General features: G+C 45.1%; 1 protein-coding gene across 1 annotated transcript; it reads right to left on the reverse strand.

Moving 5' to 3' along the window:
- Positions 1-839: 839 nt before the first annotated feature.
- On the reverse strand, positions 840-100,624 carry LOC147665157 (butyrophilin subfamily 1 member A1-like). Its single transcript, XM_086949727.1, has 7 exons — positions 100,549-100,624; positions 82,076-82,423; positions 37,776-38,057; positions 29,188-29,304; positions 20,757-20,777; positions 9,187-9,213; positions 840-2,323 (listed from the first exon to the last, which is right to left on the reverse strand). Exons 1-7 carry the CDS (start codon positions 100,622-100,624, stop codon positions 1,809-1,811), a joined length of 1,386 nt encoding a protein of 461 aa, XP_086805853.1. The 3' UTR covers positions 840-1,808.
- Between the last annotated feature and the right edge of the window lie 43,555 nt (positions 100,625-144,179).

The raw sequence follows: 144,179 nt of genomic DNA on the forward strand, positions 1-144,179 counted from the left end.
AGTGAGATGAGGAGGTGGTTTTGAGAACGTCAGAGATGGGCGTCAGCTGGATTGCTCTGAGAGGTGCATGACTGCAAGCTCTGTCATGTTGTAATTGCAGCTACAGCGAGGGAATCTAGGGCCCCAAGGGGGCCTTTAGGGGACAGAAAGCTTTAGGAATCATGTTTGTCCCAGAGGCTGGACAGTAGTGGCTATTGAGTCATCTGGCCCTCTGCAAGTCCTGTAAGCGAATGATCAGGGATCTCCATCTTGATTGCAGGTCTTGGGGGAGGAGGGGGCTTGCTGTCAGGGCCTCCCGCTAACCATGCTACAATCAGCCCAGCCAGCGACAGGATATCCGTTATGAACTGAGCATAACAAGATGCCATTTTTCACCTGATATTCCTTATTCTAGGAATAGTAGAAAGAGCAGAAAGCAATATTATGCGCAGCGTAACGTCTAAAGGTGAATCGACTAAAACACAGGGCAAAAAAGCCCAGCTATTAACCAAATAACCATGAATTTGAATGAAGAAACAAGCACTGTTAAGACTGTGGTTAAGGAAATGGAGAGAAAGCCTGAGGCTTTGTCCAACAGAGTATTGACGGTGGAGCAGAAGACTGAGGCTCCAATGGGACAGAATGGTTAAAGGAGTTTGAGAGGTGAAAAAAGGACGTTTGTGGGAGTTTAAGGAGGCAACAACTTGAGACCAAAGAGTTGGAGGCCACAGTGCAGCTTGCAGAGACAATTATTATGTTGGACAATGAAAGAGGAGGTGCACAAATTTAACTACTGGGAGTACCTTCTCAGATTTTGACAAGACTATCCTAGTGAACTTTATAATGTAAGGGCCGAGTTAGGTAGTTTGGGCTGAGATGTTCTGATTAAAGCTGTACCAAGGCTGGTTTGCATATGGCTGGTCTCTGGCAAGAGTAGCATAGTGGGCAACAAAACAATGGACTGGAATGTTGAGATTAAATTATTCATTCCAGCCTTCACCTGTTTTTCCCCCCTCAGTTTGACACCCTAATGCAAAGAATGCCCAGAACTGATTCGCCAGACAGGAGTCATTTGCGCATTGTGCTACAGAAATCAATCTATATCTCACTTATGAGGTCTCAATAGGCTGAAACAAGCTTGGGGCTTCTTGCGTTCCCATTTGGAGAATATCTGGACTGGCAGTGTGTGCTGGACTGTACAAAATGGAGCTAGAGCAACAGTGATTTGTATACGACCACATTGTGTCTAGAGTGGCATAGCGGGCAAAAGGGAATAAACTAGAATTTGACCCCGAGTAACACCAGTGATCTATTGGCAGCATCTCTGTAAACATGTACAGTTTAGGTAACCAAGCTGCACTAACTGAAGACCCCTATCTAGGTTGAAATCGAACTCAGACAGTTTTCTGGGATTGGCAACCCTATTTCTCAGCCCAGTAGCTTTTCTATGGCATTTGAGTAATGGCTATTTTGTCCACTGATGGTAGGACCTTGTAAATCTTAGAAGGAAAGGGGCAAGAGTGATGAGGATTCATGAAAGGTTTAGGAGGCCTTTGGGGCTACTCTTATTTTATAAATAATCTCGCAATCCGCATACTGCATGGGGTTCTTTGCAGCGAACTTCACGGGAAGACCACGTTACTCTTTAAAAAGGAGTTCAGTACGCTAGGCCAATGTATAAGAAGCAGGAAGAATCACCCTGCTACCGCATGCACTCTGCACAGTGTTTAGAGCGTACATGTTAAGCCACATCTGGCTCAACGAGTGCCTGTATCAATGGTTGAAAGTGCCAGTCTGGGAATATTCTGGATTTGTATTGTATTTACTATTCAAAAGCAGAGTTGAATCTGAGCTCCATTGCCCCAGAGACAGAAAAATGGTCGGATGTCCTGAGTACATGAGTCTGTGAAGGTGTAGAGGAGCATCATAGTATCAGCATTGTAAAAGGTAAGTTGTCCCTTTTCAAAGTCCAGGTACACCCCCACCTTCTGTATTCTCTCCTGAACAGGAAGGGGAGTTTTCTCTGGGGATGTGAGAGCACTGTACTCCCCACTAATCAGCTGTAGCACCCAGAAGCCCTCGTTGGGGTTAAACTTGATCCCTCCCTTCCGCTTAACTGATTCACAGGCCGCCCCCAAGACCCACCAGGTCCATTTACCCACATCTGCCTCCCAGTAATGCCTGCCCGAGGAAAACACTTCGGTGCCGAGGACTGCGGGCATGAGTGAAAACCTCTGGTCAGTGTCCTCCACATCTTGAATAGTATTTCCACGAGTCACAACCTTGAGGTCAGCAGACAGGATGAGTTCATGGTGGGCTGTTTCTGGATCAAATGTCACTCTCACTAGAAGGGGGAAGAGAGATAAGGCAACGTTAGTGCCAACAGTACTTACTGGCAGTGTCAGATTCCAGATCTGGCACACATTCTTAATCCTGGTCCAACAAATTGCTGCATTTGTGTACCAGCAAAGTGTGCTAACACCAGGACTCTCAGCGGTGCCAGCACATATTAACTATGCATCTGACTGTGGCTTGCAGGTAGTGTTGCCACAGGCCAAATGTTTACTGGCCTAGCCTGTATTTTTAAGGCCAGGCCAGTAAAGATTTTTGTAAAAGCAGTCAAAGCAGATATTTTTTCCATTTTGAAACCTAAAGAACATGTTACTTACCTTTGGTAATGGTCTTTTTTGTTGGATACTCTGTCTAACCGTACATTTCTCTCCTTGTGAATATGCCCATGCGACAGACTGGATCCTGAAAGTTTAAAGCAGTACTCCTGCACGGATGTCGTTCCACTCCGGAAGTCACTAGAGGAGCTGAATGTAAGCGCCACCCATGCGAGCTGATGTCAGTTGCTTTCTAGGCTCTCCGCGCCCTCAGACCCACAACCCGCAGGCAGATGACCAGGACAGTGTGCAGATCTCTAAAATGGGACCTGTTCACAGTACAGGGAGGTGGGAAGGTCAAGGCGGAATCCGCGGTTAGTAAAGTTCAGCCCTGGAAATAATGTCTTCATCTCATGTTGACTACGTGTCCTTTGATGTATATTTTCCTGTACAAATTTCACATTTTTACAGATGATGCTGGAGCTCTCTGGTTTACCCCAACTCTTGATAACAGAGCCTGGTCAGTCTGTCTCTTGCTTGGAATCTAGAATTTTTATCTTCTGAGGTTTGACTTAATGTCAGACCATCCGCTGCATTTTACTGAACCGTATTGCTAAATCCCTATATAAGATTTGTTATACATTTTCATTGAAATTAACCATATTTTGCCCTCTGTAATGTCTTTAATTATTTAATAAACCTTTGCGGTTTGTAACTGTAACTTGTCTCAAGAAGGCTTATTTAATTGTCTTTGCCATGTGATTTTGCTGTCTATCTAATCTCCTTGTGGGCAGATTGCCTCCTATGTTCTTGAGGACAACACTGACCCTAATCTTGCGTAGGCCTTTTTTGATACTTTATAATGCAGTACTTTGCCACACAGATAATTATTTTTAATTTGTTATTGCCATTCAAAAAAGGGAGATTTAAGGGTTATGGGATGGGTAAGGGTTCAGGGTGGTAAGAGTTTTAAAGTGTGTTTTAGGTTTCAGGTGCGAGTATAGATTCAGGGTAGTAAGGGGTTTTAAAGGGGTATTAGAATCCAGTGGTGGGTAGTGGTAAGGGGTTTTTCGGGTTCAGGAGTAGATGGAGGTAAAGGGTTTTATAAAACAAGGGGATTTAGGGAAGCTACCACCCCAACAGAAAATGGAGGTAGTTATAGTTAGGACCAGAATTCAAATGGAAGTTGATTTTTTGGTCTGGTAATATCTTTGGTGCCGTATATCAAATCTTTAAGAAGCATTCCACAAAAAAGGTTTATCCACCTCTGCTCCTTCCTGGGAGGTTTCAGGAGGATCCATCAAGCGGAGGCTGAGAAAAAGGGGGAGGGGCCCAAAACGCACTTTACCCCTGCAATTTCCCATTAGAAAAGCTGAACAGAGCTACAGCCAAAACGACCAAATAGAATTACACCAAAGTTGACAGACAAAATAGATCTTTACCCAGAAAGAGTGCTTTATGTGATTTGGTGTAAATCAGTTTGGTAGTTTTTTGAGAAAGTAAGGTGTAAAGAACATGAAAAGAAATGCTGTAGCCTCTATTTTAGGAATTGGTCCTCGAGTCCTGGAAATTAAAAGGAAACAACATACAAGGGGTCTGGATAGCGGTGCCCTGAACTCCTAGCACTTGTGGGGTGGGATCCTAGGGAAATCCCCATAGGTTCAAAGTGCAAAAATAAAACAAATTTGTTGTTGCGCCTACTCGCGGTACTCTCACAGTACTCAGTGCGCCTCTACTGTGAAAATTAACAGGGAATACTGCAAAATTACTGCAAGATTACTGTAGGACCCCCATAAAATTTGAGTGGGAGGGTGTCTATGTTGTGCGACCATAGGGGGTTGGCCAGCAAGAGGGAGTTTGGCTGCCTACGAAGGAATTGGGGGCAGGGCCTCGCCACAGGCCAGACCAATCACCTAACCCCACGGGGTGGGGGGTCCTGTGTGGCTGGTATTGGTCACCTGCGGAGTTGGGCGTTCACGGGGGTGGGCACAGGGCATGGTCAAAGGATGTGTGCTGAGGGGGATTGGGATAGTTAGGTATGGTAATAAAATCTTCATTAAAAAAAAATATTCACTAAAAAAACAAAGGTGAAAGTGACGAAATAGTTAAGCATGGCAACTACTTTACAATAAAAAAAATGTAGAAATTAACTGAAAAAACACAAAGGTTAAAGTGACGATATAGTTAGGTGAAAATACAATTGGAAACAAAAAAAATGAAATTCACCAATGGTATTTAATAGAAGTAACTATAACTCACGCCCTCGCCATGCACTGCTCAGGACCTCACATAGGACATCACTTATGACATCATTGATAACATCGCTGATGACACTGGACACCTGAGATGTTTACTCCCAGTCTATCAATGGGAAACTTCAAAGTTGTAGCTGGTCCCAATGTCCTTGTTACACATGAGCCTGATGACTGAATCACTCAACAGAGTTGACAGTTACATTATAAGAATGCATTACTGGGATGCTACTTGAGAAGCACCTCCATGTTGCCTTGTGGACATTGTATACTATTTACTTTGTGGGAATATTTTACCAAAACCTGTGTCATCATCACATTAAATGTGTTTTGGCCTTTGAAGCACAAGTGAAGGAATGTGACTTGCTGAGACACATGTTTAAAGAAATAAGTCCCTTCTAAGAATTATGGGTCAAGAAATAGAAGCCTACTGATAATTTTGGCAAAGACAGAGATACATGGTGCCCTTCTGGGTAGTATGGATCACGAAGTGGAGGCACTGGGAGTAGTGCGGTTCAATAAATGCTGCCACTGTGAGTAGTGTGAAACATGGAATAGATCCCTGCTGAGATGCATAGTTCAAAACACTGAGCACTGCTGCATTGTGGAGTAGTGCAAGTCAATAAATTGTTTTCTAGTGACATATGTAGGTTAGTAAATGGAGCCCTAGTGAGTAGGAGGCAAATAAATGCAACTCTTGCGTCGTATGATGGTTAGTCCTTGTGAATAGTGTACATCAAAGAATGGAGTTCTTGTGAGTAGTTTGGAACAAGGAATGGATCTCCTGTGAGTAGTGTGGGTCAAGGAATCGACCTCTGAGTAGCATGAGTCAAGGACTGAAGGTGTTGGGAGTTGTGTGGCAAAGGGTCTGGGGCTTTTGTGAGTAGTGTGGGTCAAGGACTGAAGCTCTTGAAAGAAGTGGGAGTCCAGGAATAGAGCTCTTATGTAAGTGTGGAAAGGAATAGAGCTCTTGTGAGTAGAATGGTACAAGAAGTGATGCTATGGCAAGTACAGTGGATCATTGAATTCAGTGAGTAGTGTGGAACAACAAATGTAACTCTTGTGAGTAGTGTGGGACAGGGAATGAGGTGTGAGTTAAGAAATGTGACACTTTTCAAGAAATAAGGTTTCGTTGAGGAACTGTGGTTTAAGAAATTAAAGTCTACTGAGTGCTCTTGTGAGTAGCTTGGGGCAGTGATTGGGGCAGTGATTGGAGCTTTCAGGAAATGGAGCTCTCGTTCACAGTGTGGGATAAGAATAGACCTCTTACAAGTAGTGTGGGACAGAAAATGAAGTGTGAGTGTGACTTCCTGAGGCACTTGTGAAGACAAGGCCTGCTGAGAAGAGTGGGTCAAGAAATGAAAGTCTACAGAGAGATTTTGTGACTAATATGGGTCAAGGAATAGAGCCCTTGTGAGTAGTGTGGGAGAGGGACTAGAGCTCTTGTTGGTTGAGTAGGACAAGGAATAGTGCTGTGAGGAGACATCCTACTCAGAAACTGAAATGTAGTACTGCAGGTCAATAAATGGACTCCTGCTGATAAGTGAGTGGCAAGAAATTGAGGCCTGCAGAGAACTGTTGGAAAAATAGCAGTGCCCTGCAAGATGCATGCAAATGTATTTATTTATTTTGATTTATTCAGTGTTTTATATGGCGTGGACACAACCCAATTAGGGTATCAGAGCGACAATTCCATACCCTAGAACATTTGAGAGCAGGTTTGCCACAACTTTTAAGCAACAGTAACAATCGTAAATAATCAATTTTAGACATTTGTGCTTACAGCATACATTTCCCAACGATTACTAGAGATTGATTTGTGTTAACATAGTACGTGATCTAGAACGTATCCTAACAGTGCCTGGTATTCTGTTATTATGGGAGGAATTTCCTCATAAGGAAAGTCTTAGCTTCTTTTTTTAAAACTGGGGGGGGGGGGGGGGAGGGGGGTAATCAGAAGGAATTTATGCGGGTTCAGCTTGAGGGGATAATTAGTAAGCCAATGAGCGGTCCTCTTTAATGCCAGGTTCATGGTTTTGATCTCTTCCAGCGATGTAAACTTGATATATAGCTGTGCGTCATCTGCGTTCATGAGAAAGGAGATATTTGCCTGCCGTAACATTTCTGTTAGTGGTTCTACCTATAGATTGAGTAGAGATGGGAATAGTGTTGATCCCTGTGGTACTCCAAAAAGGTTAGGTGGTGATGCTGATAGTATTTGGCTCACCATGAATTTTTGCGTTCTGTTCTCAAAGAAGGATCTAAACCAATTTAGGGCTCTGCCCGATAATCCCTTACTTTCCTCAAGCTGGTCTAGTATTTTGACATGATTTACTGTGTTAAATGCGGACAAAAGATCGAGCAGTACTAGGAGACAAGTTTCATTGCGGTCTAGGGCAAGTAGAGCATCATCCACTATGTGAAGAATTGCTGCTTCTGTACTGTGATTTGGTCTGAACCCTGATTGGCAGTCGTTCAGAAGTTTGAATTCAGAAATGTGTTGGCTCAGTTGTTGAACACATTTTTCCAGAACTTTGGCTATCATGGGAAAGTTTGTTACTGGTCAAAAGTTATTAGGGTCTGAGGGGTTCTCTTGTTTTTTTTTTAACATTGGAATGACTTGCCCTGTTTTTGGGCAAACTGGTACTGAGCCTTGCGATAGCGAAGCAATAATAATCTTGGTCCATGAGGGGATGAGCAAGTGGCTGATTGTAGACCAGCATTTTGAGGGTGGAGGATCATTGAAATGGCTGTCCGGTTTTATGGTCAATAGGGTCTTGGCAATATCTTTGTGGTCATATAACTTGATATTTGACCATAGAGCATTATTTGTGGGCATTGACGAGTTGAGACTGAAGCTTAGCTGGAGTGCTCTTTTGGATCAAAGGGTTCTCCCCAGCTTTCTTGAGCCCAATCTCCAAGGAGTTGGCTTTGGCTGTAAAGAAGGAAGAGCATTTTTTACAGATGATTTTCGATTTTAGAGCTATTAGAGAGGATTTGGCCGTTTTGTTAGATTGATCTTTTATTAGATCAAAAAGTTTCCTCTGATAGATTTTTTGCATTATCCAGTTCTCTATTAAAGAAGTCTTTTTTGATTTTAATATACTTTTATTGTAGGTATTTCTGGCCTGTTTAAGTAGTTTTAGATAGGTGGAGGATGGGTGTTTTCTCCATTTCTGTTCTGATAGTCTGAATATCCGTCTTTCTTCATTGAGAGATCCATTAAACCAAGGGTTTTTACCTTTGTCCTGTATTCTTTTGAGTTTTAAAGAGGCTATGTCATCAATTATTTTTGTCTTCATGGTGTTGTAGTGTTCTGTGAGTTCGCGGACGTCTGCCATGTTATCAGGAGTTTGCAGTTCTTTCTCATATTGTGCCACAAAATTCTTACTTTTGAGATCTTTGGTGTCACAGACTCATTGTCTGGCTTTGAGTGATTTTGAGGTTGTTTTCCTCTTTATGTAAGTACTTGGAAGGTAATAATGTGATGATCGGACCAGTCACAAGGGATGATCGCAATTGATTCAACAGCTTGGAGATGATCCAGTCAAGTGTAGAGTCTTTCGTGTGGGTTGGTAGATTGCATGCTTGAACCAAGAATTAATCTTCGAGGAAGACTCTGAACAAATTGACCTGAATATCATTGCAGTCTTCCCAGTGAACAATGAAGTCCCCTAAGAAAATGTTATCTTTGGAGTGAGGAGTAGAGTTTGCTCTGATGATTTCTATCAGCTGGTTTATGAACATGGTGTTTTTGCCTGGGTGATGGTAAAACGTGTAGTTTGAAAAGTTGGTTCTCTGTGGATCCTAAGGGCAGACCGAGGTATTCATATGATTCAAGGGGGTCAGAATGTAGCAATGTCAGATCTATGTATACAGGCGATGCCTTCACCCGTTTTGTTTATCCTGTCAAGTCTCACAATGTTGTATTTCAGTGGGACCAATAGATCAAGGCAAGGGAAAGATAATTCCGACAGCCATGATTCAATACTAAATTTCTATAGTGTTTGGCACGGCTCGGCACCAGCACTTATTTCTCTATGCCTATACATATTAATTGCAATACACCAGAAGGAGGAGGTCTGTCTATTTTTTGTGCAATGAAGGTCATTAGCGTGGTGAACAATTCAACATGCTAAAAACATGTATAGAAGTAGCTTTTCTAGGTCTTCTCTAAAACCTTGGGTGACCTAAACCTGTCCAATATTTCACCATTGTTTAATTGTGATGATTAGTAAGTAATACTAGCACTTGCATTTGGCAGTAGTAGCAGGAGCTGTGGGTGGTGCGCGCTGCAGTGATAGTCTTTGGAATATAGTATAGGGTGCAAAAGAGTAGCGTCCTCTCACCTGCATGGCCTCGAGCTCTTCTCCAACCTGCAACAAGAGTTAAAACAGTTTGTTTTTTGTGTTTCATATTTATAGTAATCAGTAATTATTGTTTAAGGAACAGCTAGACAAGTGGGTGTGTGACAAGTATGTGTGTGCATGTGTATTGCTCTTCGCTCTCTTCTGCCCATGCACAGATCATGAATACATCTCACAAGAGGCTCCAAACTAACAACAAGTCAGTGGAATCAACCAACCCTCGCTCTGGCCTTGTTAAGAACAAGCTGTTATTAAGCATGTAAGCTGGGTTATTTTTGTAATTGTAAATAGTATTTATATAGTGCTTACTACCTGGATGAGGCGTCGAAGCACTTTGAGGCGAGTAGCACACTGCTCTGGAACTACCATCTAAAGGGACCCCCTGTCTGAAGGTATTGCAGGACAGGAGGATTTGTAACAGTCTGTGTCAACTATGAGGGCGATTGAGGCAATGGGACAGCTTCTAGTGCTCCCACAAGGGTGCACTCTCCAGGGCATAATCCGATATTAACTCTTTGTTAAGGAGGCTATCCGTTAGATGGTCATGGTTCAAGAGCTTCCTAACCATCCATACTGCCCATCTCACTGGCTATTCCATATGGAGGCCAACTGGAGCATGAATGGGTCAATTTAAAGCCATTGGAGTGCTGCTATCCAGTCAATGAGAAAAAAGCCTTTACCACAGAATTATCGAAGATAGGCGGAATGGTCTTGGAAGAATGTCCTGGTACGGGGAGCTTAGGGCATCACAGCTGCACCTGCTCTATGTCTGCCCAAGTATGTGGATTTTGACAACATCGCATTAAACATACCATCTCCAAGTTCTGGCACGCAGCAACACAGCACTTGAAATAAGATTGTACAGCCACTCAACCAGAGACAATATGTACAAGCTGGTCAAGCTGCTAACTTGGAATGTCAATGAGGTACTGAGATACGTCAATCATCTCACCCCCGAGATCCTTTTCACAGAAGAAATCCACCTACAGGGCATTAAGGGTGCCTTACTGGGGAGGTACGGATATACCAGAGTTTACCACTCAGGCAGAGGATTGCGATGAACAAGTTACTTACCTTCGATAACGCCTTATCTGGAAGAGACTATCTAGACGATGACCTTAACTAGACGATGACCTTAAGAAATCCAAGAAACTCTGTCGCTCCCTCGAGAAGGCCTGGAAAAAAGACCCAACCACCAGCACCAAAGACGCCTTCAAAAACGCCACCCGCATACACCACCAACTAATCCGAAACGCCAAGAAAACAGCCTTCAAGGACCGTCTAGATAACAACGCTCACAACAGCAAGGAATTATTCAACATCGTCAAGGAATTTACCAACCCCTCAGCCAACTCCAACGACATCACCCCCTCTCAAGCCCTCTGCGACTCCCTAGCCTCATTCTTCCACAACAAAATTGCAGACATCCACAACAGCTTCGACAACCAACCCGGAGACCAACCCACCGAATCCACTGCAGGACCCCCACCCCCCCTGAACATCCTCAATGACTGGAAGCCAATCTCCACTGAGGACACCATCCGTCTGATGAACTCTATCCATTCAGGATCCCCCACAGACCCTTGCCCTCACCACATCTTTAACAAAGCAGACTCCATTATTGCACCGCACCTCCGAGATGTCATCAACTGCTCCCTCAACTCCGCAACCTTCCCGGAAAGCTGAAAACATGCCAAACTCAGCGCCCTCCTGAAGAAACCCACAGCTGACCCCACCGAACTCAAAAACTATCGCCCTATCTCACTCCTTCCTTTCCCGGCCAAAGTCATCGAGAAAGCTATCAACAACCAGCTCGCCGCATTCCTCGAAACCAACAAATCCCTCGACTCTTCACAATCCGGCTTCCGAGCCAAGCACAGCACCGAAACCGCCCTCATCGCAGCAACAGACGACATTCGAACTTTACTGGACAATGGAGACACAGTCGCCCTCATCCTCCTCGACCTCTCCGCAGCCTTCGACACGGTCTGCCATAGCACCCTTCTACAGCGCCTCAAAAACATCGGAATCCAAGGAAAAGCACTGGAATGGATCACCTCGTTCCTCTCCGGAAGAACGCAGAGAGTCCGCCTTCCACCATTCAAATCAGAGGCCACTGAAGTCATCTGCGGCGTACCCCAAGGTTCCTCACTCAGTCCCACCCTCTTCAACGTTTACATGAGCCCCCTCGCGGCCATCGCACACCAACATAACCTCAACATCATCTCCTACGCCGACGACACTCAACTGATCCTATCACTCACCAGAGACCCTAACACGGCCAAAACCAACCTACACGAAGGAATGAAAGAAGTAGCCGAATGGATGAAGCACAGCCGTCTGAAACTGAACTCAGACAAAACAGAAGTCCTCATCTTAGGTACCTCCCCCTCCGCCTGGGACGACTCTTGGTGGCCAGAGGCCCTTGGAAAAGCACCCATCCCGACGGACCACGCACGGAACCTGGGCGTCATCCTGGATGCCTCACTCTCGATGAACAGACAAGTCAACGCCGTTTCTTCATCTTGCTTCAACATTCTTCGCATGCTCAAAAAAACATTTCGCTGGATCCCTACCGAAACTAGAAAAACAGTCACCCACGCTCTGGTCACAAGCCGACTGGACTACGGAAACACCCTCTACGCCGGCATCACCGCAAAACTCCAGAAAAAACTACAACGCATCCAGAACGCCTCAGCCAGGCTCATATTAGACATCCTGCGTAAAGAACACATCTCTGATCACCTGAAAAACCTCCACTGGCTCCCCGTCAATAAGAGGATTACTTTCCGGCTCCTAACCCACGCACACAAAGCACTCTACGAAATAGGACCCGAATGCCTCAACACACGACTATCCTTCTACACCCCCTCCCGCCAGCTACGATCCTCCAACCAAGCCCTTGCCACTGTACCTCGCATCAACAAAACCACCATGGGAGGTAGATCCTTCTCCTATCTAGCAGCTAAAACTTGGAACTCACTTCCCACGCACCTTCGCCTTACTCAGAACCACCTAGCATTCAGAAAGCAACTCAAAACATGGATATTTGACAAGTAACTCCCCACCCTTCTTCAAGCGCCTTGAGACCCTCTGGGTATGTAGCGCGCTATATAAATCTATTGACTTGACTTGACTTGACTAGCCGCAGATTCCTTACCAACCCACTCACCCATCTACCTGGCTCTGCAAACGGATTAAGGGTGAATGGTTGTTTCTTTTAGAAGGGGCCTAGTTTGATGCACAAGTAGTCAGTGTTCTTTGTGGATCCACACTTCTGGTGGGGAAAGTTGCAAAAGAAAACGTCAGTGCGCTGGGTGGGCACGTATGTAGGCACAGTGCACGTCAGTCACTTCTGGTACGGACGGCATCACTTGGAGGCGAACGATGCCACCTACTGGCGTACAGGGTTACTGCTTGTTTCCGGTCCACGGAAGGCATGGCTTGGCAGTTTGGGCTGGACTGTTCCCATGAGGCACAGGGTCAGACTGATTTGCATATGGCCATGTCTGAACTGGGGTGGTGTGGAGTGCAAAAAAAACGATGGATTTAGGCCCAGATCTCTGTACTGGGGTGAATGTATGACATTGTTCTACATTCTGTCCATCACCTGTGGTTTTTGCATTTGTCACCCCGAGTGGGATGGGTATGCTCAGACGTGAGTCCCATGCACTCCACACCACTGGATTCAAGCTATCCTGGCTGAAGACGGCTGGAATGCCAGAAACCGGTCCTCAGAAGCTTGTTTCCGGTCCAGGGAAGGCATGGCTTGGCAGTTCGGGCTGGACTGTTCCCATGAGGCACAGAGTCAGACTGATTTGCATATGGCCATGTCTGAACTGGGGTGGTGTGGAGTGCAAAAAAACTATGGATTCAGGCCCAGATCTCTGTACTGGGGTGAATGTATGACATTGTTCTGCATTCTGTCCATCACATGTGGTTTTTGCATTACATTTTTTAAACAACTCTCATCCCTTCTGCACCTCTGCTGTTAATGCTGTTTGGGGTAACTGAGCAATCAGGTTCACTGTCGGAAGACCTTCACTGTGCTTCTATAACTACTATCCTTAAACTGTGTAATTCCCCAGAGCTTTGCTCTGTTACAGGACCATCTCCCTCTTGAACATGGAGCCTAAGCTCCTGGCCACCAGACTATCCAAGGTTATATGCTTGGAGGGGGTACATGGCACTGCCTACGCCAATTAAAGGCTGCACTTCTCAGGATTGATGACCTGGGGAACCCAGCGATACTGATGCTCATCTATTTACAAAGAAGCCTTTGATACAGTACATTGGCATTTTGTCCCTGGTTTGATATCTTGGGAAAGGCTTAGTATGATGCCCCCTGGGCGAGAGTAAGAGTTAATGGCATACTCACCCCAGTCTTTCCTATTGAGCGAGGTACCTAACATTGCTGGCCCATATCGCCTATCCTTTTTGCCCTAGTTATGGAACCCTGTCGGAGTGGATTACAAGTGACACCCAGAAACAAGGGTGGTGGACCGAGGGTTGTGAAGACTGTGTTTTCTTATATACCAATGATATGCTTTTATCAACATCCGCAGGCCTCTCAGCCATTGACTGATATAGATGATGATAATATACAATGAGTACAGTGTCCAGACTAGCAGTCAAATGGGGGGAAACAGTTTACATACCCATGAAAGGCCCACCGCCCCCCATCTCAATGGCCTCCCAGTTTCAAATAGTGGATGGTCCCTTCCTGTACCTGGGTGTACACATCAGTCAGGATCACCAGGTACCCTGGGACACTGCACTGCCAACATTGGAAGCATGGTCCTCGTTGTAGCTCAATCTGATGGGGTGGGTAGCTCTTTATAAGATATTGGGCCTTCCTCTTTTTCTCTACATCTTGCAAATGTACCCCTATATTTTGTCGCCCAATTGTTTCTAAGATGTCCAATAATTACTTTGGGAGTTCCTTTACGCGGGCAAGCTTCAGAGGGTTTAATTTGCTTTGTGCCCTTTTCAGTTGCTCGAGGACGGGCTGGGGGCCCCAAAACTTTGACTCTATTATTGGGCATGTCACATTGTGCCAATAGATAACTGGCTCGATTCCTCCTGTAGGCTAGAATTGACCATTCTCCAGAAACCAGGCTCCCTTAACTCACTATATTGAGGCGCCGCAAGGCCTCACTTCCAGAGCTGACAAGGCTGCCATTGCTGTGTTGGTGAGCCGCCCGGTTTCATGTAAAATGGCTCCACAAGCTCACAGTGCAAACTCCGCTCTGGGCTGGCACTAGACTGTTGCAGGTGGCCGACTGCTGGGATTTGGACATGGGACTTGTTTCGTTTCTCTACATTGGGCGATACATGGGACCACAATCATCTTGTATCATTTGAGCATCTGTCGGAGTTGTTCAGACCTCACAAATCACAATTATTTCAATTGCTTCAGATTCTCCACACATATTGGCCGCATACAGGGATCATCTAGGGGAAGTACTAGATTGTAATTCACTGTTAGCCACACTGATTCTGGTCCCACTGAGCAGCAAGGACATTTCTAAGCTCTAATTTCTAAGCCTCATTCTCAACTTCCCAGACCTGCTTCAAAGAGTCAGGCAGACGTGGGAGAGCGATGTGGTTGAGCTGGACGAAGACAACTGGTCAGATGCCAAAATGTCAGCCAGGATGCTATCAGACACACTACAGCCCTGGATGGCTGTGGAAAATGGGGGGGCCCAACTTCCAACTGCACACAATGCTGATCCCCTGAAGGTTCCTTCATGTAGTCTCATCGGATCTGCTTTGTGCTCAGTACTGGCAGAGCATACACAACATACACAACATCTTGGCGCGTATGTTACATACACCCAATAAATTGTAGCCCAAGGGCTACTAGGGTTGACAGAAGGAACTCACTAACACATAGGTGAGTGGCAGGGATTGGATTCATTTTTGACAAGTCTGACCTGTCTGCCTCGGAGCACACATTTACTGGGAGAGGAAGCATACAAGGGAGTGGAGTACTAGGATGATGGACTGCTGGTACTGGATGAGTGTTTGATAAGCTCTTTGTTTGTGCCAGTAACTCAGCACCGGTTGCTACTCCTCCAAGATCTGATTCAGCAGGAAGGTTGGTGAGGGCCTTGTCCTAATGGGTGATGTAGACCTCCTTAAAAAGTACCCCAGGGTGAGAGGTCAGTTGGACATGGGCCAAAGCCTCTTGTTGCCTTCCTCTTCCGTTTGCCTCTTGTGGTTTTGAGTGACTGAAGGTATGCTGGCCAGTTCTGTCCTGGAACTAGCACTTATTCTTGTGGAAAGTTTCTCCACTCGCTGAGTGTATGGTGCTCCCCCTCTCAACAGCAACCTGCACAGTACCAGAGCTGGGTGTAGAAAAGGTGACCTCTGCACAACCACAAAGATCATGCATTCCCTGCTCGGTCGGGTAGATCCTCTTTAATACAGCGCACCATCCACCAGCTCCTCAGCAACTGGTGCTGATGGAATCTTCAAGCACTCCAAGTACAGACATTGGATCAAGGTTCATTGAGTTCAGAACAGGTAACAATTCTCTTTACAGAGATCAGCGAATCGGGAGATGGTCCTGACTCTCTAGATACACCGGAGTGAACTGAACCTTGCTCCCCTGACCCACACCTATTGATGGTGATGTTTTCGACCCTTGAGTACCGAAGGCCTGCAGCACCACTCGAAAAAGTAAAGATTAGTTTGATCCTATAGTACAACTGAGTTTTCAGAGACAAACAGGATTTAGTCCCTGAAGGGGCTTCAGCTTCTGACTGCATGACACCCTTTCAATGGACCATAAAAATTGGTTCTAGCTGCAATAAGTACTGGTGGAAAAACTACCTTGCAGCTAGGTATTTTAACCTTCTGCAAGGATATTCACCCTACTTAATATAGTGCCAGTGAAGGGGACCTTCATACATAATGAAGAAGGTCTGCAGGAGGAGGCTCTCTACCAGTAAGGGAAACATGTCCAGTGCCCAAAACCCTACACTCATTGCCTGAATCTTGTTCCTAGTGATGATATCCAGTGCCTAGAGTGTGATCGCAGCACCCCTTATACTGCATGCAGGCCACACAGAGGACTGGCACGAGCTGGATAGCTCTTCCAAAAACAAGAGACACAGTTGTTACAGATCAGCGACACACGAGGCTCAGGGTTTAAACCTGGAGGACAGAGGCATAGGATGCCCAAGCCGAAAGAATGAGGAGGATAAAGGAGAAAATACAGAACAAAATGGTAAAAAAAATTCCAAAGAGCCAACTTTTTCACTATTATGACCTCTTGTTAGGAAAACTGTCTGTGTGAGAGAAGGCGGCTTTGTTCCAAACAGTTTGGCAGACAAAAGCCACTAACGAGCTATGTATGACATGCATGTGTGCAACATACCAGCAACCACATTAGTATATTACCAGCAGCTTCCAGTTCCTTTACTAGGTGGCATGCAACCACAGATGAGGAAAAAAACAGGACACGATTCAGCAGCCATTCATTATTCATATGAGCTGCACGTGGACAAACATAGTTTCCAGAACACATATCTTCACAAGATGTTGTGTGTTTTGTTTTTTTGTAGTAAATTCTTCTGACTCCAGACACCTTGTTGTTATCTCACTCTAAGACCTGAAGAAAGCAGAAACGCAACCAAAGGACATCGACAGGGAAGCTTCACATTCATCTCTTACCTGCAATGGCCCCAACAAAAATCCTATATCGGTGTGCTTGTAAACTAATCAGGGTGAGCCTATGGAGCCAGATGTATCACATGGACAGGTTGCAATACCTGTCTTAATCTCTTGTAAGAATCCAGCACAGAGGCTGGTTCCAAGGAGTCAGTGATTACACCTTACTACCATAAGCAGACAACATCAGTCCTTTTGGATAGGTTAGCCTTTGTGAATGTTGTCTCCAGCTCGACCACCGTCTCCCACCCCGCCCCCCCACCGCTCTCTTCCCGGCCTTCCTGCGGCCCCGCCCCCCAGCACTCCCATTGGCCTCCCCGCTCCCGCCTCCCAGCCGCTCCTCCCTCCCAAGCCTCCTCAAATGCAGGCCGAAAAGCGGCCGCGCAGTGGGTGTGCCGCTGGCACGCCAAAGGCGCGCCTAAGGCAAGCCTGTCTGCGCCCGTCCACCCTGGACCGCGCCCAGCGCCAGAGCCCCTGGACCCTACGAACGCCAAGCCACCACACTCCACTACGATGCCAGCAACCTCCACGCACTCAACGCCGGTCGAAACCACACCTGCTTCCAGGCCGCCCCGAAACAGACCCACAGACCTTTCTCCTGCCACAACTGCAGCTTCACCTGCGACAGAAACACCAAACCTCCAAGGACTGGACCCAACCACCTCCGCTGCATACTCCTCATGACCCGCTCCGCACGCAAACACGCCGTCGAGCTCTGGTATCTGCTCAACATCTACGCCCCAGACGTGGTTTTCCTGACCAAGACCTGGTGGAACAACTCCTCTGCGCCCAATATCGCCATTGCCATCCCGGAAGGCTACAAGATCACCCGCAGGGATCGCGCCAACGGAATCGGAGGAGGAATAGCCATCATCCACAAGTCAACCCTCAAAGTACCACTCACGCAGACGACACCCTCAACACCGCTGAACACCTGCACTTCCAAATACACACCGACCCCAACACCACCCTCAGAGGAACACTCATCTACAGACCACCCGGACCCCGGGCTCATTTCAGCAACTCCGTCGCCGACCTCGCCAGCACCCACGCACTCGCCGCTACGGACTACATCCTCCTCGGGGACCTGAACTTCCACCTCGAGAACAACAACGACGGCAACTCCGCAACCCTGATCACCAACCTCGCCAACCACGGCCTCAGATAACTCGTCACCACACCCTCCCACGCCGCCGGCCACACGCTTGATCCCATCTTCTCCACAGGCTCCCACGTCGCCTTTAATCACACCACCGAACTCCACTGGACCGACCACCACTGCATTCACTTCACATTCAAGAAACCAACCACGCACCATCGCACCCAACAGCTGCCTCGCCGCTGCTGGAACAAAGTCACCGATGACCAGCTACTCCCCTCCCTCGCCAAGAACCCACCCACCGACCCCACCAACTCTGACGCCGCAGCCCTCAACCTCAGACAGTGGATCGAAAACTGCGCCAACACCCTCGCCCCGCTCAAGAAACCCTCCCACAGCCACACCAGCAAGAGAGCCACATGGTTCACCAACGAGCTCCAGGCCTCCAAACCTGCATGCCGAAAACTGGAAAAGACATGGCTCCACGAACGCAAACCAGACAACCACGCAGCCCACAAGGACACCACCCGCAGACATCACCCCCTCATCATATTAGCCAAGAGATACTCCTTCAAAGACCTCTTGGATAACAATGCACACAACAGCAAAGAGCTCTTCAGCATCGTAAAGGAACTCTCCGACCCCAGCGCCAACGACATCCCGCCCTCACAAGAACTGTGCGACTCACTGGCCATCTTCTTCCACGGCAAGATCGCTGACATCCACGACAGCTTCAACACCATGACCGCCCCAACTACGCCAGACTCCACCTCCCCTGTGAGCAAAACCAGCGCCAACCGCCTGACCTCCTGGTCCAACGCCAACAACGAAGAGACACGCAAGGTCATGAACTCCATCCACTCAGGATCTCCGTGTGACCCGTGCCCACACCACGTATTCAACAAAGCAGACGCAGCCATCGCACCCCAACTACGGAAGGTGATCAACATCTCCTTCAAAACAGCGACATTCCCAGAAAGCTGGAAACACGCCGAAATCAACGCCTTCCTCAAGAAGCCCAAAGCAGACCCCAAGCAACTCAAGAACTTCCGGCCCATCTCCCTGCTCCCATCCCCAGCCAAAGTAATCAACAAAATCGTCAACATGCAACTGACCCGCCACTTGGAAGACAACAACATCCTGGACCCGTCCCAGTCCGGATTCAGACGAAACCACAGCACCGAGACTGCCCTCCTCGCCACCACAGACGACATCAGGCGCCAACTAGACAATGGCGAAACATCAGCCCTCATCCTTCTGGACCTGTCAGCCGCCTTCGACTCGGTCTGCCATCGCACTCTAAAGACACACCTCCTAGAAGCCGAAATCCAAGAGAAGCCCCTTGACTGGACCTAGTCCTTCCGAACCCAGAGCGTCCACCTCCCACCCTTCCGATCCGAAGCCACCCACATCATCTGCGGCGTCCCCCAGGGCACATCCTTCAGCCCGACGCTGTTCAACGTCTACATGTCCCCCCTCGCACTAGTGGCCCGCCACCACGACCTCAACATCATCTCCTATGCCGATGACACCCAGCTCATCCTCTCCCTCACCAAGAACCCACACACTGCCAAAACCAACCTCCACGAAGGAATGAAGGCCATCACCGTCTGGATGAGGAGCAGCTGTCTGAAACTGAACTCGGACAAGACCGAGGTCCTCATCCTCGGATCCACCCCCTCAGCCTGGGACGACTCCTGGTGGCCGACCACACTGGGAACTGCACCAACACCCACCGACCACGCACGCAATCTAGGATTCATCCTCGACTCCTCCCTCTCCATGTCCAAGCAGGTCAACGCCGTCACCTCCTTCTGCTACAACACCCTCCACAAGCTCCTCAGAATCTACAAGTGGATCCCGACCGAAACAAGAAGAACGGTGACACAGGCCCTCGTCAGCAGCAGACTGGACTACGGAAACGCACTCTAGGCAGGAATCCCATCCACCTAAGACGACTACAACGCATCCAAAACGCCTCCGCCCGACTGATTGTCAACATCCCCCACCGCAGCCACATCACCCCCACCTGAGAAACCTACACTGGCTCCCAGTCGACAAGAGGATCACCTTCAAGCTCCTCATCCACGCACACAAAGCACTTCACAACACCGGACCAGCCTACCTGAACAGCAGACTCAGCTTCCACACACCCATCCGCCAGCTCCGCTCCACCAGCCTCGTCCTCGCCGCTGTCCCCCACATCCAACGAACAAACTCCGGCGGCAGATCCTTCTCCTACCTCGCCGCCAAAACCTGGAACACCCTCCCCACCCACATACGGCAGACCCAAGACCTACTCACCTTCAGTAGACTCGTCAAAACCTGGCTCTTCGAGCTGTAGCAGAACACTCCACCCAAGGCCCCCCCCTCCCGCCCCAGCGCCTTGGGACACTTACGGGTAAGTAGCACGCTATACAAGTACATTGATTGATGACAGTCGGTAAACAATCAATCCTTACTAACTCGAAAAGTGATCACAAAGTTTTGATACACTGCCTAGCGAATTACCAGAAACGGAGGAATAGCAATTTACAGCCTCATCAATCTGCAGACTCTCAAGGAGCTGTAATGTTGACATTGCATCTAACAAAGGCATCTGTTTATTTCAATGCCATTTCTGAACATTACAATTTCGCCTTCAGCATGTCCAAAGCCTGCCACTTTGTGCAGCAAAGACTTTTGCTCACAAAACAACCCCAACAAACATCTGTCTATGGTCTTGACAGAAGGCAAACAAGACAATTTAGCAATAACAAAAAAAGTAACAACTCACCCAGTTCTGCAAGGATGATCCCTGGGAAATAAACAGAGGAACAACACTTAAAAAATGTTTTCGGTTCTTTATGGCTTTCCAAATGAGCATTATTTTACAATGTTAAACCCTAAGGGCCTGATTTGGAATTTGGTGGTTATGTGATATCTTCCACTTTCCAAAATGCTAAATGCTGCATCTTGGGGAGAATCAACCAGTGGAATTACTTAGCATATTTCTCCAGAAACTGGATAACTTTCCATTGCCACCCCCTCTAAAACAGGCATTATGCCATTACAACCGTTTAACTGTTTAATTTACATTTAGGAATAAAGATTTCACAAAAATGTACAAAGATTCATAAACTGAAATATGTTTTAAGATACAATTAAAGAAAGCAAATTGACACCCTGGGAATGACAACATGAGTAGCTTCAGTTCAGAAATGTCATTTTGAGGTAAAAAAAGCTATAACTGAGAACAATGAGTTGGAAAGGGGAATGGGAGAAGGTTTAAGGGAAGCAAGAGTAGGAGGAGGGTAGACAGTACCTTTTAATTAAATTATGCATAGATCTTTTAAAGATATATGACTGCTGGAGAACAAGGCAAATCTATGTCTGACATCCATGTTTTGCTGAGGTAGCTCTTGGGTGTAGTGGCAGTTGTTGGAGCATGCTCAAACCTGATTTAGTCTTTGGTGTCGATTACACAAAACGTATGATAAATTTATAAGGGTCTTTACCTGGGACGTTTGACTGTATTCCAATAAAAAATGTGTGTGATACAGTTAAAAGAGCTGGGGTAATATTCTTTTTTTAAGTGTTTACTTATGTTCCTTAAGCGTTAATGTCCTCGTCCAATACAAGGTAGAAAGAAAAACCCACCTACCTTCCCGCTCCTTCTTAATCCTTTGATGGGTGGGTGCAGAAGATTATATTTGAACTTACTTGAGAAAGCACTTTTAGCTTGTGCTTACATCAGATAGAAAATGACTGAAACATGACATGACATTAGGCGACCTACACAGCAACTAGATCATCTCAGTGATCTAGGACAAGCAAAAGACTGAACTCCCCCTGACAAGTACTTTGCCAAAGGAGGCCACGTATGATCATACGTGCTCCCTTTATCGGACACTTCCCATATTAGCTTCTCCATCGCTGGTAGCGACCAATGCATACTCACCCATTCCTTCACAGTTGGTATCACAGATTATTTCCAGTTCCAGGCTAATAGTTGTTTCTCTGCCAGGAATATATTGGTAGCTACTCTCCAGCTTCCTAATAATAGGGCGATTCACATAACTAATCTACTTTTGTTATTCACAGAAGGCATTTAGTAGTAGTAAAGTTAGGACTCCTAACTTTACTACTACTAATCGGAGACAAAATCCTAACTTTATGACTTTCGGTATTCACAAAAGACATTTAGTAGTAGTAAAGTTAGGAGTCCTAACTTTACTACTACTAAATGCCTTCTGTGAATACCAAAAGTAGTAAGATAAGGATTTGATCTCAGATTAGTTCTGTGAATCGGTCCCACTATGTTTCAAGCCTTCAGTTCTCAGGTTCAGTAAGACTGTAGCGAGATCAGGACTAATAGGATTCCTCAAAACCCCTTCGCACATGGCATAGAATCTCATCACAAAATATTTCCAAGTTGGTGTCAGGAGCACCATATAGGCAGGTCATCATCCTCTAGTTCCCATCCCCTCCTGCATAGCACAGTCTCACAAGTAAAGCTTTGATTGTGGTGACATTTTACACATAAATTATTATTTTCAATGTTGAGTCGGGTCCTTCTAAGCACTTATGTCGGTGTGCACTCTCATCTTTCTTCCTATGCATTGTTTTACCAATTTTTCCACCCATATCAAAAGGAACATCTTCTATGGTGCTTTCCAGCAACCTCTGAAGGCACTGATTTAAATTCATTCGAAATCGTCCGAATGGAGCTTCCTTCATTCGATGATAATGCATACTATCAGTCACAGACATTCTTCCAATGACAGGTATCACTTACAGTGTCAAGTGACTCATTAGAGCAAGCACTTTAGAAAAATCAGTCAGTATTAACTTTAGTCAATACTTTTCAGTACAAAACGACTCTTCATATATACAATTCAATTGTAAACGGACGAGGGACTAGCCAATTAAAAAAAACTATTTAATCCACTCCAATGACTCATTATAAAAAAAATATTCAGAATAAAGAAACATTATAAAATTTCTTTACGCATTAGTATCATACATCAGACATCCCGTAAGGTGCTTTAGTTATAGGGATACCTCCCACAGGAAATCCGGATTTTCAGTACCTGCCATAAAAAAGAAGACCTTACACAACACACATATGGTGTATGTAATTGTTTTAAAAATAAAAGAGCTGGTCTGCACGGTCTAAAATTTAATGTTTTAAATACAGGTAAAATGCATTTCATCCTAGGGATTTCATAAAATTTACAAAATAATACAATGTGCAAATTGGGTATAGGTGACATCTGTCACACGGGCACAATGCTAACTCTGACAAGGAGTGACAGTTCTTTGGAAACCCTACCATCAGCGGCAGCATTTCTGCCCTAAAACAGGTCAAAATAGACATTTGCTTCTCATTGCGTACCAGAATCAAATATGGTTTAAAACCCTCCTGGGGAGGGGGGGCATTCTATTATAAGTGAGTACAGATGTTTTTACTCTGTCACCCTCCCATCTCTCTCCCATGTCCTTATTCCGGGCACAATATTGACATTTTTCTTTGTTTAATGATTTACACGAATCTGGATTAATACAAAGATTTGCTAGGCCAATCTCCTCTTATGCGGATTTGACATATCTCAGCCACAGGATTCTCATCGCATAATCTAAATTCATTACATCCCTAAGGATTAATTTATTCAATCCCATTTCTTCGCGCAACCAAAGTGTGTGCCAAAGCAATATCAGAAACAGCTTTAACCTATCAGACATGGAAAGGGTTCCCAGTTCAGCATGGGCAACATAGTTCAAGCAAATTGAGGGGAGAGATAGTATACGTTTAAGGAATGAATCCTCGACCCTTTGGATGTACTGTGTAATGACCGTTCCCCATACCCCCGTGCCATACGATGCCATTGTTTTACGTGCGTATATGGTAAGGCGTTCCCACATTGCCTTAAAACCCAGCTTCTTTGTAAACGTGAATATCCCATTGATGGATTTTTCCATTGCGCACACCTGTTAGTTATCAAAGGGGACCATGAGTTCTTGTTATCAAAAAGTATCCCTAAATAACATAAGGTGGGTGATTCACTCAGTTTATGCCCTTCCACATAAAAAAAACAGGGTTTACCCTAGGTTTGATCCCATAGGTCATGGTATAGGTTTTAGAGTCATTTACTTTCAAATCCAGGACAGCCATAAAGGCAATATAGTGATCTATTAGACGCTGTAACTCCCTCCCAGTTCTAGCAATTAGTACAGCATCATTTGCGTAAATTCGAATTGGGAGGGGGCGCAAGCCCATCATTGCTCTGTGCCTGGTGGACACACCCCTGCCTGACCCCTCTTTTATACAGTTGCCTCATATAGTTCCTGCCTTGATCCCAGATCCTCCATGATTTTTCACAGCTTTGAGTTCGAAACGCAGTCAAAGCTGCAGACAAATCCATGAAGGATAGATATAATAATCCCTTTTTGCCTCCGTGTATTTTCCAATGATGGTACTTAGATTCAAGCATTGATGGGCTGTACTCAGCCCCTTTTTAAAACTGAATTAGATGTCCACCAGTATATTATTTCCTGCTGCCCAGTCTTTCAGTCTGTTGAGCAAAATACGCCCCATAACCTTCATGGTGGCATCCAACAATGATATTGGCCGAAAGTTTTGAGGTAAGGATTTATCACCTTTTGTATAGATCGGGATGATGATCGAGGTTTTCTATGAAAGGAGGGGTGGGGGGGGGGGGCTCCCACTGCGGTAGTATTGTAAACATTTGTAAGCAGCGGAGGGGTCCTGTCTGGGCCTGGAGCCTTCCTTTTACTACTTTCATCTAAGGCCTTACGACCTCAGCCGGACACGCGGTCTGGAGAAGATACTGTAGAGTGTCTATATTGAGGGTCTCTGGGTTCCTAGGGCTGTTATGTGCCCCTAGCTCTACTATCGTGGGGACATGGTCTTCGTATATAGCTGAGACATGATTGACCCAGGCCTCTTCTGCAATATGCACCTCGGTTGACGGCTCATGAGGCCCCTTCAAATAATTGGTATTTAATACCTTCCAAACGGATCTACTATCCTTTTGTATGCTCGCCCGTACCGATTCCTCCCATGCCGCTTCTATAATACGTTTCTTCCTATGGGTGATGGCCTGCTTACAGACAAAACATGCAGAGGAGATCAATTTAATTCTTGACACCAGGGTATTTTAATTCTTGACACCAGGGGGTTTGATGTCTTATTTATTACGCAGACATGGATCACAATCTGCCTTTGACCTCAATAGAGCTTGCCCAGATGGGTTTAAAGGCTTCCATAAACCCCAAGCTATTAGGAAAGGCTGTAGAATAGGCATTTTTGACAGGGATAAACGGAACATTTCTGCATTCCCCCTAGAAGAAGTAGACACAATTGAATTGCTGGGCTTCCATTTGAAGGGGCACAAGGGAACATGGCTGCAGGGATTTTATCTTGTAGGACACATAATAATTCAAGCTCCTCCCTCTTTCCCACTTGTTAGATACCATTATTATTATGATGCTTATGCATACCAACCTTTTTCTGTAAGGGGACTTTAACCTGGGCAGAAGGGGACTAATCCCCGGCATATAAGGAATTGATTAATTCCTGTAAATCCATCGGTCTCTAGCAGCAGGTACAAGGCCCTACACACATAGGGGGACACACCCTTGACCTTATCTTCTCCCCACAAGGCTTGATATCAGTCAGGGAAGTTGCTCCTTTGTGTCACTCACTGATTACTTTTCATTTATATGTGGGCAAGGAGGGGTTCTTTAAAAAATGAACTAAGTATTCGATCATGGACAAACTTTCTACAATTGAGTCAAAACCTGTTTTTAACTCCTCAAACTTTTTTAATTCTCTGGACTCTATAGAAGAAAATTGTCATGGGTTTTGAAAGCGAGATCTTAAAAACACTAGATAAACTGATACCTCTGACAACTCAAATTCTGCCCCTTGGTACAATACAACTCTGAAAGAGCTAAAAATAATTTGCAGTCAACTGGAAAGAAAATGGCAGCACTATTACCTCAGTGAATACAAGATCCACCTAAAAACAGCATTAAATGATTACAAAAATAAAGTCAGAAAAGTAAAAGCTGATTATTATTGTGAGTTAATTGCTAGCCGCTGATTTTAGAAATACTCCATGATCTTACAAACACTCCTTGTCTTAGAAAAGGGAATACAAATTTACAGCAATTATTTGATGGTTTATCAGAGTTCTTTGAAAATAAAATCAAGATGATTTTTGAAGATACTGAAAATTCTAATGAATCTGAAATCTCATTTCCCAACACAAATAGCCCACCTTGGTATGCCACCCCATACCTATCTGACCCTCCCGCAGCTAATTTAACCAGTTTTGATCCCATCTCTACAGAAGCATTCCAGTTATTGTTTAGATATAAATCACCATTTGTCCTCTTCTCCAAAACAATGGATGAGATGGGAAGATGAACTGTCAATACCCCTCTTATAACTTTGTAACCAATCCCTTGCAACTGAGATGGTGCCCAAATGTTGGAAAAGGGCTTTAGTTAAGCCACTATTGAATAAATCCTTGGATGAACCTACAGTTCTGGCCAACTGCAGACCAATCTCCCTTCTTCATTTTCCAATAAAAATACTAGAACATCAGGGTAGTAAAATTCTGCCCTAATATCTGGAGGACCATTCATGGCTAGAGGAAGAGCAATTTGGCTTCCGACCCAGCCATGGAACGGAGACTGCATTGCTCCCTGTCACTGATGAAATACGTATGAAGACAGACAGCGGACAACCAGTAGTATTGGTTCTCCCATCGGCCGCGTTTGACACGGTGAACCACCGCACTCTACTGACTAGACTATTGTCAGTGGTTGTCGGGGGCCCGGTGTTAAACTGGCTAAAGTCTTACCTTGATGATTGCTGCCAGGCGGTGTCCTTGCCCCCGTTTCGCTCTAAATTCAGAACAATTCAAATTGGTGTTCCCCAGGGATCCTCCCGTAGCCCAATTTTGATTAATGTCTACATCAAACCACTAATCTCACTTATCAAGTCCTACACGATTAAGGTTATTTATTATGCTGACAACACCCAATTGATTCTATCACTAAATAAAAATCAGGCTGACTCAATCAGCAACTTTCAGGCCAGCATATTAGACATATTTAGTTGGATGAATCCAAACTCCCTTATGCTGAATGGAAGTAAAACAGAGCTGCTCTGCTGCCCCTCTAGTAAAATCCTGATTTCCATACCCTCCATTCTTTGGCCTCTACCCACAGAGACCCTGCTTAGCAACTCAAGTGTGGTCTGAAACCTGGGAGTAGTGCCAGATTAGGACCTTTCTATGGAAAAGTATGTGGATGGAGTTGCTGGGAGCTGCTTCCCCTTGATTCGGGGCCTAAGAAAACTGTACCCAATATTAACTGCCTAAGCAAGATCCTTGATTTCCAGAGCCTTTATATTAAGCAGATTGGACTACTGCAATGCCCTCCTTTACGGAGCCCCTAGCTATTTACTAAAGAAATTCGAACATGTTCGGATAGTCACAGCTAAATTAACGCTAAATAGATCTCGGAATGCTTCTACCTCTGGTGCTCTTAAAGATCTCCATTGGCTGCCCATTAAACAGAGGACTACTTTTAAATCACTCTGCCTTGTCGTCAAGGCATTGCACAACAAAGGAACAAAGCCATCGGAGGCCAGAATGACAAAATACACTCCTGGTAAGTCCCGTCAATCGGTTAAGCTTAATTATGTTCAAGAACAGAGATTCAATAAAGTCCGACAGGGAGGATGCACCTTCACGGTGAAAACGGCACAGCTATGGAACATGCGACTAGATCTCAACCCGACCGGTTTAAGTTCAGGGAGTCCCTCAAAACGTTGCTCTTTCTCCATTAACTACTGGGTTAAATCTCGGGTCTCTATGATTACAACATTTTTCTGTCATTTCGTATGTCTCGACTGATGAGTCTTTTGGCTATCTAGCACCATGATACTATCTGGTCACAGTGCGCTCTATAAATAATCAAATACAAATACAAAGTGCACACACGCCAGCCTAAGTGAAGATAGGTCCTCTCTTTGGTTGCTGCTGCAGCGCTACATAAAGCTGCATTCTTGCTAGTGTGCACTCGGAATCAAACCAACCTCTCTCTGGGGCTTGCAATGACCGTGTCCTACGACTCAGTGCTTGTTTGTACCTGGTCAGCCTTGGGGTCTAAACATCGATTGATTTCTGGCATAGTATGCTGTATAATAGATGGGAGAAAAGCTGAGTGGTCTACTTTCTCCCATTTAATAGAAAACCCATTTGCCGATACCAGGACTGGGTCAAATCCCAACATGGGTAAAGTCATCATAATTTTAGGCATTGCAAGGCCGCTATAACCTATAAAAGTGGTTTCGATATCCTTAATATCTGAGTCCAGAGCTTCGGAAGTCATATTAACGTCAATAGTAGACGCATAATCATTTCTAAAGAAAGTAGTCGCTAGGGTATCACTCTCATTCAACACGGTTTTTGATCCAGAGGCTTAACTTCACCAGAAGATGTTCAGGGTTGATCCATAGGTATCATGTTTAAAATGAGTGAGGGTCACACCTTATCCAGTCTCTCTCTGGATAGCGAGGGGATACTATTTTGTTGTGCTCTTAACTTTAATTCTGTGGGATACTGCTTGAAGGCGGTGCATATTTCTAGGGGGAACTGCTTGATGCTTGCCCTACAGCTAGCCGGGATAAGTAGATGCTCTCACAAAACAGATAGGGACCTGGCTAGATTGGGTTTATTAAGTTGATAAGGGTACCCTCTCCCAAATTAATAACTCAAATTCGGAAAGGCATTATTTCTGTTCGCAGTGTTTAAAATGGGGGAAGACAGAGTGAATTAGTACTTTTCATTTATAATGTTGCATGAAGATTTGCCTTCTGTATGCCCACTGTTCTAAATCAGGTGTTCATTTTTAGGCATGTTTATTTTAATTTGCACCAACAAAGAAATATTGTTCAAGGGTATTAAGTCAGGCAATGAGGTTTTGATATAATTCATTAGATGATTTTCAGAACTGCCGGCAAACCCATTACTTTGGAGTCAAACGATCAGGAAAGTTCTGTAGAAAACATAATTCTCGAGAGAGGAAGAGGGTAAGCAATCCATCACCAAAATCAAATGGAGCAGACATGTCCAGTGACGAGTATGGGCCGAGTCCAGTCAACTAACAGAAAGAGAAGGATTTCTTACTTTTTGCTTGATTCTGTTTCCAGAAGGTACCGAGGAACAGGAGGCACAGGAGAATCCAAACAAACAGTAGCACAGAGAGCACCACCTCCCAGGACGAGAAGGTTGAGAAGAAAGACTCTGCAAAGAGAAGAACATTGGTTTGAAGAGTCATTTAAAAATAAACCAGCACTGATATAGTTTGCAGGTGATGGGAGCACTGGGAAAGTGAGAAAAGAGAAGAGTATATTAATTTTTATTTCACTTGAAATATCTGTACAGTTTATTATTGCCTTACAGGACAGTGCTTTATTAAGATATATGTTTAAAATGCACTATGTTAGACAAAGCAAAGAAAGACGTTCAGATGGCTCATGAGGGTACATATCTTCAAAGTTGATTTTAATAGTATGACAGTGCCTACAGAGATATAGCCAGTTTTAGAGCAGGAACATAGAAAAATATAGCTTCCTCCTCAAATGAATAGAGACAGCAAATAGGATAAAGAAGAGAAAAATGAGGCAGGACAAATGGTGGGAAAACCAGACTATGGATTCTATGTGCACTCTCATTTCATGTACTTTTCTGCCTAAAGTGTGTTTGTCGAATGACCCCCATGTTGCATTCCCATTGTTGTTGTGTACTCAGACCAAAGCTTTCAAGGGATCACTGAGCTGTCCTTTACCTATTTACAAATAAGGATTCAGCAGTTTGCACTCTGTAGAAATACAGAAACTTCCCTCTGCCTCATGTCCAACTTCATCATCTCTGAGCACCATACTCACCTCTTGCCTAGTCTCCTACTTCTCGATCCTTAAGCGGCCACTGACTCTTTTGATCACCCTACCTTTCTGGCCTCCCCAACCAATCTCGGTATCACAGACACATCAATCAATTGTGTTTAATATCAGATCCCCGACAGGTTTTCCTTTCAGCCTCTCTACCACCAGGCCTCAGTCGCAAGGCAATTCGCATGTCTTAGCCGCAGCGCGGTCACTGCTACGTATCCTGAAACTCAAATCTGCATCTCAAGCTCTAGTCCAACTGCACATGCTTCCTATAGGAAAACGCATCCAATTTAAAGCACTCTGTATAACCTTCAAAGCGCCTCAAGGCCTTGGCCCAGAATATTTTAGACAACGTTTCCAATGTTACATTCCAGCACGTAACTGCGCTCATCCCCAAGCGGAAATCTTGTAATATCCAGATTCAAACCAGTTAACTGGGGAGGGAAGAGGCTCGTAACATGTACGACGAGGCTGTGGAACTTGCTCCCCACAGAAATTCCCAAAAAAAGCAAATCTACTAGCATTCAGGAAGGATTTAAAAACCTGGCTTTTCACTAAATAGCCTCTCATCCCTTTCCATAAACATTCGGTTTCTCAGCTTGGCTCAGCGCATAGATACCTCCAGGTAATTGTTGCACTTTAGGAATTGTATTTTATTTTAATTCCTGGGGCGTCATCTCTCTTTACACCTCACCCCTTTGTGATATCCTTCATATTTCCCAAGCCTCTCTGTAAACACATTACCTATTGTTTTCTCACTTCCTTCCTCCACTCCTCTCCTCAAGACACAGGTTTCTTTTTTTGATTTCAATAACTTTGTTGATTTTTTTCAGACACAAAATAAATAAAAGACTCAGAACAAAGTAATAGAAGTACAGCAATCCATCAAATGCCATCTTTGATTAAGGTAGATGAAATAGTTTTACAAGTATTAGTGCCGTCGGGTGAATGAATTGGCTAACTGACCTGGCGAAGGTACAAATGTTGATTGTTAAGCTACCCATAAAAGCAATGGCTTCTAAGTGGCTCACAGCCATCTGCCACAGGGGAGCTGCCCACTCACTTATGATTAATTCACACAAAACTGAAATAGACGATTTTCCATATGCATGTGCACCTACCTCGCTCTCCAAACCCACCATTTCCCCCAGACCTTTTGATCATAACAACCCCAGCCAGGAACCTTGGGGAATAGCCCAGCTCATTAATAAACATGGAAGCTGTTATGACTGACACAGCCACACAACTAGATTACAATCGCTGAACATACAAAAATTCCCAGTTTTACACTTCCTTCCATACAGCCAAGAATGTCTCATCACCAGCGCTTAGCACACTAGACTGCTGTAACTACCTTCTACTAGGTCTCCCCCTATTTTATGTTACTGCACTTGACAAGGATCTTAGATTTGAGACAAGGGCTCTTTATAAACTTTCTCGACACAGTCCTATAGCTCAGTACCACGACTAATCCGACTAGCTGGCAGCTAAAAATAAAAACTCTTTCCAAGCTACTGCAACTTCTGTTCAAAGCAAAGACCTCACTGAAATCCTGAGTGGCTCAGCTCAGAACCACATCCAGTAGTACGAGAAGCAGTTTGATTATTGATTACTGTGACACTCAAACAAGACCTCTCTTCCTGCTTATAGGCATTTGAACATTTAGCTCACATCCTTCGAAACTGGCCCTAAGAGGCACCCTGTGGCACAATTATTTACTAAATTAACAACATATTGCAATTATCTATAACTAAATATTTCACAATACACAGCTATATTATACATGTATGATTTGTCCAGTTATTGTTCACCACCCATCATCCTTCTAATCGATCACCCTCTCTATAAGCCTTGAACAAAAATGTATATTAATTGTTTAACTGTTATTATGTGCAGTATATCTTGTCAACAGTATATTGCTTACAAAATCAATAAATAACAATGAGAGGAAACTGAAAGGGAGGGTAGAGTAAATGCAAGAAACAGAGAGAAGCTTAGAGTGGGAGAGCCAGCATGAAAAAGTTACTTCCCTTCGGTAATGCTCTTCCTGGTAGAGAGCAACTTTTGAATATCCCACAGGCGTCAGACTGGATCTGGAAACTTTACAGTAGTACTTTGGGTCGCCAGTAAGTCATGCTGATAGCTAAGCACTAATGCTGTTCTGCTCCGGAAATGATGTGCAGGGCCTATATAGGCACTACTCTCAAGCACAAACATCAGATGTTTTTAAGACTCCCTGTGCATCCAGACACCGAGCTCCAAAAGCAACCCAGTGTTCAGATTGCTAGACCGGGGATCTTATTAAAGCATGGCGTCTACTCAAAGAACAGGGAGGACAGGAGAGTCACTGCGGAATCTGCAGGTAGGCATTCCTGAAGGTAAGTAACTTGCTCGTCTGATAGAGACCTGTTCCTTACCTTCTGAATAGATACCAAAGCAGCACCTATCACAAGGTGAGTCTGTGAATGGACTCAAAACACAAAGTGACACAGAACCTCGATGGCAAAATGCCCCTTTGAGCGAACCTGATCATCCATACAATAGTCCTTTGTGAATGTATGGACACTCATGTAGCCGCCTGGCAGATATCTAGTACTGGGACTCAGTAGGCGAATGCATAATGGGCACACAGGTCTACTCGAGACTACTTCTTCACCAGTGCATAACAGATCTTAATGCAGAGCACGAGCCAGCATGAGATAGTATGCTTCTGCACAGCCTTGCATTTCTTCGCTCTCGCGAACCCTATAAAAGAGCGGAGCGTCCGCCTGGTGGTCTTTGGTTCAATCAATGTAGAAGCTGAGCACTCTCTTAGGGTCCAACCAATGGAGATTCTTCCTGTCGTTAGAGGGGTGATGTGGAACACACAAAGCCAGCAGGAAGCTGAATTGGCTCTCGTGGAACAGCACCACAACTTTCGGGAGAAAGGATGCCCTAGTACACAGAACCAGCTTGCCAGGAAAGAAGGTGGAGTATTGTGGATGAGCACACACGATACACTGAGGTGATGGCAATGAGGAACACTGTTTTGATGGTGAGGTGCGGGCGTAAGGATTCTTCGTACCACTCACACAGAGCTAAGTAACCTATGCTTGTACTACCATTTTGGCGCGTAAATTTAACCTGGCTTTCCTTTATTTAACTGTTCCCCTACAGGGTGTGCCATTGTCGCCTCCACCCCCTCCCGAGACCTATGGGGTGTGGATCTTTTAAAGTACAAGTGAGATTACCATGCCTTATTTATATGTTCAACATATCACTTTAGAGGCTAGCACTTTTGGCCATACATTCATGGCCCATTGATCGCTATTCACGAGTGTTGGATTACTAGCCACTCTGTCGTGTGGCCCCACACTATTTTGCCATAGTGCATGCTCACACGCCTGTAATGCCCCCCTGGGCAACCATACAGCGTTTCTTGCACTAACATATAACTAATGGCACATGGGCCATTTCCAGACCAGTATACAGCACTTTGAAGCAGAGACCAACCTAGCAGGAAACATTCTTTTACAAAGAGCATAACGTTTATGTTTGTCTTACGTGTTTGTATGTTCTTTTGTCTTTTCAGACTACACAGGTTCCTCACAACTGAGGTAATTCCCACAACTTGTGGTTTGTTCTCTTGCACCTATTTTTACACCACAACCTTGATTTTAACTTTCACGTCCTCAGGTTAGGGTGGGCCTTAGCGCGCCCATATGGCCGAGGTACACGCAACACGGTCCTGAAGAATGCCCAGTAAATCATACACCTAACAAAGGGCAGAAACATGTCGACCCCACTATAAGTGGAAACTTCCATCATAATTTATGGTAGTTCTCCCACACATATCTTTTAACCATGTCTAACTGACCAGTGAATACATTTTTTGTTTGGTACAGTTTCAGACATTTTTAAATCACATTTACTTTTTCACATCACTGTCACAAAAACCAGCTCCGCAGTAATCTGGCGTTGTAGCACACCAGGGAGGCATTCGGCTTCTCCTGGTGGGCCCGATGATGAAGCATGTCACCAACCAGGTTGGTGAGTGAGGGCTTCCCAAAAAATCCCTAAAAGATTTCCAGTGTGTTGTTAGCAGGGAATTTTTCACAGTCTTTGCCTCGGTATTCATACACAGATCCTCCTGCGCATGACACTCTCTTTTTGTTTGATACACGAGGTGCCATAAAAGACAAGTGTGAAGTGGCTCGAAGGAAATACACATGAGGTAAGTATGGACAATGATCAGGTCTCATTGGGCCATCACAAAAGGAGAAGGAGTAAACATATGTCCTGTCAAAAAACGCATCACTACAGGTGACTTAAATAAGGATGGCTGATCAGGCAACCGTAAGAAAGCTGAGAGGGCCGAAAGATGACCTTTAACTGTGCCCAAAGCAAGGCCTTGCCACACCAAACCACAATTTTGTCCTAACAACAGGCATATATAGTTTTTTGGCAAGAGACGCCAGGTTGCCATGACAACATCAATCACCTTCGGAGGAAGGTCAAAAGTGTTCAGCTGTCGCCACCTAATCTCTAGAAGGAAGATGGAGGCTGCAAAGGCCAGAGAGGAGAACCTGACTGTTCTGCTGGAAGCCTGACCAGAGGTCAGATGCTCAAGCCCAGGACTTGGGTCCAGTCCGTCCTTATCTTTTTGAGAACTCAGGGAAGAATTGGTATCGGCGAAAGGCAGAAAGGAGTCCTGAATTCCTCTTGAGGTAAAACGAGTTTCTAAATGAGAAGGGTCTTGGAAACTCAAAAGTGCTGACATTGCGTGTTTTTGGCAGTGGTGATCAGACTGAGCCAAGGTTCTCTCCATTCACAGAAGAGACCTAGTGCCAAGAGTATAACTGCCACTCGTAGTCCACTAGGTGCCGACGGCTGGGCTAATCTACCTTGGCATTCGCTGATCCTGTTAGGTGGTTCACCACCAGGAATCTTCCTTGGTGGTCCAGCCACTTCCGGAGGCGCAAGACCTCCCGGTACAGGGTCCATGATCACACCCTGTCCTTATTGTTACAGTACCACATGACGGTGGTGTTGACCTGGAGCACTTGTACCACCCACCATTTGATGGATGGGAGTAAGGCTTTCGGTGACAAGCGAATTAAACTTATCTCCAAAAGGCTGATGTGAAGCCAAGACTGCGCTGGAGACTAGAGGCCTCTGATCTCCACCTCTTCCAGAAGGAAGGAGCTGCTGTGATGAAAGGAAGATGAGGGCATAGCCCTTGGAAACAGTTTGCAGGATCCATCTGTCTGATGTTATGGCATGCCAACCATGCAAGAATCATTGGGTTGTGCCTCGCATCAGGTGGCTGTACTCCATGCAGGGCACGCTAAAGGCGTTTGACAGGTGGGGCTGCAGGGAGGGCTGGGGGCTGGTTGACCTTGGCACCAGTGGACACCATCACCATGACCGGGAAACTGCTGGGATTCATGCTGTGGTTGGAGTGTGACCCCTGCTGAAGCCGTGAAAGGAGCTGTAGGTCTGGTGCGAGGTGGTGAGGTGAGGCAGAGAGGCTTTGCCCTGTTTTCCTTGAACTGCTCGAGAGCACATTCTGCCTTATCGCCAAACAGACGCGTCCCATGGTGAGTCCCAGGCAAGGCATTTCAATGAGGGGTGATTGGATGCCAACTGAAAAACCAGTTCACTGCAGACAACAGTGATGGCAAATGTCAGTACTGGGTCAATGGCCCGCTCGATGAAATCTGTGGTGTTCAAGTCACAACAAATTGTGAATTTGGGCAAGTCCTGACCATCCGTGATGGGCAAAGACCGGTCTGAGATCTTAAGGGGACACCCAGGAGGACTGTAGCCTTTAAGTCAAAAAGCATGGGAGTACCATCTCGGAAGATAGCTGACTTTTACTGAATGGACAGCCAGGCTGGTGAAAGAAAAACCAAATGTCTCCACTCACTTTGATTCCTTATAGGGGGGAATAGTCAGAAACATTTTGCAGGTTAGCCCTGCTTATGGACCCTTGCACCATTAAACTTTAGGTGGAAGGGTGTTGAAACAGGCATGCAGGGTTGCACGGGGAAGGGGGATGTGGTCTTGCTATTTGCTAGTTGACTGGGGGACCAGAGCAAGGTTGATCCAAGCGCCCAACAACTTATCTGTTACCGCCTCATTAAGTGGCAGAAAGGCCTCTGAAGAGGTCTGTCCCAGCTGGAGGACTTCCATCAGCAATTTAGGTTGAATCGCCAAGGTGGGGGAGCTGGAGGTCAAGGACTTCAGCTGACCTATGCATCACCATGGAATAGGAGGCTGTTTCTTCGGTAGCTGGTCCAGAGGGTGAGAGAAGGCCTGATTCCGGGGAGGCATTGAGACTGGTGGCCTCCTGCAAGTTGTTGTATTAATGGTCTTCAATAGTACTGAGAAAACTCATCACCCACTTCATAATCAGTGTCCGAGTTCATGCTGAAAAGGTAGTGTGATCTACCATGTGGAGATGGCAAGCAGCGCATTGACAGCAGGTGCAGCTTAACCGAGCTCGGATCGGCACTGACTAGGGAGTCGGAGAGTACTATAGGTAGCTCCATATCCAGCATTGATGGATTCAGCACCAGTGTAGAAGTTCCAGGTACCGGTGTGGACCATAGGGGCGGTGAAGGGACCACAGCCAGCGACATCATGATCGGCACAGAGGGTTCCACTAGCACTGAGGACGCACCTACCAGTGGTACTCCATAAGGAGGGCCTCTTGGCTCCCTGGGCCACGAACAAGCAACAAAGAGTTAGACTTTGACCTCGAAGAACTTTTCAATCTCTTTAAGAGTGCCGGACGGCCCTGGAAACTCAGCGTGTGCTGCCAATAGTTGTGGGATTGGCTCCACAGTCAACAATCTCTGGGAAGAGGAGATCGAGACCCCCCCGCTCCTTCTCAGGTGAATGTGAGTTGGGGCAGAGTCCCTCTTTGATTTCTGGTGCTTTGTGGACTCCGTGCATGATTTAGATCTCGATGAAGACCAGCTTCTGGAACGGCTTACTCAATTTCTGGAGCAAGAATGGGACCAAAACTTTGGTTTTGACCACACCTGTGACTAGACTTGTCATGGGGTCTTCTTATGTTTGATGATGTAAAGTTTCGCCTCATGGTCTTCAATGTTATTCACATTCATCAACGCACAGTTGCTTTAGAGTTGTTACTCGACCCCAGGCACCACAGGCAGGGTGACAGGGTGCTGTCACTGACATTTGTTTTCAACAGTCCCTAAAGTGCTTGATGCCATTTTCCCTGGTGACATTCCCTTGCACACTGTACATTTTTGACCGAATAGCTGATGTAAATGTCTCTGAGCAACAAGAGAGAGCTTTGGATACACATTTGGTGGCGTGGAACGAAAGGAACTGACATAAGCACTGACGAGTTGCGCCTATAGGCCTTTCACGTCATTCCCAGAGAGGAACGAGGTCAATGCTGAGCCACGTGGTGCAAACTACCTGTGCGCAAAGGTACCGCAGAGTAGTATCTAGATACAGATGCTGGGGAATATTCTAAAGATGTGGAATCTACAGCTAGAAGTCTCTATCAGAAAAAGGAGAATGAGAAACATTCAACCTACACTATTAACCACCTCTCCATCCATAGTCTTCCCTCCTCTCAACAGATAGCTATTAGGATATTTGTACTGTTTACTACTGTCAATGTTTACCTTACTAGCATATGAAACAGTTTTTTGTCAAATATATGTTCTGCACCTAGAAGCTGGACCCCAGCTTTCACTGCATATGAAAATGAATACATATTTAAATAAAGGCAGAGATCTGTGGCAAACACAGTTATTGTCCGCATACTGACATGAGTTCTAAGATGGCAGCTCAGGACCTTACCTGATAAATAGATAGTAGAGACCTCGTCCAGCTGAGTCAGGGGATTCCGCAGATGGCATGCCAGAGTGCGCCTTGATTCTTTTGTCATCACGACCACACTCTCGACTTTGAACAGACCATCTTTGTCTCGGGTTTTCACTTCAGAATCTCTCGGAAGGCTCTTGCCACCATCCTCCCTCCACAGCACCTCTGGTGCTGGATACCATCCAGAGGATTCACAAACAACGCGGATCCCACCATCATGGTAACCTTCCAAGCGGATGCCTGGATCAGAGTTGAACCCTACAAAAATAGAAGCCTTAATCAGGTCTGCTTTGGGGACATCAAAATCCTTTGCACCAAATGCCAAAAACATCTTCTAGCATATAACTGATGTCTATGCACATTCAAGTTTCTACATACACATATGCAGAAGCACACAAAATTAGTCCATCTTGTATCATAGGCAGTGACCAAAGTAGTAATCAAAGGGAGTCCGATAAAAGTATGCCTTTCTTTATTTTCTTCTCAAAATTCATACACAAACCACTGGCAGCCGATACGTGTTTCGTCCAACTGACTTTTTCAGGGCTGTAAACAATTTGATTACAATTAAAACCATACATATACAATTTTTATATACAGTTAAAAAACCAAAGAGAACGTCCACAGACTGGACAATCTATAATAAAAACAACACCACACACAAGTGCCATTAGGAAAAGTGTAAACAGAGGGAAAAGTGGAGGTATTTGTGAATAGCGTCACCTTACAGAAACCAGATGAATACTATTGTAGAAGAAGCAATAGGAGGAAATAATTCCGCTATAAATGCAGATAGAAAGTGTTAGGGAGCAACTTGTCACCAAAGCACATGACTTATGTCTCACTTTAGTGTTTGTACCCATGAGCATGCCGAATAGAAAAACTGCATTTGTGCTGTTTCTTATCCAAAAGGTATAAGCAAAGCAACCAGCACCTCAAAGGACAACGCACTGGTAAGTAATGCGCGAAAGAAGATTTTGTATGGAAATAAACCTAACAATGAAACTGTTCAACATACAAAATACTACAGAACAACAGTACACACAAAACCAGTCTATATGTCAAAAGGGGTCTGCCTTACCCAGGACTATGGTAACATGCAATAAACAACATGGACAAAGAGTGTCTCATGGACAGCAAATAGTCTCCAGGTACCTCAATGAACTAATTTAATAACATAATTAATGCTGAATAATATAGTGGCTAGTGTGGTAAAGCTCCCACAGGCTTAGCATGACAACTACCTGCAGGTTACTGCCTATGATACAAGATGGACTAATTGTGGGTGCCTAGGCATATGTGTATGTATTTGTAACTCTACGGAGAGGTTTCTCTCTAGAGTGTGTCCCTGAGGGTGGAAGGAGACTTATTGCATGGAGAGCACACATTGTACTGTACAGACGTCTATATGACTTTCCGGCTTATTTATTGGATAGATGTGCATTTGCCAATAGGCATTAACACTTCTGTGCGTGTGTGTGAATCACTTCGTACATTCAAGCATATATGGCCATAATTGCACTATGTATCGAGCACCAGGATGGTGTTGAAGCGGTTGCATAGTGGACATCCCACCTCCCACACGCCCCTCTCGGTTACTGAATGCTAAACTCATTTTTCCACTGAATTACAGGTAAGAGTTAAGGACAAGTGTTTGTTACTAAAATGGAATTTACCTGTAACTACCGGAGTTCAGAGTACTCTACAATACCACTTAAATTGTTTGATAATTTGCTAGCAGTAATTTTCTAGTAAATGCAGTGAATTCTGTGCAAGCTAGATATGTTCGTTCAAGAACAGTGAGCGATTGAGAACGTTCATGTTGAACCGCCAACACCATTACTCTCTCAGGGACAGTGAACCTACCCACAATGGTCTGAGAGTCCTATTTATTCTGTTGTCCTGAACAATCTGCACAAAACTTTGTATTGCAGGGAGACATGCGGATCCTCAGTAAAGAATTTGTATAGTTATTGATTTTAACTGTGATACAGACACATACACAATAAAGAAATGTATGTGTGGCCTTATAATCCTTTAACAATTTTTAAACTATTCTCTCCGACTGTTTATCTGGTCGGGTCCCTTTTGTTAATTATGTTAGGATACGTGGTTTTAGCAGCACACCAGCACTCTTATGATGGATAGGGTCAGTAGTAGAGCGTAAATGTTGAGGATTAGTAAACTTACTCCTTCGCCACTGGAGAAAGTTTCTTCCATCTACCAATGAACAGAAGCCCCAGGAAGTTGCAAAGTTACAATGCAACCCCTCCAAACGGTTGTTGCACACTATTTTGGCCACACAGTTCAGTGGATGATTTGAGCATTACAGATCGCATATATATATTTCTAGAAAAGACACTTAGAAAGTTGTAGATATTTATCTACTTTAGGTTTAAACATTTTTGTCTGCAGCCATAAGTCAGATCTTTTATCATGTTGCATGGAGGGTGGACCAGATCTCTTTTTCCCTGTGTTCCTCTTTTTAAAGGTCAACATTCCAGAAAAATCCAAGATCTTTAGGTCGAGCCTGAGTCAGCGTGCATGTGCTACTCTCCGAGAACTTGTTGTAGTGGAGTATGGAAACGCTGGCTTGCGAGTCGTTATTAGGGTTGTTAGTCCCACCTTGATACCACCGTATCCTCATTTGTAACCTCCCATGGCGACTTGAACTCTTACTTCGGATGCGACGCGGTATGTCTAACTTAGTCTGTAAGCACCTCTTCTTTAATGGGTTTCTCCCATGACGTGCTTTCCTCGCCATGTCCGCTTTCACTTTCAAGCAGCCCCGGACAATGGAGGCGGATTCTTTAAAGTCAAATAGGTCTCGCATTTACAAGAGTTTGAGATATTGCCAATGTAAATGACAATAGCTTAAACTCTCGTAAATGTGAGATCAATTGCATTGCAAATGCTTGTTGATGTTTGCGTTTACTTGTATGGGGGACATGTACACACTTAACTGGGTAAGTAAGGTATTTCATCCCAAAACAATTGAGATTGGAAAAGCATACAACAGTAAAAACCTCTATTCTGAAATGTAACGAAGAGAACACCTCACTATCAAATTTGGAAAAAAAGCTCCATTCTGAGGAGCATGATTCAGAGGTAAATGCGGTTGCAGTTTCTCTATACTGGTCTAATGATCTTTGGCAAATTTTACTTTTTTAGGTCCTTGTTTTATGTATGACAGTAAAATATTTCAATCACCGATTTTTAAAAGTGAACAAAAGCAATTTTGTGAGTATGCAACAATTTTTGTATTATGGGCAAAAACAATGCTGATTGCTCAAACTGCGGAATTTACGGATATAATGAAAAAGTGCTTCCAGAAGGTACCACTGTCAACTTAAAATAGTGAATTTTAAGTTGAAGAAAAGATCTAGCATTGAATCATTCTGTCGAAAATTGTAACATTTTTTTACTTACTGTGTATGGCTGGTTACTCTACAACAGGAATAAATCTATGTAAAATGTTCTCATCATGCCACGACTTGCATCCCCGCTTATCTCACAGACAAGTTCACCATCTTTTAGTACATTAGTATGTCGACGCGTTTTAGTTTATCTTTTATTTTCTTAACACCTTCTTCAGGACTCGTATAACATTCATGACTCATAATTTCCATAAAAACAGACCATGCGTCTAAAAGTAAAAATGTAACTACAATTAGATTCAAATCTTATCTTATGTGAACATAGACTATTATTTTGGTGCAGTACCAGTAATGTTTACTTTTAGATGCATGATTTAATACATTTGTCACCTCTAGGGTGGCCCTAAACTGCCCACATGGCAGAAGGCAATGTAGTTAACAAGTAGGTTAAGTAATGTTACGATTTTAGATGTCCTGGTAGTGAAAAACTCCTGAATTTATTTTTCACTACTGTAGGGCCTGCTTCTACCATAATATAACGTTGGAGTTATCTTATTACATTTAATAAGCTGTAACTTTCAAAATGAGAACAGGTAGAGTTCATGTTTGCTGTCTTTAGAAGTGTAATGGAAAATCTTTTATGGTGAAGTAGGATGTTTGGTTACAAGTTTGAAAATTACACTTTTAGAAAGTAGGCATTTTCCTGCCTTAACCATTTAGTGCCTGCAGTCTGTCTCGAGGTCATATGACTGGATACAGTTGGCAGTTAGACTTAGCGTATTCCCCCTAGACAGCCGCACACAATAGAGAGCTTCAATAGAGAACTTAGGTGTGGCTACATGGGCCATCACTGGCAGGATGGGAGAGTGGAGCTAGGCACAGCTCCTCCTACACCTGATTAGGCTGCGTCCTGCCTCCACACAAAGGATTGCATACCTCCTGTAGTTAGTCTGGAGCCAGGAGAGGAGAGGCATAAAACATGTGCACTTCAAAGAGAAACCCCTAGAAGCTTTCCCAACTTCAAAGGAGGCACCAGCTATAAATACTGGACCTCAGATAACAAACTCTTCAGTACTCTCCTTAACTATGTAGACTCTGACAGGAAAAAGGAATGCTGTGCTGCTGATAGGATAGCCACTCTGCTGGACTGCTGCCTTAACAGATTGCTTCCCTGCTTCTCTTCTGCCTGAGTCAGAGGGATTGGACCTGCACCTGAACCAAGGACTCCCAGAGTGACTCCAAGGGCTAGTCTGATGGCCTCCTGTTCAGAACTAGAGGAACATAAGAGGTTTCCAACCACCTGAACAAGCACCCAGATCCAGCTGGATCATGCCCTTCACGTCCTGGACACTTGGTCCGTCAGCTGAACCCTTTGCGCTATTGCATCGACCGCTCACTGGGAACAGCACCATGAAGCTCCGACTCAACCTTTCATGATGACAACAGGATCTTTGCGCTACAACGACAACCATCCGCGATGCCAGGTCTGCTCTTAGAGCTACATCAACAACTGTCTCTGACGCTTCCTTTCTCCTTGTGGTCCCCTCCAGTGCCAACAGGAGTCTTTACGCTGGACTGAGAAGGTAACTTTTTCGCAAGACTAACCTGGCCCCTCTATCTGACCCAAGCTCTATCGCGATCGGCCTGAACTTGTGACTCTCAGAGTCTCGCATGACCAGATAACCACGAGTGGCACTTTGGACGTTTCTGTGCTATTTTCACTTAAATCTTGAAAAGTACATATCTCCGACTCTACTAATTGTTTTTTGTTGTTTTGGTCTTCATATATTTATTACATCCTACTCTTTTTTTTTTAATTGATGTAGGATTTTTATTTTGTTGTGTTGTCACTGTATTCATGTTTGAGGTGCTACACACATTCTATACACATTGCCTCCGAGTTAAGCCTGACTGCTCTGTGCCAAGGTACCCGAGGGTTGAGAACAGGTTAATTTAGTGTTTGCTTGTGGCTTCACCTTGACAAGGATTGTGTTTCTTACTTGAGTGGAGTTTCACCCCTCCCCCCACACATAACCAGTAACCAGGTTTCCTACAGATTGGAAGAGGCAGAGCAAAGAAACCGCTAGTTGTGTTTGCTCTGGAGGCTGTGCCTAGGAACATAGCAGGTGAGTTGTTTAAAAGTGCTATAGCCATAAACAGGAAGCTTTACATATCCTGCCTCTGCAGGCAGAATCTTAGGAGTTCCAGAAGGGTGGAGTTGGGTGACCTACGCAGGGCAGGCGGTGTGTGAAAGGTGATCCTGAACTTGAAGTCTGAAGGGCCATTATTATGCTGTGCAATTTTAATTGAGTATAAGCACTGTAGCATTGATATGGGTTGGAGATTGCTGGATACAACCCTCACCAAAGAGGATTTCAGAAGAAAAAGGCATGCGTATTGTGATATTTCTCAATACGCATATTTCTCAAGCTGGGTAGGTGGTATTTGTATGACCTGACTACCTACTTTCCATTAATTTTCAACGGCTGGTTGTCTTCAAACCATGCTCCTCAATTTTCAGTGGCCAAACCTGGCTGGAGCTAAAGGTCAGAAGAGCCAGGCAGAGGCAATGGCAAGTCAGCTGGTTGGTGGCTAAAGGAAAAAAAATTCAGCTTTGGGCACTAAGGGCAGGTTTTTTTGTTCTAGCAAGCCTTGAAGTGCTTTGAGACAACAATTGACGGATGAGGTCAGGGTGCGTCATCTGACATATATATATTTTGGCTCTTTATCCATATTTTGAGCTGGGTGCCATCTGCACATATTTTGTGCTTCAGTTGGAAGTTACTGATTTGAGCTTACATCCTTAACTATACTTTTAAGAGGAGGGGTTGATAGAAGGGGGGTCATGGGAAACCTTTCAGTCGAGTAGCTGGTTTTTAGGTCTCGCCTACGCAACGCGCATGCGTTGCATAGCAGGGGACCTCATGTAATCAACTTGCTTTTTGGGCAAAAAACGTGCACGCATTGCATTGCCATCAATGGCAACGCGTGCACGTGAGGCGATCTATTTGCGAGAGCGCGCGCGCCATATGTTGGCAATTATTGCGCACGCTCCCGCAAGGGAAACGCTGCTTGCTCTCTGCCGCACTCCACCCCTCTCCCTCTTCCGAGAGGCGCTTGCTTGTTGCCTTGTTCTTCTGGTTGCAAGTCTGTTGGCTGAGGCTTGTGTTACTATAACAACATGACACTAGCTCTCTATTGTTCTCTTCAAAAGCTTTCCGATGGGGATGCAACCCCTACAACTTTGAGAGTCGTTTAACAACGGAGCTCCCCAATGCACACCCCCACAATCTCTAATAGTCGATTACAGTCCCCAAAACTGAAATACAATCACTGGCTGATCAAGTTTAGAGGATACCATGAATGGCAACGCTTAGTTGAAACTAAAATGCAGTAACTTAAGGCTCAGCCAAGAGACTTGCACTTACAGCGGTGTATATGTGTAGACTCCATAATTCTGAAAGTGCTCTGCGTGCTGCATCTGTTTCCTCCAAGGCATTACTTTTGCAATCTGTTTATGTGTTTTATCTTGTTTGTGCCCCTGTGCATTATAATAACAAAGTACTCTTTTGTGCATGTTGGTTTCCGGTCTGGTTTGTTTAGCTGTATTCTCCCATTCTATGCAAGCTTTGCTTTTACTTTGCTTCCATGACTGCTATGCTTTCCCACTGCATTTTCACTTGTATGTTCAGGGTTAAGAATGTGTTTGTGCTCTACAGCTTCCAAATCCCTTTGATAAACCGGTTCCGATAGTTCTTTGCCGTACGTCTGTCTGATCTCTGCTTGAGGCAGTCGGACACTCTAGCCCTTAAGATTTAGAGCACTGCGACCTGAATTGTTCCAACAAATTCAAGGTAATAGTCTGGGGCACTTTGGTTTCACTAGCCTGATGGATGTCTCATGACCAGATTAACCAACATGAGCAACTGTGGGAAAAGTAATCCATATCGATGGGTATGCTGACACTCACGTGGGCTTTGTCTTCAGTTTGAAATGACGATTCAAGTTTTGAGGTTTTAATAAAAAAATTGTTTTTCATAAACGTCAAAAAAGTCTGACACCCGATACAGTCCTGGTTATTCATGTCTGGTTTTGTCTAGCGCACTGTAAACAAATAAGCCTCCAAGATATTTTTTAACCTTGCTCCAAACAGTTACATTAGGCGCTTGACAGCGTGAGCAAAGAAACAGCTACCTGTACACGTGCTTGCCATGAACATTCAACTTGAACCAAATTAAATTCCTAATAGTTAGGGTTTTTTTATCCGTTTCAAGAAATGTGGATATTACAGGGCAAGGTTAGTCAAGATTGGAGAATCTAAAGGATTGGGCCCTGATTTGAGAACCATTAACTGTCCCTCACGTGCAGGTGAACTTGCAAGGCTATTTGAACTTTTTTTCCATTAAGAAGAGTTAGTTAAGCACTAATCCGTGAACGTATTTGTAAAACATGTGACTTTTTTTAATTCCCCCTCGAGTTGCAAATTAGTTTTTCAGTTTCAAATTGTTGTGATGTTATGACATGGGCTTTTATATCTTGTACAATGTGGTTGTTGTAAGCTGGGATAATGAGAATTGCACGAATGCAGGTTTAAAAGAAGAAGTTTGTTGCATTTTAACGACTGAATTGATCTGACTGCCCATACAGAGTGGGTAATTGAGATGAGCCACAGGCTTTAGCAGAGGAGTGTTAATTTTGAATATGATTGGAATGATAATGGTGCTGATAGGTCTTAGCCAGGTATGCTTCAGGTTGAGTAGCATTTGTTCAGACTTTCAGCCATTTAACTTTAGGAAAGTCAACTTTATCATTGTTTTAACTTGTAAGCAGTTGTTTATTACTTTAAATGTGGAACCACATGAGTGTAGCATAGTTTTGTAGCGCTCTGTATGCAGCTCCAACTTCTCCCTGGTGTACAGGGTTAACACAACTCAGATATGTAAATCCCTCACCATTAAGGCAATCATCAGCTGCTTTGCATAGCTATAGTTTGCCGGGCAATGGAGGCCTTTTCCTTTAGAGGAAACTTGTTAAAAGCTTTTTAGGTTTTGCCACCAAAGAAACCTCACAACTCAATAAAAAACAGATGCTCCTACTGACCACACCATTACCAAACCACGTTTCCCTCTTCAAGTGAAATGAGTGCAATTCGTTCCTAAGCTTACTGAAAGGTGCTTCAGTGACATATTAATGGTGCGACACAAGTGAGAATTAACAAAACCATAGAAAAAAGTAGTGCCAATGATTTGTTTTTTCTCTTTTCTCTCCAGCCCCTGAATACTTACTGGTACCCTTCATTACACAAAGTAGAGGTCTTCTTCATAATGGTCCTGTTTTCTCTCGGAACTAACTTAGTGTTTAGGCGTGTGACATTGCAGGCTGGCGAGTAGATAGTTCATTCTGAGGGTCCAGAGCAGGCCAACATTTTAGGACCCCCACCCCAACTCCTGCGTCCAAAAGTGGCTTTTGAATTCTTCCTCAACACACAAATGTTTTCTTCCAAATTGGGTTAAGGAGTGCAGGATATTTGAATATTTAAAAAGAAACTTTTTTATCCTCATTTATGTCGCTGGTATAGCTCTACCTGCTCTCCCCATAACCTGCTTAAATAACATCCTTTAACATTGCTAACAAACACAAGTGTGGGATCACTGCTATCTAAAGACTTATAACGCTATGCCAATAGGTTTCGCCTTTGGGACCTTATAAGTGTTTAGTTATCCAGCACAATATCCTTGTTTTATTTTATGTTAGATGTCAACCGCTGGCTGACGGGGACCATAATCCTTGCAGATAAGGGTGCCTGGAGGCTACCACCTCCTCCCCCTCATGCCAGTGCGCCCCCCCCCCCCCCCCAAAAAAAAAACAATCCTCTGTTTAGGTACTGTGTTTTTGGCCATCATCTTTTTAGAATGTACACATCAAATCAAACCAAACTAGGAGTCTAACTTCAGAGTGATCCGCAGTATCTGGAGAGCTGCTTAATATTGTGAATGGAAATGGGGATAAAAACCTGTTCCAAAAAGCCTCTGTTTCGTTCGTATATTCTATTTCCCTTTTCTTGTTTATTGGCCCCTCTTTCACTTTTTTTTCTTCCTCATTTGTGCTTTTTCCCTTCCTAGCCACCATTTTCTGTTCTGAGCACGGGTTCGAACACTTTTTTGGGGTCAGCTCCTGATTTCCTGAGCTGTAATGTCTATGAGAGCTCTGGTAACAGCCCATAAACAACCTGTGTTGTTGCTGGGGCCTCATTCCTACGTTTCTGCCAGTCATCAGAGAGCCTTCGAGGAACGCACTTCCTCGAGATAAGCACAAGTTTTATAGGGTCCTTTTGTTCCACCCAAAGAATTCCTTGTGTCCCCTTTAGAAGTGAAGTGGGGGGTCGGTGGTTTTATGACCCTTCCATCCGTTTGCCTGGAAGCCCTTTGCAGATGTGAGCTGCATCTGGTGCTATGTTAGTTTTGTAGCTCGTGCCTACAATTCTGGAGCAGTTTTGTTCCGATTAGTATTCCTCTAAGTACAGCATCCGCTATTTTGAACTCTGGCCGATTGGACAGTTTGGACACCATACCCCCCTCCTTCTGCCCCCCCCCCCCCCCCAAATCCATTTCTGAGTGTTATATCAGCCCGGTCTCCCAACATCAGTAGCACTCTCAGCTGACCATAATAAATGCACCTTCCTTTGATCTTCACCATTACTCCAAATATCCTGTTTATAGGCTGCACACCGGCTCCATCGCTCTGTAAACTCTGCGGCAAGGCCAGGGAGTCGACTAACCCCTTTACAACCCCCCATCGCTCAGCAAGGAGGCAAAAGACTTGATGGGCAAATAGTCTGAACACCGTTATAGTCCGCATCACTTGGAACGCACAGTACAGAGGCCAAGGAGTGAGTGAGCAGGTATTGTTCACACTGATATGGACACTCACCAGGCACTGCCTCACCTATCCAGCACAGCAGCCCACACACCTGATGCTGCTCGGTTCTTAATGGGGAGACATAATATTGGAAACTAATCAGGGACCCCGGACGATAAATTTGGAGGCAAAAAAGGGGCCGGAGGCATGTGGGGTGAGGCACACCACCCAGCAGTGTCACTATGCACAAGCATATCCACGTGTGCTCTCTTTGTGAGCTGTGGTGCTTTGGGCCAAGTATAAACTTTCCCCCAGCAAGAGCTGTAGTGTTGTCTTTGGAGCGCCTAAGTAAAGAGGGAAGACAGAGGAAGTGCAATAATGTGCTGCATACATGTATGGACTCAGCTGAAAACCCGCTAGGGCTTAGAATGCTACCTTCTGTAGGGATATGACAGCCTGAATTAGCCTGAGAACTTTTCTCTACTGACACTACAATTGCTATTTAACCACCCTTCGAGCATTTTTGCCCCTTACTGCACCATACTAGCATCAACAAGGCAATTTGCGTCTGTGGGACAAACACACCACCAGCCGTCAGTGCACGCTTTCAACAGGCACACAAACACCCCACCGGCAGTCAGTGCACACTTTCACCAGGCACAGACACCACCAGCCTTCCGTGCACGCTTTCAACAGGCACACACACACACACACACCACCAGCCGTCAGTGCACAGTTTCAACAGGCACACACACACCACCAGCCATCAGTGCACGCTTCCACTAGGCACACACCACCTGCCGTCAGTGCAAACTTTAACCAGGCGCAGAAACCATCAGTCGTCAGTGCATACTTTCACCGGGCACAATCACAAGCTGTCAGTGCACGCTTTCACCAGGCACACACACACCACCAGTCGTCAGTGAACGTTTCACCAGGCACACATCACCAGCCATCAGTGCATGCTTTCACCAGGCACACACACACCACCAGCCGTCAGTGCACGTTTCTCCAGGCACACACCACCAGCCATCAGTGCACGCTTTCACCAGGCATACACACCACCAGCCGTCAATGCACGCTTTCACCAAGCACACACACCACCAGCCGTCAGTGCACACTTCCACCAGGCACACACACCACCAGCCGGTAGTGCACACTTCCACCAGGCACACACACCACCGGCCATCAGTGCACACATCATTTGTTAACACATCCACAATTAACTATTGTAGCAATCGCAGTATGGCGCACTTTACTTTTAAACATGACAGTGCACGCTTTTCCACCAGGCACACACACCACCAGCCTTCAGTGCACGCTTCCACCAGGCACACACCCCCAGACATCAGTGCACGCTTCCACAAGGCACGCACGCACACACACACACACACCACCAGCCGTCAGTGGACGCTTTCACCAGGCACACACCACCAGCCGGCAGTGCACAATTTCTACAGGCACACACACTACCAGCCATTAGTGCACAATTTCTACAGGCACACACACCACCAGCCATCAGTGCACGCATCAATTGTTAACACATCCACAATTAACTATTGTAGCAATCTCAGTATGGCGCACTTTACTTTTAAACATGTCATTGCATGCTTTTCCACCAGGCACACACACCAACAGCCTTCAGTGCACGCTTCCAGACCCACACACCACCAGCCGTTAGTGCACGCTTTGCCACCAGGCACACACACCACCATCTGTCAGTGCACGCTTTCAACAGGCAAACACACACCACCAGCCGTCAGTGGACGCTTTCACCAGGCACACACCACCAGCCGGCAGTGCACACTTTCACCAGGCACAGACACCATTAATCATCAGTGCATGCTTTCACCGGGCACAAACACCACCAGCCGTCAGTGCACGCTTTCACCAGGCGCAAACACCACCGGCCGTCAGTGCATGCTTCCACCAGGCACTCACCACCAGACGTCAGTGCACGCTTTCACCAGGCACACACCACCAGCCGTCAGTGCATGCTTTCACCAGGCACACACACCACCAGTCGTCAGTGCACCTTTTCACTAGGCACACACACCACCAGCCGTCAGTGCACGCTTCCAAAAGGCACACACACCAACAGCCGGCAGTGCACACTTCCGCCAGGCACACACACCACCAGCCATCAGTGCACAATTTCTACAGGCACACACACCACCAGCCATCAGTGCACGCATCAATTGTTAACACATCCACAATTAACTATTGTAGCAATCGCAGTATGGTGCACTTTACTTTTAAACATGTCAGTGCACGCTTTGCCACCAGGCACACACACAACCAGCCGTCCGTGCACGCTTTCAACAGGCAAGCACACACCACCAGCCGTCAGTGCACGCTTTCAACAGGCATACACAGACCACCAGCCGTCAGTGCACGCTTTCAGCAGGCATACACACCACCGGCTGTCAGTGCACACTTTCACCAGGCACAGACACCATCAGTCGTCAGTGCAGCTTACACCGGGCACAAACACCACTAGCCGTCAGTGCACACTTTCACCAGGCACACACCACCAGACGTCAGTGCACGCTTTCACCAGGCACACACACACACACCACCAGCCGTCAGTGCACGCTTTCACTAGGCACACACCACCAGCCGTCAGTGCACGCTTTCACCAGGCACACACACCACCAGCCGCCAGTGAACGCTTCCAACAGGCACACACACCACCAGCCGACAGTGCACACTTCCACCAGGCTCACACACCACCAGCCATCATGGCACAATTTCTACAGGCACACACACCACCAGCCATCAGTGCACAATTTCTACAGGCACACACACCACCAGACATCAGTGCACACATCAATCGCAGTATGGCGCACTTTACTTTTAAACATATTCATCTCAAGCGCAGCATGCCACCATTGCTACAAAAATAAATACACATTTTTTTGGCCTACAATTTATAGACTTTTGTTGCAATTCGTGTTGCAATATTTAGCAATGCCAATAGCTCAAACTTAATTAATGCGAGACCTTTTGCATTGCAAATGCTTGTTGGAATAGAATGGGCTCAAATTTGCACACTAGTTGATTGCTGTATATGTACCTATAGAAGAGAGGAGGGGGCAGTGGTGAAAACCCTTGTGTGACCCTGAAGAATGAGGGACATTGAAGTGGATAGGAAAGAGGCCAGCTTTACCTGATGGGACTTATCAGACTGAATAAAGCTGAATGATTTGAGGGGAGGGGGGGGGGGGGGGTAACTCCTATCACGCAATGCGTCAATAGGCCCTGTTAGAGTATTTTGTGATCAATAATGACCACTGCTTCGGAGAGGTTGTGGATATGCTAACAAGATACTCTGATCCAATGTGGGAAGTAAATCTCCTTAGATATTCCGAAGTGAGGTAGTCATACATTGTGACTTTTTTCATGCTTTTTGGCCCCCCTCATTACATTCAATTAAACATGTTTAAACTCATTGTTATTATTAGTAGATTTGCATGATTTTGTTTGCTGTTTATTTACATGGATTCATATTATAAAGATGCTTTGATATAAGTTGATAGATCGTCAACAGCTCATATGATATATATTCCAGCAATAGGATTTATATATAAAAAGAAATGCAATAAGTGTAGGCAAGGGTGCAGGGGAATTCACATGTTTCTTGCATCACCAGTCACAATGCCCATGTTTCTCAATGTTGGGAATCACAGTATAATATCAGTGCATGGGCATTTTAGTAGAGAGCAAAGCTTCCGCATTTCAAGAAAGGATTGCGCAAGTTACAAAGTTCGCTTGACGTTCATGCTGTCATGCACTGGCGCAGGCTGGTGCCATCTGCCTCCTTCTCAAGAAAAGTACAGCATAACCACGACAAAAGGATGCTTTTGCTTCTCTAAGCAAGGCTGCAGCTAGAAAACTCCATTCACAAAAGGTATGCATGCTAGAGCCCATCTGGGATCCTCATTATAATGGCATTTGGTACTAATCAAGACACTAGCTGTGGGCTAAAAGGGGAGGGATTTCCATCAGAGGTTTTGATTTTTTTCATGTAATGTTGCCAGTTGTTATTGTTTTGTCATGATCATATTTATTTTTTTCACTATTTTTACAACTGCAATAACGCTTATCATATAATCTGACTCAGGCTTTGATTTTTAATAAAGCCTTTAAGAATGTATAGTGTGGATTTCTTGCATGTGCTCAACCTTCAGAGAAAGGTGATCCAGAACCCACTAATATAGAAGTGTGTATCTGGAAGTATCTGGCAGGGTTGATTGTTGCCCAATATGCATTATCTCTAGATAGGTTGAGGGAGATTGGTGCATCGCAGCCTCTCTATCTTCCCAGCTGAAGTTGACAAGTTGTTTCAAACTTGCGCTTGCCAGAGGAAACGGGGCGCTTGGAATTTATCTGACAATATTTACACTGAACCAGTAAAAACATATCAAGGTTTCTGTGGCTGTTTGTCAGAATAGAAGCAGTAAAGTATTGAGCTGTAAAAATATGTCAGCTAGCATATCAGCTACCAAAATATTGTGAAGTATACATAGGTACGCACCTTGAAGAGGTATATCATTAGGGTATATACAGATGGAGTTGCCCAACGTGATATTCAGACTCAATATTCTGCTGGGGGTATGCCACTTTCAGACTAGAAGATGCTGCTGAGGCGGTCCTGTTCCAGGTATACAGAGAGTTAGGTGTTCTCTACAAGCTAGTGGACATTGACCAGGCAGGACAGGTTGGAGATTCGCCTCTATTTCATCAGTGACTTGGGATCCCCATTGGGTTCCTTCATTCTTGAAGTTATCTTGGCATGTTTGAGTAGCGCTTGCATGACACCGTCTTTTGTGGGCGGTTGGCAAAACCAGGCAACCTTGGCGTAGCAGGGCCCAGGTGGGACTCATTTAAGCTTCATTTAGTTATTTATTCATTTATAGCAACATAACATTTCAATCAGAAACATTATATATAGCATCTTTCAGAGTACATACTTCGAGGAAGATCAGATTATTTACCTACATAGTGGGCGTGAGCGATCAGTCAGGGTAAAATATACTAATGTCAGGATATAACTGGTAAGGACAATACAAAATAAGGGCCAGATTACGGGGCCTATTATGATTGCGGTTTTCCCGCATCCTCCGGGCCGGCGGAAGCCACCGCCGGCCCGGTGGATGCGGGGAAACCGCCGCGGAGCCTCGAAAGACCCACCGCCATATTAGGATGGCTGGTGGGTCTTGCATTCCGTCCGCAGCTTTTCCGCCGCGGTCGCCTTCCGACCGCGGCAGAAAAGCACTAACATGGCTGGCGGTGTCCATCAGACACCGCCAGCCATATTAGGATGTCTGGAGTACTATGCCTTTTCACGGCGGCATTTCCTCCGTGCAAAGGCATTTTGTTGCGGGCCCCCAGGGGTGAAGGGGGGTGCACATGGGGGGTACCTATGGTACCCCCCAGCATTTGCGTGCACAAAGCGGTAGGCACCGCACTGTGCCTGCCGCTTTGTGCATGCAAATGCACAGCTTACATTTTTAACATTGCGGCGGGTGCTGCTTCAAGCAGCACCCGCCGCAATGTTAAAAATACAGGATGTGACCACCAGGGTTGCGGTCACATCCTAATTTGCACGGAGGGACCGCCGCTGCCCCTGCGGACGGTCCCTCCTACTCCGGGGTGGCGGACAGACTCTGGTCCGTCCGCCATCATAATCGGCCCCTAAATAAGGGAAGCCACCACTGCTTCAATATTAAAACAGAAGCAAAAAAGCTGACATTTTGAAAAACCATCAGTCTAGCCAATGAGGATTTAGTTATGGAAATAACAGTGGCTGCTCATTAGGAGGAAGCAGCGAAATTACAAAATCATAAAAATATGTTTAAATAATAAGTTTATGGTAAAGTAGCCCAAAGGTTATCAAGTCACACATAAGAACTCCATGAAGTTCATGAAGTTTTAAAAGAAGTGGGCTAAATTTTAACCTGGCAAACAGTATCAAAAGATGATCATAATCAGGAGTTAAAAAAAAAAAAACATTCGAACAGTGCAGCTATTAAAGATGAAGATCATATGCTCAAGGAATCTGTGAATTATTTCATTGCAATTTACTCTGAACCACAAGTCCTTACTCCTTACACCAAGTATACAGGATGACTAACTGTAAAGTAAAACTGCCATTGTTACATTGAACAGGGATTTCTCGAGGTTTATATTTCCATTATGGAAATACAAGACGTTTCAGATAATTCCAGAATGGAAAGGCATAAGGGGGGAGGGGGCAATCTTAACGACGACTCTGAAACAACAAGTTCCGAAGTCACGCAAGCCGAACAGCGACTTGCATGAACAACGATTTAGCCTGAACCACGCAAGTGCGTGGTTCAGGTTAAGACGGTCGAGTGTTCCGGATGGGCAGTCCCGAGGAGCATCGGAGGAACAGGAGAGGGAAGAGGGGTTCGGGGGTGGGTAGGGAGGATTGGTTGTTAGTTTTTAGGGGGTGATAGGGGTTCGGGGTAGATTTTAAGGGTTGGGGGATTCATGTTAGGCTTTAGAAGGTGGGGGGTTTGCATTAGTTTTTAGGGGTTGGGGAGGTCGTGATCATTTTTAGGGGGTGAGAGGGGTTCCACTTAGTTTTAAAGGGGCGTCGGGATCGTATTTGTTTTTAGGGGATTGGGGGGGGGGGTTCATGATGGTTTTTAGGGGGTGGGAGGGGTTTGTGTAAGTTTTTAGGGGTGCGGTTGGAGTTAGTTTTAAGGGAGTGCAGGGGGCTCGTATTCATTTTTAGGGGGTGGGCGGTTCGTATTAGTTTTTAGCGATTGGGGAGGTCGTGATCATTTTTAGGGGAAGGGGTTCAAGTTTATTTTAAGGGGGTGGGGAGGTCGTATTAGTTTTTAGGGGTTGGGGGTTTGTGATGGTTTTTAGGGGTGGGCAGGGGTTTGTGTAAGTTTTTAGGGATGGGAGGGGTTGGAGTTAGTTTTAAGGGAGTGGGGGTTCGTATGAGTTTTTAGGGGGTGGAGGGTTTGAGTAAGATTTTTAGGGCATGGGAGAGGTTACAGTTAGTTTTTAGGGGGTGGGAACGGATAATTTTAGTTATTAGGAGGTTGGGGGGTTCATGTGAGTTTGTGGGAGGTGGGAGGGTACGTGGTAGATTTTAAGGAGTGGGAGGTGTTCGGAATAGATTTTAGGGCGTGGTTTATCATGCATTCTTTTATTACAAAAATTTGTGAAAAAAATCATTGATGAGACGTGGTCGTAGTCAGACCACGTGGTTTAGGGAGTTGTCGTTGAGGAACTCATTGTTCCAACATGCAACTGGCATAAGGGGATGATGGTCTACCTGTGAAAATTTAGACAAGATTTGATTCTAAAGTACAGGCATTGGTCAAAGTTCTACAATCTCGTAAAGAGTCCAATATAGCAATGATCTGCAAGTTCGGTTGAGACAGAATGTTGCAAAGTCATCCTGGGTGCCCTGTGCACCCCCATTTGTTGCTGACTGGTACTGGTGGTAACTGACTCTCACTGTATCCTGGGCTCTGCTAGCCAGGTACAAGACCAGTGCTACAGTGAAAACACAGAGAATACAGTAAAAACACTAGATACATGAGGATGCACTATATATTAGACTTTACTTATAATTGGCATGCCCTACCCTATAGCTCTCTTGTACATAATGGGGCGGAGGTATTGAAACCACTTTCAAGCCCATAGTATATAATATGGCATGGCAGTTTAGAGCCCAGCAGCCCTTTCTGCACTTGCATGTGCGCACCGCTGAGAGCCTGAGGTCATTTTAAAAACAGCCCTGTGTTGCAGCACTGCTTTTAAATGTAAATTGTGCTCAAACTTGACTTTGGTGGTAGGGGCACTTCAAAACTGATATTCTACAATATTTTGGCATACTAGGTGCCCCCAGGGTCTCTCCTAGGTGTGCCAGGGGTGGGGGGTTGGGTCACTATAAGGAGGGTCCTTATAAATGTTTTATATGCCCTAGGCATATAACAATTGCACATCTCACTTGCCCATTGTAGAAAAGTGCTTCCCAAAATCGACTTTTGTACTAGAAGCACTGTGGAGTGAGGATCTACACTATTTTTCCTATTTTTCCAGATTTAGGACACTTAAAAGTCTCCCCTACGTGACCCCGGTGGTGGGGGGGAGGGGCTGTAGCTATATGCAGGGTCCTTATAGAAGTTGTTTTAAAGAAGCCCTGGTGTTGGAGAAAATGCACATTTAATTTTCCCCATTGTCGATCCCCAGCCTCATTGATTAACATGGCAATAGTTTATTAATGTATACAGAAAATAAGTTATAAGACTTTCTTGTTTGCATGCCAATATTCTGTCTTCCAGTGGTCTGCCCTGATTGGTCAAGAGTTAACAGGATTAGCCTGGCTGCTTTGATGAAGTGGTAAGTGGCACTCCCCAGAGAGGCTAATATGTTGGAAAGAGCTCTGCTATAGAGGACTGCCAGAGCAGGGGTTAGGGGTCGTAAACCATGGGGCTTCAAGGAAAAAAATAGGACAGGAAAAACAGTCAGGGCCATCTATCCCCACCCCCTATGACCCAGCCAAATGGCAGACTTAAGGAAGGAATTTGCAGATGTCGGGGGGAGGAGGGCTATGGAAATGAGCTATACTGGTGTTTGGTTTTTCTAGCTCTAGCTCCCCTGCTGAGACTTCAGCCATATTGAAGTTTGGAGAAAAAGTGCTTTCTTGGAGACCATTAACCCACACTTTGGAGGAAGTGGTCATGTTCAGGGGTGTTGCCCTGCACCTCATTGAGTAGGGGTGACCTCCTGCTTGACCTCAGAGAACACTGAATAAGTATCTGAGCGGGGCAGAGCCTCTCAAAACTGTTGCCTGAAATTAAGAGGAAGAAGGGTCCATGCTGGAAGTTTGATTTGCACCAACCAGGCCCTGAACTCTGACAGACTAAACCTGCTGCACAATCTGGAACTACAGCCCTGTGGACTTAACTTGCTTCAAGAACAATAAAGAGTGGACTTCCTGCAAACTACAATTTAACATAGCTCATCTGCATCATCACCACCAAGAATCCACAGCCTGGAGTGCGTCCAGTGGATTTGTAATGGTTTTGTCCAAATGGATTGTGGGAACTGAAGTCCCAAACTTTCAAGGATGATTGTGGAGATTTCAGACCCTTGGATTGAGTTTTGGCACTTTGGGGCCGCCAGGGGAACTTCAGAAAGAGTTTTCGGATGTTTGGATAACTTTGGGACAACTTTGGAAAAAAGCTCCATAAGTAGACTGATTCATACTGGTGAGTCAAGCTGCCTACCTTCAACCGCGAGCCGGCCTTGATTCCTAGTGCATTCTGCTGAAAAGCTCCAGAGGTCCGACTTCCAGATTTTGACCACTAGCTCTCTGAAAGTCAAGCCGGCGAGCCCTCTCCAAACCCGAACTAGTGGAGAGCATCGATGGACCCCGGCAGAGAAAGCTCCAGGAAAGTTTCTAAGTCAGAAGGTAAAAACTTTGACTGAGGCCTACCGCCAAGGGTAGCCGCACAGGGCACCTTTGTCCTGGTCTAGCGCAATCAGATGTCCCAAGAGGTGCTATCGGTCGACCAGATGTCCAAGAGGTGCTATCGGTTTCTATGTGCTATATAGTGCAACATTTTTAAAAGGTCATATCTCTGGTTCCCTACATTGGATTTCTTTTTGTTTTGGTGTAATTTTAAAGGGGTACCGACGGACAGAGCGGTACCTTATTCCCTGAGCGGATGCCAGGTGAGGTGAGGAGCACTCCCGCATAAAAACAGAAATTTGTCCAATACTCCTGTGACAATCAACTATATTCAGGATTCACAGGTGATCATAGGTTGTATTGATCCAACCACTTTCTATTGAGACTTTTACCTGTTTTTTGCACATTGAGCACATGATTTTGCAGTAGCGATTCCATCGCCAAGGTCCTGATGAAAGCCTACATCAGAGGATCCATAGGCTGAAACATGTAGACATGTCATCCTCGTGGACATTTTACAGTTATTTGTTGAAACTGTATACGCACCGTTTTAGTTTTGACACTAGGATAGAGTCTATTAAAATTGTTCAGTATCCTGGTAGTCAATTTTAACATCACATTTTTTCACACACACTAAGTCACATGCACTGCAATCATCACCCCTCGAAACTAGAATTATAGCTCCTCATTCTGGGATCATAGTGGATTTCATCTTAGGCCACTCAATAAAACATCTATGAGCTCCCTTATAGTGTTGAGAAGGTTGCAGCCCTTGGCTGCACTAGGGTTGCAACTAAGAGGAGGTACCAGATGATGAAGCATGCCAACTTGATGGGTGATGGGATTCCGACCTCTTTAAAAGGACTCCTTTAACCTAATTCTATTAGTCTGTTGTTGCCTAAGTTTATCTCTCACAGACCAATGGTTTCTCTTGTGTTATGTAAGAGTCAAGCCGCCTACCTTCAACTGCGAGCCAGTCTGGATTCCTAGTTCATCCTGCTGAAAAGCTCCAGAGGTCCGACTTCCAGATTTTGACCGGTAGCTCTCCGAACGTCAAGCCGGCAACCCCTCTCCCAACCTGGACTAGTGGAGAGCATTGAGGGACCCTGGCAGAAAATGCTCCAGGAAAGTTTATAAGTCAGAAGGTAAAAACTTTGACTGAGCACTACCGCGAGGGATAGCCACACAGGGCCAACCACTAGGTAATAGGGGGACCCCTAACAAGATAGAGGTAGACCAAAAGAGGAAAATCAAAGTATCAAAAATCTAACAAGCTGCTCTACCTAGTTTTATGTTACAGACGATATGGTGCACATGTACATGTTTTATGTAAAATGAATTACTGCCAATTTAGTTTATGTTTATAAATTATTCATAATAAGGTATATTGTAACCTCCTGAAGCACGACTCTAGAAGTAGTGGACTGTGCATCAGCAACTGGATTACTTTATTAAAGAAATATTTGTTCTATCTATGCACACGTATGGGGATGTTGTATCAGAATCACCTATAACTATTTTTGATGAATGTTTAGTGTGGGTTCATGGTTTGAAGGGTATATCTGAATGTGAGATTGTATGAATGTTGTATGAAAGGTAGTCCATGGAAATTCCCATTCTTAAGAGCCAGTGTCATTGTTGTATATATTTTATTATGTAAAGAATAGATCCCTGTAGTGATTTTTTGTCTTTTGAATAATAGCGATAAAAATAAAATATTGTTTCAATAATTGACTCATACATTTTTTGGTGTAAGCAAAGGTCTTAGACTGACTGACATATTAATTTAATGACTAAATTGCGTTCTAACATAAAAATAGGTAGAGCAGCTTGTTAGATTTTTGTAGCCAAACAGGGCACCTTTGTCCCGGTCTAGCGCGACCAGATGTCACAAGAGGTGCTATCAGTTTCTATGTGCTATATAGTGCAAATATTTAAAAGGTCATATCGCAGGTTCCCTACATTGAATTTCTTTTTGTTTTGGTGTAATTTTAAAGATAAAAAATACTTTCTTATTTTTATAATTTGGTGTTGGATTTTTATTCGGTGTGTGTCTTAATTGATGTTTTTTAATCTTCTACATACCGGTCTCCTCAGTTAAGTCTGCTAGCTTGCAGCCAAACTACCAAGGGTTGAGCATGGGAATAATTTTCTGAGACGTACTCTGAGCCCTAGGCTGTGTTCGTGGCCTTATTTCCAGTGGTAGATGCACTTTTACCACTACTAATAATATACTACTTTATTAGAGAAGTGTGGCTCACTGGTTAGAGGAGGCAGACCTGGAAGCAGAGGTCAGCCCGGGACCAGGGTTCAATTCCCGGCTCGGCGGGGTCTTGAGTCCTAAAATGTCCATGGACTCGACAATTCTCGCTCCGGTGCCTACTCGACTCACGGGTTCACACTCTGTGACTCTGGGCAATAGCTTGCTTAATCTCCACAATCTCCCTCACGGCGGGATGCCTGGCTTTCACCTTGCAGATACCCTGCCAGGGTTATCTCACAGGGGAATACCAGGACGGGTTCCCTAAGCAAGCGCTTAGAAACCGCTCGGTGATTTGCGCTATATAAATTCCTGTACATTAAAATCTTCGATTATTATTATTAAATGTGAATGGTAAGATTCTATCAAAACTGATGGCAAGCCAACTACAAAAAATAATAGAAAACTTGATACATTTAGATCAACAATGGTTTATAATAAGTATGCATCAGAATATCAGAACCTTTATATCATGTATAGAATAGGAAACTGCCTCCCCTCCATTTGCTCGGACCTCAACTCTGGGATCGTTTCTCCTTGCACGGTATCCAATCTGACCCAGCCTTCAGAAAGATCACGAAAACGTTTTTGCTGGTCTATTTCACCGTTTGGCCTCTTCCTGTTTTATTGTTCCTAGTGCCAAGATGCCAATGTTGGTATGTGAGTGCCTAATAAAATTACTCTATCAAAGATGATTCCATCTAACAAGCTCAGAAGCCATTCTGATGTAAGCGGTGTGTGGCGGGAGTTGCTCAGTGTCATTTTGAAGCATTTCGGCCCCTTCCAAGGGTCCCTCTTTCAGATGATTTAATAACATATTAAAAGACTGCTGCACCTACTAACTAATGACTAAAGTAAAACTTGTTAAAGCTTTGCAGGTATCCCTTATATAACAAGCAGCAGCACTGTTGTCATTTGTTCAAGTGAACACAGTGACTGCTCACTTTCACAAGCAGGTGGAATTTTATTAGAAAACTGTGCTGCAGTTGCAAATCATAATATCCCTGGCACTTAAAAAATCAGTAACTTGGGCGTTTAAAAGGAAATTTCGGAACTCAGAGCCCCTACCAGAGACAGCACATGCCAGTGAGCGAACTGCCCTAGGTGCAGATGTGAACAGGCACCAAGAGCATAGTGTTTAGGAAAGATTCACTATCACGCGGAATGCATAGCCAATAATAAAAAGTCCCCCTTCTTCTACGCCTGCAGAGTGGACATTTGTGCACACATACTAACTTCTGCATATGAATTATTCTACTAAATATTTTTTTTTTTTTTTTTGGTGTAAGATGTTTATTGCACTTTCCATCACATAAAAAGAAATACATTTGATTCGCCTACAACCGCAGCGGGCCGGCTACATGTACTCACAACAGAGAAAGTTGGCGTTAGTCGTACACAGCCCATCAGCCGACATCCAACGGACCGGCGGCGTGTTATCTGATAAACCACAAACTGTCGTCAGTGCTATACTCGCCTACATACTCGTCAGTAGTCTTACATTTTCACATTTTCTGCTTAACGGAACTAAATATAACAATATACTACCCAACTTGTAGTTCTCCTCTCGCTACAAACACTCTGCATCACAGCATCCTCCCTCCTCAGTACCAATATTATACAGTTGTTCGCTCTATGTCTTCACCTCCAGATGTATACATTACTCAGTGTCCGCTCCCGATTCTGACGTGCCATGTTCTAGTAAATAGGCACGCAGGACCCCCAATAGTCTTTGGGCCTAGATCTGACTGGCAACTCCTCCTCGTATGTGTTGAGCATGTCTCGACAATAAACCATATCCTCAATCCAGTGCTTTACCTCCGGGGCTCTCCTGCTGTTCCAGTGGAGGAATACCCTTCTTTTGGCTAGCAGTAGTGCAACAGCACAGAATTTGCGCTTCAAAGCTCTTAGTTGTGGAACAATACCCAACAGACAGACTTTCGCCTCACACAGCATGGAAACTCCGAGCATTTCACTCAAAACTTGCATGACCTGTTCCCAGTATCCCGCCACTTTGCGATAGTGCCATGCTAGATGCATGAAGTCTGCATCTTCTTGTTTACACCTGCAACATTGTGAATCTTCCCTCAAGCCGTATTTATACAGTCGCTGAGGCGTATGGTATACCTGATGCAAATACTTATAATGAATGATTTTCAAGTTACCGTTTGGTGTCAACATGCCAGTAAGCATGCAAGAGGAATCCCATTCTTCGTCAGTGAGGGGTTCAACCAGCCCAGCGCTCCATTTGTCCTTAGCCTTGTTTGTATGGCCCCCTATCGCACCCTGTATACTTGCGTATAGCTTGGATACTAGGTGAGATGCTGTGGGTGTAGTGAGGAGCAGTCGTAGGGGTTCAAGTGTCTTTGGCTCTTCTGGGTGTGTAGGGTAGTGTTCCCTAAGTGCCCTTTGCAGCCTGTAGTAGTTAAAACTGAAAAGCGGGGACGGGTTGCTGATGTATTGTAACTTGTCCAGGATCTGGAATTCACCATTTATATACAAGTCTCCCAGTGTGTCTATGCCAGCCCGCTTAAACAGATCCATGCCAACCTGCTCCTGTGTTACCGAAAGGGCCGGGTGATGCGCTAGTGGAAGCGTGGGTGCGTAGAGTGGTAGGCTGTCTGCTGCCTTCCCCATCAACCTCCATGCCTCCGTGGTAGCATTAACCGGATTGATATCGTGGTCGTGTAGCCTAGGGCGTTTATGTGTCATTATGTTAGCTAGCGGGATCGGGTCTGCATCGCCCGCTTCTACAGCCACATGTGTCAAAAAGGGTATGTCGTGGTACCAGAAGTGTGCGAATTGCGCCTGTGCGCATAAGTAGTATAGGTAGAAGTCTGGAACCTTGAAGCCCCCCCTAGCATATGGCAGTGTCATGGTGCGCAGTTCCATCCTCGCCTGTTTCCCTGCCCAAAGCAAACTAAGTACCAACGTATTGATATTACGGAATACTGCAGCTGGAGGTTTTATCGGAATATTGTTAAATAAATACAGGAACTTCGGTAGAAGTACCATTTTGACGATCGCGGCCCTGTCCGCCAAGGATAGGGTAAGTCTATTCCATCTTTTAACTTTGTCTTCAAGGGACGCTATGGCTCGCCCGTAATTTGTCCGAATGACCAATTCAGGGTCTCTGTGAAACCATATTCCTAAATATTTCGTTGGTTCCTCCTGCCATTCCAGCGGGTAGTCCAATTGTGTCGGGCGTGTGCTGTCCGTCAGTGATAGGATAAGGGATTTATCCCAATTTATCTGCAATCCGGATTGTTGACCAAATTTTATGTATTCTCTTAAAAGCGGATTCAAGTGCTGTTCAGGATTTTTAACATACAACACCATGTCATCCGCATAAAGCGAGATGTGTATGGGCCGGGAGGGCATTTGAAGTGCCGAGTAGTGATGGTGTTGCCGGATTTTACAAGCCAGCGGCTCCAAGATTAACGCAAACAGCATCGGTGAGAGTGGGCAACCCTGCCGAGTACCCCGGCATATCTGAATGGGTTCCGAAATGTACCTGTTCACTCTGATGCGTGCAGTTAAGTTTGTGTACAGCATCGATATCCATCCTAGAAAGATCAGCGGAAATCCCATACGCACCAGTACTGCCTGAATAAAGGGCCAGCCAATAGTGTCAAACGCCTTAGCAGCGTCAAGTAACACTGCCACAGCCTTCGTCTCAGGAGCCAGATAGTGCGCCAATGCAAACAATGTGCGGGTGTTGTGTGGTGGCCCTATCAGGGATGAATCCGGATTGATCGGGCCTTATTAACAGTGGCATAAGCGGTTTCAACCTATCTGCCAGCAGACTAGCTATGATTTTTGTATCTACATTTAATAGCGAAAGGGGGCGGTACGAATCACATTTGTCTTCCTCCTTGCCCGGTTTCAGTAGTGTGATGAGCAAGGCTTCCCTCAAAGATGCCGGTAGTGTCTGGGCTTCATGTGCCGCCCCATATAGTCGCACCAAGTGCGGGGCGAGTAAGTCAGCATACATTTTATAAAATTCCGTTACGAAGCCATCGGGCCCCGGCGCCTTGTTATTAGGTAAACGCTTAATGGTGTCTGTGACTTCTTCCACTGTTATAGGGCGCTCTAAGTATTTCCTATGCCCATCTGCTAGCCATGCTATCTCTACATCCTCCATATACGTCAGTAAATCAGCCTGTGAGGGTGACGGGTGCGCCTTATAAAGCGTGCCATACGTGTTCATAAACTCTTTCAGTATCCCCTTGACATCCGTAATCACCTCTCCGGTTACAGTACAAATGGACGCTATATTTTGCGGTGGTTTACCTGAGCATACTTTAGCGGCCAGTTCCCTGCCCGGCCTGCCCCCTTCACCATATCGCCTAGCAGTTGCCCGCTTAGATACATACTGAAGCTCGTCTGTTGCAAATTTGTTATGTTCCGTCAGCAGCGCTTGAATGTCCCCCAGTACTTTAGTGTCACCTGTCTGGGTGTATGTCTGTTCCAGTGCTTGAATGGCTTTTTCTCGTGTGTACAGTTGCTGTCGGATATCTTTGAGGATGCCTGAGGCCGTACTAATACAGACTCCCCTAATCGTAGCCTTAAAGGCCTCCCATAGCAAACCCGGATCCTCAGTTGTCGGGCCGTTTAGGTCAAAGTAATCTATTATTGCCTTATGTATGGTGGTAGCATATACAGGGTCTCGCAGCGCAGCTGCATTGAAGCGCCAAGTGAAGGGTGGTGGGTCATACCGTGGGATAACAACTTCCAGCATCACCGGGTTGTGATCGGACAGTGTTCGTGGTAAGTGTGTGATATCTACAACCCATGAAAGTACTTCTTGCGTACCCAGCCAGTAATCCAGCCTGGACCAACTGTTGTTTGCCGCGTTAATGTGTGTCGCTGCGGCCACCCCTGGGTTACGCACCCTCCACAAATCTACCATATGCAGGTCATCCATGGCATCCTGCAGCATTGTCCTGGCATTCCCATGCTGTTCCAATGTATGTGTTGCCCTGTCTAGAGTGTCCTGCAGTGTAACATTAAAATCACCCCCCCATATTACGTGATCCGTCTGTAGGTCAGCGATGGTGTGCCATACATTGCTGAAAAACCCCGGGTCATCTACATTAGGGCCATACGTGTTCACCAACAGTATCCTCTGTCGTCTAACCGTGCCTGCCACAACAACACTTCTCCCATCTGCATCCCTGTGTATGTCTGTAATCTCAAAGTTTGTCCCCTTCCGTATTAAGATGCTCACCCCCCTAGAGTAAGACGAGTAGCTCGAGTTGGTTACAGATTCCGCCCATTTAGTACCTAATGTGGATGTGCCGTCACGTGCCAAGTGCGTTTCCTGTAAGAAAACGATGTTAACATTTAATCGGTCAAAATAAGCAAACAACAATAGCCTTATCTTTTTCGGGTTGCCCAGACCCCGCACATTCCAAGTGAGGAATTTCAGCGCACTATTATGTGACATGAGCATGTGTGTGGATGGTGATTATACACGCCAGATGTCGATTCTGCTTCCGATATTGTGGGTCCGTAGTGCCACATACCACAGAAATCGAAAGCAACAATAGTATAGGCTGAATGAAAACATTATCCGCATGATAGTTCATGACTAAGGAGTTCGCCATGCTTCTCAGACACAGAGGTTGTAGCTGAATAGATCCTGAATTCCCTGCCCTCCCCCCACCCACTTTAGCACCCAAACTTTGCCAAAGCCATCCCTGAACAACTTTTAACTTTAGTAGTAAACATGTCTCGGGGCACACCCTCAGGGGGGTGTCACCAGGTTCACACATCTCCATCCACATAGTGGATGTGGACAGACGCTTGCGTGAGCATCAATTCAATATACATGTATAACCTTCTCTAACCCCCAATCCACCTAATAAAAATAACGGTGATGAAATGGTGCAAACACAGTCCTTCAGACCCATCACAATAATGTGTCTTAGATCATCGGATATTCGGAACCGTGTGACATACATTGCTCTTTAAGCTAGATAAGCAGATCGATGACTGACGCAGACAAAGTGCCTGCCAGGGGCATTCGGCCCATCTCCCCCACCAACTGGCCTGGACAGCGCCCTCCCACTGTTGTCAACTCTCCAGATACTCACATCATGACTGTTCCTTCAGCGGCATACCATTATCAAGGTCTGTACTCACAGTAAGTTCGTAAGTTCATCGCCAAGCCACCGTCCATTACATTCGCAGCCGCCGTGTCACGTAGTAGTCCCCACAGTCGGCTGTATCTGCTGCCAGCTAGCGTCTTTCACGTGAGTCCCATAGTTCAGTCCAGCTTTGCCTTGAACAGAGTCAATCATTCCACGTCACTTGTCGGTTCATTTCGATCTTGAGGTTTCCTTCGCTTCCCTTGCTGCTTGATATACTCCTGTGCCGCCTGCACTGTCTGAAGTATAACCGGTTTCCCGCCATTGGTGATTTTGAGTTTCGCCGGGTATAGCATGGCGTACTCCAGACCAAGCTCCCTCAACTTCTTTTTCACCGGAGCGAATTCCTTCCGTGCCAGTTGTACCGCCATGGTGTGATCGGGATAGAACTCCAGAGTGTTCCCCTGATGAGTGATCTTACCCATTTCTCTGGCCAGCCGTAGGATCGTGTCTCTATCCCTGTAATTGAGCATGCGGGCAATGATCATGCACGGGGCAGCGCCAGGCTTCGGTATGGGCGCCAGTGAACGATGCGCACGCTCCACCAGGAACACTGAGGACAGTTTTTCGGAGCCAAAGATCTCTCTCACCAGTGTCTCGATGTAGGTCTCCATTTTCCCCGTGTTTGTGGATTCCGGCAGACCCGAAATCCGGACGTTATTGCGCCTGGACCTAGCTTCCTGGTCCTCCACCCTGGCTCATAGGCTCTCCACTGTTTTCTCCAGGCCACCGCAGGTCTTCGACGTGGTTCTGTGGTCATCTTCCACCTTTGAGATTCGCTGTTCTGCTTCCACAATGCGCGCGTCATGTTTTTCAATTTTCGCCGCCATATTGTCCACCCTCTGCATCACGTTATCCAGTTTGCCATTCATCTCCTGCAGACTCTGCTGGATCGCTCGCAGTACTGATTCCATGCCCGTGCCTTCCGTCAGCTCTTGGCCGCCTTCCGCTTCAGGGTCCGTCGCAGTATTTTTGACCTGTTTCCGAGTTTCAAACGGGAGCTTGGTTTGTTGCCTGTCCGGTTTCCCCATGTCGCTGTGTAGCTTTGGTGAGTTGTGCCCGGTCGTCTTTGGGCTGCTAGCCGTCGTCGCACTGGCAGTGGAGTTTGCGCGATGTGTTGATGTTGCGGCCCCCCACCTTGCTGTGCGCGTAGTCATCAGCCGGTCAATTTGTGTGTGGGTATTGCCGGGCCCGTGATGGTATTGCGCCTCCTAGGTTCAATGGCTGCTGCTGTCTGGGGACCTCATGGGGCACAGGAGGAACGAGGCACAGCACCTTCGCACCCCCCCGCTGAAGAGAGAGTCTCCCTGGGTCCGGTTGAGTGATTGCGCTGTTAGGGCCAGATCGCGTAGGTCCGTGGCGCAGTCCCGGGCATCGCTCACAGCGTGCACTCCTCTCACCCCGTGCGAGCTGCAGTTCACCTCGCTCACCTCGCGGTCACCGTCACAGGCACGCTGTCCAGGGGACCGTTGTGCAGCCCAGCCAGCAACAAGGGCAGGGAGCCCTCCGCTCTTACACACCTCCAGAGCCCCGCACAGCCGCCAGGCATCAAAGGGAGGCACCATAGTGTCCGCCTCGTTCGTCCGCCGCTGCCGGTCATATGCGTTCCAAGGGCGCCGCCATCTTGTCTCTGGTGGAACGCACGGCAAAGCCCAGCGCCTCTGCACCTAGCCGCGGTCCCCGATCACCCCACAGCCCCGCATGGTGTTCAACACCTCAAATCCATGCGGCGCCGGGTAGGCACCCAGTCCCAATGTACTTGCTTGTCTCGTAGGCGCAGGTCCGCCGATCCTCACGAGCGGCCATTTTGGAGCGCTGCAGTCGGCATTTCGCCTTTCGGGTCGGAACCTCTCCTCACAGCCCCTGTGGTGTCACCTCCATGCCACGGTGACGTGGGTCCCGAGTTCCGACGCCGAATTCTTGGTCTATTTCGGCGGTAGCGGGGGATTGAAGGGGTCAAAGGCCGCTAGTCTCGCGTCCGTCCGGCGGAGCTGACACACTAGCCAGCCATTCCGCAGTGCGCCCTCTAGCGCCCCCCCATTATTCTACTAAATATTGCACATTTTTATTGATTATTCGTGCTTCTATTGAACAATTCAATTTGACTAATAGATTACCCACATGTGGAACTGATGCAATGCCAATATGGCAGGAACACTAACAATATGATGTTTCGACAAGTATTTTCTAGGCAGTTTTTTCTGTTTACTTTCAATAAAGACCTGATTATGGAGTTAGTTCTAACCTGGAATGTCCAGTATGAGATATCCCTGGTTGTACCCACTAAACATCTGATATTACACAGATTTAGTAGGCGCATACTTGCCTTGTTTTCAGTTGGTCCACTTCAAGATATATCTATACAATGTTAAATTATCATCAGTTAATTTTTATTGCTAGAATAAGAAGTACTTTCTTGACACTTTCTGTACTATGCCCGGTAAAATGCACGAAGTACCAGTCCCATCCTAGAAGGGCCAATGTTGCTTATCTGCTGTCTGCACGTGTGACATTTTTAGGTCGAGCGTCAGCGTGCATGCACTGTCTGCAAGACCTGTTGTAGTCAGTATGCCGAGTGTAAATCTGCCTGCTATTTACCATAGGTTGACTCCTCCGTCACTCTTCTTTGCTAGCTCCTCATTGGCTGGCGCTTCTGATAGATCACTTCCGTTTCTAGCTCAGGAGCACTGGCCAACTACAGTTTCCTTGCATGGTAGGTGTTTATGTCTTCCTTGGGACTACTTTGATTTCCTGCTCGGGCTTCTTAACTCAGTAGATGCTATTACGTGTGTTTACATCATATCTAGTGTTGAAGAGGCCCTTGGTGCAGGAGTACAAACCGTGCACACCCCCGCCCCAGTGGGTGAATACAATCCGTGAGCACTCTGCCCCGACGGTCCGTTCACATTATAGCCAGTAGTTTAAGATGCACTGTGGTGATTGTTTTTGCATTTGTTTGCATAAGAACACCTAGTGGTGCAGCAGGCACTGTGGGCCATGTGTGCACCTTCTGGTGTGTGTTCACTTGGCTTTTCATGTACAGCGTGTGCTCACATAAAGCCTACTGGCACCACCTGCCCTTCGCGACTACAGCCGTCCGCCCCATGGCATTCTTCACCCCTCGCCAGACTCAGGGAGAATGGTGGGCTAGCATGTGGTGTGAGATTCTAGGCAGCACCACTGAAACGTCCGGAAGAGCATATAACACTGAATTAGGGGTTAGGGCGCTCTGTGCCTCACCCGGGATTACAATCCATACACTTGGGGAGTAAGGTATGCATGCAGGGAAATACAAGCGCGGTTTATCGACTAGCATCCTCCTTTTGCTGCAAACACATACAGCTAGGGAGAACATGTGTCTGTTTAGTAAGCGATTTACTTTCTTCAGCTATTTCATGATTGTTGTAACAAATTGTATTTGTGGAAGGGTGCATGTGTCTGTCCTTTTTCAGGATAGCTTAAAAGAACTGTACAGTTAAATGTCAAACACAAAACAAAGGTATGTCTTTTTCCTTATTAATTATGTTTGTCAGTCTTTGTCTTTTAAAAGTAGCTACAAATCTGCCCCACCACCATCCTCGCACTCGGTTTCCTGTCAGAGATTACACAATAGTACTTCCCTTTTTTGAGAGAGATATAAGAACAAGAACAGAAAAGTGGTTTTAAAAACATAAGCATATAATCGAGTTTGTAAGGACATGCCAGGAAACTCCTGCCAGGGTCAATGAGTTTTCAAGATTAGATAAATAATGGAAATAATGTTGTTTTATGTTGCTCTTTGCGCTTGGCTGTACAATTTTATTGAGAACGAGGCCTGGGGATAAAAAATTAAAATGTGCTATACAAAAATAGTGTATGTGAAAACGCCTATTTTAATTTTACAGTTTTAGAACTGTTGACTTGGGAAACCAGGTTAGAACCCCAGCCTCGTCTCAACATTCTGTAATTCTGGACAAATCTCTTAATCTCCTCGAGCCTAAAAAATGTGCAATGCAATTTGGTGCTCATGCAAAATGCACTAATCAGTTGAGCCAAGTTTACGCTATATTACAACTCCAAAAACACAGGAAATTATTCTCATGGGCCCATAAAAAAACGCAAGAAGAAACTAAAAGAAACACATGGAAACGTGCATGAACTGAAGGGGCACCAGCGACAACCCTTTTCGAACCTGCAGAACACGCTGGACGGATGCACGTAGCCGAAGAAGCTGCCGAGGAGACGAGAACTTTGGAGCACAAGATGGCGGCAAGCTCCTGAGAGGAACCCCGAACCACCGCAAGCCCTCAAGTAAGAGCACCCGAGCAAGCCGGCAAATAAGCAACGCGCGACTCCCCCCTCATGCAAACAACCCCCTCGACCCTAACCCCCAACTAGCAATATCAACACGAGCACAGGAGGAAGGGGGGCGCCTGAACGGAGGCGTAGGGGCGGCCATCTTGGTGCAGTACAAGGAGGGGAAGACGACCAACACCAATAGCGCTAAGCAGCCAGATAGAGGGAGCGCGAGAAGATATTTCAACCCCCCGAAAGCGGGCGCAGCACTGAACCTAACAAGCCCTGCGAGCACAGAGAGCACAGCATAACCGCGGGCACAGAGAGGAAGGGGACCGCACACGAACGCTGAGGCGACCATATTGGTAAGGTCGGCGGAGCCAAACCTCAGATCCGATCAGCGCCGAGCAGCGCTAAATTAAACCGCAGAGAAGCCAACCCCGGGGTGCCGACCGAACGCCAACCCCAGCGCAGGAGGAAGAAGCGATACAGTGCCGGGTAACGGAGGCGACTGAAGCGGCGGCGGCCATCTTAGTGAGGGCGGCAATAGCGGAACGCCGACCCACGCTACACAGTCTACAATCAACATAGACTAAGGCACACAGAAGCGGTCACCTATCCACCCATCCACCGGGCTTACCCCTAAGGCGACATTAGTGCCGGAGCTGCGAGGCAAGGGAAAGACGCGGACAAGCAACCGAGGCGGACATATTGGAGGTCCGGGGCGGGAAGTGGCTAGACATCGAGCAGCGCCAAGCAACCACAGGAGGTAGCGCAACCCAACCGTAAGGCAACAGGAGACACAGAGCGAAAGGTGCCACGACCAGGAACAGCCGTTCGATACAGGTTGAGGGAGGGAGAAAGCCAAGCCATAGGAGGAACATACCCCCCACCAGTATATGCCAGTGTTAACACCAAAGAGGCCAGTTGTTCAGTGGGTCTAAGAAGGAAGCAGCCGGATTGGCGGAAGAACGGGGCGCGAAGCAGCACTAACAGAACACGGGACAGCAGCACTACAACCAGAAGGTGAAACACAGGCTCATACCTAGAGTAACTCCAGGAGCTCGATACAGCAAGGAATAAAAAGGGCAAAACCGCAGGAGGCTGGCGGAGGCCAGGACCAAGACCAGAGTGGTCAAGTGGCCACCCCGCTTCAGGGACTGCAACCTAACAACTGGGCCGATCCAAAGAAAGAAAGAGGACGAAAGACAAAAAAAGATACCCGCAAAGCAGCAACCAACGGAAGTAAGACCTCAAACACACCAGGTCAGGAGAGGTTTTGACGCAATGGCAGGGAAGGAAGGCAACCTAATCACAAATGTCCAAAAGAAGAACAAAAACGATCTGACTGCGTCACCCGCGAAAGATCGCGGAGACCTGGGCAGCGAAACAACCACTCTGGATACATTACTAAGGAAGATAACGGAGGGCAACGACCTAGCAAAGGCAACAAAAAAAATAGTGGACAATATACAAATGGAACTAATCGCAATAAGAGCTGAGCAAAGTAAAGCCAATGGCAGAATAGACGAAGCGGAAAAAAGAATTGGCAACCTAGAAGACCGCGCAAACATAACACACAAGGACCTAGGTCTAGTCATAAAAAGAACAACAGCCCTACAGAGATCGATGGCCGAGCAGGATGACAGAAGCCGCAAGGGGAACATAAGACACCAATGGCAATCAACGGGAAGAAAGTAACAATCACGCAGGACCTATCTAAGCTAACGGTGGAAGTGAGGAAGGGCTTCCTAGCCCAGCGGGACACCCTGCGGAAAAACAATATCACCTTCTCTTTCGCAGGCCCGTCAAAACTGAGAATCACAGACAGACACGGGAGCAAAACCTTCGACGACCCCAACGACCTACACAGGTACCTACAAGGACCAGCCCCAGAAGAGATGGAACACCAAAGCCCAGGAGCGAAAAGGAGAGCCTCGACAGACGAGGCCGAAGAAGAGGGCATATGACAAGGGTGGAAGCGCGTGTTAAAATGCAATAAACCCCTGCCAGGGGAGCGCCCATAGGAAGAGACAATGTCCGAAACCAGCTTATCAGCTCTGAATGCACAAGATAAGAGCTCAAGCACACACCTAAGAACCACTGAACCTTGAACTTTAAACAACAAATCTACCTCGATAATGCACACACTGACCAACGTTTCTACCTCATCGTCGCCAATGATAAGAGAGACAATGAAGACCAATGACGAACATATCCTTTGCCATATCCTGCAGAGACAATGTCAGACTTGGGGGGGAGGGAAGTGTGAGGAACCTTGCTGTCACACACCCGTTTTTCTACAGGCGGAGGGAGGGGGGAGGGAGGGGTAGGGGAAGCCAGATGGGGCGGGGGGGACAGGCGGGCATGAAGGCTAGCGTGATAACGGACATCTGTGCAACGTATAACTACTTTTTGTTTCTTTTCTATACTGTTTTCTACACCCATTCCTACACCCCTTCCTCACCCCGATCCCCACCCGGCACAGCACTCTTCGCCCGGGGGGGGGGACCCAGATACCTGGGAAGAACAAAGGCAGGCATCTCAAAATCCAGTAAGGAAGACGACAGAACGACCAGCGGCAACAACAAACCCCCATGACAGACCAAACACCGGCGAACCTATCCACGAACCTGAAGGTCGTCTCCATGAACGTCAAGGGCCTAAACCATCCAATCAAACGCAGGAAAATACTAGAACACCTGGCAAAACTCAAAGGGGACATATACACGCTACAGGAGACCAAACTCTCAGAGGAAGAGGCTAAACTACTTAAGGCAAGATGGATAGGCGACATCCTATGCTCACCTGCTAAGGGAAAGAAGCGAGGCGTGATAACTATCCTAAGCAAGAAAGCTAACCTCACCATCCAAAAGACAAAAACGGACGAAGACGGGCGCCTGCTGATAGCAAGTGTCCAAAGAGGAACTGACCGACTACACGTGGCAAACATCTATGGACCAAACTCTGAAGACAAGGACTTCTGGCAAATGGTAGACGGCGAACTCGGCGATCTACCACAGGATGACCTTCTGATTGTAGCTGGCGACCTGAATAAGACAATGGACCAAGCCACGGACAGACACCCAAGCAGGCCAAGCCACAACTCACCAGGCAGCAACACCCTTAAAGACCTATGCATCAAGCACCATCTAGCGGACCCATGGAGGCTACAACACCCCACAGCGCGTGAATACACCTTTTATTCACACCCGCACAACTCCTATAGCAGGATCGACTATATATTGATGTCCAACAACCACACGCACCTAATTGAGAACACGGAGATAGCCCCAATAACCGTCTCCGATCATGCGCACATATCCCTCGCCCTGAACGGCAAACACAACGAGAGCGTGACGAGAAGGTGGAGACTCAATGACGACATCCTACAGAACAGAGACAATGTAAAAGAAATAGAGGAGGCACTAAAGAACTACCTGGAAGACAACGAGAACGGCGAAGTGGGGAAAGACACCATCTGGGAAGCACTCAAAGCAACACTAAGAGGCAAACTGATAAACATCAAATCAAGAATGAACAGAAGCAGGAACAAAAAGATCTCAGAGATAGAAGAGGAAATAGCAGCACTGGAGAGAGGCCACTGCGCAAACATAACAGACAAGAACACACTCACCACGCTCACAAAAAAAAAATACGAACTGAACAGAATCCTAAGCGAACGAGCAGGTTCGTGGCTAACAAAATTCAAGTCGGTGAATCTATGCAGGGCAAACAAAGCAGGGAAACAGCTTGCGTCCTACCTCAAAGGCAACACACGATAGCAGCAATAACAGACAAAAACAACAAATCGCAAACAACAAACAAAGGCATACTGGAGGTCTTCAGACAGTTCTATCAGGATCTATACTCCGAGGATAAAAACCTGAGCAAAGACGGAGGCCGCTCCCTCCTCAAAGATGTCAACCTGCCGAAACTCAAGGAGGAGGAGAAAGCACCCTTAGAGGCGGACATAACGGAAGAAGAAATCGAAGCCGCAATCAACCAGCTAAAACGGAACAAAGTCCCAGGACCAGACGGATACTCCACCGTGTTCTACAAGACCTTCTGCCTAAAAATCAAGAAAATACTGTCGGAAACTTACACCGCCTGCATACAAAAAGGTGAGATGACAAACGCCATGCGGGAGGCCAACATCACAATAATACCCAAGGAAGGCAAAGACCCCCAACTCCCGCAAAACTACAGACCTATCTCGCTCATAAACGTGGACTGCAAAATTTATGCAAAGGTGCTTGCGAACAGACTGAATAGAATTCTACCGGACATCATACACAACTCACAAGTGGGATACATCAAACACAGGCTGTCGCAAGACAACACAAGGCTGCTATGTCACCTAATCAACCACACAACACAGAGCAATGAGCAGGCGGTCATGATAGCACTGGATGCGGAGAAGGCCTTTGACAGAGTCTCGTGGCCCTTCCTAAGGAACTGCATGACAAAGTTCGGGTTAGGGGAAAAATACATAGCAATGATAATGGCCCTATACAACAAACCAAGAGCTAAAATAGTGGTGAATGGAAGCACATCTGAGTCACTCCTACTAGGAAGAGGAACTAGGCAAGGATGCCCACTGTCACCAGGCCTCTTCCTACTGGCACTTGAACCACTACTTGCAAAAATAAGAGACAATGAGGGAATAACGGGTGTTAAGATCGGAGGGAAAACAGTGAAACTCGCAGCATACGCAGACGACATCCTCATCACAACCACCAACCCATCAACGTCAATCACAGCGCTAATGGAGACAATAGGAGAATACGCAGAAGCCTCCGGATACAAACTTAACAAGGACAAATCGGAGTGCAAACCAATGAACATCCACACCACAAAATCGGTACTAGGAGACTCCGGCCTAGCCTGGCAAACCAACCCACTCAAGTACCTAGGCCTACAGTTCGGAAGAGACCTAACGTCCACAATACAGCACAACGAGGACTCGCTGCTAAAAAAAGTTAAAGATAGACTAGAGCTGTGGTCGCCCAGGTACATCAGCTGGTGGGGAAGGATTGAGACGATAAAAATGATGATAACACCCGCAATAAACTACACGCTAAACATGCTACCGCTCCCAATGACAGAAAGCTTCCACAAAAAACTGGACAGCATGATAAACATCTTCCTATGGAGAAACAAAAAAACACGAATTGGCCTACCCAAACTGAGGCTAGCGAAAGAACTAGGAGGCCTCAACCTGGCAAACTTCAAAACCTACCAGACAGCTTGCCTGGCCAAACAAGGATTCGCATGGATCGACGAAACGCAACAGTACAAGCCAGTCTGGCTAGAACTGGAGAGAGAGCTACTGGAAGGCCTGCACCCGACAGCGATATTGACTGCAAACAAACACCTCCTATGGTCGAACACGATACTGAAGCACACCAGAGAAGCGCTGATGAGAGTGGACAGGCGAATGACACAGAAGCTGAGAGGTACAACATGGGAATCCATCTGGCTCAACACAAAAATATCATATCAAGGGGCAATAATGAACTATGACACATGGATCAAAAAGGGAATCAGCCTCCCCAAACAAATGGAAACTAAGGGGAAGCAGCTGACCTTCTCAAACTTACAACAACTATACAACCTCCCCAACAAAGAGCTATACACATTTCTGAAGATAAGAACTGCCATAACTAGAGCAAACCTAACTCGAGAGGAACCGGGCATCGTCAGGTACGTGCAAATGCTAAACTCGGCAGGCCACCAGACAGCGAAGATCTACAAACTAATCGCCCCGACCACCTTGTCTCTAAACAAGAAGACAACAAACTCATGGGCAACACTCCTAGGCAGACAGCTAAACGAAAAGGAACAGGCGCAAATGTGGTGTTCAGCTACAAAAAACAAAATCACCCCACAACTGGCACAAACAAAATACTGGCTGCTCCACAGAGCCTACTGGACCCCATCCAGGCTCCATAAAAGCGGCATAGCAGAATCAGGCGACTGCTGGAACTGCCAGAAGGAGGAGGGTACACTTGAACACCTCATCTTTGGATGCGTCAAAGTCAAGAAGTTCTGGGCCCAGATAAACGCATTCATAAACGACATGCTCAAAACAGACTTAATTATCAGTCAGTCAGAATATCTTTATTCGACTTATTAAAGTCATACAAAGAGAAAAAGCATTAGAACAACACGTTAAAAAAAAAAGTATACATTATATCAATACACATTTAAAATACTATTTACACTTAGATAAAAAGGTATGTATATGTAAAAACCATGCCTATACTATAATTTCATACATTTAATAAACTTTTAGGGCGAAGATTGACCAGCAACTTTCGCCCTAGCTGCCGCGACCAAAAAATTTGCAAGACCAAATGCAATACATGGGTTAGCCATTAGCTGTAGATAGAGCAACGCGGGTCTCACCTGTGTGAACCCAGCGTTTTTTAGCAATGGAAGTAAGTGCTTTTTTCTCTGCTCGTGATATAAACTACAGAACATAATGAAGTGCATGGTGTCCTGCACAGAGAAGTGGTCGCAGCTGCAAGGGGCGGCTAGTTCTGGCTTCTGCCATCCCTTAAAGGAACCTAGGTGACTTAATTATCAACTATGTGACCTTGGCGACAGGGCATGTAACGACGAACCTGAACAGTAGGGAAGAAAGAGATCTACTAGACCTGCTTCTCACAGCGGCCCTAAAGATAATCTTAACGAACTGGAAGAACACGGCGAAAGCAAACTTCAAGACATGGATCAACTGGGTCACCTTCCTAAGAGGAGCAGATAACATTACAGGCAACTTCTCGAAAGAACATACTCCCAAAGAGCTCATGTGGGAACCACTCGACGAACACTTAAAGAAGCCACACTGACCCCCCCCGCCCCCCCCCCTTTCTTCTTCTCGTTTTTCTTTCTCTTCTCTTCTGCAACAGGCCAAGGAAAAGAGATAACAAAACGCACTGTGTAACAACTGCCAATGTATATGCCACTTTTATTTTTCAATAAAATCTTTAAATCAAAAAAAAGAAAATGTGCGAGCTTTCGATGCAGCAACTCTGGCACTGTTTCTGTGGTGGGTAAACTTTGTTTTGAATGGAAGGTAGTTATTTGCAGATTGTCTGAGGTAGATTGCATCTCAGCACTGCCTTTCCCAGGTTCATTTCGGCGGAGGTGGCTCCTTGTCAACGTTTTTTCACCTCACCAGGAAGCAGTAGCTGTGATTGTACTGCAGACGAACCACCAGAACACTGAATGCAGACGAAACATCACTTTCCCCTTCTTGTTCCAAGCATCCTAGCATGCTTCTTTTAGAATTCGAAGTTTAATATGGACAGTGGACAGCTGACATCAAAAGTACACAGTGTGTTGTGCGGCTGAAAGGACAATTCATGAAAGCAGGGGATGCCCCAAGAAATGGGAGCAAATTTGTCAGCTGTGGGTAGACTATAGACCAGGGGTCTCCAAACCGGTCCTGGAGGGCCGGATCCATGCCAGATTTTTTGGATATCCCCATTGAGATACATGTAGTAATTTTAAAAATCTGGCATAGATCCGGCCCTCCAGGACCGGTTTGGAGACCCCTGCTATAGACGGTACGGGGAGGGGGGTTGGAATGGGACCGAAGCTACAGGCGCCACCAACATCCCTCGCAATTCCCGTGTCAAACTCATCCAACTCTATATCATCCATCGCGCATATCTGTCGCCTGACAAGATTAATAGATATTTTGAGGTCACAAAGTCTGCGTGCCCGAGATGCTCCCTCGTAGGTGCGGACTTCCTCCGCATGATGTGGTCGTGCCCCACACTGCAGACGTACTGGCAAACTGTGACGGAGGTGCTATCGGAGGGCGTAGGAGAGGAGCTGCGACACACGTGGGAGACATGCATACTAGGCCTGTACAAGAGGACGAATTTAAATAAAGTCCTGTCTAGATTTTGGGACCTTGGGCTGATCACGGCGAAGAGACTAATCACTAAACATTGGAAACGCAGCGAACCCCCACAGGCAACATACTGGTGCACTTCCTTCGATAACTGGGCGAGGGCGGAAAGTGTAATCCTTCACAGAGAGGAAAACACAGGATTACTAAAATACCCAATTGCGCAAATCTGGGACGACACCCTGAAGTCCTTCCACAGAGCGTGCCTCAGCAGAGGAATTGACCAGACACAATCGCTTCCAGCCTCGCCAGGCAGACAGGAAGGATAGGGGAGCTACATAGGCTTCCACGATTGGTACATAACTGGTATCTGCATAAAACCCTTTTCAATCATAGCATGTAGCCGCGTGCCAGATCCACTCACTGAATATTCCAGCTCCGCGGGACCGCTGTGCTGACATGCTTGGGACACAGTCACCAGCCTACTCTCCTCTAGGAAGCACAAGATAGTAGCCGTCTTCCTGATCTCCTGGCCCCCGCGCCGGCCACCCCCCGGGACTGGAGACACACGCTGACACCAACACATAAATATGCCACATGCGCGCCCACTTTGGTTTTTCCTTTTCTTTTCTTATTCTTTCTTTTCTCTTTCTTACATGGTTGTGACCTAGAGGTCTATTACTTTTTACAAAGTTTTTCTAGTTGCTAAGACGCTATGAATATCAACTTATCCGAATCTTGCTCCTTTATATAACGACCTTCACCAAAGGCACTACCTGCAACGCATGTATCACGTACCCGCTTTCCGGCGTCGGCGGAGAGGCATACACAGCTAGGTCATTACACCTCATTGACACGCGCCCACCAGGCCTGAGAAGCGCAAGTTGTATGCCTATAAGGCTGTACACTCTCTAAAACCAATTATAATGCACGCACCTTTTCCACTCGCACAGATTATGTTAGAGGCCTTACCACATAATCCCGGCTCACAAACTACCCTTTCTATTTACAATGGAGCTATCTCTTCTGAGACACATGACTTCTCCTTACAATGATGTATACGAGTTGCAGATTGTGTAAATCATCAGGGAAACATGTACCTCAAAATATGTATATGTAGCAGTTTTGAAATGCTGACACTGGTTTAATAAAAAGAATTGGGAAAAAAAGTATAGTGTGCAATAAATCTGTGCTCTGAGGTACATAACTCACTATTATAGGTATACATATGCACCAAGGCATGTAGATCACCCAACCAAATGTGCATCACTGAGCTGGGGTTCGTAGTTTATCCAGCTACAACACCATTGTGATATAAGGGCCATAGCTTGCATAACTAAAAAGAAATCTGTATAGTAAGGTGATGACACCGTGCTGCAAGTATATTTAGACAAGGCCTTTTGATTTTACTAAATTACATAGACACTTTGCTTACTTTTAGGGGCTTTCAGACAACTCGTCATCCATTGGACAGTTGTATCATTTCCATTATTCTTCGGTCTCCTACACATATAGCATGGGTCAACGGGTCAGCCTAGGGCAAGCATTTGCTAGCTTCACTCGGAGTGACAACATCAGGAGCAGTTCATAGCTTCAGGGGGGATGGGTACTTGGGGTGTGACCCCCAACCACCCCCTAAATAAATACATTCTTGGCTTAGTAGTTGGGTCTGGGGGGGTCCTGAGTCAGGTCTGTATTCTTTGAGTCAGTTTTTCTCGCTGTGAACCAAGAATGAACAACAAGACAGTGCGCTGCGATGTAAACAGGAGACAGAGATGTACACGGACCCATCTGGTAGCTGACTTTTAAAATGTTAAACCAGATAACCAAATCAATATCGGTTCCCCTGCTTGTCCAAATTGTTTTATCTTCAGCAAATATTTCCTTTCACGTAGCCTCCTATTCCTTCATTATCGCATATGAGCACACTTTTAAGTACTTCAGTTCAGAGTGTGTGCTTTAAATCACCCCTTATAAATTATTCAATAGACTGTAATGTTGTTTCATCCATAAGCATCTGGGCCATGTTTAGGGTTTCCAGGACTACTGACTGGCCTCATAGTTCACCAACAGCTTTGTCGTTGGGAGAAGAGTCTTGAATACTTAAAATATCATTTTTAATAAATGTCTGTCTCTGTAGTGATAGAATCTTATGTTTTGAGGTGAAACGCTTCTGCATGGTAAAGAAATACTCGTTTTTTTAATTGTGAAGAGATTGTATCACACTATGCTTCATGCACAACCTACATGCCGCACATTTTCACATCTCGGCCCATGCACAGACTCTTAGAGTCAATCCAAACCCATGGCTTGGCTCTGCCTCAGCCCCGCCCTGTTAATTTGCCTGCACCGCCCCCTGTTTGTGACGCAGGCTTAGTGCAGAGGGTCATCAGTCACTTGATGAAATTATTTGTAAAAGGTGACAACTAGAAAGTTTGAGCCCACATGCACCGATTTGACCACTCTGCCATCAAGACTTCTTGTAGGAAGAATGAAGAGTGCACGCAGTAACAATACACTTAAAGTGATCATAGGGCAGGGAATCCAGGCCGCTGTGTTGTACGTGACCGTACTGCTATACCCCCGGATAGTACTAAGTCCAGGAGCAATGAGCGTAGCTTCAGCAGGGGTGTTTGGGGTGTGACGCCGCTCGAAAGCATTCTAAACTTGGTAGTTGCCCTGGGGGCGGAGGCGGAAGTAGGCCGAGACCGGCTGCGGCTCCTTGTTTTCACAATTAGTGGTGACAGGAACTAGCAGCTTGTGCTGGACTTTCCCTATTGGAGCAGCACCAAGACTCTTGTTTATCATACCTCCCTGCAGTTTGGGATGGACTTCCCCTATTGGAGCAGCACCAAGACTCTTGTTTATCATACCTCCCGGCAGTTTAGGCGGGACTTCCCCTATTGGAGCAGGACCAAGATTCTTTTGTTGATCATACCTCCCGGCAGTTCGGGATGGACTTCCCCTAATGGAGCAGGACCAAGACTCTTGTTTATCATACCTCCCGGCAGTTTAGGCGGGACTTCCCCTATTGGAGCAGGACCAAGATTCTTTTGTTGATCATACCTCCCTGCAGTTCGGGATGGACTTCCCCTAATGGAGCAGGACCAAGACTCTTGTTTATCATACCTCCCTGCAGTTCGGGATGGACTTCCCCTAATGGAGCAGGACCAAGACTCTTGTTTATCATACCTCCCGGAAGTTTGGGTGGGACTTCCCCTATTGTAGGAGAACAAAGACTCTTGTTTATCATACCTCCCTGCAGTTCGGGTTGGACTTCCTCTATTGGAGCAGGACCAATACTCTTGTTTATCATACCTCCTGGTAGTTTAGGCGGGACTTCCCCTATTGGAGCAGGACCAAGATTCTTTTGTTTATCATACCTCCCAGCAGTTCGAGCAGGACTTCCACTATTGGAGCAGGACCAAGATTCTTTTGTTTATCATACCTCCCTGCAGTACGAGCAGGACTTCCCGTATTGGAGCAGGACCAAGATTATTTTGTTTATCATGCCTCCCTGCAGTTCGGGCAGGACTTCCCCTATTGGAGCAGGACCAAGATTCTTTTGTTTATCATACCTCCCTGCAGTTCGGGCAGGACTTCCCCTATTGGAGCAGGACCAAGATTCTTTTGTTTATCATACCTCCCTGCAGTTCGGGCGGGACTTCCCCATTGTAGCGGGACCAAGACTCTGTTGCTTATCATTCGCCCCTGCCTGAACAAGCACAGTGAATTAAAAAATAAATGACTGGAATGGGGTCCAGAGTAATTATCAGTGGATGAGAAAATGTTAAGCATTTCAAGCACCACTTTTTTCTAGTAAGAGGCTAAAAGCAGTCCACAGTGTTATAGGAGGCAACAAAATGCATCAACTACCCCGGTGTCCTATTTTACAGTCAATATCTGCGCCCTAATGAACGTAGGATTTCCAGCAAGAGTAGGGACATCATGTATGGAACCCTCCTGTCAATCTTAAAGAGAGTATTGTGTAGACACCAAGAACATTCAGCGACCATCCACTGACCTGTGACCATGAGCTCCAGCGCAGCCTCGTCATGATATGTGTCCGAATCGAAGTAGCACCTGTACTCTCCTTCATCCTTGACTCTCACAGGGTGGATCCTTAATGTCACGCTGCCGTTAACAATTGCATGCGTGAGCAACTGAGTCCTGCCGTGATACTCCGGCAACTGATGATCCTCGTGCTCTGTCCCCTTCCGGTACAGCAGAACGATGGAATCAGAGTGCTTCCGGTACCACCGGATCTCCATGCCCTGGGCACTGAGGCCAGGTGACAGGCGACAGGTCAGCAGGGCATCCCCACCGACGGTGGCTGCGACTGGACCTTCCGGGGCAAGGACTACAAAGGGGGCTGCAGAATGTGTGAATTGAAAAAAGGCAAAAATGATCAAAGGAAATCAAGCTTTAAGAAAGGCAATGCCATATTAGAATTGTTATTGAAGATGGTCATCAACAGATCATATTTATCATCATCAGATTCATTATCATCATCTTTCAAATTATCATTGTAATTATGTTCATCATCATCACCATAATTATGACCATTGTTTCTGCTTTCTTCATTATAAAGGATGTAGTAGACTACAGAAGTGTACATGATCATTATTATTATTGCCACTTCAACAGAAAAATAAACCTTTTCACCTTAATCACCTACTGCCAACGACCTATGCTGGTGCGCACAAGAATCATGTGTGCATGTACATCGTAATTCTATAGGACAAGCATAAGCGAAAGGCAGCAGAGCCCTATACATGGTGGAAGACGAGCATACATTCAAAGAGTAAATAGAAGAAGATGGGTCGCTGGCTGCTTCATTCATTGAGATGTTGTGTGTTTTTTTTTTTTAAAGAGGTGAGTCTTCAACTCTTTCCTAACTTGGAGCAGCGTTGGAGCAGTCCTGATAGATTTGGGGATGCTGTTACACATCCCGGGTGCAAAGACGGGAAAAGTTGTTGCTTTGTTTTTTTTTTATTTTGTACACTTCTTAGTCTGCATTCTGATGGTTAGACTTAAGGATGTGTTTGAGAGGTATTGGGATATTGCCCATCTGGCAGGGATAGCTCAGGACACTGTGGGTGCTGTTTTTGTGCAGGAACTGAAGTAATGTCTCCAAAATAACATCATCTGCAACATTCTGTGAAGGGGAGGGACTGAGGAGCTCCAGTACCAGGGGAGCAAAAAGGGGGACAGGAAGGAGGGGAAATGGAAGAGGTAGGATAAAGCTCCTGGAGTGAGAGGGTTGCATTTCGATTGCTGGAAACAAGGACACTGGAAAAGAGATTATCCTAATGTTGCTTCAATTCCACTCCGTCGGTCTGACCCTTCAGAATTTAATTAGATCACACAAAACCCATATCCTGAATATTAGGACAGCTGGAGAGTTGCTGACTGTATCCAGAACACTTTGATTCCTGTAGATCCAGATGGTCTTTATCTTGATTGTATGAAGAAGAGGAAACCTACTACTTGCCTCAATGATACCGGCGAAAGCTCCTCTGGCCTTAAAAACTTTGAATTTCCTTCACTACCTCACATGGGCTAGTCCATAGATGCAGACAGTATTTCATATCAGCGGGCACCACACCATGTTTCTAGTCCTGCCTCCAGAACCCTTGGTCCCACGAGACAAGCATGCTTTCTTCTTAAGCCCTACTTCCCCTGCTAATCTGTTGAGCGGTGATATCTTGTGTAAATTGTACTGCACTGTTTTCTGTACACCACACTGAGTGTACTCGGTGTACTGCAGAGCAGGGAAGATGCGGAACAAACCGACAACCAATTGCCGATAAACCGGACATGTCTAGTGATATGTCAGAAGGGCTGTCGTCTAATGATTGACAAGCACTAGAGAAAAGTGATGACGACCCTTACACTCCGTGTGTGGGAGATGACACGAGCATCCTTCCATGTAATGTTGTAAGTTCTAAAGTCACACACCAGTGTGGTGAGGAGGGATGTTTAGTTTACTCAAGAGAGCTAGTCATATCATCACTGTCTCTTGCCCCACTGCAATCTATGGTTGTTTCTCCCACGGGCACATCTCCTGTGCAAGCTGCTCAGGCTGGGTTAATATGCTCGACAAGGGAAGGGTCGTTCATAGAGGCACCCCCGTCTGAAGAATCTTCCTTTCAACCCTGTGAACCCCTCCCTATAGACACAAAAGTCCTGTGTGTTCAAGCTTGTGCTAAGGGTACTACTTTGGGATGTTGGAATGTGGCTGGTATAGAATCCTGTATATGTATACCTGACTGGGCTGACTTCATCCGTCAATGTGATGTATGGTCTTTTCAGGAGACATGGTCAACCCTTCCAGTTTTTCTCCCAGGTTTCCTGAGCTTTAATAAACCTGCAGTTGGAGGCCAAAGAGGCAGGGCCATGGGGGGCCTTACTACTTGGGTTCGTCAAACTGTAGGGGTCTCTGTGAAGGAAATTTATATTGATTGCCCTGATATTTTAATAATTAGCATGAAATCTAATTGTGGGCTGGACATTATGTTGTTTAATGTATATGCCAGAGGAACTCCGGGTGGTCGTGTATCAACCACCTTAACATGTTTAGATGAATTCCTTGGCTCTACCCAACCATTGGGTCATGTGGTTGTAATGGGTGATTTTAATACTTGTTTTGAACCTCTAAGCAGGGAGGACGGGTTGCTAACTGAGGCAGAGGACATGATGTGGGGTATTCCACAACTAGAGCTACCTCCGATCACTAAGTGGTCCCAAGGTGCCACTTTCATCAAAGGTTTATGTCTGAATTGGGGGCTGCGTGCCCTAAATGGTCGTACAAGATCGGATAGGTTGGGTAACCCAACATTCTTCAATGGCAGGCATAGTAGTCGCATTGATTATATCCTAGTCGACACAACCATGTGGCCCATAGTATCGGATATGACAAATAAACCACGACCAGAAAGTGATCACGAACCACTCATAGCAGAACTGAAGGACTTTAGTTTTGCCGGGCCGATTGTGCGACAACCCAATCCCGTTCAAGAGGCCATGGTATTAACTAATGATATGAGGAGGGTTCGCTGGCCAAAGGTAGCTATAGATGTGAATGCACGTAGTAAAATAAGAACTCTGGTTTCTAATTCTCTAAGGGAACTTGATAAGTGTGATAATCTGAATCGGACAATCCCTAAAATTTCCGACATTCATGCCAGTCTGTTTTTGTCCCTAAAGACATTATTTGTTAAATATGTAGCCAATAAGGGTTTAGGAAAGGCGAGGAAACCTGCTAATTGGTTTAATGAAGAGTGCGGCAAGTCCCATTCACTTTTGTTCAAAGCTTTAAAATCTAAGAACCCAGCCCTAATCAAAACCAGCAGGAAGGCTTATAATGAAGTTAAACGGCGGGCTAAAGCCGCCTGGGATGATGAGCGATGGGCTCTCCTAGCTGAGGCCTGCGGCTCTAGGAACCTCCAGCAGTTTTGGCATCTCCTCAGATGGGGACAGTCCCAGGATGATCGTCCCAGCCCCGCTTCTGTTGATCAACTAAAATGGGTGTCCCACTTTGAGGAACAGTTTAGGTGTCTTAGGGCTGGGGAAGCTCCCATTAGTTGGCCATTAACCTTTGATACCCTTGTGTTTTCAGCCAAAGAAGTTGAAAATGTCTTGAATGCCATCCCCAGGGGCAAAGCGCCCGGTCCGGACTGTATCCCAGCAGATATTTTCCAGCAGGATCAAGACTTATGGGTACCGTATCTATTGCATTTGGCAAACACGCTGGCTAGGGGCGCCAAGGTACCTGATTCATGGGCTGGTGCCGAGATCTTGCCCATCTTTAAAAAGGGTGATCGGTCGGTTCCATCGAACTACCGGCCGATCAGTCTTATTGATGCGGTACAGAAGATAGTATCTCGACTTGTTCTATCTAGGGTCCAGGCATGGATTGAGGAGTTTAACGTTCTCACCCCCCTCCAAGCAGGGTTTAGACCCCATGTAAGCACCCTGGATCAGGCTTTTCGCTTTATGCTCCTGCACTGGAAGACAGTTACCCTGGGTAAAGGAAATTTATTCGCGGCATTCGTAGACCTTAGGTCTGCGTTTGACCTTGTCCCGAGGGCCGGGCTCTGGAATTGCCTACTAGAAATGGGCATGCCTCCTATTCTGGTCCGCCTTATAGTTAACCTTCACGCAGAGACTTATGCTTTTGTAAGATGGGGCAAACCCGGAGAGGTGACAAGGAACTTCCCTGTGTCGAAAGGTGTCAGACAGGGATGTGTTTTGGCACCCACCTTGTTTTCTCTATATATTAATAGAGTTACCAAGTACTTTGATGGCTTTTCCACGGATGCTCCCAGTTTGGCTGGCATGAAAATCCCCCTGCTCATGTTCGCTGACGATACTCTCTTGATTTCACGAACTAGACAGGGCCTACAGCACGCACTGTCGAGGTTTGAGAGTTTCTGCAGCGAACATGAGCTGGAGGTGAACGTGGCCAAAACTAAATTCATGGTTTTAAGGGGGCATAGACAGGTTAAGGCTAGGGTCACCATGGGGGATACCCCCCTGGAGCAGACAAAGTACTTCACCTACCTGGGAGTTACCTTTAGTGACACTTTGAGCTGGACCCACCAGATCGAGCTCATGTCCCTGAAACATCAACAGTTGGGCGGAGCCTTGATTAAGGAACATAAAGGGTCATTTACGAAGCCTATGTCTATGGAGGAAAGGTTTTATCAGCGGTGTTATATGGCGCTGAGCTATGGGGTGGATGCAATCTGGACTCTTTGAAACATGCCCAAAACAAGTTCTTAAGGATGGCAACAGGTCTGCCTCAGTCAACACCACTAATCCCCCTTTTACTTGATCTGGGGTGTCACTCGGTGGTCGACCAAGCAAGACTTCGACCTTTATCATTCTGGCGACGCCTGTGGACGACGCCAGAACTACACCATTACGCAGAAGCTTGTCTGGAGGTAAAAAATAGTCCTGGTGCCACTAAAATTGGATGGTTTAGAGATCTTAGGGCCACCTTACAATCTCTGGGCCTAGGTGAGTTGTGGACTTCGCCCGAGACAGCCAAATTCCCATCAAAAAATGAGCTTAAAAAATGTTACTGGGAATGGGTGACGCACAACATTTTCTTAAAAACGAGCACGAGCAGTCTTTCTGGACTGTTTATGGTACATAAAGATTCCCCCAAGTTAGAAGGGTATTGGGAAATTATTACTAAACCCCTGGACCGCAAACTTTTTTTTCAATTTAGATGTGGTTCACTTCCCATAGGGGACTTTACCAAAAAGTGGGGAACTGATAGATCGGGGTTTTGCGCTAACTGTCACGGCATCGGGGAAAGTCTGAATCACTTTTTGTATGTATGCCCACTATACTCAGCCCCCAGAACCAAATGGCTCAAACCAGTATGTAGACAACTAGGCACCAGATCGGCTGTTGAAGCCCTGAGACTGTTAAAAACTAATCTGGATCCGCTTATTGTTGTGGGGGTTGCTAAGTTTCTCGGGTGGGCTTGAGTGATCAGATGTAGGTTTATTAAAAATAATTTAGTGGCGATTGTTTAAATTTTGCATATACTGTGGTAGTATGGTCGTGCTCGACACCTTTTTAAACTTTTGTATAGCTCTGTAAGAAGTCAACTCGATGCCGATGATTAAATACTGGTTTTATATGTTTCTTGTGTATAGTGTTTTTATGTCTTTTATGATGAATTAATCGAATAAAGACTTCTTGAACTGAGACAGAAGTGCTTGCTCCACATTAGTGTTCACAAGGACTAATTATGTGGGGTGCATCTTAGCAACTGAACTACTGAGGATATACATAAATCAGATGCAAAAGGGGCTTCATATTCCCCAGTACCCCCTAAAGCCTGAAGTTGATGCAGGAATTAGACCAGCCATTGTGAGCCTTATCAAACTGGGTGTCTTGTTACGGATTATTCCCAGATGCAATACTCCTATTTTCCATATCAAAAGGTGGGAAAGATCAATGTGAACAGATTCATCCAAGATTTGAGAGCCATTAACAATGTGGTTATCATTACTTTCTCTGTGGTCCACGTACCTGCTACCATCCTTTCCTGTACTCCCATTAATGATCAATGGTTCGCCATGGTGGATGTATGCTCCACCTTCTTTTCCAAACGCATTCACACAGAGAGTCAGTTTCTCTCCACATTCATATTCAGCCAATCTTAACTGGCGTGGAGAAGGATTCCTCAAAAATTTACAGGGTCTCCTTCAATGTTTCCCAAGCTTGAAAGAAGAGTTTAGATATTTTAGTTTCCTGGAAAATCCACCATAGCAAAAGTTTAATTCTGTTTTCCCACTGTACGATTTTTAGGTCATGATATGTCAGCGATAAAGAGCCATCTTTTGACAGAATGTGTTAAATCCATCCAAGATTACCACATCTGGTAACTGTACCAACTTTCTTCAGAATGGCAGGGTATTTTAGACAGTGGTTTCATGGTTAATGCGCTCTGTAAAAGTATATTCTAAAGGATACTCTTGTGGGGACGTGGCTTGAGCCCAAGGAAAATGGCCACCTAGATTTGCAGCTCCGCATGAGGCAGAGAATGAATGGCGGTTTCTCATCTCTAATGCCCTGGAACTAACAATCAGCTCACTGCCTTGTAACCCACAACCACCCCAGACTATTCTCGAGCCTGGAATCACCACACAACTGAGTGCTCTTTACCCGGTGCAGCCACTACTGTCTTTGCGCAGCAATGGACAAGATGGAGCCGTGAGGCATTACCCAGCACATACTGCAAGGCTTCCATGCTTCAACAGTACTATAACGGGATTGCAACCAGGATGGGGTTTATTTCTTACCCCTCTTTTGAGCAGGCCAAGATCGCCAATATGAGCGGGTGAGTGTTTTTTACACATGCTCTTCTGTTCCTTCCATCACACCAATACTCCGGGACTGATCCTGCCTCCAAAGCATCTGCAAGCTACCTTGCACCAACCCGTGTGGCACTCTCAAATAATTCACCATCTAGCGACTACAACTACAGGTCCTCCCTCTGTTTCTGCTGAGAGTTCCTTCGATCACTGCTAAAGGGACATAGCCTGGGGAAGACACCGACCAGCAGTTCAACTAAACGCATTTTTGCAAGGGTGGAATGCCATCATAAAAATCTCAGTGCACTGACATCCTCAAAACAAGGTTGCTTGGGAGAATACTTTCTAGCTTAATATCTTAGAACATTCCCCACACGTACAGATAAATATACACAACTAACTGTCTTACACTGCTGTTTAAGTTCCATCTTCAGCGGTACCCTGAAACTTCACTGATGACATACCTCAACTGGAACTTCCTTTTGATTCCAGAAATCACCTTCTGTCTTACCCGGCAGCTGGTTTGGTCATCTCATCATCCTCTTGCAGGCGCACATTACTCTATTTGTAATCTCAACTGTTGATTTGTACTTTGTACTATCACTCCCCATGGCGTGTTCTGAAATGGGCAGGCAAACAAAGGACATGAAAGAATCTGGGTCAAAAAGAACAAACCAGGACCCACCTCTTCCAGACTGCCCAATCAAAAGCATCTGATAGCATTCATCATGCAAACTCTACTCATGATCTTACGCAATGCACAAAATTGAACATGGACGTCCTACAAGCTGAACTATCTGGCTTGCGATGGTATGTCAAGTCTCTAACCAATGGACTAGAGGAAGCAAAATCGCGGATTGGCAGAACAGAAGATATCCGGAACATCCTGACTAAACAATCCGACTAAATGGCTTAGAAAACAGCCTCACTGGAGAAAGAGTTCACTTATCTGGAAGATAGGAACAGAAGCGGTAACTTATGGTTACTTGGCCTTCTGGATGGCTCTGAAAAAGAGGCACAGTCCTGTGTCACCTTGCTGGAGTTAAGTCAAGGATACCAAAAGAGCTTAGATTACCCTTCACAAAGGACTTTAAAATAGAAAGAGCCCATAGGATCCCCACCAGGAGATCTTTGACCCAACAAAACAAGAGACCTATGATCTTTCGTCAGCTCCGATATCATCACGCAGAAATAATCCTTGACCGAATGAGTAAATTGAAATCTTTGACACGGAACGGCCACAAAATCGGGATCTTCAAGACTATGCCTGGCCAGTGGCGATTAGGAGGAAGAGGTTTCTAAACTTGAGATCAGATTTCAGCTCTATCAATATCCCTTACTGATTTGTGGGCCCAGCGAAACTGAAGATTATGTATGAGGATCTTCTGTAGATTTTTGATGGTCCGAAAGACTTAGAAACTTTCATGAAGGACCTCATGGATTACAACATGTCTCTTTAATGCAATTGTGGAGTTTGGATTGGTAAGACTTTGATACCCCTTTGTTGATATCCCAAAAACATATTCAGCATGATTATCTACATTCTCCCTGACTTATCTGCACTGGCAATTTATTATGCTGCTGTAATAAACTGTTACAGAGTGACCACACACTGACTGATACAGTATGAGGTATACCATTTCATTTGTAATAACAACATTACGGCCTTAATTGTGGCTGTTCCTCATTCTGCTGTTGCTCTCCTCACTACCAAGACCCAACGTCTTTCCACTGCCAAGTTTACCCGATAGGAAATCCTTGTGTTGTCTGCCTTGCACATCACCCAAGTCCTATGCTCACTCTAAACCCGACATTTCTAATGCTCACCAGCGAGAAAGGGTAAGTCCATGATTGTCTTGTAGCAACCACACATATGGCAAAGTCTGGCATTGACCAGAAGGAAGCAGTTTCCAAATTATGAATTAAACTATTTTCTAGACGGACCATATCTTAGAAATGATGAAGGCGACCTTGATACTGAATTTGTATTCACTATGTATCGAATGTTGAGAGACACCGCTTAATGTGACATTTGCCCGCGTTGCTGAGCTTGCTGCCTTTACCAAAGCTTGTGTCCTTGCTGAGAAGTAGACTGAGACTGCATTAATAGATTCATAGAATTGTTTTGAAGTTCTAGTTGAATTTGGACTTCCCTATTGACACAGAGGCCTTTTCTAACTCCTGCTGGAATTCCAATCAAAAATGGTCTTTTAGTGCAGAATTTGTTGTGCGCTTTGCTATTTCCTTTAGAATAGCGAGTGTTAAGTCCCTCAAAATTCTTATTAAGTAGAATCTCAAGGAAATACCCTTGCTGATTCTGCTGCTAAATAGATTGCTTTACCTCAAACCATTGAAGCTGCTATGTATGTTGTAGAGACAGATGTATTTACTGTTGCTTTGTATCAGCTTTGTCTTTGGTACAGGAGCGAGCCTCTGAAGTATAAAAATAATACTGGACAAAGCAGTATTGTACGAAGGACCCTGAAGGAGTTGGAGGGTCAGCACAGGGTGTGCAATTGCACACAGATTTCTGCTATCCAACCTCACGTTGGTGTTCATGGATCTTGCTGTGTCGGTATGACTAAAACTATTGTCAGCCCTGTGTCATCGGCCTGCAACGCAATATTGGTGAGGGAATCAAACCCATCCCTGCTTTCCACCTCCTTGTGGCCCTTTGGTTCATCTACAAATGTATTTCAAACAAATGCCTAAATGTACCTCCAGTTCTCATGTGCTTGCGACTATGTTTTCTTGGTTCTGGAAGCATGTTCATATGCAAGAGCAGATGCCATAACCATAGCTACAAAACAACAGTTGATGGACAGAATGCAGAACAATGCCATACATTCACCCCCGTACAGACATCTAGGCCTAAATCCATTGTTTTTTTGCTCGCCATGCCATTCCAGTTTGACCCAGTGCCCCATGGGAACAGTCCAGCCCGAATTGCCAAGCCAGGCCCTCCCTGGGCTGGAAACAAGCATCATAGGACCGGTTTCGGGCTTTCAGCCCACATCAGCCAGGATAGCTTGATTCCTGTGGCATGGAGAGCACCGGACTCACGTCTGAGCATACCCTTCCTACTCGTGGTGACAAATGCAAAAACAACAGTTGATGGACAGAATGCAGAACAATGTCATACATTCACCCCAGTACAGAGATCTGGGCCTAAATCTATCGTTCTTTTGCTCACCATGCCACTCCAGTTTGAACCCAGCCATATGCAAGACAGTCTTGACCCTGTGCCCCATGGGAACAGTCCAGCCGGACCTGCCAAGCCAGGTCCTCCCTGGACTGGAAACTAGCATCCTAGCTAAGCACAGTCTCTAACACCATGAAACCGAGCTGGCTGATGTTGTAGACTTGTGAGGCTATAACAGATGTTATATTGTTGGTCCTGACATTGCTTTTCTGTTCATTCAATCTAGTCTTGATTTTGCGCCCTGTTTTCACAATGAATGCCAAGCCACAAGAGCATTTCAGTAAGTAAACTTCATTTTTGGTGTCACAATTAGCAGGTACCCGTAATTTGATTTGTTTCCTTTACGTGGGTGAGTTATATAATTTCCTTTGATGATGTTGTTGCAATTATTGCAATTAAAACATGGAACAGTGCCTCTGTTAGGATGATTAGTGATTTTAGGTTTGCGTGTAAATAGCATTTCTTTGATGTTTTTGCTGCGTTCATAAGCGAACAGAGGTGGTTCTACAAAAAAAAAGTGACTTGACATCTATTGTGCACAAAAAAATGTTTTGGTCGTCTTCAAGATCAATGGTTCGAATTTTCAATATGAAATTGGTAGTACCTTTGATGTAGGTTGTCATTAGTTGAACCAGAGGCTGCAAATAACAGTCTGGGTATTTGCCAATGGGTTCATAGATAGTTCCACATGTGTACACGATGGGTCTGAAAGGAGGTTTAGTCTGTTTTTTTGTGAATTTGTGGTAACATGTCAATTCTTGGGCTTCTTGGATCATCTTTTAGAAGATAACGTCTGCCATCTTCATCGATAGTACCATTCATGACAGCTGTGTCTAAGATAGTTTTCAAAGTTTTGACAAATTCATCAATGGGATTGTTATCGAGTTTCATATAAGTCAAAGGGTCAAACACGTGTTCGTTGACACTTTGTAGGTAGAATGGTGAATCCATATTCACCAGTGTTCCTCTCTTATCGGCCTTACTGCATGTAATTTCAGGGATATTGGCAATATTTACAAGAATTCCATGTTCTTCAACAGTGAGATTCGAATGCTTAGTCCTCTTGCCTTTACACAGGTTTTGGATTTCGTGTTTAATGATGGTCTCAAAAGAATCTAAAATGTTGTGGCCTCCTGGGCGCATGTAAGTACTCTTGGATTTCAATCCTTTTAATATACCTTTGTTTCTGGGTGGTTGGTTATCCATTACATTTATGAAGAAATGTCTAAAGCCAAGGGTATGCATATATTTGAAAAAGGTCACTTCGAACTCCAAACGATTCGAATGATAAGTGGGAACAAAGTATGTTCCCTTTCGTAGAGTTTTAATTTCTATTTGACTCAGTCGATGGGAGGAGATGGTTATCACTGATTTCTATCTCAGCAAGTTGTGTGACTCCTGGTCACTCTTTTTAAGGCCATCGAGTCGGTTGTTGTTTCTGTTCCTGGTTTCCCCCCCCCGCCTGGGTCGTCGCTTGGGAGTGAACCGCGTCCTAAATAGTATTCTGGAGACTACATCGGACTAGATCACCTCCTGTGAAAACCACTTGCCCACTGCCAAGTTGCTTCATAAGTGTTCTGTCCGAGAGGAATACGCTTATTTCATTTGTGGAAATATGCTTGCCCCTCGATATGTGAGGCCTGCGATCAGACACTCTGTTAAGACACACTCTTAAGCGACCTCAGACATGTTTATAGGGCCTAAAACAAACAGGTCCTTCTCTATTTTGTCTCCCAATTATTCCCTCAAATGTAGTGAAATCAGCTTTCTATTGTACCCCATGTATCTCCTTCTCAAGCACTTCTTGAATTCTTCCCATGAGAAGAGCTAGACACCTGCTCATTAGCTTTCCAGTTTAACCACAGATCCCACTCTCTGTTTGCAGCGTTATAGAAAATGTATAAAGGAAGGTTAAAATGGAGTAAATGTCGTATCGTATGCTTCCAACGTCAGATGGCTGGTGCTGGTCCATGGACTTGTGAATCTGCACTTAAATTATTTTGCTGTTTGCAACATTTTTGCAGTAAACATTTATTAGACTTCTAAAACTTTCTCGAGTGTTTGCTTTCTTCCCCTCCAGTATGTGGATAGCTGACAAGATGGAAGCTGAAGATGAGCCTGCCACACAGGGATATGATTTGGTGAAAAACCTGGGACTATTCTTAGGTCCTTTGATGTAAGCCTGACACACAGTCATGGCGTATGCAGCACAGAGTTCAGCCAGACAGGAAAGATCCCTCTCCTTTTATCCCATTACTTTACGCTCTCAATAGCTAAACCACCTTCCTGTCTAGTCTGCAGATCAAAAGGATATGGCTGAGCAGCCTGTGTGAAAGAGGCCACATGCATTACATAATGTGGAGAAGTGTGGCTCAATGGTTAGAGCGGCAGACCCTGATGCAGAGGTCTAGCCCGGGACCAGGGTTCAATTCCCCGCCTCGGTGTGTCTTGGGCTCAAAATTCCACGGACCTGATAATTCTCGCCTCGGTGCCTATTCCAATCATGGAGTCCCACTCTGCAACTCTGGGCAATAGCTTGCTTAATCTCCACAACGGCCCCCACAACGCTAAGGATGCCTGGCCTCCACCTTGGGGGTGCCCAGGAGTGGACGCCTCACAGGGAAAGTCAGGATGGGTTCCACAGCGGTATTCGTACAAGCGCCTTGAGACCCATACGGGTGAGTAGTGCGCTATACAAGTATCAATTTACATTTTACATTTACATTTTACATTAATGTACCCAAAACAGAGCTGGGCTCTGGGATACGCATGTTTATTTGTCAAACTAGGAAACACACTGAGAAATGTCAAGTCAGTGTTCGAGGCATTTCTCACTGACTGGGTCCAGGTTCTGCTAAGCAGTGTAGAGAAGAAAGGCTCACTTAGTTTCCAGGACTGGTGTAACCTGACACCCTGTTCCTCTGCCAGGTGGAGAACAAACCTGAAGAACTGCTTCCTTCTAGAAGATCTGATGGAAGACCCATAAGGGAAAGCGCATGTTTGCTGAAATGAGAAGGGAGTTCTGGAGGCATGCCTACAGGGCAACATTGCCAAGAACAGGATCCTACAGCCCAGCATCCTGGATAGAGGGTGTAGAAACCAATATCGTCCAGCACTACATTGGACCTGGGGGCGAATCTGCCTACTAGTTCTTTAGTAAGTGCCTTATTGACATTGACCCTGCCCCACGTGTTGCGCCTGGTTGCCTCCATTTTTGTTCTGGTTGGCCCCTTTGTTTACCTAAAAGAATATAATCAGAATGGTGAGGCATCAAACCTCGTAATCTAAGCTGAAATCAACTAAGAGTGTGACATATTTCCCCTGTGCAACCCACGCTTACAATCACAACCACAGATACCTCCAGCACTCACTGCCAGTGGGCCCAGGGATCCAGGTGCACTGGCACTTGGTGACAACAACAGTCGCCCAAAAGTCTACCAACTAGGATGCCCAGTGTTGTGCCCTGATCTGCAGATCTCTGGGTGAGCTCTTAAGACCCATTTTGTGTGGTGTGATTCCTGGGCCAGCGTGACCCCACTAGGAGGTGGCTGAGAAGTGCAGAGGGCCCCATCTCCTGAAGAGGCCCATCATGGCATCTGCTCTCGCCATGCCAAGTGACTGGTCTTGCGCTCAGTGACTGGGTGCAGGTGAGGTGAGCAGACTGACATAAAGAGTGGACAGAGGCCCCAAGTGCTGCAGAGGCAACAAAATGAGTGCAGGGGATGAGAGCTAACTGAAAAGCCAAGTTAGAATGTTCACACTGGACTGCAAGTTGCACCAGGGCATTCCCCAGAGATGCTGATATTAGTTGTTAAACACTTTACTTCATAAATACACTGATCCTAGTACATAAACAAAACCTTGTGTACATTCTATTGCTATACCTTAAGTGTAGTTGCGTTCCTGTGTGTGTGTTGAGCCTAAAGTACTTTTACTTACTTAAGTCAAATCCACCCCTTCCTAAGTAAGCTTTGGATCACTCGATCTTATTACCAGAGGGACACGTGCTAAAATGGTGGGGTTTGTTGAAATTTCTTTTATTGGGAGTTTTTCCTCTCATGGTAGATTGTTATACATTTGCAATAATACATGATGACAGGAGTAAACAGGCTGTCAGTCCATATCAATGTATTGCAGAACATCCATTCTATCTTATTGTTATAAGCTCTAGCAGGAGACAACATAATTACATGGATATTACATCTCCAGTGGACTAGTATATGTGATAATAGGCGGACCAATGCCTAGTGCCTGTATGTGTGAGAAGTGTGGCTCAGGGGTTAGAGGCGGCAGACCCGGAATCTGAGATCGGCCCTGGACCAGGGTTCAATTCCCCGCCTCGGCGGGTCTTGGGCTCAAAAATTCCACGGACTCGATAATTCTCGCTCCGGTGCCTTCTCGACTCATGGGTTCACACTCTGCGACGCTGGGCAATTGCTTGCTTAATCTCCACAACAGCCCCTCGCGGTGGGATGCCTGGCTTTCACCTTGTGGATACCCTGCCGGGGTTATCACACAGGGGAATACAGGACGGGTTCCCTAAGCAAGCGCCGGGAAACCCACTGCGGGTAGCTGTGCGCTATAGAAGCTCAAATACATTTACATTTACATATGTGTGGGTTTCCGCCAGGGCGTGAAAGGAGAATTAGTCCCCCACTCTATCCCTGTACACCTCTGCAGCAAATGCCCCTGCTTGTGTTCCCAAACTTATGAACCAATGCTTGGGGTGTCGGCTTGGGGAGTCAGGGGGTTTAACGTGGAACAATTAACTGAGGGGAATGGAAGGGAATCGGGGGGCCTACATGCTGCATTGTGGTAATCATGTATCACGTGGTTGGTTGCATTTTGTTTATGAAGTATCTGAGGCATCAGGAGATCAGGGAGTGTGACGCCCTTAGGAGGCTATCTCTCCCATCATGGGTCAGGGATCCAGTCTGGTGAAATCCTAGTATACGGTCGGGTCTTCATTTCCCATGGTTATGACATGCCGGCATTTTCTTGCGCTAGGGGGGACAGGGGCGGGGTTTGAGATTGAGATTGTGCAGCTCCGGGGGAGCCATCAGGCGTTGTTTCTTGTGTGAATTGGAACATGAGTTGTGCCCATTCCATGGAGATGGGATGTTTGCGAATCCCCTTCATTTGTTATGTTATGTTATGTTATGGAATATTTGTATAGCGCCTATCACCGCCGGTCTCTAAGCGCTTAACAGAAGAACATAACACACTGATGTCCAAAGAAACCTACAGCTGTTTTACCGCCTAAACCATCATAAAAGCCTTTCTGAAAAGATGAGTTTTTAGTTTCTTTCTGAAGGGTAGAAGCTGTGATTCTTCCTTCAAGGTGGGCGGAAGTTCATTCCACAATTGTGGGAGAAGCACAGACAGGGCCCTGCCTCCTTTAGTCTTTAGTTTGAACCTAGGTTGAATCAGATTAGAGGTTGTTCCTGATCGCCAGGATCTTCCGGGAACATACCTCTTCAAACGTTGTTTGATGTACTCTGGGGCATTCCCAAAGAGTGCCTTATGAGCCATGCAGAGACACTTGAACTGGACTCTAAATTTCATTGGGAGCCAATGTAGCTTCTGAAGCAGGGGAGTTGCGTGCGAGTTTCTGGGCAGAGAGTGGATCAGCCTGGCTGCATCGTTCTGTATTACCTGCAGTTTCCTCAAAAACTTCTGTGGCAGGTCAAGATATAGGGCATTGCCATAGTCAAGTCTCGAAATAACTGTGGCGGAAACGATCGATTGCAGGGTGGAGGCAGATAAGATGGGGACTAGCTTACGTAGCTGCCTCAACACACCAATGCAAGATCCGACGACAGCAGAGACTTGAGGCCCCATTGAGAGATCTACGTCGATCTTTAGCCCTAGGCTTTTTACTACAGCACCAGGAGACGGGTTAGTTCCCAACTCAGGGGGCCAGTACAGATCACTCCAGGGATACTCTTTGTTGCTGATCACCAGCACCTCTGTTTTATCAGCATTCACTTTCTGCAGATTGTTAGTCATCCAGTTGACTGTGAAGCTAATTTCCTAATCTCTTAGCGTTTCTTCTTCCGCCGCCCCCCCATTTTTTAACAGCGCCTATCCAGGCTGCTTCCGTGGGTCCTGCCGGTGCCCTTCAATGACTAAGGACGTAAACCTGCACTACACCTCCTCTGTCTTCCACCTGCAAAAGACCCCCAAGGCACATGCCTCCCATGTGTCAACATTCGCAAGGTAGACCGTCCCCCACAGCACCTGATGGACCCTACCCCAAAAAGCCTGGATTATGGGACAGTCCCAGAACATATATTTGAAGTTCGCCTCTGGTGTTTGGCATCTGGGGCAGGCAAAATGTGTATCCGGGTAACATTGGTATGGTCGATGCGGTGTTAAGTATGCACGATGTAGAATGTTGAATTGAATGTTTTTGAAGCGTGCGTTTCTTGAAACCTTTTTTGGGTATTCTAGATCCTTTTCCCATTCTTTGTCATCAAGCACTCGCCCTATCTCATCCTCTCACTTTATAACACAGGGCTTGCAAAGGGGTCGTGATCAGTTCCCTTATCGCCTTGTAATGCCACCTGACCAAGTGTCTGCCCACCCCCATACATAGGATTGTATGTAATACCGGGTTTGTCGACGGTTCTACCTCCGTGAGGTCCCAACATTGACGGGCGCTGTCTACTAGTCGCCTATGTACCAGCAATTGTCCCGGAGGGAGATCATAGCTGTCCATCATTTGGACATATGTTTTCAGCTGACCATCTTCAAACAGAGATGGTGTTCTTGGTGTTCAAATTAGAGTCGTATAGCTTAGGAGGCAACAGGACAACAAAGGTTACAAGTCCCAATTGGAGCCAAGCAACTTTTGCTTTTCCTTACCCTCATCCTATCCCTACCCCACAAACTTCATTTCCCGCTAGTTTGAAGTTTAAACAAGTGCCTGATATCACATCAAATTTGTAGTACTGCAACAGCCAGGTGGGTACTGATTGTCACCCAATAAGTTAGCTGGAACTCAGTAATAGCAAGTACCCTTCTTACACATCCTCTTTATACAGAAGTCTGTCCCACTTACTTGTTCTCCGTCTTTTTAACAAAACCACACAATTGACGCAAGAATAGATTGTAGCTTTTCAAAGTATTTCTTTGCAATATTGTAGTCTAAAAAGCTGAGCATTCATTGAGATTAATTTAGAATGGCCATAAACTTATTGCCGAAAAAAGAAGTTACGCTTGTTAAAGCTCTACATTTTGTCTCGTTTTAGAGTAAACCTCTTGCACTTTTGAATGCCAAAGAGCCTTGACTCCTAGTGCCATATTTAAAGAGACGAAGGTGGCCGTCACTTCCTTTTCTTCCTTTCCCTCTTTTCGCTCCATCACCATCTTCATGTAAACCCAGCACTGAAGGAACTCTATTGACTTCAAGAAGAGAAAGGCTTGGACTACTTACAGAAACTAGAACCACACAACATGCTGGCTAAGCTACCACAAATAATCTGATTGAAGGCAACCTTACAAAAGACTAAAACATAGGCGCATGCCCCTTAGAGCAGTTGGCATACATAGTCCCTGACTGAGGATCAGTTTGTCTGCATGGGCAGCGAATGACAACAATACACTCTGAACCATTCCTCACAAATGATGAACGCAAACTACCTTTGCGAATGTCATGTTCTGCCTTCTTGACAAGCTGAAGTAATTGTAAATTGATAATCTAGGTGGAGAAGTGTGGCTCACTGGTTAGAGGAGGCAGACCTGGAAGCAGAGGTCAGCCCGGGACCAGGGTTCAATTCCCGGCTCGGCGGGTCTTGAGTCCGAAAATGTCCACGGACTCGACAATTCTCGCTCCGGTGCCTACTCGATTCATGGGTTCACACTCTGCGACTCTGGGCAATAGCTTGCTTAATCTCCACAACCGCCCATCGCGGTGGGATGCCTGGCTTTCACCTTGTGGATACCCTGCCGGGGTATCTCACAGGGGAATACCAGGACGGGTTCCCTGAGCAAGCGCTTAGATACCGGGTCGGTGATTTGCGCTATATAAATACATGTAGATTTACATTTAGGTAGGTTGATTGGTCCTTCTTAGGGATGGCCCCGATTTGCCACTCGCTGGAAGTGTCCCACTCCATCCACCCTTTGGCAATGGAGCGGGGGGAATAGGTGTGACCAACAGCCTTAAGCATGGTTGGTTTTGGGGGAAATGGCTGGGCCAATTAGTGCATGGCCCGACTGATAAAAGGAGCGCTGCTTTGGTTGTTTTATGTTATTGTATCGTATCAACTGAACGACAATGCCTTGTGTGAACGCTGTATACCTTCCTCAGACAAGCTACTTGTGTATCATTTGGTTTTCTCTCTTCAAAAATCAATGCAATCTGTTTATCAAAAAAACAAAAAAAACAGATACTGTAGGTTAAACCAAAAATGACAAAATAAATAAATACTACTGACAAAAGGTGTAACTTACCAGCTTCAATTGCTTGGAAGTTTAGAAGGCAGATGAGTGTGTATAAAAGGGTAATGGTTCCAGTAGTGAAATCCATCTATAAGAATTAAAACAGAAATAATATCTTTTTATGTGATTCATATTAGTGGGGAGAACAGACTACAGACATCAACTCACAAATGATCAGTTACCACGCCCCCTTTGAAGTTTTGCTCAGGACCCAACTTGTTTTTTCACATCTAAACCCAGGGAAAATCTATTCCCTATTTGAGCAAACCATGCTCTTGTAACACCCTTAGGAATACCCATTTCTGGTGCAACACAACACGTTCAACTAATTCAGGGCAAGAAATGTTGTGCATTAAATATTATACATAAGAGACCTACAATTTGACAATAAATCAAACACAATATACATTTCGGCCACACTCATTACTCCCAAACACACCACAAACTGCAATTGCACCCAGAACACATCATAGTGAACAACCCAGAAGATTATAATGCCACTGTATATCACATACCAAATGAAGATCCTAGGGCTCAATGTGGGGGTTGAAGAGGAAGACCCTTCCATTTTTGTTCTGAAGTAGAATATGGAAATAGGGACAGACTCACACACACATAAACAATCCCAGATCCCTCCCTCAGGAATCACTGGAACGAACTGGATGGGACAAATGCCTTTTTAGCATCATATTATACATAACTACATAAGATGTTTACAAGGAAGAAATGAATTAGGACAGCAAAATATTTTCAGCTAAAATCTTCATACAATGAGAAACTCCTTGGTCCATCACCGTTTCTGTAGTTCATTTTGGTACCGTTCAATACAAGTACTGCTCTTTATAGGACATTCTGCCATTTGATCTCCAAAATCCAAGCATCCATGAAATTTTTTTTTTTTTTACACATTTCCTTGATATTATAAACAAGGTAGGCAATTGTTCGTCTTGCACAACATACACTTAGGACAGAGCTTTCTGTACAACACTACGGTGGAGCAATTGTGCGGCAACTCAGAAAAACATGGCACAGTAACTTTTAGTCATACAACGAGGTCTGAGCCCCTTCCTTCACATGTGTACTGAGTGCATTGATGCTGTGTGAGCCTCCAAAGCTGGACCTTGGCCTTTCATTGCATGGTTCAAGCTGTATGCCTCAGAGGTCTGCCCATTCCTTCCAAATCGTATAATGTTTCAGTGGGCATCCCCTTGCTATGCATATTGGGCACTCCAATCCCGTACAGTAATTCATGCCCAGAGCACATGTCTCAACTGAAGGTGCAGTTGTATCTTTCCAGACTCTGGCAATGTCTCACTTGGCAGGGATCAAATCCAGCTAGCGTAGCGCTCAATGGTTTTGAGTTACCCCCAGGGTCATCTGTGATATGCAGAAGGATAAGCTTGGGGTCCCGGCGGATATTCCAACAAATCACCCCCTCTAAGCTTCCCCGAACTCTCTTCCAAAGGTGAGAGTGCAGGGAAGTGCCAGAAGGTGTGAGGTATATCACCTTGTGAGTCATCGCACCTGAGGCAATTCCTGGCTGCTATAAGGCCCAAATGGTGCATCCGTGCTATGGTGAGGTAAGCGCAATGAAGCAGCTTCAGTTGTATTAGTCGAAACTGGGATGCCAATACCCCCTCTCTAGGGGCCTCCACAGCCTCCCTCCAATCGTCGTCATCCATCAGACAAAGTCCCCCTTCCCAAGCCCTCTTCAGCAGCGGATCCAGTAAATTACACAGAAGTATTTTATAGATCTCAGTCAACGTATGTTCCTTAATGTCCAGGAGAAGAACTTTGGCTTCCATTGTGGAGGGTTAGAGGATGACCACTCTGACAAATGTCTGTTAAGAGTGCATGCCGAAGCTATAAGTAGCAAAAGAATTGCGTACAATACATGTCCTGTTCTGCTTACAGGTCCTAGAAGGACTTCAGCGACCCGCTATGATTGACGTCCCCCAGGGTTGAGATACCTATTGTGTCCTATGTGGAGAAACCATTCAGAGCTGGGACTTGCAGAGGTCTAGTGCCCCGCCACAGCAGTCTCTAGAGTCAACTCGCCACCCACCCAATGGTCTTCATAGCTGCATTCCAAATCCTGAGCACCATTCTTGTGGCAGGCAGGAGGGTCGCAGGCGCACTCAGCCAAAAAGCAGTTGCGGGAAGTTCTGGCGGCTCATCACCCACCCTTCTACTGCATCACTCGAACCACCATTCATTTACTACAAGCAGATGTGCCACCCAGCAATACAAAAGCAAGTAAGGGGCAGCTATCCCTCCATCGTAAACCGGTCGACAACATTTACCAAAGACAATGCAGGGTTTAACCCCCCCCCTCCCCACATCCCCCCTCACAACAGCATTTTAATGTGTTCTAATGTGAGCATTCACCTTGGGGTAAAAGGCTTCATCCACAGAAATGGGGTGGGTTTGTAGGTGCTGAGCGACATTTTAAAAATGGTGGAGCATCCAAAAGAGGCAGGGGAAGAGTGGAACAAAATGTAATGTCTCTCACAAGACCCTTCAGCAGCAACAACCTGTTCTGCTCGAAAGAGTGGTGCGTCCCCTGTGACGTAAACCCCTAAATACTTGAACCCGTCGGGAAAGACAAGTATCCTCGACGCCCATGACATATCTAGTGGGCAGGGAGCAATGAAAAGATTGAAGATTTTTTGACGTTCACTAGGAAACGGCATATAAAAGAAATAGGGAGACTGTGTAGGGTGTGTGTTGCCGCCACGTATCAGCCCAACTCATCATGCCAAGCCTTGGGAGATCACCAAGGGCGTACCGTTCGCCTTCTGATCAGGATGACCGCATCCGGGAGCCACTGTGCAATCCAGAGTGATACACCTAAACAACGCATTTGCGTGCCAGGAAGGGAAATGTATTGCCCAGGAGATGGGTCTTCTGTAGTATCACTACGTCTGCGTCAGATTTTGATGGCACTCTAGCATCGTCCCTCTCTAGATTTTGTCTAGCATCTCGTAGACGTTCCAAGAAAGGACTTCAAGTGTGTCTGGGAGAACGAGACCCCTCGTACTGGCCTTATGGTTATCTGTTAGTCACGATTTAGCTGTGTCTGTTTGATATACTTAAGATCTCGTGTGTCCGTCGCATGTCCGTGCTCACCGCCCTTAACTGCCAAAAGGACAAAAACCATACACCTAACTCCCATTCCCCCCCATACTCTGTGAACTGTAAGTACCTGCTGTGGTGGAACCAAAGCCAAGAGGTATGCTAACCCTTTTGTGCAAAGCCCCCCTCCCCTTCGAAAAGAAAATGTGAGGAACTTGACCAAGAACAGTGCAAAGTTACCATGCAGATATGTTTCATACCATAATGCATCCATTGCCCATGGCCCAGTCTTATCTTCACGAAGTGTTCAGCGGAGCCGGCAATGGGTCGTCAGTGGCAGGTTGATTAGCCACCACCGCAGCAGGGTCCACTCTTGCATTCGAATGCTCGGGCCCAAGAACCGGGCCCTTCGCTCCCTGCTGCATGGCCCTTTACTTAGTGCTGTGAGCCATTCTTTCTGAGGTCCTCTGCAGTCTCATCTTCCCCTCCTCCCAACCCCACAAAGGAAGGATCACTAGATTGCCTTGATGTGCGCACCTCTATCAAGACCAGACAGCCTCTGGAGTGTCAAAGATAAAGGATTTGCCTTGGAAAATGACCTTCAGGAGGGCTGTGAACAGGAGCATGTAGGTGATTTTCATAGCTCTCCGTTTTTGTTTGCTTCTTAGAAGGAGCGCCTCTGCTGCTGCACTTTCAGTGTATAGTCTGGGAAGATTATTAAGGGGGTGGATTGACAGGTCAGCGGGCTGCTTTAGCGTTCACTCTGAGAGCAGTGTCTCAGTCAGCATAATTGAGCACTCACACAATAAAGTGGCATGAGGGAGTACCCACAGTGGGCCGAGTGGTCAGAGCCCTATGTGTCTGTTCATTGATAAAGCAAATCAATACCTCTTTTTTGGGGAACCCAACTCAGCAGCCAGTTGCAAATAAACTGGGTAGGCACTGCCTTCGGCCCCTTCAGGAATGCTCACCACACAGATTGTTGTGCCTAGACCTCTCGTCCGTGTCTTCGGCGAGGGCCTCCAATTGTACCACCATGCGTTGCACCACTTGAACTTGAGTCACCAGGCATTCTTCATGAGATTTGATTGAGTCTTCAGCCTCAGACAACCAGCTCTCCACTTCTGTGACTCCATGGGTAGTGTTCTGAAGGTCTTGTCTGAGTAGCGCTTGGTCAACCTTAGGCTCCCCTATTTTGCCTTATAAGGTGGCATTAAGGTTTTGGATTGTTTGGAGTATGGGAGACATGTGCACAGGGGTGCCTGGTCGGAGAGCCACCTTCTGTGGTGCCAGATTTTCCAGCGGGAGCTTTCTGTTTAGTGTACTTAATTTTCTGTTTGGAGGCGGCAGCCGCCGGCTTGTCCCTTGCCATGACGTAGTCAAAGTGGGGCCACCAGGGTTTGACAAGGCTAGTGATAGTGTCTCCACTCCCTGTCACCAATCCCTGCATCCCGCTACTCCAGCCTCGATAGTCGCCCGACACGGAGCACCAAATCCCCTTGTTTTGTGCGGGCGGGCCCTCCTTAAGGCTTCAAGAATCTCTACTTGGAAGATCGCAAGAGAGAAAACTGGAGAATAAGTCGATATCCATTGGATTTTGATGGGTAGTAGATGGGTGTCAGGCTCTTGATCGCCTCTGGGACGTTGCCTGTGTTAAGGAGAACCTATACCCCAGGTCACACAGATCATCTGTGACCACTCCAGGTCAGGGGCCCTTCCCGGCAGGAGGCACCAGGTGCTGATGTGGCCACCTTGTCGCTCCGTCTGGTGGGTAAACCCAGAACCTCCTGTGGCAGCCACTCGCTCCGCATGCAAAGGACCTCTTTGGGTTCAGCACAGTCAAGGAGAAAGGGGGGTTTGAGGGAAGAGCGGGTGAGCCAAACATCAATGGTCAGGATCTCAGGGTCCCACACAGTTCCAGGCTCAGGCCTCATGGCCCTGGCCAAAATTGCCTCGAAGTGCTCAAAGCTCAGGCCCTACCCTTAGATCCTCTGCCACCCCTGACGGTTCCGTGAACGGCCCCAATGGGTGCTTCAGGTTGTACAGGACTTTCAGGGGAAACAGCTGTTATAACGCAGTCATAACCAGGTATGACCATTACCAAGCGTCCTTTACAGCAAACATGCCTTTATCACATATGTCTGTTACCACAAATATGCCTTTACCACGCATCCCTTTATTATGAACTAAGCATACGTGGTAAAAGCATGTTCATTGTAAAGGATACGTGGTAATGGTCATGGACCGCTTTGTATACCAGGGAGGCCGGGGTGGGGGGATAGGGGAAGGGTTTAGGAACTCAGGGAGTGCAGCGGGCAGAGCGGTATTAACGCTCAGGGCCAAGAGAATGGGCGCTCAGGGTTGGTGTTGTAATTTACTTGCATATCTTAGTAATGGAATATGGAACCTTATTACATCATGGAGTGTCTTGTGGCATTCTGGCTTTGGATGTGCTACTGGATAGACCTGTTGTCGGTCGGTGGTTGTGTTTAAATAAAGCCTGACCTGGAATCCTGTTTGGATACTGGCTTCTATTACTGGCGACGAAGATGGGATATAATGGGTCCCTTTGTGTTAATGCCATCTCATGAGAGGTTTGTCGTTCTTTTAGTGGACTATACCTCATAGTGGGTGGTTTCGAAGTGCATGAGTACTGTGAATCCGAGAACAGTGATTGAATTCTTAAAAGATATCTTTGTTTCTGAAGGTATTCCAAAGTATTTAATCATTGACAATGGGGTGCAGTTCACCTCTCATGAGATGCATACTTTTCTTGAAGATCTAGGCATAATCCATCAGAAGACGGCTCTATATTCTCCATAGGCCAATGGCCTTACCGAGAGGATCAATAGAGTCGTCAAGAGTTGTGCCCAACGGGCGCTAGATTCTGGAGTTTCCTTTAGCAATGTATTGAGAGAAACTTGGTGGGAACACCGCACAGTTCCTAATGCTATTTCTCAAAAATCGCCTTTTGAGGCTTTGAGAGGAAGGCTAGGAATTCCAAATTAAATCCAGTGTGGCTGCCTGTTTGGAAGAACAGTGTTATGACTGAGGATGTAAGAAGAGATAAACTTGCTGAGTACCAGCAGAAATATAAACAGCGGTATGATAACAAGATGTCAGTCAGGGAGAAGAAATGGAATCTGGGTGACCATGTTCTGGTAAAAAAAAGTCAAGCATGGTCACAAAGGTTTGTCTAATATTCTTGGCCCTTTTGTCATTACCGCGGTTAAAAAAACGTTGTGACAATGGACAATGGTTGTACTTGGAGTATGTGTAGACTAGTTAAATTATTTGAGACAACTTATCGTACAACCAATAACCATGGTCATGTTTCTATGGATAGAGATACTAACAGTGGTTATTTGGCCAGACAGAAGCAAATACCTGTGAAATTCAAGGATTATGTTTTATTTTAGTGTTTTAATGTTTCTATTTCCTTTTTGTTGTTGTTTCCACACTGCTAACGATGAAGATTGTTTTCCTATTCTCTGTTATTCTTGTGTTTTGGCCATTGCAAGGGAATTTTTACTGTTCTGTAATTTTTATGGTTTTGTAAGGGGAATGTGTTGTAATTTACTTGCATATCTTAGTAATGGAATATGGAACCTTATTACATCATGGAGTGTCTTGTGGCATTCTGGCTTTGGATGTACTGCGGGATAGGCCTGTTGTCTGTCGGTGTTTGTGTTTAAATAAAGCCTGACCTGGATTCCTGTTTGGATACTGGCTTTTATTACCTAGGCAGGGGGCAGCAGCAGGTGGCAGTTTTAGGGCTCAGGGCAAGGTAACTCACCTCTGCCCCTCACAACCCTTCAGGCTCTCCTTTGGGTCAGCGGAATTAAAGTTCAGGGCGGGGCTGGGGGCGGTTCTGGCCTCTCTGTCCCATCAGTAGATGGAAGCCCATTCAATGTCTATTTAGCACTGTGAGCGGATCACGTGGGGAGAAATACTTTAAAACTAGAAAGCTCATGACAGTGCACCCCAACTGCACGCACGCCATTACCAAGCTGATGCCTTTACCACGCATGCCAAATTCTGAGCACCTATATGTCTTTACCAAGCATACCTTTACAACGAAATGATCAAGGTAAAGGCATACATATTGTGATTTTTTTCTTCCAAAATTCGTGCGTGGTAATGACACATGCGTGGTATGGGCGACATTGTAAAGGCATGTGTGGTAACTACATGCATGGTTCCATCATACAACCGGCTTTTGGACTCAAGGGCATCCCCACCGCCCCTCTAGGTATGAGCCTGCCAGGTCTAGGGCATGGCCCTGCAAAAATGGAGGCTTCCCTGTCTCCTCTCTATACCTTGTAGCGTGCCTGTAGTCTATCACGCAGGGGGCCCCCAATTACTCACGACCTGCAGGTCGTTGCCAGTTTTAGTTAGTGGCAGTGCAGGCCCACTGGCCTCTCTTCTCACGATGCAACTGGTAACAGAGTGGATCATTGAGGTTGCTCGCCTCCGGGCCCAGTCAGTCCCCAAGGAGGACGAATCTCTTGTCCTGGTCAGCGTTCTCAGGCCTCTTTTGTGGCAACGGAGACCGCGCAGTCTCACAGTGCTGGTGTCACCAGTCGGCAGCAGCTGTCCCAATTCTGGCACTGCACCCAATTCAGTCCATCTGGGAGTATCCAACAAAGACGCCTTCAAGCGGAGACTATCCCCCTGCCCCACCAATGCTTCCAGGGGACACGTAGAGATTCTAACACAGCCGATCAAGCCCCCGTCTTGACCCTACTCCGGCACCACTTCACCTTGGTCACCACAAGCCCACCCATTGCCTCTGAATATGGAGGCTTCACTTATGTGTTATTGCCACTGGGCCAGTAGATGCCCAACGTCAGTCGCCTCTATGGCTTAACCCAGGTCGGATGCGTCCAGGAAGCTACTCTTTCAGGCAGATTGCCTGCTTGGGTAGCGGAGTCTCTCACAGAGTGACTATCGTCGTTTACTTCTACGTTATTTTTTAAATTACTATTTTGTTCTAGTTTTCACATGTGTATGAAAACTTAAAATATCACTTTGTTGACCTATGGTATGTCAACTTTTTTGATGTTAATATTGGGTCTGTGGGTATTGCAGAGCATAGTAGTACATTCACTGCAAGAACAGGAATTCCAAACAAACATTTAGACTGCTGCACTTGATACCAACCTACCTCCCATTCCTAAGTGATGGTTAATCTGAAGAATTCAAAGATTCTTGGAGAAGGACAATGTAAGTTGTATTTTATATTTTAAATCACTGCATTCAACTTGTTCTCCCAAATAGCATTTGCTATGCCCAGACTGCCCTTTAAATATATCAACTGCATAAAAAATGTGTCCCCTAATCCTTCACACATATTCCCAAGTTTTTACAGTATTTAAAATTGTAGGAGGTTATAAATAAAATGTTATTTACGAAAAATAAAAGAATTAAAGAAATGACTTAATTGTTCACCTTTCAATTGACTCCAGCAAAATCAAATTATGTGACAAAAAATCCCCTTTCTAACTAACTGAAAGTAAAGCATCTCTGAATATCTTTACACTGGCGATGAGGATGATGGTCTTAAGGCACTCTACACCTCATTAGCTAACCTTTGTCTATGCAGGCCTTCCTTCTCAACATCCAGACCATTCCTGCTACAGCTGAATCATACTAGAGACTAACAAAGAAACCATAGCATACCTGAGCAATTGGTATTGACACCACATTTGGGAACCAATATCAAAATGGTCAAAATGAGATCACAAGAATCAATTCTGCACCCTCCTGTATCATGCTGATCAGCACCATCTCAATTAGGGGCAATGGACGGAAGCCATGTATCAGGCCCCATAAGGTCAAGGTGCCTATAGTTTAAGTTTTGGGTTCCTCAAACATTGTCTAAAAACGAAGTGCCTGATCATTCTCCAGAAGACAAAGTGTTCTAGAACTGGGCTCACAGCCCATAGACTAATCCTACTAAGTACATGATAATTTCTGTATTGCAGCCGGTCCCTACCAGACTGAGTGTGGGGTTTAATATTATGTCAGGTTTGGAATCAGAACGTTGGGAGGAAGCTGGGAAGTAGAATGCTGAGGGTGGCGGTTGCTGAGAAGCTGGAGGAGGATGTACCATACGGCCATAGTACTTGTGTACTTATCCAATAAACATGCTTACCAAAGTTATCTTTGTTGGCGGTTCTCTCCTTGTTCCACTGGCAACAAGGATGGGATATGAATCCACGCATGCAAAGCATTATTGATTAGCAGAAATTATGTCTGCATGTATGCCCTCAAAAGCATTCGGACACTCTTCACTCCATGCAAACGTAATACCCTTTTTCAGTAACTGTGGTAATGCATTACTTTTATAAAACGTGGTGCAAATTTTAAATAGAATGCATCCAACCCTAAAAAGGATCTTAGTTGTTCTCTGTTGGTAGATGGCAGAGCTTCATCAATTGCTCTTAATAATTACATTTTGGGAATAACAACACACTTGGATATATAATGCCCCAGGTAATCAACGTAATGTCTTTCAAACTTGCATTTGTCATGCCACTATCTTGAAGAATTTGCAACATTTCATTTAGTTTGCATTCCCTAGTTCCACACTGATAACAGGCACAAGTATATCATCTTGGAAGTAGCAAATACCTACACATCCTTTGAATAACTCCTTCATGAGCCTCTGAAATACCGATGAGGCAGCCGCCAAGGCAAACGGCATTCAATTAAAACTGAATGCACCATCAGGAGTTACAATGAATACAAGGTAATACTATTGGAGCTAAGCATTTCGACCCTTCTATGGATTCTATTACATCCATGCTACACAATGGATTGAATTCTTAGCATAGGTCTTCCTTTAAGGATAAAGGTATCTTTCACATCTTGTGTGCAAGAGATGTAAACTTAGTTTTTAACACTATTTTGTGCTGGAAACCTTTCAGTTTCTACGATATTTAGAAAATACATCGGAATATTTCTTCACCCACTGGTTTTCAATTATAACATTCATGCACATTAATTGAGATTTGAAAATCACACATTCCAGATGGTTGGGATCTAAACTTATGTCCAGTTCACCTTGACTATGCCAACCTAAAAGGTTAGACCCTTCTTGTGCTACATAAAGAACACACAATGTTTTCTTCTCATCAAATTCTAGCAAGCCATCAAAATGACCTTCAATCTCAACCACCATACACATACATTTTTATACTTAAATCTGTAAGCACCTGCCACCGCCCTCAACAACCCACTTCTCAGCTTCTTCCCTCCGTTCCAAACACAAACTTGACATAATATAGAACCCCACATGTGTTCCCTCTTTAATGAACAAAGATGAGCACAAAATGATGATTTGTGTAAATCCAACAACACAAGACAATATATATATATATACATTGGAATACATATAAAATGAAAGACCACAACTAAAAATTTAAAATACTGGATAGGAAAAACACAAGAATAAAAGAAATAGTACAACATTATTCCAAACCAGAGAAAATCACATTTAATAACCCTTCTTCAGCTAACAACATCATCTATGAACCATACCAGTATCAGTCGACTCCAAATGTGCTTTAATAAAAACAAATTTTCTAGGTGAAATGACAACCAGCCTATCTTTATTCTACGTCTTGCCATCACTGGTGTGCGCCACACTGGGTAATAGTCAAACAATCTAGACAGGATCACAAAATGTAGATTCTCCTGTGATAACAAAATCCGGGTTCTTAACTCTCACTAACTTACTCACGATCAGATTCCGCTCAGCCATAATTTTAGGAGCTTCTCAATACCTTCTCTGAACCTCTTTTCTCATATCAAACACACATGACAATCTTAACATATCCACTAAACTCTGAAACAAGTCCCCTCAATAGTACACCTGATGACACCCCATTCGAAACATTAGGCACGGTCCTATATGCCCACAACATATCCTCCACCACAGGTTTTTAAGTCAATTGCTTGACGAAAACAGGCTGCAACTGTTCCTTCAATGTGCGAATGGAGGGCTCCACAAAACTATTGCTTCTTGGGTGGTAAAGAGACGAGCTAGTGTGTTTGATACCATTGGCATCCAAGAATACCTTCATTTCCATTGACACAAACTGGGTGCCATTGCACGTCACCAATTCATCAGTATACACTTCCCTCATGAACACCCTTTGAAGGAATCGAACCGCAGATGTTGTGTTCACAGTGTTAAGAAAACTGACCTCAGGCCACTTAGACTCATAGTAAATTAACACAATGGCAAATCTCAAAGATTCACCCAAAACTCTGATGGGGCCGGTAATTTCCGTTTTCAATTTGGTCCAAGATGCGAATGGTGCCTCCGCTGAGCCAACAGAAGATGGTAATGTCACCTGGGTTTTGTTGCTCACCACACAGGGACCTGCAATGACAATCCAATTTAAAATGGTCGCTGGAAGTGTTGTCAACAGCCCAATCCAAAATGGCCGTAGCTTTAGGATAAAGTTATCATTGCTGGCAGCTCTCTCCTCGTTTCAATGAGGATTAACTCATTCTCAAGGAACAGCAGCCTTGTATACCTCCAACCATACATTGCAGCCCAGTAGTAGTGAATGCTCAAGCCTGAAAATGTAAATCCCTTGAGGTTCTGCACATTTTCACTCTTTAATCCAAGAAGGGGATGACGCTTACTCCTGAAATGGGGATCAAAGTTGAACACTCATATTAGCTGCAGCCCTCCTCTTTTTGCTTCAATTTGTCTTCTGTTCAACAACCATTAGGCTGTCTTCAAGGAGCGATTGGCCTTGGCCCTTCCTAGTGGGATAACTTGCCAGCACAGTGCTGTACTAGAACATGTTTTTGAAGGGCAGTCTGCATGTACACTTGAGGAACCTTCACGCAACACTGCAACCATTCATCCCAGTTTACTCTCCCAGTATGCCCCCCTGCCCCGTTCTTTTAAGACCCACTGGGGCACCAATGAATTGGGTTGGCACCAACACATTATTAGACCCCAAGTATTGAATTTGAACAATTTGTCTACAAGAGAGGCACCGCAAAAAAAGCTGTATTGCTTGCTTACATCATTAAGGGCATACTGAAATCCACAAACATAAAACACCACTAGACACCAGCAATGTTTGTTTGTAGGGGGAATACAGAATGTATTGGGGATCCACAAAATTGCAACCCTACAGAGGTCCCACATTTCTCCTGATGACATCCCACCTGTGTGGCTAAGCCTACGACAGGGGCAGATAAAACAGTGAACATATGAAGACAATATGGTCTCCACATTGGCCTAGTTTGTTCTGTTCATGTCTCAGGTAGTAGGCCCAGCCACACAAGTGGTGTATTTTTCTCAATAGAAGTGTGGGAAATATTATCTTGAGCTACAACTTCTTTGTTAGCTCGGCATATAGCCTGATTTTGCACATCCATCAAAATAGTCTTAATAGAGATAATGAGGTATTACATTTTTAAATCGGAACGAGGAACAAACAATTACAGATAAGAAAGTTGTCGCCAGTGGCTTTTTTCATAATGTATTAGTTCAACAATTCGTTTTTTGAGAAAATTATGAGCATTCTGCATGAACGGCACAGTTCTAAATTTAGAATTTTTAATACTTTTCAGAATTATATATATTTGTTTGAAAAACATTCAGAAATTACTCGCTTTATAGGTCCTCCCACGGGTTTCACACCCGTTTGCTGCACAAACTGCAAGTAAACAGAAACCACAAAAAACAGGAAAAATCAACCACAACTTAGAAAAATGTAAAAACTATAGTAAAAAAACAGATTCTTTATACAACTGTGCTTGTTCTTGATATCTGGGAAAATGGTGGTCTTTGCAGCTTCAAAGCTTTAGATAAAAAGCCATATACCTTCGTGTACAGCACCTTGTTTCACATGTATCCAAAAAGTGTGGTATTTTGCCTATTTCTACAGTTCTTTCTCTCCAGGAAATTACTCTACACTGAGTACCTTTAGAATCCCCAACATGTGGGGGAAAAAAGGATGGAAATTTGTCCAGAATACTTTGTATAGAAAAGAATTATGAAGGCTTAAGCGAGAAATGACTCAAACATAAAAAAGATAGGCTCAGCGCTGGTAAAGCCTGAGCTACTAAAGGGTTAAAGACAGAAGCTTTGTTTTTAAATCTATAAATAAATATTGTGAAAAATCGGGATATTGGTTGAGGGTGTGTGAGCCCTTCTCAAGCAGCAACCACAATTCTCGCCAGGTTGAACCACAAAAGTCACTAATTTAACCCGGGCTTAACCCTCTAGTAGCTTGGCACAAAAACAGTCAGGCTTAACTTAGAGGCAATGTTTGAAGTATTTATGCAGCACTCAAAAAGTGATAAAGTGAAAACTCAACACGAGAAAAACCTCACACTAGTTTAGAAAAATAGAGTAAAACATGAATAAATTATCTGACACCAAAACAACAAAAATCCAATCAGTAGACTCAGAGCTATGCAAGTGTAAAGTTCTTAGTGGAAATAACGCCAAAATGCCCAAAGAGCCAACTGTGGTTATCTGGTCTCGGCAGACCGGGATAAATTCACTTAGTTAGACTGACTGTGATGGAGTGCGGGCAGGGTACAGGTACCATATTAGTCCTACTTAGAATTGCACTTTATTTCCTTTATGAGAGGAGCTGCGTTGGTTATGAGAAGAAGCTGCAAGTGCTGCAATGTGAGGTCCTGCAGCGCGTTGCTGCAAGCTGTGTTGGTTCCGAGGAGGACGGCAATCAGGAGCTGCAAGGGCTGCAGTGTGAGGTCCTGCATCTAGTTGTGTTGTGCGGCATCGGTTTTGATGGAGCCCACAGTTAGGCTGGTGCCGGATCTTTAGCCCCGCTTACAAGAGTACAAGACTGAGGGTATGACTTAGGGGGCCAAGACTCACTGCAGGCAGAGTCCAGGTGCGGGGTTCAAGGGTGTTGGAGCAGGTTATGTCCCTGTAGCTCTGAACCAGCCAACTAGCCCTTGGAGTCACTCTGGTGGTCCTGGGTTCAAGATGCAGGTCCAGTCCTTCTTCATTAGCAGGACAGCAAGTCTGTCTTTCAAGCAGTAGGGTAGGCCTTCTGGCAGCAGGAAGTCCTTCTGTAGTGTAGTTCCTATTTTCCCTATAGGTCCTGCGCATTGGAATAACATAACCAGCTGTGTAGACGTAGAAGTGCGGTCTTCCAGGTCTCTACTGACTATGCTAAACTTAATTGGGTTTGTACCAACTAGCTCAGAGGTCACTGGAAACATTCTTGACTGAATAGGAAGTGATCAGCTCCCCTGGCTCAGACAAGAAGGGATTCAGTTTTCCAACAACCGCATAAACATGACAACTTTGCTCCTTAGAATAAGAGTCAATCTCTAGAGTCGCGTGAAACAATAGACAGCTATTTCACTCAGTCAGTTGTGCAGATTACTTTCACCAGGATGCAGAGAATAGAGAGACGAGCGTTTTCAATAAAGGGTATTATTTATTGAACAGTCTTTCTTCTCATGCAAGAGAAATGAATTGCCACAATTGCAAGACTTGTTATTATAAAAAGTGCGTACAGTAAAAGGAGGATTGCGAAATAATACTGTAAAAGCATTGATATGGTTTCTTAGCCATACAATGGTTAAAATGAATAAAATATATACATTCATATATACATTTGACTAACGTACTCAACTGATGCTTCTAGATACGCCTACCCCAGTGTACCTGACCTAAGCCTAATACGTGGAAGGGAGTAAGTAAGTAGCAGTTTAAGTTAAGTTAGTTTTGCCAAGAGTTTGCTTCAAGAATTCTCTCTAAGGGTTTAGTCAACACTGTACCTCTGGAATAGAATATTGGAGGTCTTGTATCTCCTCTCAGGACTCAATATCCCAGTTACCCGCAAGGGTAGGCTGGAAACGAGGGAGCTGGATTTTCTCGGCAGGAGAAAAGACAGCGTCTTTCTCAGCGCGTCAAGGAGGAGGAGGGGCAGCGTCCGTGGGCTTCTTGCATCTGCTGGGCTCTGCAAGGGACAGCTGTTCTGCTCCTGTATTCTCTATCACCACCGCTGTGTTTGCTTAAGGCAACGTTGGTATTATTTATACCTGGAAGGTGCCTTGTTTGACGTACGTTTTTGGACATAAGACGTCAATAAAGATGTCACTAAGAACCGGTCGTTCTTACAGTGCTCATTAGAGTTCTATTACTAATCAAAACATAGCAAGCGGGGCTTTCCCAGGTTGCTGGGGGTTTTATCTGTTGAAAGAACTCGGTGTGTAATCTAGGAATCTAAGATAGTGGCTTCTGCTGTGTCATCTACTGTAATGAGCTGCAGAGGCCAGTTTCTGAAATATGGCTCTGATCTTTTATGCCATTATAGGGGTATGGATGGATTATAGCCGTATTGGGGCATAAGGTCACAATATTGATCGGGGTCCTAGATTAGAACACGACACCCACTCCACGAATTTATGTCCATCAAATTACTAAAAACTAAAGCAATAAGATGCGCGTGTAATACTTCCCACCCCAAAATACATATTGCATTTGAAATGGCGTATTTGAAATACATGAAAATATAGGTACTGTACGTCTTTAAGCATAGAAATCATTCAAAAATTATAGCATATGTAATCAGTTGAACGATTTTGCGAAAAAATTACACATGAAATATCTCTTTATACATAAAAGAAGGCGAGACTATTTCATCACATATAAATGCATTTGCTGTAAAATGTGCTAGAGGCTGAGGTAAAGTTATTATGTCTCTAGATCTACCTAAAAATAGAAGTTCTGTTCTTTATGGATAGTTCTACTTTAAGCAAAGGTTTCGTGCCAGAAAAAAGGTAAATATATTGAAAAAGTGTTCAATTCCCAAAAACAAAAAAAAATTTCATGGTGAACGGGGGAATACAGTTCCAAACGCTTTTTAGTAGTTTTTGTTGATCAAAACTGAAGGCCGAATTCAGAGTTCATGGGAACGCTGTGCGCCGGAATGTGTTTCCAAAAATTCATTGTTGTTGTTCAGGGGAGAACGTCATATCAGACAGGCTCTTAAAGAATAGGTCTACATATTCAGGTGACAGTTCGACCAAGTTCGATAATGATGTAACTTGGCAGGTGTGAGAATGATTGCTATCATTGATGTTTGGATCAGCAATGCTCACAGAAGGCCGTACCCGGGTGATGTTGCTTTCATGTATCGCTTCACTGCCGCCACCTAGTCGTAGCACAGGAGTCTCAATGAATGCCGTCATCAGGATTGGTAACCGCTGGGGACAACACGATGAGTGAGCCGTTACAGGACTTAGCAAGGTATCGATATCCATTTGTACTGCTGATGGTAGTGCAAGACAGGTGTCTAACACGCATTCTTCGCCGCATAGCATACATCGAAGAACAGGTAAGATGCAGGTCTGCCATATAGGTCTGAATGAAAGAAACCAGGTCATGTTCAGATCTCTCAGCCTGGCCAATCCAAGGACTTTAGTTATGCGGTCCCGGTAGCGTACTGCTAGGATCGTTTCTTCCATCCTTGCCGGAGTCATGTCTGTGTTCTGGCTTGCCATATCGGAGCAGGAGGGTCAAAAATAAAATGCCTGCTACAAGTCCCAAAGTTAGGGGTATGCCGCCAAAGACTGAATGGACAAAATTAGGAATAATTCCTTGGATTGCTTTGAATGGTGTTAACAGTCCCGAAAAAATCGTCTTAAATACGCCTGAGATACCTACGGCATCTGACATATTTAGAATTTGGCTAATCATTTCTGTGAAATGCACGGGGCAGTTAGTTGATAAAAGGTCATGTATCTCCGATGTTGTCCTTGCAACTTGGAGAACATACGTCTCTTTGGATGTCGTTATGGGCACGGTTGTCTGTAAAAGCACAGACTTCATTCTGCTTAAAGTATCAATTCGTATAGAAGAGACATTCAAAGGAGGCCAAATCGGCGTCTCGGAATCTTCAGGGCCGTTTGGAAACAATGCTTGCATACAGCAAGTGACCATGGAAGTTACGCTTATGAGATATGCTTTCCCTGGCATCAAGCCACAACAGCTGTGATCCGTTATTAGAATGTAACTCCCGTTTGAAAGCTGCCTAAAAAAGGGCTCTATCTGCGTTGCATTTAGACCGTCTGATCAAAACCGGAGGTGGTGTGGCTGTAGTCTACAGAGACAATTTAAAGGTCTCAATACTCGACCAATGTAGTAATGACCAGATGGAAATAATGATTTTTAGATGCTCCTCCTCTCCCAAGTCACAATGGAGAGGGGCACTATTATATCGCCCTCCTGGCTCCTGTCTGGATTTCTCTTTAAATCTTATGGAATTATTAGCCCCACACTTTAGAGCCAATGAAGACTTTATTCTCCTTGGAGATTTTAACATTCATGTGGATGTCTCAAATAATTCCGACACCAAATCCCTACTTGATGACCTATCCAGTTTAGGACTAAAAATTCAAAATAATGGCCCAACACACATAGGAGGCCACACATTAGACCTTATTCTAACTAATTGTCCTAGGTTAACTTGTAGCTCACCAACTTCCATCCACTGGTCAGACCACTACCTATTACCCTTCCAATTACTTGGCTCATACCCCCGCTCTCAAAAACCTCTCCCACCCACATGGAAAAGAAAATGGCACAAAATAACTCCTGAAACACTTCAACATATATGGAAAGAACCTAATTTTCTTGAAGAAGATAACATTGAAAGTGGATTAGCCAAATTCAATAAAACACTATTAGAGGCCATTGACCAAATTGCTCCACTAGAATTACACAAACAACGTATTAGGCCCGAATCAGAAATTTGGTACACAGTGGAACTAAGAGTCGAAAAACAGAAATGTAGGAGCTTGGAGAAAACATGGAGAAAAACCCACACTCCTATGAGTAAAACTCTCTATCTAGAAGCCCACTCCAACTACCTCAAGAACATAAAAAAAGCTCGGAGGAACAAACTAGACTCTCAAATTACGGAGGCAGGAAATTCCACTAGGGAATTGTTTAGAGTCTTGCAATCCTTTGTTAAACCCATAGCTTGTGAAAGCCCAGATGACTTCAACCAAAGCCTATGTGATGACATCTCGATGTTTTTTGAGAAAAAGATAGACCTAATCTATGACAAAATTACTAAAACCTCTAACGACAACAGAGATAACATAGACAATCTCAGAGATGAACCCACCCAAAATGGAACAGGTAGGATCACCTTGACGTCAATCCCTGAAATTAGTCATACTGAGGTAGAAGTGCTCCTTAAATCAATTAAATCTGGATCACCGACTGACTTATTACCAGCTTCGGTGGCTGGGCCATTGGGTGGCATTCTAGCCCCAAGCCTCAGAGCATTGATTAATATCTCCCTCAAGGAAGGTAGAATTCCCCAAGATTGGAAAATGGCGGTCGTGAACCCCATTCGTAAAAATACCACACTACCATGGTCAGACCTCAATAATCTGCGTCCCATATCCCTCCTACCCCACGTCAGCAAGATGACTGAGAGACACATTAACATTCATCTCTCTAAATTCATCGAGGCAGCGGACGGTCTGGACCCCTCTCAATCTGGGTTCAGACCAAATCATAGCACAGAATCAGCCCTCCTTTCCGTGACCAATACCATCAGAATGGCACAGGATAAAGGAGGCTCTATGATTCTGGTGCTATTAGATTTGTCCGCTGCCTTCGACACGGTGTCTCATGACACCTTGATTAGTCGTCTAGAGGGAGTAGGAGTGCAAGGAAACTGCTCTATCTTGGCTGAAAAGTTTTATTTCCAACCGATCCCAAAATGTTCGCCTGGGCTCTCATTATTCCATCTCCAGGGAGCTCACTAAAGGGGTTCCACAGGGCTCATGTCTAAGCCCCACATTATTTAATGTGTATGTGGCCCCCCTGGCGAAGGTCGCAAGGAAATTTGGGTTTATACCAATATCCTAAGCAGACGACACCCAGCTGTAGTTCCCATTCCAAAACATGACCTCAACAGTAAGGAATTCCTTTGCTGCTGGAATGAGAGCCATAGCTGGATGGATGACCTCCAACTGCCTACAGTGCAATGTGGGCAAGACGGAGGTCATGCTCTTTGGGAATGCACCACTCCTTTGGACACCTGAATGGTGGCCTCCAGAATTGGGTACAGCTCCCTGTCCTAAGGATGGTGTGAAAAATTTGGGCGTTAAACTAGATCAATACCTGGTACTAAAAGATCATGCCACACAGGTCACGGGAACCTGCATGAGAGTCATTGGCCTACTCAGAAGGGTGTTCCCATACGTAGCTGACCATCATCGGAGAACACTAGTGCAAACCTTAGTTATGAGTAGGGTTGACTACTGCAACGGATTGCTTATATCCGCCAATGCAGAACAGTTGAGGAGACTGCAGGTTGTGCAGAACACTGCTGCTAGATTGATCCTTAATGCCGCTGAGAGATCCCCCTCACATCCTTTACTGAGCAAGCTACATTGGCTTCCAATATGCCAGAGAGTGCAATTTAAGATCTGTTGTACTATCCACAAATTCCTTTATGGCACTGGCCCTAGGTACCTAACTGAAATCTTCCAACTGTACCAGCCAGGTAGATCCTTAAGATCTGAAAATCAAGCCCTGCTGCAGATCCCTAGAATCAGAAGAGAAAGGCAGGGAGGACGAGCCCTGGCATTTAGAGGTCCCACCTTGTGGAACTCACTGCCTCCCTTCATAAGACAAAACTCCAATCTCGCTACCTTCAGAAAATATCTGAAAACGTACCTGTTTCCCACCCATCAAGTCATACAATCTTCTTGTTCTTACCTATCTTCGGTACAACACAGCGCGGAGATATCTCTCCGGAGATTGAATTCCTGCGCCTTATAAGTAATATAAATAAAATAAATAAATAAACATGTTGGTGGCATGAAAGGTTGTTTGAAGTTCCTTCACAGGCCCCGTGTAAATTAATACCCTGGCACAAAAGTATACCGCTTAGTGAATGTTTGCAATTTTCACCACTAAGAAATACATTTTTGTTGCTGTCACTATAGCATGTGTGTGTATATGGTAATTTCCATGCTGACTTAATGTACCCTTTACCCAATCGTTCATACTGGCCAGTCGGTGTATACTCAATGCAATTTTTAAATTGGAAAGATGTTATCGGAATTGTGATAATCCCGTGTATTATCCATTCAATGACAGGTCTTTCTGACATTGTCAATGGTAATCTCTCAAGTTTTTCGATGCTCAGGATTGTATAGTCTGCTCCTTTCTGTGCCAAGCTGATTTGTTTATTAGTAAGGTTAAAGATGGAAAACAATGACGTTGTGTTGATTAAACGCCATGGCACATAGCCTGAACGAAGATTTTGCAGCTTCCAGCCTAGCTGTACAATAGAACGCAATTGCAACTGGCCATGCTGTAACATTAGCAAGTCTTTGTCTATTATATCGATGGCAGATGATACAATACTGTCCAGTGAATATATTCTGGAGGACAGAGTCATTAACCCATTGTCCACAACAGAAAGTGATTTTTCCAAATTAATACGATCAATTTCTCATATTTTTTCAGCTGTTTCAATTTGAGTTTCTTTCCAAGCCTCGATGTATGCCGCATAGATGCTGGCCGCTATGAAGCGTTTTTGACGCTGTTTGCGTGGTCCCAGAATCAAATTGCGCAAATCAGCACCATCTTTAAGTAAAGATAAGTGTTGCTTAATTTCTGCCAGTGTGGATGATTCTAGCCATTCAATGCACAGCTTCCCTACACTGTATGTTGTTACTATCCCTGGATGTTGTCTCTGGGAGTATCTAGGGTCTGGTCTGGTCATTTTTAACCCCTGTGTTTTGTTCAGGAATCTATCTTGACAGTTATTCGTGGCAGTAGGCCAGATTAACCACTTTTTCCAATCAGGATGTGTTCTGTTTAGATGTAAAATTTTTGATACGTCTATTTCAACTTCTGTTGTAGCATTATCAGGTATTGGCTTTGGAATAGACGGTTTGTTAAGGTCTTTAATCTTAGCTAGGCCAAGACAGGTTGTTTGGTGAATTGTGTCATTTAAGAACATTATTTGTTCTGGGATCATGCAGGTTTTGTCAGTTTTGTCCCGCACTACCCCGCCGGGTATTGGAATGGCTGTGACATTTACTGATGATAGTCCTCTTTTCTTCACGTGAGATGATTTGTGTGGTTTTAGAACTAAGTTGATGTTCTGACTTGCTGTGTCCATTGAACTGTATTTCCCTTCAATGAATTTCCCCAAACAAAGTATCATGATGAGCCAAAGCAGGAGGAAAAATACACCTAGCCCAAACCAGAACTCTAACCATGGAGAAATAAGGTAAATTTCCTTGAGTTGATGAAAGAGTTCTGTTGCTTTTTCTTTAAAACTCTTTGTTTCTGGCGTCACTTCAGGGTCGTTTTGATCTTCAGAAAAGGTATCGAAGTTGATGAAGTAGCCAGAGGCAGTTCTGTCAATTGTTGAAATTGTTTTCTCAATTTGTCTTTCGGTAGCACATTCTGATGCCACATAATTGTAGACTGGTGTTTCATGACGAACTGTTTCAATCTGTGTTTCAAGAGGCACGAGTTCCATGGCATTATTGCATAGTCCCTCTCTGTGCACTGCAGGTTTATCAAATGTGATTAGTCTTTCAGTTTGAACCTCTTGGATTGTTGCAAATTTGGGTATTCTGTTGTTTCTTGGGAGTCCACTTGGCCTACTGCAGATTATAGGCCACATGATTGTGGTTTTACCAGGGCAATTGATACAACTCGGTTCTCCTTTTTACCAGCAAGAGGCGGTAGTACTACTGATCTTGTTCCGTTGATTGCCAAGACAGGTACTGCTTTTCTGTAAGAAGGCCCAAATTCCTTCTTCACCGCTATTTTCTCTCTGACTAGATCCCCAATCTTTGGAATCCAGACAGGTCTTGCTGGGACAGGTGGTGTGTCTTCAGTGGTAGTTGGCTGTTGCTTTAACTTTATGTTGCTTAAGGATTTTCTTGTTTCATTCAAGTCCTGTAAAACAGCCAAACGATCTTTGATATCAAAGTCTTTATTCTTATCTTTTACCACTGAAGCCTGACTATCGAGGTCCTGAACATGCATTCTAGTTCCGAACAATAGTTCGTACGGGCTGAAACCTTTTAGAGAATTTCTTGGCAAATTATTTAGACTAAGTTGGACACTTATTAAATGTTTGACCCACCCATCACCCGAACCTAATACCTTTGCTGTTATAGATTGCTTTATGTCTCGGTTTTTTCTTTGCACTACACTGTTTCCCTCAGGGTGTGATGGACAAGAGTATCGCAACCCAACGCCCATACTGGCCATGGCCTCCTTATAAGCTTGAGAGCTGAAAGCAGGACCCTGGCCAGAATAGAACATGGCAATTGCGTATGTGCCGATAAGGACTCGCAGATCTTTTATAACAGTTTTGGCGTCAGCCAAGCGCTGGGGCCACATTTTTTAAGTGAATTTTAGTCTTAAACAATTAATAGGACGCTGGTTTGCATATAGACAGCATTACCCTGTCTATAAACGGTAACTGGGCAACAGACTGGACCGGCTCATTACTGCGATCTCTGTCATAGTCGGGACAGTTCTTCACATATATTTGATGTTGCACGCTCATCCCCGGCCACCGGTACTCTGATTGTAATTCAGTCAGAGATTCCTTCATCTGTTTGTGCCTTGGACCTTCACCCATGTGTGCGTCTGCTATTAATAACTTTCTCCGGTTCGTGTTTGGAATTACCCTATCCCCCACTCCAGGGATTCGAGCAAAAGGAACGGAGTTTGCATCAATTACGTATGCATAATTGAGTGGATAGTTCACGGGTAGTGCTGCGGTCGCTTTTTAAGGACGTTTTTACTGCCAGCATGGTTTCCCCGTCTATGTATTTTTCTGAACGCTTTTTTGTGGCTACGGAAGCCGGTTTAGTTGCTTCCGCTATGGCTGTATTAGCCAATGAATTCCCTGCAAAGTGAACGCCATCACGTTGATGACTCAGAGTGTGTATCACGTGAGTCTTTTGTAAGTTCTGTAAAAGAACTACCTGTTTCCAAAGCATTTTATGCTTGATTGTGGCACCTGTGTCATCTTTGTAATCATTTTGAATCCAGCTCTGCAACTTATTATTGTAAGAGTTCACGCAAAAATGCGAATCGCACACGATTAGTGTCGGGAATTCACGTTCTGCATTTTCAAGCGCCATCTTTAAAGATCTGATTTCAGCTCGCTGAGCCGAACAGTTTCTCAGTGATTCAGTTTTTGTTATTTTCGGTCTGAATTTACCGCACAGCCAGCGACCTTTACTAATCGCACAGGCTGCATCGTAGGATTTATTTTCTACGTTATAATGCTGTACAAATCTGTCTGTATAGATTATACAGGAGTACTGTTGTAGAGGAAGAATTTCGATTGGCAGAGGATATTCTTTTTCATAAGTTAACTCATTCAGTTTTTTCATGTGCGGGGCGAAATAGTATTTCACATCTTCCGCGCCAAGAGAATTTACACACTGTATCCATTTCGGATCCAGTGACACTGTAGGCAGGTTTACTGGGCTGAATAGCACCTCGAAGGCGGATTCCGCTGTGAGAACATTGATCCTTTTGCCGTGTGCTAGTTCTCGTTCATTAGCTATTGCAGTCTACACTGCTTTCACAGTATTTTCTGTGAGACTGAATGTTTTTTTCTGCTTGTGTGTACAAGTGAGATTTAATTGAAATTGGTACCTTTTCTCCCTCATTAGAGGTCAGGTACGTGAATCCGCATCTTCCTGGGATGACTCGGATTACAAGGATTCGTGTATTGTCACGTGTATCCAATATTGCTTTTGCTAACATGTCTGTTTGCAATGATCTCAAAATTTCTGTGTGTTTTTGAGTCCAGTTGATTGGTTTAAAATCAGGTTTAATTAGTTCGTAGAGAGGTTTAACCCTCTCCGCATAATTTAGAATGTAAGTTCTTCCGAAATTCAGGAAACCTAGAATTGATTGTAAGTTCTTCAGCGTTTTTGGAGTTTGGAGTACAGCTCACTTCTCTAAGAAGTTGTCCGCCAGGCTTTTTCCTTCACTTGATAATTCGTATCCTAAAAATAGTACTGTCAGATGGGCAATTCTTGACTTTTTAAAGTTGAATTTGTAACCCTCTGCTGCGAACCCAAGTATTATGGTATTCACCCTTTTCAAGTGAGTCTCCAAGTCGTCGTCTGTTAGATAGATGTCATCGAAGTAAGATAATGCCTCATCATCATATATTTGTAGTAACTCTGTTACTCTGGCTGAGAATAATCCTGGGCTGTTCTTGTGGGAGCCTACAGAAATTTTTCTGTGACCCCATTACTGAGAAAGCGGTCAAGTATCTGCTTTCTGGTGCAATATTTTGACAAAAGAACCCATTAGATATGTCTAATGTCGTTTTATATTTTTTGCAAACTATGTTATTCATTAGTGCAGCACTATGCAAATTTTGTACTGCAAATCTTTTGCAACATGAGTTTAGGTGTCTGTAGTCCAAAACAAGACGATATGAATCGTCCGGTTTGGAGACAGGAAAGAAAGGATTGTTCATTTGAGAGGTGCATGTTTCAATCACCCCCTGGTATTCAAGTTGATCTAAAATCTCCCTGACCTGTTTTTTAGCTTCTTGCTTAATTGGGTACTGCCTTTGTGCAGTCGGTTGACTTTTTAACTGGATTTTGTGAGGAAGAGAGTCCTACATGATTTTTATATAATGCTGGTGCCTGGGCTACTGCCCATATCCTTGCATATATATATTTAGTGTGAATCGGAATGTGATTCGAGAAGGCAGGCATAATTATTTCTTCGCCACAAGGGCACTCCCTGACAAACTCCAGGGGCCAATCCTTTTCAGCTAACAGAATATCATAGCCTTTTGAGAGTTTATCCCAAAATAGACCCCTTTTTTTCCTAGTATTATCTCCCTCTATACGCAGTGTTATTTCGTATATCTTATGAGGTTCGCTAACTCTGGTGTCGGCAGTTTCTACTTGAATGTATTCATTCGTGTCCACTGTCTCCAGATGACTCATCAGGATCTTGCGAGCTATGGTGATTTCTGCTGCACTGTCTAGCATTGTCTGTGCCCACTTCCCATTTTTCAGCTGTGTCCTCAGTATTCTCGGCATGTTCGATTACTCTAATACTGGCTACCTTCTTCTTTGGAAATTGTGATTTTTTACTTTGAGCAGGTTCCTTGTTTTTGGACTTGGTGTGCTCTCCTGGGTCTGACCGTCCTCTTCTTTCCGATTTCTGCGAAAAAGATCGAGAGGGACGTGTATCAATACTTTGATATCTATCAGGCTTCTTCAAGTTATCCCTATTTCTAAGGTTATATCTTTTCTCAGAGGGCTTCCTCTGGGGAGACTGGTGTTCTCGAGTCGGAGTTCTTTCCCTCCATCGAGGAGACCTTCCTCTGGACTGGAATTTTTTTTCCTTGGGAGTGGATTGTTTATTTCCATCCCAGCTCTTTTTAGGAGTGTTTGAATTATTTTTAATAAATAATTTTTCAGGATTTTCGAGTAGTTGGGGTTTTACTGGTTTCCCACCCAAGCTGTCTCTACCTAATTCTTCATAACATTTTTCTATAATTCTGGCAAGCTCAATTGGTTGATCTGTTATATCTGTTTCCTTCAACTTCTGGCGGATCGCCACAGATGCTGCTTCTCCTTTTATGTTGGCTAGTAATACAGCCGAGACCTGCTTGAAGTCTTTCAGTAATTTCATACCAAGAGTTAAAGCAGGTTCTGGACCGTATTCATTCTGAATCTGTTTTAGCACATCTGGTATTACCGCCATTGACTGAACACCATGTGTTTTTGTGTAAATGGAAGCAAAGACTGTACCCCAAGTGTCACAGTCCTCCACGTGTGGTGCGACCCCCATTGGTCAGAATTCTGTGTTTCTCAATAGGGGTAGTATTCGGAAATACTGCCTCTATTTGAGTAATTTTCTGCGCTAACCAGAAAGGAATTTGTTCCCGTTTTATGGGTGTTTTACCAAGACATGATTGTATGTTCTGTGGTGTAATTTTATTTGTGTTCCCCTGATGAGGGGTCAGCTTTGGGACATTAACAGCTGTTTGGACTGTTGCAGTCCGCATTACATATTGGACTAATTGTCTATGTATTTTGATTAATGTTTTTAGCTGTGCTAAAATTTCTTCTTTCGACATTTTTGCAATGTCCGGATGTGGTGTGTAGCTGGCTAGAACCGGCCACGTTGCTCCTGGTCTACCTAGTGGACCGAGCCTGGTAATATGATCATTGTGTTTTAGGGTGCCTTTAAACCAGAGCAGATGCTCTTGGTATTTTAATGGGATTTCAATCTCCTCGAAAGGAGCGTACTCTTCCGGTGGATCCTCTATTTTGTAATAGTGGAACTCGTGTGTGGCAGCGTTTGCCGCTGGAAATTTTATCCAAGAATAGAATACCTCTGTCTGCCGATATTCGTGTGCCTCTATCACGAAGACGACTGTGCCACCTTGTGTGGTTAGTCCATTTTCTATAAGTTTTAACGTTATAGTTTTTCTTATGTTGACCGGGATGATTATGGAACCCGGTTCATTAACACCGGCGTCCCGTTGATTCGCATCTACTGCGGCTTCAGCGGTCCCGTTGTCTAGTACTGACATTGTATAAATGAAAGTTTTTCAGAGCTGGTCTCCAAGGAGACAAAGATTAGGTGCACAATATTTTGGAACACTGTATCCTTCAACGTTGAATAAACCAGAGCTTTACATAGGAATCTCTTCCTACTAAGTTCGGGCGGATTTTAACCTTTCACCCACTCCAGACGTCTATTGGAGTATTTACGGTAGAAAGGGTCTGTGTGAAAAAGCACGACTGAGTTACTCTAACGTCTTGCATTAGTTTTATCGCCTTACCAAACGTTGGGCGCCATGTAGTGTAGTTCCTATTTTCCGTATAGGCCCTGCGCATTGGAATAACATAACCAGCAGTGTAGACGTAGAAGTGCAGTCTTCCAGGTCTCTACTTACTATGCTAAACTTAATTGGGTTTGTACCAACTAGCTCAGAGGTCACTGGAAACTTTCTTGACTGAATAGGAAGTGATCAGCTCCCCTGGCTCAGACAAGAAGGGATTCAGTTTTCCAACAACCGCATAAACATGACAACTTTGCTCCTTAGAATAAGAGTCAATCTCTAGAGTCGTGTGAAACAATAGACAGCTATTTCACTCAGTCAGTTGTGCAGATTACTTTCACCAGGATGCAGAGAATAGAGAGACGGGCGTTTTCAATAAAGGGTATTATTTATTGAACAGTCTTTCTTCTCATGCAAGAGAAATGAATTGCCACAATTGCAAGACTTGTTATTATAAAAAGTGCGTACAGTAAAAGGAGGATTGCGAAATAATACTGTAAAAGCACTGATATGGTTTCTTAGCCATACAATGGTTAAAATGAATAAAATATATACATTCATATATACATTTGACTAACGTACTCAACTGATGCTTCTGATACGCCTACCCCAGTGTACCTGACCTAAGCCTAATACGTGGAAGGGAGTAAGTAAGTAGCAGTTTAAGTTAAGTTGGTTTTACCAAGAGTTTGCTTCAAGAATTCTCTCTAAGGGTTTAGTCAACACTGTACTTCTGGAATAGAATGTTGGAGGTCTTGTATCTCCTCTCAGGACTCGATATCCCAGTTACCCGCAAGGGTAGGCTGGAAACGCCGGAGCTGGATTTTCTCGGCAGGAGAAAAGACAGCGTCTTTCTCAGCGCGTCAAGGAGGAGGAGGGGCAGCGTCCGTGGGCTTCTTGCATCTGCTGGGCTCTGCAAGGGACAGCTGTTCTGCTCCTGTATTCTCTATCACCACCGCTGTGTTTGCTTAAGGCAACGTTGGTATTATTTATACCTGGAAGGTGCCTTGTTTGATGTACGTTTTGGACATAAGACGTCAATAAAGATGTCACTAAGAACCGGTCGTTCTTACAGTGCTCATTAGAGTTCTATTACTAATCAAAACATAGCAAGCGGGGCTTTCCCAGGTTGCTGGGGGTTTTATCTGTTGAAAGAACTCGGTGTCATCTACTGTAATGAGCTGCAGAGGCCAGTTTCTGAAATATGGCTCTGATCGTTTATGCCATTATAGGGGTATGGATGGATTATAGCCGTATTGGGGCATAAGGTCACAATATTGATCGGGGTCCTAGATTAGAACACGAGACTTCTAGTTCTTACACAGGTCCAGGAGTGAACTGAAGAATGGGTTTGAGGGTCTATATTCTTTTACCTGGTGCCCCGCTTTAAATGGAAGACCATTCAGGAGTGTTTCCCCCACTGCAGTGTCTGGAATGTTCTTCCTCCCTACCTGGTCCTAGGAAGTCCAGGGGCACAATAGAGTTGTTTGAAGTTCTTTGTGTGTGTGTGCTGAGACAGTGTCTTTGATGTGCAAGTGTGACAGGCAACAGCTTCATCCCTCCCATCTTGTCTGGATGGCCCAACCTGCCAACACCAAGTCCTCCTTTGTGTTACTGTCTGGATGGAATACACAAAGGCCAACTGACAACTACACCCAGGCATGCAACCCAGGAAACACATGAAAATGCTGACTTTCTAAAAGTGGCATTTTCTGAATTGAGACTTGAAATCCGGCTTTAACACCAAAGAGGGTTTTCAATTACAATTTATTGAAGACCAAATTTGACTTTCCTACTAGTTACCAATCAAAAGGTATCTCCTGATTGAATGTATAAGAGAGCCCAATGTTAACCTATGGGAGGTGTACACCTTGCAGTAGTAAAACACGATTTTAAGAGTTTTTCACTACCAGGACATGTAAAACTTAAAATTACATGCCCAACTTTTTCAGTAAAGTGCACCCTGCCCTGTGGGCTGTTTAGGGCCCACCCTAGGAGTACCTATAGATATTAAAAATAAAGATCAAGGCCTCCAAAAGGTTTATTTTGCCAGGTCGAAATAGCAGTTTAATACTACATGCAGACTGTAGTGGCAGGCTGAGACAAGTTTGAAATGGCTACTTAAGTGGGTGGCCCACTAGTAGCATTATATTTACAGGCACTGGGTATGTGTAGTACTCCTTTAAATGAGACTGATAAGTAATTTAAATGTGCCAATTGGTTGTAATTCAATTTGACCATGTTAGAGGAGTGAGCACAAGCACTTTAGCACTGGCTAGCAGTGGTAAAGTGCACAGAGTCCTAAAAGCCAACAAAAACGGATTCAGAAAACAGGAGGGGTGAAGGTAAAATGATTGGGGTTGACCCTGCAGCGAGGGTCAAGTCCAACAAATATGATGCAGGACAAGTGAAAGTGGCCTTCAAAAACCGCAGGGCATGGGGACGAATAATCCTCTGCTTATGTGCCTCTTATGAAATTCCTGATGTCAAGTGGCAAGTTATCAAGTGTGACACCGATACTATCGGCTTGTCTTGAATTTTTTGCTAAAACCATGTTGCATTTTAAAAATTGTAGTTTCACTTTTAATAGTGCGCGTGCAGGAAAAAACGAATACTAGCATATAAGTGCTGTCAGCTTAAAAGTCTAAACTGCGACAGTTCTCAAACATTTTAAGGGACTCTTGCCACAGGATGAACAGATAGTTTCAAGTGGCACAATACAACTTCTTCATTCCATTCATGGGCTTTGCTTTTACATATCACTAACACAAGTGTTGGTCCAATTGGCTGAATCAAAATGAGCCAAGACTACAGAATGTATCTTTGCCTTCTGGGAGTTGCCGTTCTGATTTTCATAATGGCTCAAAACAAGATTACAAGTCCCAGAATGCAAAGCATAATTCTAATGTACAATTTGAGAACGAATTCCAAATCACAGACCAGGACATATTAAGTGCAACTACATCTGTGACAAATCATCAAAATAATCCTATAGAAATGGAGTTATCTGATGTATTATATGTATCAGAGGAAATAACTAAGGACACTAATGGCTATATAGGCGATTCTGTGTTCAACTATTCCAATGCCAATCAGGTAATCAAGGGAGGTTTGTAGGAACAAATATTGACAATAATGTCAACAGAAGTAAATGTAGAAATCAAAAAAAGACCTCAAACAGTTACTGAGGAAAGAACGACCAGACAATTGAGTACTCAAAGTTACAATACAGGGAGCACCATTCATGAAGACGAAGATCCTCATGGAATACGACAAGATAATCCAAATGGGGGAGATGAGTTAGGAAATAAAATAAATGAAGACTCGGATCAAAAAACAAATGGCATCCTCAGGGCAGAGTATCCAATTTCCGCTACCAATGAATACCGAAATGGAAAGTCAACCCAGGATAACCAAATAGGAGTAAAAGATATGGGGATGAACTGGGATATTTTTTACCAAACCTCAACTCTGACATTAGAAGCACTCAAATATCAATCCAACAAAATGGATATTCAAATTGATCTACTCAAAATGATGGCAAACGCAGTTGCGGGGATTGACAACAAACTTGCTCAGCTCAATGATCTGATAATTAGAGCTCAAAATGACAACGAAAAAATGGTCACAGATTGTATCTGTGTACCCATAATAGACAAGCTAGCAAAAATACCAGAGGTTTTGCATACCATAATAGAAGACACTAAAAAGACCATACAAAAGGAAAAGGGAAAGGATCGTGAAAAATTGAAAGACAAATCTAAACTGAGTATTGATAAGGAAAATAATAGTTGTACTAAAAGTATTGATGGGACAGAATTAACACCACCAAATAAAACGCAGACAAAACCAAAGGTACAAGGCGAAAGAATAACATCAGTAGATGTACAATTATTGGATCAAACACGGGATGAGTCAACCACTATAGAAACAAGGGTAGATCAAGAATACAAAGAGCAGGAAACCCTAGGTTTCACTATGTCAAAACGTCAAAGGAAAAAATTACGCAAAGCAAGGAAAAAGGAAACAATTAAAAACTGCGTAGCAATACAATCGGATGAAGACCTGATAACATCCATAGACACGCAAGGATATGATCTAAGAAATGCATCACCTAGAGAAGGAAAAAAGATCTCACCTACATCCAATATTGGGAATTATAAATACTTTGCCATATTTGAACCAACCATGGAAAAAGAGAAGGCCCAAAAAAATATAGCTAATAAGTGCGCTAAAACAAGCCAGACTGGGATGGAACAAAAAACTGCGGAGGAAGGTACCAATTCAAGGAAAATAAAATCAGTGAATAAAGGGCTACTTATAGAGCAAGCGCCGCAGCTTGTAAAAAGTAGAAAACTAGAAGATCCAGCGGAACTAAGGATTATAGCTAGCCCTCCTCAAATCCAAGAAAAGCTACTAGAAAAGGAGGAGGAATATGATAGTTGCCCGATCATTTACAGATCTCAGAGATGGAGCGATAGCACTCCTATAAAGGTAACCATAAAAACAAGTCATCCACAACATCAATATGTTGACGAAAAAATAGTAACATATCCGAAAGTTAATGATGAAGACAAAAGGAATACGAAAAATACAGTAGAGACAAAAGCAAAATTACCAGAGTGGGACCACCTTGTTATTGAAAATCAGGAAGGGGTAAAGTGAATTACTTATAAAACGAAGCAAGCCATGAAAATAGAAGGGCAGGACCACTATCATTCAAACGAGAAAGTGCAACTTATTATTAAACCAGAATTCGAATTGAGAGGGAGACAAGACACATTAAATAGAGGGAATATACTTTGACTATTTAGATCAATCCCATCACTAGCTAAAATAGTGAGTCAGGATATTGACTCAATTGAATTTATGACTGATAAGGATAGTCACCAGGCACCTACATTAATTACATTAAATGCAATGTCAATTGCAGAACAAATACTAAACAAATATGAGAGATTTAAGGCTTGGAGCATATTAATCAGTAAGCAACTTCCAAAGGTTTATCCGACGCCACTTATTAGTGAGATAGACCAGGCACAGAAGATAAAATCTAACATCCAGAAGGATACCGTACTAAAAAATGCCCAGGGTAGGTCTACCCATAAAGTAGGAGTAACATTGCCGCAAAGGAAAATAGAAAAATATTTAGGAATAAATGAGAAATGGATTGCCCTGGCTTTACATAGCAATAAGGAACAATGATGGAAAAGAATTATGCTCCACCCAAGAAAATTAAAAGAGATCGAAAAAATGATGATTTGTTCATGGAACATAAATGGAGTAGGAACAAAGATTTACAATGTACACATAGATTCTATACCTCACCCATGTCAGATTATCCTATTGCAGGAAACATGGGAAACCAATCCATTTATGTTACAGGGCTATATAGGTTAATTTGAATATGCAAATAAAATCCACAAATATGGCCGTCCAAGTGGGGGGCTAGCAACATTTATTTCCAGTAACCTACAGGCTGAGCATGAGCAATTGGTCTCCAACAGCACGAACATTTTAATAGTCAATTTGAAATATAAAACATCTAATCAGACAATAAAGCACTTAATCCTGATTAATGTATATATACATCCAACACGCAGTAGTAGAGAATCAATATGTGCAACACTGAATAACTATTTGCTGGAACAAATGTTGGATGACCCTTTAGCAGACTTTATGATGACTGGGGACTTTAACCTGCATTTACTAGCACCTTTTATAAGGGATGATATTACCCAATCCCAAGATCACCAATGGTCAATTCCCCATCAGGACCTAAGAATAGAGACAAACCCCTTACAAAACAAAATTGGTATACAATTTGTTAAGGACATAGAAACAATGGGTCCGCGTATTCTTAATGGGAGAGTCAAAGCAGATATTCCTCCGGCATATACATATATCTCTCACAATGCAAGGAAAGGATCGATTATACAATGACATCACTCAATATCTTTCAAAACATCCTTTCATATCAGCTTGAAAAAGTTGCAGATAGTGACCATTGTCAGCAGATAATAATTACCAACATCAGGAGTAATATAAATCAATCATACCAAACTGTGCCGGGGTACCAGGGAACGATAAATTATAAAAAACTTCTTTGGACTGTCCAAAATAAGGATGAAATGAATGAACAAGTCCAGAAACTTATCGAGAATTGCTTTAAGGATAGAACAACGGAATCGCGGATTGAACAGTGGGTATATTTTACAATGAAGTTGGTCAAACCTCAATCGCAAGTGCAATTAATTAAAATGAACAATAACGAGCAACGAGATGAAAAGAAAACATATATAAACCTTCCGTATACAATAATAAAATTAAAAAGAACTCGAAATAGGATACGAAGACCAATTAAAAATTCCATTGACAATGAGGAAATTCTGGGTAAATTAAAAGCTATAAATCAAAACTTGAAGAAGTTAATATGGAATGAAAGAAACCAAGCAAAGCAAGTATTCTGGGCAAAATTATTCCATGCAAGCAAACAAACAAACGCAAGAGAGTTCTGGAAAATCATAAATGGTTTAGTACGTCCGAATAAATTGGTGGTGTCATCAACTTTAACCGAGCAAGAATGGGTGAAAAATTGAAATACAAACCTCAAAGAGACTAGACTATAAGATTGAGAAAAAAATTGAAATATCAAAATTCCAAATAACAAAATATATTAAGAAGCAGAAAGATGGGGCACCAGGACCAAATGGTATTCCGTTTGCCCTCTATAAAGAAAATCCGGAATTATGGTCAGGATATCTACTAAAGGTTTTTAAAGAAATTATACAGACAGGTGCTATTCCAGAGTCATGGAGAGGGTCTTTAATTTTACCAATCTTTAAAAAAGGAAACTGGGCGCTTCCGGAAAATTATAGGCTTATCACCCTACAAGATACAGATGCTAAGCTGTTTGCTGGGATATTGCTAATGAATTTAAATGAATGGGCAACAGAAAACAAGATACTGCCACCGAATCAGACTGGCTTTATCAAAGGTTTGGGAACATCAACAAACATTTTAGTATTATCATTACTAATTGACAAGTCAATCAGAGCCAGACAGCCATTGTATTTATGTTTTGTAGATTTTAAATCTGCCTTTGATTGTGTCCAAAGAAATCTACTTTGGAAAAAGCTCCAGCAAAAAAACATTCCAACTAATCTGCTAAAATTGATTCAATTACTCTATAGTGAAACTGGGTTAGAGTGAGAATGGGGGATGGCCAAACATTATCAAAAAAAATCCCAGCAACTGAAGGACTAAAAGAGGGATGTGTATTGGCCCCCCTCCTTTTTAATTTGTTTTTGGCAGATCTAACAGGAAACCTGGATGAAGTAAATTCACATCCACCGAAATTAGCTGGCAAACAGATTTCTAGTTTACTTTATGCAGATGATGCCATTCTTCTAAGCCATACCAAAGTTGGATTACAACGGCTAATTAATCGAATAACCATATACGCAAAAGAAAATGGAATGGTGATAAATGAAACCAAAACAAAAATCATGGTGGTCACTAAGAATATAAAATTAAGACATAAAAGTAAATGGTATATGGAGAACACCCAATTGGAACAAGTTGAAGTATACAGATATTTGGGTGTACTATTCGATGAGAAAGGAAACTATCATCCGCAAAAAAAAGGACATACAAAGGAAGGCAAATGCTTTGACTGCAGCATTTAGGATTTTACAGAAATCACTTGGCAACCTCACATATCGGCCCCTTCTGAAGATTATAGGGGCAAAACTTCTTCCAACCATTACATATGGCAGTGAAGCACTCATGGGGAAGGACACTGAAATAACAAATAAAGAGCTTTCTAAAACATATAAATCTCTTTTTTATCTCCCAAATAATGCCTCACCTGCACAAATTAGATTGGAATTTGGTTTAAATAATCAATATTATGCAAGAAAGGGTCATTTTATCAAAACTTGGAATCGGATAAAAAATGATCATGATAATCAGATATCACAGTTATTATGGCTAGAAATAAATAATAATGTGAAGTCACCTGCCTGGAATTATCTTAAGGAAGCGATAGAAGAGTTTGAGGTCATGCCAATTTGGAATAATTTGATAAATAAAGTATCTTTTAAAAAGATAATCAATCGAACAACAAACCATCTATCACTTGTAAATGATAAAGATACACTCATAGAAAGAAAACATGCATGGACAATAATAAATGGCTGTACTAAAAAGAAGGTTCAAGATTATCTGAAATTCCGTGGTCAGAAAAAAATAAGCAAGTTCTTCTCAAAGCAAGATTTGGAATACTCCTGGGACTTAGTCATCTTCTTCCGTGGAAAAGAATGGAGAGTTGCACAATATGAGGACTTTGTAAAAATGGAGAGGAGAATATTGTCCACCTTTTATGCATTTGTCCTGGACTTCATAATGAAAGAAGAACTTTACTTAAATTTCCTTTTAATATACGAGGAATAAGGACCTGTAGGCATGCACTGAAAACATGTCTCCACTCAAATGATATAACCATGAATGCTGCCTTTGTAAGGTTTTTATTGATAGTTTAGACAACATTGGAAGATGAAGTTATAAAATGAAGAGGTATAATGAATTGTAATGACTTTTATGGAGCAATTGCTTTTTAATGGTTTTATCCAATATAGTATATGTTTTGTATTAGCAATATTGTAAGAATAATCAAACAATAAAGAATTACTTACACCATGTTGCAGCTGTATTATTGGCTTTAAAAGGATGAACAGCTAGGTTAACCCTGTCGTAATTGAAATACGTTTTGTGTTGGAATGAAGGGGGATCCAGCTCGATTCTGGAGCTGGCACCTATTATTGAGCCGGATTGGGGATCTGTGTGGACCCAATGAAATATGCTGAATTTGTCCTGATGTAATTTGCCAACAATAGAACAAAATTCAGCAGAGTCAGCATGCTGCTTGCTTTTTGTTCAGAGCAGCAATGTACAGGCGGGGCGGGACCTTCCATATTTTAGATTCCAGCTAGGCTCAAAACAAAGGTCGAATTAAAGGGCCAACAGCCCAACTTTTGTGCGAGTACTGAATGGAAGCTATTGTGAGCCTAACAGCTAGATGTCAATGCAATTGAGGACAAAGGGACACCGCTTATTATCACTTTTAAGACAAACTACGGATTTGAGGCAGATTTTGAATTTGGTCAACCACCATAAGTAAGAAATATGAATGCAATGTACACATTTTTCAATCTGTACAAGTATTCAAATGAGTAACAATTAGAATAGCAATTAATATATTTTTTTATGCAATTGTATTATAGCACTACCAACGAAAGGTGTCAGAGCGCTTTACATCACATGCACACATTGACAATTAATTATACAAGTATGTAAATCAATGTATAGGATGGTTTTAACGAGTAGGAATCACACCACGTCTCCACTGTTAGGGATCATAGGGTAAAAGTGCACAAACGGGTGAAAAGCAAATTCAAGATTTAAACTGTAACGCATGGAGTAGTTTGTATGTATTAATAACAGGACCTCTGAGTACAAAGTAGGAACTCACTTACTTATATATATATATATATATGTGCAACGCAAATATCAGTCATCGGCATGTGCTGGATTTATGGTTTCCCGGAGTAAAGTGTTTTCGATTCCAGCACTGGATGCGTGACCTACAGGCAGATGGATGCCCGCGGCAGGTGCAGTCACCCACCGAGCTTCCTGAGCACTGCTTTCACTCGTGACTGCGGCCGTATCTGGCGTGCCGTGGACACACACCCTCCTTCAGCGGCCGGGCTGCTGTGTACAGCGACGCCCTGTAACCATTACGAAAGGACGAGAAAGTGAAACTTGCTGGAGTGCCACCTTGACTCAAAAAAACAAGAACGGCAACTCCCATCTGCGGACAACTAAAGAGGGCGGCCACCTTGGGTGAGTTATTGCTTCAATTGTACTCCCAGCTTAATTTGCTGATGTTTATTCCAGAATAACAGGTCAGGAATGAGATCGCATGCGTGGGTAGAGCTCAACCGGGCAAAAGAACCGACGTGGTTTGACTCCTCTGTCACAGTAAAGTCAGTGAAAATCTGCAGGAAGAACATAAATAAATTTAAAAGTATTCAAACACTGCGTTAAGATACAACAGTTCTCACCCAAGGCAACTTGGACATTTGCATGCAGGCCAACCTTCGGGAATAAAGAGGTAGGGTAAGAACAAACATTCATTTCCCTTTTGACAGATACTCACACGAAGCGCCAGCAAGCTCCAGCGCTGCAAGACCACAGCCCACTGCACTCAACCACCGCCAAGCCCAGCGAGGGGTGCCCTACCAGACTGCAAGTACCCTGTGGCCAAACTAGGCGCAATCAACAGCGCGGATAGGACACGGAGAAGCCCCGCCCACGCGCCTCTCAGAGTAGGGAGCGGTCAACATCAACGGATGTCAGCCACGTGCCCACTCACCCGGCAGCATGAACGTGCAACCAGGGGGAGACGGAGGCGCAGCTACAGCCCCAGCGACGCAGCAGGCCCCAGCAGCGCAGCAAGCCCTGCAACCAACTGGACCGCAGCAGGCTGCGCCACCCCCAAGACTTGCAAATACCCCAGGCCCTGTAGCAGCCACCACGCCTACCCCTCCCGGCCATGGGTTGGTGGCTCCTCTCCCACCATTCAGCGAACTCTCTGACCTGTTCACGGCAGCGGCGCGGTGGCGCTTGTGGATAGGCCGCCTTGACCATTATTTTGTGGGAGTAAGAGAAACGGATGGAAGAGTTAAGCGCTCGCTGCTGATGTGCTATGGTGGGGACGAACTCTACGAACTATTTGAGACCCTGCCAGACAAAGGTGAAGCCCATGACTATGATGCGGCGGGCACTGCGCTGAATCGATACTTTGACCCACGGGTGAACCCAGACAACGAATGGTTCAAGCTACGCCAGGCACGACAAGGTGAATCGGAATCCATTGACACGTTCTACGCGAGGTTGAGAAAACTTGCGACGGCCTGCGAATTACCAGACCAAAGACTAGAGATACAGGCGCAACTCATCCAAGGTTGCAGGCCCATGCAACTCAGGCGTCTCATTCTCAGACAACCGCGAATATCCCTGGACGAAATCCTCATTCTAGCAAGGTCGCACGAGCTCTCCAATGCCAAGGCAGATGAGATGCAGGCTGCCCTGAACCGTCCCGGAGTAGCGGCAAAGACACCAACTATCAAGGAGGAACAAGTGGATGTGATCCGCCGGCGACCACCCATGGCAAAAGGGAACACGCCAACAACGCCACGCGCTGCATGCGGCAACTGCGGCATGGACCACCCAGCAGGAGGGAGATGTTTCGCGAAAGGAAAAATATGCTCGAACTGCGGAAAGCCTAATCACTTCGCGAAGGTATACCACAGCAGCGGCGGTCGCCGCCCTGGAACGAGCACAAGGGGCCCTGCCCAAGCGGTGCGACAACTGTCGCTAGAAGACCCTGGACCCTGCAGCGACGCCTCACGATCGGCGTTCCACCTGGAGGATGACGACATCGACGTCTTCTTTGTGTCGTTCGTAGGAAGAGAAGGGTCGAGGAGAAGGCCACCCCCCATGTGTGAGATCACCATAGCCGGCTCCCCAGTACAGGCTCTGATCGACACCGGGACCTCGGTAAATGTGATGGACAGCATCCAGTACGAAAAACTGTCTCCACGCCCACCACTAGCGCAATCTAAAGCGAAAATCTACACCTACGACAGCAATGACCTGCTCCCTGTGAGAGGGGTAATAGAAGGGGTGGCGGCATGCAACGACCAGGAGGTGAAGACAAGGTTTCACGTGACGGGAGGAAAGCGCGGCACACTGTTCAGCTGCCATACTGCTGATGTTCTTTGCACGCCAAGTGCATGAGCTACACACAGATGCGATGCTGAAAGACTTCCCTACACTGTTCCAAGGACTCGGCCGCCTGAAAGGAAAGACTTTCAAGCTACACATAGACCATACAGTGAGGCCAACGGCGTTGAGACACAGACGGGTGCCATTTCACCTGCGACCACAGTAGAGGAGGAGCTGGGGAGTTGGGAGTTATAGAAAAGGTGTCGGGCCCGACGCCTTGGGTCTCTCCTCTCGAGGTTGCCCCAAAACCCAAGCAATCTGGTGCCATATGTTTATGCGTGGACATGCGCCTACCCAACAAAGCAGTGAAGAGAGAAAGGCACTTGATGCCCACGATGGACGACATCGTGGTGGATCTAAATGGAGCCCGTTGGTTTTCGAAACTAGATCTGAACGCCGGCTACCGCCAACCCGAGTTACACCCGGACAGCCGCAACATAACCACCTTCTCTACACACGTCGACCTTCGGAGGTACAAACAGCTAAGCTTTGGTGTTTCATCCGCCGCCAAAGTTTTTCAAAACGCCGTAAAGGAGACGCTATCGGGATTGCCGGGGGTCATAAATCTAAGTGACGACATCCTAGTCTTCTCAAAAACACTTGAAGAACACCACATACACCTTAGGGCCACCCTACAACGCCTGGCTGATCATGGCCTCAGCTTACATCGAGCCAAGTGCTCCTTCTACAAAGAATCGATAGAATTCTTCGGGTACATTTGCTCGAGGGATGGACTTCAGGTGGACCCGAAAAAGGCAGAAGCAATAAGGTCAGCGCCAAAACCAACATCTGCAACAGAGGTCAGGAGTTTCTTAGGGATGGACACCTACTGTGTCCGCTTCATCCCTGGCCTGGCATCCCTCTCGGAACCCTTAAGAGTGCTGACCAAAGCAGGACAGCCATGGACATGGTCTGCAAAAGAGGATGAAGCATTTTCAGCGGTAAAGAACGCATTGATTGACGACAAGGTCATGGCATATTTCAGGCCGCACCGGCGCACGGAAGTGGTTGTGGATGCGAGCCCGGTCGGTCTTGGGGCTGTCCTGATGCAAGAGACGGAAGCCCACAAGTGGGTGCCCACCGCCTATGCCAGTCGGGCATTGACCGCCACGGAAATAAGATATGTGCAGATCGAGCGCGAAGCGTTGGCTATCAAGTGGGCGTGCCAGTATTTCCACTTATACCTGTATGGCCACGAGTTCAAGGCTGTCACCGACCACAAGCCTCTGGTGCCGCTATTCGGGGGGACGGACAGGCTTGCCCCTCCCCGCATTGAGAGGTGGGCCGTCTAGCTGCAGACATACCGCTTCGAGGTCACCTACCGTCCCGGAGCAGACAATCCGGCAGATTTCCTGTCACGGCACCCGAGCACAGTTACCCATGACCAGGTGATGGAAGACACAGAGGAGGTCGAGGAATTTGTGAGAATGCTGTCGCAGGAGGCGTGCCCCGTGGCCCTCACCCTGGTAGCCCTTGGCAAAGCTACTGACGAAGACGAATGCCTCAACAGGGTGAAAAACACACTCACCAACCGAGGCAGGAAATACTTCCTAGATGGGGTCAGTGCCCTAACAGCCATGGAACAGCAATTCAGACAACAAATTTAGAGAGCGCAGAGCGAACTCAGTGTGGGAACCCACGGGATAGTTCTACGCGGCACGGCGATTGTGATCCCATCCAGTTTACAGAAAGAAGTGGTCCGCCTCGCCCACCAAGGTCATCAGGGAGCGTCAAAGACCAAGGCGCGGCTACGTAGGAAAGTATGGTTCCCAGGACTGGACGCTGCAGTAGAAGAGAAGGTTCGCAACTGTCATTCGTGTACGATCACTGGCCAGGACCCAGCTCCGCACCCGCTGATTACTGAAGACCCATGCCATGAGCCGTGGTCTAAGCTCAGCGTAGACTTTGGGTCGTTCCCGGATGGGCGTCACACGCTAGTGGTTATAGACTCACACTCCCGCTTCCCAGTGGTGAAGGTAGTACCATCCACCGCATTCACGCACGTGAAGAAAGCAATGGAACAAATATTTGCCATGATGGGTTTTCCGGAGGAAATAAGGTCAGACAATGGCCCACCCTTTCAAGGAAGAGAGTTCCAGACCTACCTGGCGGCCAGAGGGATCCATCATCGGAAGATCACCCTGCAGTGGCCCCAAGACAACGGGGAAGTCGAGAGGTTCATACGAACACTGAACCGAGCGCTCCAGATTGGCGTAGAAAGAGGTGAAGATGCAGAGGAATGTCTGTCCCAGTTTTTGTACGCATATCGGCAACCCCCCCACTCCACCACCCGATGCGCCCCGGCACATCTGCTGTTCAAGAAAATACCAAGAGACTGCGTTCCGAACGGACCCTCCTGGTGTCCACCGGAGCTAGACCAGAACGCCACTCAAAATAGGAGGAGACGCACCAACGAAAGAGCCAGTCGGGCCAGGAGAGCCCAGCCCAGGTCCCTGGTGGTCGGCGACAAAGTTGTCCTCAAGAACCGTCACCCTAACTGGAAGTACGACACCGCCTATGAGCCTGAAACGTGGGAGATTGTGAACATTCAAGGCACCATGATATCCGCTACCCGAGGCACGAGAGCAGTCACACGAAATGTGTCGTGGTTCAAACGCGTCCCTCGAGAGTGTGACGAAGCCAGCCAAACATCTGAGGTAGTGGAACATGATGGCAGTGGTGATCACGACAATGGAGTGCCCACAAGCCAGAGAGGAGGGGAGACATCCCCACTGAGACCTGAACCAGAGACCAACGATGCCCTGGAAGGCACCCCGAGAGAAACCCCAGACCCTGGAATGCAGCCCAGAGAAGAGAGAGCAACGGAGAGTCAACGGAGCCAAAGGTACCATCTCAGGGCCAACCCAACTCCGAGCCAAAGACTCAAGACTATGCGTGGGGTCTGGGTTCCCTCAAGAAACTCCCATGTCCGGGACTATTGATCCGTGAGTTTGGAGTGATGTAGTAACAGTGCCACCCGGCCCGTCCTCACACGCACGCACGCACACATACACCTCGGGGGCAGGGCAGCCTCTGAGTATTAATGAATAGGAGCGAGACCGCTCGGGGTCATTGGCCCTAACCTGCAGCTAGTGTGTACGTGTGATCATTTGGCAAAGTTAGTTAGGCCCCACTCTGCGGCCTAGGTTGTCCCGGCCCCTGCGCTCCGGCGCTACACGGGGGTCTTCTTGAAGGCACTGTTCTCACCCATAAATGCACACAGAGAAAATCCCTTTAGTTCTAGAGTAGGAAAATTCAATATGAACTGTATGCACCATCTAGCATAAAAACAAAAACCTACTACAAATGTAACAAGAACTTCACTTAGACATGCTGAAGGAAAAGAAAATCTATTAACACAATCACACAACTACTGTTGTAGCCGTGGAAAATGCAGAGATCACCAGCCTCAACCTGTCATCGGAAAAGCAGTCTGCAGAGAACTGCCCTCACCCAAGCTGCACCTAGAGCCGTGCTTTGTCATTTGTAAGGAGCTACACTTTTAACCATGCGGAAGAGACAGGGCAGGAGGGCGCGCAGCCGCCTTCACAGAGAGCCCCGCCCCTTCATAAGACGGACACTAGAAAATGACCCCCACACCCAAATTATGCCCAGCACCCCCCAGGGCGGCGTGGAGACCTTCTTGCGGCGACTGAGATCAAACATTTCTGTGGTTAAAGACTTAGCAGGTGGGGTGCAAGCACTTTGAATTGAATTGAAACTGCACTTGTATAGCGCTATCTACCCGGAGGCCTCGTAGCGCTTATGACTGGAGAGTTATTTAGCGCGGGCTCGGGTAGATCAGCAGGATTTAGCAAACAGGTGAGTTTTCAGGGCTTTCCTGAAGGAAAGATGATTGGTAGTTCCTCTGAGGGTTAAAGGAAGAGTGTTCCAGAATTTAGCCGCAGTGTGTGAAAAGGAGCGGCCTCCCCAGCGGGCTTTCCTGACTCTGGTGGAGGAGGCCAGCTGGAGGGTACCGGATCGGAGGGGGCGTGACGGAACATAGGGAGTGACAAAGGGCTGTAAAATTGCAGGGCCAAGGTGATGAAAGGCTTTGTGAAGAGTGCACATAGCCTTGAATTGTACTCTGGCCGCTATGGGGAGCCAGTGAAGTTCCCTTAGGGCATTCCTTGCTGACTGCCAGCGAGGGAGGTTGTAAAGCAGGCGGGCTGCACTGTTTTGGGTGACTTGGAGCTTCTGGATGACAAAGGAGGGGGCTCCCATATAGAGGACGTTCCCGTAGTCCAGGCGAGATAGTATGAGAGCCTGGACTAGGATCCTCCTTGCCTGAAATGGAAGCAGAGGGAGCACCTTCCGCAGCATCCTCATCAATCCAAAACAGGTGGCTGCGGTCTTTGTGGCTTGGGCTGAGAAGTTCAAGGCTGTGTCAAACCAAATCCCCAAGCTTTTTATTTGGGTCTTGGGAGCTGGGGGCGAGCCCAAACATGGTGGCCAGATGGAAGCAAAGACAGAGGGGGAGGGGTTACCCAATAAGATGACATCTGTCTTCTCCCCGTTAAGTTTTAAACAGGAAGATTGCATCCATCTGGCAACAGCCTCTCGACAGGGGCCTAGGGTGTTGGACGATACCTCCGAGTGGTCTAAAGAGACCACCAGTTGGGTATCGTCCGCGTAGGTGATAATACGCACACCGGAGGGTTGGACAATCCTGTCTAGGGGTTCCATGTAGGTGTTAAACAGGGTGGGGCTCAGGGAAGAGCCCTGAGGAACCCCGCACCTGAGAGGATGTTTAGGCGACACTGCCTCGCCCTCAAAGACCTGGAAGAAGCGGTCAGTCAGGAAGGATGTCAGCCAGTCCAGAGCCGGGCCCGACACGCCCATGTCCGC

This window comes from Lissotriton vulgaris, unplaced genomic scaffold, assembly GCF_964263255.1.
Source record: "Lissotriton vulgaris unplaced genomic scaffold, aLisVul1.2 SCAFFOLD_654, whole genome shotgun sequence".
Taxonomy (NCBI): Eukaryota; Metazoa; Chordata; class Amphibia; order Caudata; family Salamandridae; genus Lissotriton; species Lissotriton vulgaris.

Bases quoted from the DNA above. Each gene is read 5' to 3' on its own strand.
- LOC147665157 (XM_086949727.1), bottom strand. From the start codon at position 100,624: ATGGATTTCACTACTGGAACCATTACCCTTTTATACACACTCATCTGC. The intron at 29,305-37,775 runs GTAAGGTCCTGA...TTCTCTTTGCAG, and splicing joins CTCTACTATCTATTTATCAG to AGTCTTTCTTCTCAACCTTC. The intron at 20,778-29,187 runs GTAAGAAATCCT...TTTATTTCCCAG, and splicing joins GAAACAGAATCAAGCAAAAA to GGATCATCCTTGCAGAACTG.